Source organism: Myotis daubentonii, chromosome 11 (assembly GCF_963259705.1).
Source record: "Myotis daubentonii chromosome 11, mMyoDau2.1, whole genome shotgun sequence".
In the NCBI taxonomy this organism is placed as follows: domain Eukaryota; kingdom Metazoa; phylum Chordata; class Mammalia; order Chiroptera; family Vespertilionidae; genus Myotis; species Myotis daubentonii.
Window position 1 is genome coordinate 76,621,907 of NC_081850.1, and position 123,998 is coordinate 76,745,904.

The 123,998-nt window shown below is 55.7% G+C and overlaps 8 protein-coding genes, 1 non-coding gene and 1 pseudogene across 30 annotated transcripts; 6 read left to right on the forward strand and 4 right to left on the reverse strand.

Moving 5' to 3' along the window:
* Nucleotides 1-10,725: 10,725 nt before the first annotated feature.
* NAIF1 (nuclear apoptosis inducing factor 1) lies at nt 10,726-15,964 on the reverse strand. 4 transcript variants are annotated; one of them, XR_009447738.1, is made up of 3 exons: nt 15,088-15,964; nt 11,689-13,367; nt 10,726-11,567 (listed from the first exon to the last, which is right to left on the reverse strand). XR_009447738.1 is itself a non-coding variant. In XM_059658151.1 (2 exons), the coding sequence occupies exons 1-2, from the start codon at nt 15,596-15,598 to the stop codon at nt 12,895-12,897; spliced, it is 984 nt and encodes a 327-aa protein (XP_059514134.1). In that variant the 5' UTR covers nt 15,599-15,964; the 3' UTR covers nt 10,727-12,894. The 4 variants fall into 4 exon arrangements, 1 of the variants encoding a protein (XP_059514134.1); XR_009447737.1 differs by having other exon boundaries at nt 11,658-13,367; XR_009447736.1 differs by having other exon boundaries at nt 10,779-11,567; nt 12,842-13,367.
* Nucleotides 15,965-16,651: 687 nt separating this feature from the next.
* On the forward strand, nt 16,652-49,672 carry SLC25A25 (solute carrier family 25 member 25). Of its 6 annotated transcripts, none has more exons than XM_059658144.1 (11): nt 16,652-16,996; nt 41,849-41,975; nt 42,060-42,147; nt 42,775-42,810; nt 43,068-43,179; nt 44,465-44,623; nt 46,091-46,243; nt 46,495-46,602; nt 46,720-46,887; nt 47,420-47,570; nt 47,682-49,672. In XM_059658144.1, the coding sequence occupies exons 1-11, from the start codon at nt 16,745-16,747 to the stop codon at nt 47,864-47,866; spliced, it is 1,539 nt and encodes a 512-aa protein (XP_059514127.1). In that variant the 5' UTR covers nt 16,652-16,744; the 3' UTR covers nt 47,867-49,672. The 6 variants fall into 6 exon arrangements, with proteins under 6 accessions (XP_059514127.1, XP_059514129.1, XP_059514128.1 ...); XM_059658145.1 differs by lacking the exon at nt 16,652-16,996 and adding an exon at nt 33,241-33,618; XM_059658148.1 differs by lacking the exon at nt 16,652-16,996 and adding an exon at nt 39,318-39,559.
* A 1,229-nt stretch (nt 49,673-50,901) lies between these two features.
* Nucleotides 50,902-51,005, forward strand: LOC132212860 (U6 spliceosomal RNA). Its single transcript, XR_009447806.1, has one exon. It is a non-coding gene; the product is annotated as a U6 spliceosomal RNA (small nuclear RNA).
* A 7,110-nt stretch (nt 51,006-58,115) lies between these two features.
* PTGES2 (prostaglandin E synthase 2) lies at nt 58,116-95,974 on the reverse strand. 4 transcript variants are annotated; one of them, XM_059658156.1, is made up of 7 exons: nt 62,969-63,761; nt 61,240-61,375; nt 60,465-60,523; nt 59,996-60,102; nt 59,526-59,726; nt 59,310-59,427; nt 58,116-58,663 (listed from the first exon to the last, which is right to left on the reverse strand). In XM_059658156.1, the coding sequence occupies exons 1-7, from the start codon at nt 63,236-63,238 to the stop codon at nt 58,538-58,540; spliced, it is 1,017 nt and encodes a 338-aa protein (XP_059514139.1). In that variant the 5' UTR covers nt 63,239-63,761; the 3' UTR covers nt 58,116-58,537. The 4 variants fall into 4 exon arrangements, with proteins under 4 accessions (XP_059514139.1, XP_059514138.1, XP_059514140.1 ...); XM_059658155.1 differs by having other exon boundaries at nt 58,122-58,663; nt 59,996-60,145; nt 61,240-61,437; nt 62,969-63,746; XM_059658157.1 differs by lacking the exon at nt 62,969-63,761 and adding an exon at nt 95,534-95,974 and having other exon boundaries at nt 58,123-58,663; nt 59,996-60,145.
* On the forward strand, nt 70,735-74,522 carry LOC132212426 (neutrophil gelatinase-associated lipocalin-like). Of its 2 annotated transcripts, none has more exons than XM_059658153.1 (7): nt 70,735-70,963; nt 71,615-71,748; nt 72,779-72,858; nt 73,031-73,150; nt 73,388-73,489; nt 74,205-74,234; nt 74,388-74,522. In XM_059658153.1, exons 1-6 carry the CDS (start codon nt 70,826-70,828, stop codon nt 74,225-74,227), a joined length of 597 nt encoding a protein of 198 aa, XP_059514136.1. In that variant the 5' UTR covers nt 70,735-70,825; the 3' UTR covers nt 74,228-74,234; nt 74,388-74,522. The 2 variants fall into 2 exon arrangements, with proteins under 2 accessions (XP_059514136.1, XP_059514135.1); XM_059658152.1 differs by having other exon boundaries at nt 70,737-70,963; nt 74,338-74,522.
* LOC132212428 (neutrophil gelatinase-associated lipocalin-like) lies at nt 81,130-84,915 on the forward strand. Of its 2 annotated transcripts, none has more exons than XM_059658159.1 (7): nt 81,130-81,361; nt 82,025-82,158; nt 83,188-83,267; nt 83,440-83,559; nt 83,796-83,897; nt 84,598-84,627; nt 84,731-84,915. In XM_059658159.1, exons 1-6 carry the CDS (start codon nt 81,224-81,226, stop codon nt 84,618-84,620), a joined length of 597 nt encoding a protein of 198 aa, XP_059514142.1. In that variant the 5' UTR covers nt 81,130-81,223; the 3' UTR covers nt 84,621-84,627; nt 84,731-84,915. The 2 variants fall into 2 exon arrangements, with proteins under 2 accessions (XP_059514142.1, XP_059514143.1); XM_059658160.1 differs by having other exon boundaries at nt 84,781-84,915.
* LOC132212430 (neutrophil gelatinase-associated lipocalin-like) lies at nt 90,026-94,178 on the forward strand. 3 transcript variants are annotated; one of them, XM_059658163.1, is made up of 7 exons: nt 90,026-90,268; nt 91,271-91,404; nt 92,434-92,513; nt 92,686-92,805; nt 93,043-93,144; nt 93,861-93,890; nt 94,044-94,178. In XM_059658163.1, the coding sequence occupies exons 1-6, from the start codon at nt 90,131-90,133 to the stop codon at nt 93,881-93,883; spliced, it is 597 nt and encodes a 198-aa protein (XP_059514146.1). In that variant the 5' UTR covers nt 90,026-90,130; the 3' UTR covers nt 93,884-93,890; nt 94,044-94,178. The 3 variants fall into 3 exon arrangements, with proteins under 3 accessions (XP_059514146.1, XP_059514145.1, XP_059514144.1); XM_059658162.1 differs by having other exon boundaries at nt 90,029-90,268; nt 93,994-94,178; XM_059658161.1 differs by having other exon boundaries at nt 90,029-90,268; nt 93,861-94,178.
* A 380-nt stretch (nt 95,975-96,354) lies between the features above and the next one.
* BBLN (bublin coiled coil protein) lies at nt 96,355-100,407 on the forward strand. 2 transcript variants are annotated; one of them, XM_059658172.1, is made up of 2 exons: nt 96,355-96,627; nt 99,770-99,897. In XM_059658172.1, exons 1-2 carry the CDS (start codon nt 96,360-96,362, stop codon nt 99,856-99,858), a joined length of 357 nt encoding a protein of 118 aa, XP_059514155.1. In that variant the 5' UTR covers nt 96,355-96,359; the 3' UTR covers nt 99,859-99,897. The 2 variants fall into 2 exon arrangements, with proteins under 2 accessions (XP_059514155.1, XP_059514154.1); XM_059658171.1 differs by lacking the exon at nt 99,770-99,897 and adding an exon at nt 99,904-100,407 and having other exon boundaries at nt 96,397-96,627.
* Nucleotides 100,408-101,330: 923 nt separating this feature from the next.
* On the reverse strand, nt 101,331-117,476 carry CIZ1 (CDKN1A interacting zinc finger protein 1). 6 transcript variants are annotated; one of them, XM_059658168.1, is made up of 18 exons: nt 117,113-117,283; nt 116,312-116,444; nt 115,983-116,101; nt 114,315-114,386; nt 111,371-111,588; nt 108,855-108,945; nt 108,611-108,719; nt 107,838-108,105; nt 107,588-107,789; nt 107,208-107,329; nt 106,350-106,547; nt 105,503-105,627; nt 104,746-104,833; nt 104,169-104,282; nt 103,816-103,965; nt 102,326-102,395; nt 102,015-102,136; nt 101,331-101,674 (listed from the first exon to the last, which is right to left on the reverse strand). In XM_059658168.1, the coding sequence occupies exons 2-18, from the start codon at nt 116,437-116,439 to the stop codon at nt 101,459-101,461; spliced, it is 2,412 nt and encodes an 803-aa protein (XP_059514151.1). In that variant the 5' UTR covers nt 116,440-116,444; nt 117,113-117,283; the 3' UTR covers nt 101,331-101,458. The 6 variants fall into 6 exon arrangements, with proteins under 6 accessions (XP_059514151.1, XP_059514150.1, XP_059514148.1 ...); XM_059658167.1 differs by having other exon boundaries at nt 107,588-108,105; nt 108,855-108,930; XM_059658165.1 differs by having other exon boundaries at nt 107,588-108,105.
* Nucleotides 110,765-110,865, reverse strand: LOC132212962 (U6 spliceosomal RNA; annotated as a pseudogene).
* Nucleotides 117,477-123,998: the final 6,522 nt, after the last annotated feature.

The following is a 123,998-nucleotide window of genomic DNA, read 5'->3' on the forward strand; positions in this document are numbered from 1 at the left end:
TCTCCAGGCTACCAGCTCCCTTCTCTCACCCAGGCTCAGCCGTTCTGGCCTGACCTTGGCCAAGGCCCCACCTCCAGGGAGACTATTGGTGTGTGGAGGGCAAAGGGCTGTCCCTTCTTAGGTCCCGGGTAGCTGTGCCAGACAAGTGTACCAGGTTCCCAGTTTACACTGGTGTTGGCTGGTTAGAGCCTTCCGCGGCCAGGCCAGGCTCAGATGGAGCCAGATTTCAGATGCAGTCCGGCGAGAACTGCACTGCACGGCCCTCCGGCCACCCTGCTGGGGATGGATCAAATTCCAGTCCCTTGAGCCTTTCACCCAGGCCTTAGGACAAAAGGGCTCTGAGCATGTAAGGGCACAGCGCCAAGATCCCATGTGGTCCAGCCAGGGGCATCTGCCTCTCTCTCCCATGAGCACAACACCAGGACCAAAGATCCTGGGACAGACAATTTACTGCTCTGGTATATTTATTTATTTTTAACTGATGTTTAGAGAGAGAGGACAGAAGAGGGGGAGAGAGAGAGAAACATTGATGTGAGAGAGAAACATCAATTGGTTGCCTCCTGCATGCACCCTTACCAGGGCATGTGCCCTGACCAGGAATCGAACCAGCAACCTTTCGGTGCATGGGATGATGGCCAACCAACTGAGCCACATTGGCCAGGACTCTAGTGTATTTATTTTTTAAGGAAAAATGCCTAGAACTGAACTTGCTGAGTCAAAGGAACCCACATTGAAAGATTTTGGTGCCCAGCCGGCGTGGCTCAGTGGTTGAGCATCGACCTATGAACCAGGAGGTCACGGTTCGATTCCCAATCAGGGCACATGTCCGGGTTGTGGGCTCGATCCCCAGTAGGGGGTCATCCAGGAAGCAGCTGATCAATGATTGTCTCTCATCATTGATATTTCTCTCTCTCTCTCCCTTCCTCTCTGAAATCAATAAAAATATATTTTTAAAAAAAGATTTCAGTGAACTATCAGCAAGTCATCTTAGGATTTTGCATCAGTTTCTGCTCCTTTAGGAATGTGCTCAGTGTGAGGAGTGTTCTCTCCCGGGGTCACCAATCATGCAAAGGCCCTCTTTTTATTTTTGCCAGTCAGATGGGCCAGCACCTCTTGCTCCTGGTTTTTTTGTTTATTTGTTTCACTGTTTGTCATTGAAGGGAGGTTCTCAGACTCAATGTATATCAAAGTAATCGATGGTGTTTGTTATGAAAATGCATGCAAAAGTACAGCTGGCAAAGGGTTTGTCCCTAGGTATATAAACATATTAATAAGAAGACAATTTAAACAGAATAGACACCTCATCAAAGATCCACAGATGGCAAATCACCACACCTTTAGTCTTAGGGAAATGCAAATTAAAACCATAATGAGATACCACTCCACACCTGCCAGAATGTTAAAATCAAAACCCAACCCAATCTCAGCCAGAATGTACAGCCACCGGGACTTTCACGCCCTGTTGGTGGCAAGGAACACAGCATGATACCGCCGCTTTGAAAAACTATTGGCAGTTTCTTAAAATGTGAAACATACACCAACCGTATCATCCAGCCATTCCGCTCTTAGGTATTTAGCCAAGGGGATGAAAGCATTTGTCCCCACAAAGACTTATACACACGGGTTCCAACAGCCCTACTTGTGATAGCCAAATACTGGAAATGACTAACGTAGCCATCCATATGTGATTGAATGGGTAAACAAATGATTGCACATCCTACTCAGCAATAAAAGAGTGAACTGTTGATAAACGCATCCAGAGGGATGTACCTCAAAATAATTAGGCTGAGAGGAAAAGCCAGGCAAAGGAAGAGTGCATGCGGCATGCTTTCATGGGGATGAGATTCTGGAAAATACAAACTGACCCACAGTGATAGAAGGTAGACCAGCGGTCGCTTCAGGAAGAGCGGGGGGAGAGCAAGAAAGCAGGGGAGATTACAAAGGGACCAAGAGGGGTGCCCGCAGCTGTCCCCTAATCTGTCTCACGCTTCAACAGTGTTTGGACAGAACAGACCCGGCCACCTTCAGAACCATCTCAGCCATCCTCGGCCTCCGAGAGCTCAGCTCCTTATTGCCGAGCAACCGTGAGCTCTCAAATTCATAAGAATTATTCCACCCAGGTGGAGGCCCCGTCACCGCCTGCTCAACCGGCATCTATCTGCAGGCCTCCCGCACCTACCTCTCTCTGGGCTTCTATTTCCACCTCGATGATGTGGCTCTGAAGGGCGTGGGCCACTTCCTCCGAGAGCTGGCCAAGGAGAAGCGTGAAGGCGCTGGAAGCTGTAAAACCAGCGCAGCGGCCTCGCCCTCTTCCAGACCTGCTGGACCAATGAGCGGGGTGAAACTCAGGGTGCCCTGGGAGCGCCGTGGTCCTGGAGAAGAACCTGAACCGGGCCCTTTGGATCTGTGTGCCCTGGGTTCTGCCCAAACAGATCCTTAGCTCTGTCACTTCCTGGAGAATCACTTTCTGGATGAGCAGGTGAAACTCATCGAGAACATGGGCGACACCTGACTCACCTCTGCAGGCTTCCGGCCTCCAGGCTGGATGGGCGAGTAGCTCTTCGAAAAGCTTATCCTCAAGCACGACCAGGAGACTGTGGAGCTCAGAGGCCTTTGAGGGGCCCCTCCACCACCTCCTGGTGTCTGGCTTCTGCCTGAGCCTCTCTCTGTGACTAGGCATCCTTTTAACCACCCGGCATCCCTCTCCCGTGCCTCAGACCGAATGAAAACAATAAAGCTTTTTGCAGCAAAATAAATAAATGAATAAATAGCACCCGGAAACTTGGCAGTGAAGGAGATTTTCCTGACATTCTCATCGTCATAAATTGTGGTGATGGCTTCACAGATATACTTACAAACGCATCAAATTGTTAAATATATGGGGTTAATTGTATGCTGATTATACCTCAATAAAACTATAAAAAATACAGACAACTGGGCCCCGCCAGACCCACCCAAGGACCACAGCTCCCACTTCTGAATTTTTTAAAATATATTTTATTGATTTTTTACAGAGAGGAAGGGAGAGGGATAGAGAGTCAGAAACATTGATGAGAGAGAAACATCAATCAGCTGCCTCCTGCACACTCCTTACTGGGTATGTGCCCGCAACCAAGGTACATGCCCTTCACTGGAATCGAACCAGGGATCCCTGAGTCCACAGGCCGACGCTCTATCCACTGAGCCAAACCAGTTAGGGCTCCACTTCTGAATTTTAAAGAGATTCCTGGGCCTCATCCTTATCGCTGAAGCCAGAATTGGGATCCCTCCCTCAAACTGCATGGACTGAGTGTGGAGAAAGGGTGGTTCCTCCAACAAAAACGGAGTGCCACACAGCCAGGAGGAGCCCTGGGTGCTGAGCAGGCACTAAAGACAGTCCGCAGAGACCATGGAGGTCTCTGGCCCAACCCCCACCCTGACAGGACCCTGTTGGAGGCCTGCCTGGAAACAGTGCTTCTACCAGCCTTGCCTCCGTGGGGTCCCCTGTGGTGGGTGGCATGTGAGTATCATTGCCACCTTTGTCAAGACTGACTCAGCTTTGGGCAAAGCCAAGAACCCAGCCCAGGTCCTGCCAGTGAGTCAGGCCTGGCCTGAGCGAAGGAGGGGCACCCATGCCAGGGACCAATCCAGCCAGGATGGCCAACCCCACCATCTGGATGGGGAGACCGAGGTGCAAGAGAAAGAGGCATCTGGCACCCAGGCCTCCTGCCTCCCAACCTCTGCCTCCTCCTGAGGGGTTCAAACCGGCCCCCAAAAGCTTAAGTACAGGGCCGGCCAGCTGCCTTTCACGGATTGATGCTAGCCCAAGGTGTGTTTTGTTTGGCTTGCACAAGATTTGCAAATATTTACTCGTCAATATGTTTAAACTGGGACATCTTACATAAAAGCCCAGATTTCTGGCCACTTTTGTAAAAAGAGAATATCTGGCAGGCCGGGCCCACATTCCTGACTGTCAGCATTTCCTGAAGCCTAGCTCAGCCTCCATCCTGCCAACCTTGTGTAGATGCTGGGCTGGGAGGTGGTGGGGGGGTGGGGGGGATAACTTATCTGCCGAGGGACTCTTATCTGCATGGCTGAAGGCTGCAGGCATTTGAGTTTGTGGTTTGTGACGTCAGGATTAGCAGGACTTTTTGGAGAATGTGCTGTGGGGGATCCTCAGGTGGGCCCCATCCTGCCTCCTCATTTCTTCATATGCATTACCTGCCCTGGGGCCAGGCCCTGTGTGTGGCTCTGGGCTCCACGTCACCATCACCTGGGCACAGCCCCTCACATCACTCATCTACTTCATGTATCTTATCTGATCCTCTCTGCACCCTCAGAAGCAAGGACTGAAACGGGGTGGGGGGGGACACCCAATGTCTAGAGGGGAGACACACCTGCCCAAGGTCACAGCACTGCGGCGAGGCAGAGCACCCAGGGTGGGGCCCCTGAGGCCCTGACACAGGTCCAGGGTCCAGGCACAGCTCTGGAAGCCTGATTCATGCTCACGGTCACAGGAGGTTGACTCACAAAGAGGAGGCTGTGCTGCCAGCACACCTGGGGGAGACTCCCAGCTCCGGTCTTTACAAATGACTTTGCCGCCAAGTGAGTAGCACCATCAGTCTCATCTGTCAAATGGGGCAAATGAAAAACATCTTCCAGGAATGCTGGTGGCGCTCGATTCAACCAACGCCGCGATGCAAGGTATTAATTACCTGTTCAGGGACTGCGCTATGCACTTGGAAAGTAACTACAAAAAAAGACAGAAGCTGCCCTCACCGGTTTGGCTCAGTGGATAGAGCGTCGGCCTGCACACCGAGAGGTCCCAGGTTCGATTCCCGTCAAGGGCATGTACCTTGGTTGCAGGCACATCCCCAGTAGGAGGTGTGCAGGAGGCAGCTGATCAATGTTTCTCTCTCATCGATGTTCCTAACTCTCTATCCCTCTCCCTTCCTCTCTGTAAGAAATAAAATATATTTAAAAAAATTAAAAAGGCAGAAGCTATTGCCATAGGACATTTGTTCTTCACTGGGGGAGATTATACCCACCTCCCGGGGGCAATAGGCAATGTCTGAATACATTTCTGATCATCACAACCAGAGGGGGAAGTGTTCCTGGCATCCAGTGTATAGAGGTCAGCCATTCTCCTAACCATCCTACAACTGCCCCCACGACAAGGAATGATCCAGCCCCCAGAGGATTCTTGCACTGAGGCTGAGAAACCCTCCTATAGCAGGATCCAGGCATTTAAATGTGATTACAGTAGGGTGTGATGAACACGTGAGAGAGGAAACACAGGGTGTGATCCAAGAGGGCTTCCTGGAGGAAGTGATGCCCAAGCTGATGTGAAGGATTAATACGAGTTAGGAAAGTGATGAGGAAGAAAGTTGTTCTCAGTACGGGGAACTGCAAAGGCAAAGATTTGGAGGGTAGAAAAAGAGCCTGACATCTTTAAGAAAGTAAACTTTATTTTTTTTTCTTTTTTTGGGAAATTTTCTCCAGTTTTATTGATATAATCAACAAGGAAGTAAACTTTCTGTGTGGCTGACCAGAGAACAAGGTGGGAAGAATGAAAGGCCTCTGTAGGTCACGTTCAAAAGCCTATACTTCACCCTGAGACATAAGGGAAGTCACTGGGGGCATGAGGACGCCCTCCAGTCCACCAATCAGGAGGCAAGCGAAATTTGGCACCTCCCCTAAATTTTGAAAAAGAACCCACTGAAGCTACTTCCATTTTCAATAGCTTTGATTCAAGAGATTGGATGCCAGTAACACCTCCCCCTCCAGGGGTGCAACAGGGAGTGGGGCCTGAAGACCTCCCTCAGAAGGGCCTGGGGGCAGGCAAGGCCAGTGAGGGGGCTGCTGTGGGTGAGATTGGACTAGGGGAAGAAGGAACCGAGTGGGGAGCGATTTGAGGGATATCAGGAGGAGGAGTCTTTTTTTAAATGTATATTTTAAAATTAATTTCAGAAAGGAAGGGAGAGGAAGAGAAAGATAGAAACATCAATGATGAGAGAGAATCATTGATCAGCTGCTTCCTGCATGCCCCCTGCTAGACAACCCTGGCATGTGCCCTTGACTGGAATCGAACCCAGGACCCTTCAGTCCGCAGGCTGATGCTCTATCCACTGAGCCAAACCAGCTAGGGCAGGCGGAGGAGTCTTAACAACTAGTGGATGTGGGGGGGAGGGTGAGACAGTGGGCTTCAGGCTTGGGCAACTGGGGAATGAAGATGCCATTCACAGAGCTGGGCTAGAGGTCACTGAAGCCACGCCTCTCCCAGTGAGGGGATCAGCTAAAAACCAAGCAAGTCCACGTGGGATGAGAGGGAGACACGGTTCGAGCAGCCGTGTGAGTGCCCCACAGGGGAGGGCCTACCTGGGCTGGCGGGTGGTTGGGAGAGGCTTTGAGGAAGTGATGTCCAGGCTGAGCCCTGAGGGCTGCCCAGGAGTTGGCCAGGGGCAAGAAGCGGGGCGGAGAAAGTGACCTGAGTTGGCGAGAACTGGCACATTCCAGCACGAGCGTATGCTGGACAGGCCAATTCCGAACCCCATCCCTCTTTGTAAATGTCCTACCACGTTTAGCTCATCAGCTCTAACCTAAGAGTGGGTGTGCCCCTGCCTGTCCTCTTAGCAGCCCCCTGGCCACCTTCCACCAATTCTCTAGAATTTCTCCAGGCTCAGGCAGTCTTTTCAGAGAGCTTTCCAAGCCCCGTGCCAAGTGTTCTGTAGGCACTGACTTCACTTCTCACATCGGCCTCATTGGAGAGGGATTCCTAGATGAGGAAGCCAAGGCTTGGGGAAATTATATGACCCCATGCTGTGGACACAGCCAGGAAGTAAGAAGCCGGCCGACTCCAAAGACCTGGCACTTACTTGTGAGAAGTCCAGCTCCTGGCACAAACCTACTCGTGATCTTTCAGGCCCGGCCATAGGCCATAGGCCGCTACAGAGGTTTTACATGACAGGCCTCACAGCGGGGCACTGCCCTCTCCACACAGCCTTGGGGCCCAGCCAGGGCTCTGCAGTCTCGGAGGGGAGCTGCAGTCCAGGAGGAGGCCCGTGGCTGGCCACGCTCTTATTCACAGCTGCATTCCTAGCCAGGTGCCTCCATGCAAAGCCTTCCCCAGGTCCCTTTGCCAAGACCTACTTATTGGGAGCCGTGGGGAGACTTTGCTCTGACTCATTACTCAGTACTTTTCCACTCCTAGCCCTTCCCCCCTCCACACCCCCAACACGCACCCAAGTCCAGAAAACAGCAGGCGTGTTTTGTTGGGGGTTCCCTCAGCAGTGACTCCCCACCCGCAACACATCTGACCCTTGCCTGGCGCTGTGCCATGGGGACGTGGACACTGAGGGAGCTGGCACTTTCTCCTCTGGCTTATGGCATCACAGTCAGTGATCACAGGCCTGTGTGTTACTCTCATTTTGGCTTAGTGTCTTTTTAAAAAAGTTATGTTTATATTGATTTCAGAGAGAAAGAAATATCAACGATGAGAGAAAATCATTGATCTGCTGCCTCCTGTGCGCCCCCTCCTGGGGATCGAGCCCACAACCTGGGCATGTGCCCTGACTGGGAATCAAACCATGACTTCCTGGTTCATGGGTGGATGCTCAACCACCCAGCTACAGCGGCCAGGCTTGGCTTATTGTCTTAATGGACTGCTGTGACAGGTGGCGGGTCAGCTTCTGACAACTTGCGCAACCCACCTCTTTTTGGCCCTAGCCAGTTTGGCTCAGTGGATAGAGCGTCAGACTGAAGACTGAAGGGTCCTGGGTTCGATTCCGCTCATGGGCACATGCCTGAGTTGTGGGCCCGATCCCCAGTGGAGGGTGGGCAGAGGGCAGCCGATCAATGATTCTCTCTCATCATTGATGTTTCTATCTCTTTCTCCCTCTTCCTTCTTCTCTGAAATCAATTAAAAATATATATATATTTTTAAAAAAGAGCAGTTGTAGCAAGAGCCTCCCAGTGTCCAGCTCTTCCCTGTGCTGGCCTGGGCTCCCATGCCCCAGGCGGCCTTGAATCCGTCTCTGTTCCCTGGGCCCCTGCACCCTCTACTTCCTGGGTTACAGCTTTTGTAATCTGATGCAAACCACTTGTGACAAAGCTCCCATTGTGATCTCCAGAAAAGACTCCTATTTCCTCCCTGGCGTATCAGCCACTGGAATAGTGAGGAGAGCGGCCAGTAGTTATTGCACACCTGCTATGGGCGTAGCAATCGCTCGATACATGGGACCTATTTCTATCCAGCCCTCACAGTGCTTCTGTACCCTGGCAGGTCGGTACTGTTATCCATCATCCTCATTTTGGAATCGAGAAAACGGGGGCCCCGAAATGTTGAGAGAGTGAATAATAGGTGGAGCCTATCTCAAGCCCAAACCTGCCTGAGCCCACTAGCTCCCCACGAGGCAGCACTGCCTCTCAGGCCTGTTGTGCAAACTCTGCTGAATGAGAAGCCGCTGGGTCAAATACAGTTCACAAAGGACATCTTTTTGAAAGACGTCCATCAAAGTAGTTTGAAATGTAAAAGGTTTCAATGCTTGAAATAGCAAGCTTCAATGGCTTAGAGGATTTTCTTTTACGTTATGAAAAAGCCCAATTCAACTGAGTAAATACATTTGGAGATCTAGTTGGTTTTACTGAGTGATTCATGAGGAGGGCAGCATCCCACCTAGCAACTAGAAGGGTGCGCCAAGGGGTTGTACACAAGAGGAGGTTTTTATAGAAACCAGGCGGAGGCCAGGGAGCGAGTAACAAAAGAAGAGAAAGGATTATTTCCAGGCTAGAACATCTTTGGGGGAGGGAATGGCAGGGTTTTTATCAGGCAGGCTGCCTCTTCTTTCTGGGTGGCTTCAGGGAATGGAGAGGGCCCAGGTGACAGATGATCTTACCCATGCTTGACCAGAACATTCTAGATTGCTTAAGATTACATTTCTGGGAGAGGTTGAAACTGCCATTAGATCAGGTATTGAGTCTAGCTTTGTATCATGGGCTCTTAGCAAAAGTGACGCCATTTTGGGCCTGTAATTTTCTCTTTAACAATATAAAACTCCACATTTCAGCAATATAAGTGACACTTCTTCACCAACACCAAGATCTGGTAGGTTTAATTCTGTTAAATTACCCTTCTTTCTCTCTCTCCTTTTTTTTTTTTGTTAATCCGAGGATAGTTTTTCCATTGATTTTTAGAGAGAGTGGAAGGGAGCGAGAGGGAGAGAAAAGGGTGATTGTAAACTGACTCAAACCATCTGTGACAAAACTTCCATTGTAATCTCCAGAAAAGACTCTCTAGACCAGCGGTTCTCAACCTTCCTAATGCCATTACCCTTTAATACAGCTCCTCATGTCGTGGTGACCCCAAACCATAAAATTATTTTCGTTGCTACTTCATAACTAATTTTGCTACTGTTATGAATCGTCATGCAAATATCTGATATGCAGGATGTATTTTCATTGTTACAAATTGAACATAATTAAAGCATAGTGATTACTCAAAAAAACAATATGTACTTATATATGTGTTTTCCGATGGTCTTAGGCGACCCCTGTGAAAGGGCTGTTCGACCCCCAAAGGGGTCGCGACCCACATGTTGAGAACCGCTGAGAGAGAGAGAGAGAGAGGCAGAGGAAGAGAGAAACATGGATGTGAGAGAGACATATCGATTGGTTGCCTCCCATATCTGCCCCTTCAGGGAACAAACCCACAACCCAGGTACATGCCCTTGACTGGCAATTGAACCCAGGACCCTACAGTGGTCGGGCCAACACTCTACCACCGAGCCACACCAGCCAGGGCACCCTTTTCTCTCTCTCTCTCTCTTTTTAAATGTATTTTTATTGATTTCAGAGAGGAAGGGAGAGGGATAGAGATGGAAACATCAATGATGAAAGAGAATCATGGATTGACTGCCTCCTGCCTGCCCCACACTGGGGATCGAGCCTGCACTCAGAGCATATGCCCTGACCAGGAATCGAACCCTGACCTTCTGGTTCAAAGGTTCGATTGGCCAGGCTCCCCTTTTCTCTCTAAATATGCGTAAGTCCAAAGCCTGCAGCGAGTAGGAGAGGTCGGTGTTCCCTCTCAAGTGCCAAGAATAATAAACATAAACCCTCTCCTCGGCCTCCTCCTTTGACTTAGAAACTCCTCCGCGTCAGGCTCAAATGACTTCTAGCTGATTTCCCTCCACAGGCTGCAAGGTTAGAATAGTTAAGAGGTGAGAGCGGTAGTTAAGAGCATGGACCACCCCAGGGAATAAGGTAGCTGTGTCACCTTAGGCGAACTGTTTAACCTCTCTGATCCATAGTGTTCTCATCTGCAAACTGAGAACAATACTAGTGTCTAATTCATGGGGCTGTTGCAAGGGGTCAATGAGGTCATGCTGAGAAGACCTGGAGAGTAGGGCTGGATGACTGTCAGTTTTTATTACTAAGTACCGGACTGAGTGATGACTATGGCCAGGGAGGCTGGGATCCCTCCAGAATAAAGGCCAATCTTAAATGAGAATCTCTGCTTGAGAAACTCCTGAGAAGCAGCTCTCCCTGGGGCATGATTCCCATTTCAGCCGAGTTTAACTCTTCCATTCTCTGAGCCAAATTTCTTAACCTCCAGGAAACATCAGAATCACCCAGAGAGCTTATGTACCACGAATATTCTTAGAGCTCTCTCTCTCCAGGAGTCTCTTCCGGGTTTGGGACGAGGCCAAGGGCTGGGTATGGTAGGCAAACACCTTGAGCAATTCTCACTCAGTGTCTAAACTGCCCCACACCAGGAGTAGGCAGACTTTCTGTAAAGGGCCAGAGAGTAAATACTTGGGCGTTGTGGGTCAAAAGCCTCTGTCACAACTGCTCGACTCTGCTACTGCAGCACAAAAACAGCCAAAGACATAAAATAAGTGAAGGGGGTGTGACTGTGTTCCAATAAAACTTTATTTACAAAGACAGGTAGGGGCCAGATTTGACCTGTGGGCCATGGTATGCCAGCCCCTGCTTTCTGCCAGCACATATCTCTCCTATATATAACCAATAAAGACACAGACATGGGTATTAAAAAAAAAAGTGATATTTCTTTAATTTAAAATTATGACCTGGAATGAACCAGTCAGTTTAAGTGATCCAGGCTTTCCTCTTTATACCCAATTGGAACAGACACAATATTGGCTCAGGTTGCTAACCCCAGAGAAAAACCAAACCAAAATAAAAAATCTTCAGGCAGTCCCCGCAGCTACCCTGCTGGGGCCCTCAGGCTCCTGGGAGGGAGGGTGCCCAGGTTGCCAGGGGCTACTGCTTTCCAGCCACACTGAGAAGAGCTTTTCTTCCACCACCCAACCCCCTCACAGGCCCGATTCCTCTGCATTGCTCTGTAGCTGGCCCTGCATGTCCTCCACGGAGAGGCTGGCGGCACAGGAGTCACCTCCCAACTGCCTGTGGGGGCACCTTCCTGTGACTGCAACAGTGGAGCCGAGCAATTCTGAATGCACATGCCCAGAAGGGCAGCACCTTCGTTGTTTATCTGGAGCCTTGAGTTGTAACCATCAGTCATGTGTGGTCAAGGCACCAGCAGCAAGATGGCACACTTGGGAAACGATCTGGAAAAAAATGCAAGGTCTCAGTAATCGATTCAATAGATTTCATTCTGAAAATGAAACAGACAAATGCCATCTGGGTAAACTCCTTACAAACGGGAGAAAGCAGAGCAGGGAACACCACCTCCTTCAGGACTCCGAGGTCTGTCTGCCCTTACGAAGCACAGACATCAAAGGTCCCACATCTTAGGTCAGCAATGCTCCCACCTCACACATTCAGGGCCAATCAGGCCTGCGGGTTCACCCAGCCTGCCACTGGGGTTCCCAAAAGAACTCAAGGCTCTGAATAGTGTGTGAAGGGAGTCCAGGGTGTGATGCTGAGAGGTTTTCTTGCAGGGTTTTGGAAATGTACAGTCAGTAGAGAGGAAAGAAGGAAGGGCGTGGCCAGGGTGGCCCTCAGAGGTCCTGAAGGTCTTCCCAGGAGGGGTTCATGGACAGAATAAACAGAACTGGCTGGAAGCAAACCTTCTGGAAGGAGCCAACAGGTCACCACAGACCCACTGCAGTGGTGCAACAATGTCCACACTGGGTTGCTTTCTCTAAACTTTACAGCACCAAAGCCTGATGCTTGAGCTGAGTCAAGAGCTCTTGGGACACATCACTAAAGGGCTGTCCTGGATGCCGTGGAAGACCAGATGGTGGCCAAGCCATCCCCACCACACACAGCATTCCTGAGCCCCGTGGACCGTATCCTAGGTGTGTCGCAGAGGCAGCCCAGGGCACTACCAAAGGCCCCTGCTGTGCACAGAGTGGGTGGGGAAGAGCATGGCATTAGAGTCCCCTGAGAACAGAGGCGCAGTGAGGAGGAAAGGGTGGGGTTTCTCTGTCACTCTGCCTCCCGAGGGAGGGAGAAGATATCACTGTGCTGCTGCCAGCACCACTGCCAATATCTTACTGAAAAGATGGTACCTGAGGGTGGGGCACTTGAGCACAGAACCCCGGCTGTGTGATCATTCCCCAGGGACAGCCTTCCTTACAAGGGTCCCAGGTCGAGTCTGGGTCATGTCAAGAGCCCAGGGTCATGTCAAGAGCCCAGGGTCATGGCAACACATGTCCCACCCCCCCAGTGCCTGACCCCCAGCTAACCAGTCTTAACAAGGTTCTTAACAAGGCAGCTCCAGTGGTGGGGGTAAGAGTTTGGGTCTCAGGACCCCAACAAGTTCCTCTTCCCAGTCTCTTTTCTTTCTCAGAAATAGTGGACCTCCTGTGTGCCTATTAAAGAGGGGGCTGTCCGTGTGGCCGGCCCTAGCCAAAGGCCAGTTACAGAACCCACTTACAAGACCACCTGGTGTCATCCAATCACAGCAGAAGGCTGGCTCGACCCCTCCCCTCACGGCATGATGCTGTCCGGCTGTCCATTCGGGGCCATCTGTCCAGGGTCAGGGGCGGGGGCAGGGTTGGATGTGTTGCTCTGCAGGTAGCGGCGGAAATCTTTGATCATGGGCCGGAGGATCTGGATGAGGACACTCAGGGCCGCCTGCGTGCCCTCCATGGCCTGAGCCTGGCGCTCCTGGGCGCAGGCCTGCACCTCCTGTGAGCGGCGGATCATCTGCAGCAGGTCGTTCTGCTGCTCCAGGTGCTGGGCGATCTCCTTCACGTGCAGGTTGGTGACTCGCTGCTCCTGGATCAGCTTGGCTGAGTTGAGGGCGATGCGGCTCTTGAGTGCCTGTGGCTTGACTGAGGGGTCAGCATGCTGGGCGATCATCTCCACAGGGGCCTCCGCTGGCAGGGGCGGGGGGGCCTCAGCGGTGCAGTACTCGACCACCCCCTCCTCCAGCGTGTGGTAGGTGGTCTCTGTGGGGACTGTGGACAGAGCAAAGGCAGTGTCAGGTCACTTTCTAGAAAGAGGGAAGCTGGTTATGTGGGATGGGCCATATTAAGCCCTATTCTGGGGAATTCAGGCCTCCTCTGGCTGTATAGCTATATAAATACCTAACTAAATCTAGAACGTACCAGGTTTAGAATCTTAATCTATTTGGTAACCAAAGGGTCAGTCCCAGATCCTGCAAAAGCGAAGATGCTAATAATGATGCTAGCAAAAAATTTAGAGTACCTGCTATGTGCCAGGCACTGTACTAAGCCCTTTGCACTCATTAGCTCAACAAATCCTCATGATATCAAGAGGTAAGTCCTGTCAAGTTCATTTTCAGAGATGAGAATGAACAGACTCAGAAACATGGAGTGACTTGCCTGAAGTCACACAGCTTGCTCAGCAGGTGCAGGAAACAAACCCAGGTCTCCCCAGCACCAGAGTCCATAGTGCTCAATTCCACCCCATCGGCTGCTTCTGCTAATAAAGGCCTGGTCACATGTTCCCCGTGGCACCGGTACACAGCAGGTGTCTGGAGTGGGCACCTCTACATGAGCTGTTTGTAGCTACACTAGTCCTACCTCCTTCAGTGCCTTCTTGACTACTAGTCTCTCATGGCCAAGCGGAAAAGGAGATGGGAGGGGGCTGGCAAAGTGTCCAATAAATGCTTCCCTGTCTTCTGATCACGTTGGTCAATGGAATACCTAGGAGTTCTTCCTGTTCCAGAACAGCAATTGATTTAGGCCAGTGTCGGATCCTCTTTCCTACCTCAATACCCTTGAGAAATATGACACTGCAAGGGACGGCACTCACATATACCCAATCCCCAAAGCCCCACTGAGAATCACTGATGTGAAGTGCAGTGTATAACCTAGCACAAAGAGGCAGTTCACGGATCCCAGTGCGAACCTATCTGAACTACAAAGTTCAACCCAAGCCACCTCCATTGAGAGCCTTTGGAAGGATTCTAGGTGGGCTGTTTGGGCCTCCCTGCGTCGAGGAAGGGTGAATCTTCTCCACCTTTCAATGCCAACATCAACTGTGTGTCCCCACCAATCAAGAAGCCCCCCTTCTCCTCTGAGTTCTTATGTTCTCCCAACTGACACTGCAGCTACTCAGTTATGTCTTATCTGCACTGCGCTACTAGATTATAATTGGGCTCTGTCTTACGCACCTTGGTAATCCCAGTGCCGAGCACAGGGTTTGGCACAGAATAAATGCTAATGTTTGATGAGTGAATGAATGAATAGATCAACACCAGGAACCATGAGGTTCCTCCACTGTGCCTGACGAACGTTTGCCACACCGAAAACCCAGACTGCCTCTCTGTCCAGAATCCATGTTTGGCTTGGGCATGGCCATTCCCATCTATCTACTCATCGAACAAACACATTCTGACTGCTTCGTAGGTGCCAGGCCCTGTGGCAAGTCCTGTGAGGATAGAAACATGGTCTTTGTCTGCAAGGACCGCACAGTTCAGTCATGGACACGAAGGGTGGCAAAACGCACTTGAGAGCAATCCAGCTCATCAGAAGCCCAGACTGTGTGCTGAGGAAGCCCCAGAGAGAACAAGATCATTTCTGTCTGCGGAGCTCTTGGAAGGTCTCATGGTCTTCCAAGACTCCTATCTGACCTTTGACCCTTTACAGTCAACCTTCCCCAGGCTGCCCTTCCCATTTATGCAGGCTGGACTGGGCAGGAGAGGTCACTCACTCTGTGTCAGGGTGACCGTGGCTGCGGCTGCAGTAGCCGTGGGTCCAAGGGCCACAGGGTGGATCTCTGTGGCACTGGGCAGGCTGATGATGGTGGCCTCACCCAGCAGATTGCAGATGCGCTGTTGCATGGGGGTGAGCAGGACGGGGCCTACCGCTGGGCCACCGCCACTACTGCTACCACCTGGCCCTGGCCCGCCAGCTCCATCTTCCTCATTGGGCCCTGGGGCCTCGCCACCCTCCACAGCCGCCCGTACTTGGGCAACCTTGCGACGGACCTCGGTCTTGAGATCAGACCACTTCTTCTTGACCTCGGGCAGCTCCCTGCGGCAGGTGGCCACGGCGTTCACCCTCCTCAGGATGCCGTGCCAGGCCGCGCTCTTGGCAGCCAGCGGGACCCCGGCGTTGAAGTGGTTCACCAGCAGGTGCTTCTTCAGCTCCAGCTCCTCCACGATGATCTCCACCTCTCGCTCCGAGAAGTTCATCTTCCTCTTCTTGGCTGGGACGGCCATGGCCTCTCCCTACCCTTCTTTTTAAAGAAATTATAATCCCTTCAACCGCCCAATTTCCCTTCTCTTCTTCCTCAGCCTCGCCCCTCGCACACCCCCCCTACATGGGATAGGCCGAGTTTGCCAAGGCCAAGTACCAGGCCTTTGGTAACCCCCCCGTTACGCAAAGTGCGTAGGGCCCGGCGCCGACCGGCCCAGCCGCTGCCAGCCAGCGGCGTAATGGCTTCCTGAATCTGCCTCTTCCGCTCGGGTGTGCGGAGATCCGCCCACTTCCCCTCTTCCCGCCTCCCAGCGCTGCTCCGGGGGAACCCGCCCTCCCGGTTGGTCGCGGCTCAATATCAGGACACTCACTGGTTCTTTGGACCTGTCGCTCAGCTACAGAGCACGCCCACTTACCGGGATCGACTTGATCATTGGTCTAAAGGTATGCCTGTCGTTACAGAGTGCTCCGCTCACCGAGTCTTTATTAACTTCCATTGGAAATTTGTTGTCGTTCAATCAGCAGTATTACGAATATTATCCTATTAAATTCAGCTATTTTATTGGTTTAGGGAGCTAGATTATCAAAACCCGGCCTCCTGCGGATCCCTAGTGCTTTCAGCTTGAACCGTTGGCCAATTAATTTATAATTCCACCCACGGGCGCAAACTGGTTTGAAATGCAGCTCACAATTACTCCTCACACAAATCCTATTTCCCACCGAAGACACGACCTCTCCTCCCATCCTTACGATTCTGAAGTCCAAACAGAGTTACTCAATGGAAACTGGACGCGGGACCTCCCGCCTGCCAATCACATGACTCCTGCCTATAGCGGCGCGATTTCCTCTGTTTGGCCCGGTTCAGCCAATCCCTGCCTCCCTCAGTTTGAATCGGCCCCAGGCTGAGCCGGAATCGCCCCGCCCACTCTATTGATCCAGGCCGGCAAGGACGATGTGGGCAGTCCTCGGAGAGGTCCCGCCCCTCCGGGCGGCAGTGCCGGCCTGTGACTAGTCGGCGGCGAGCTGGGGGCGTGGCCAGAGAGGCGGGGCTCCCGGAAGCGGCCCCTCCCGCCCGTTTGCCGGCATCTCGGAACCCGCGCTCGTAGTCTGAGGATACTCGCGTGTCTTCTGCGTTCTCCTCGCCGCCCGGCGCCCCTGCCTCGCGCCCGATGGTGAGCAGTGTCTTGTGCCGCTGCGTGGCTTCCCCGCCGCCGGACGCCGCCGCCGCCGCCTCGTCCGCCTCGTCGCCGGCGTCTGTGGACCCGTGCGGCGGTGCCGTCTGCGGGGGCCCAGACCACAGGCTGCGCCTGTGGAGCCTCTTCCAGACGCTCGACGTCAACCGCGACGGCGGCCTGTGTGTCAACGACCTGGCCGTGGGGCTGCGACGCCTGGGATTGCACCGCACCGAGGGCGAACTCCGGGTAGGCGGCGCGCACCGTGCGCGCGGGCGGGGAAGGGGCCCCCTGCGTGTCCCAGACTCCAGGGAGGTCCAGGGAGGGGACTGGGGGGCAGGTCTGAACGCCCTGGCTTATGGGGCAGCCCCTTGGAGCGTAGCAGGTCAGCTGGATGGCCCCTTGGGCTTGGTGGGACCCCCGAGTGACTGATGGGTCCCCTCTTTACGTGCTGGTGGGAGTGGAGCACCTTGACCGCTGTGGGCGCTTAAGCTAGAGGGAAGTGCTCTGCGTGGGCACAGGTGGGCACCCTCTGGGAGCCTCTGATGGGCGAAAAGCCCCTTCCTGCTCCGGCTTTCCCCAGAGTAGAGGCCAGGACTCAGAAGTCTGCCTTTCCTCACCCCCTGACCTCAAGGCTAAGCTTGATGCATCCCCCTACCCTCCGCTGACAAGTTCATCCATCCTCCTCCAGCGCCCCCCTCCCTCCCCTCTGGTTTCCATGCCAGCCATTGGCCCGGATCTGGTTCCTCTCAGAGCATGTGGGAGTTGGGGGGAGGAAAAAAGGGAACTGGGGTTTTAGGCAGATTTGTGATGGTGTGGGTGGTGAGGACCAGCAGCTCTGTCGGTGTAGGCTCATTCCTATCGACATGCTATCCCGGAGATGGGATGACGATCCCTTGCAGCGTTGCAGGTGATAAAATAATGGAGGGGGCAAGACTTCCTAAAAGTGAGGGTGTTGCATGCCTGGAGGGAATATCTTACTCCTGTTGAGGAGTGGGCTCTTGGCCAGGGGGAAGGGGTACGGAGAGCGGCCCATCTCCAGGCCTGCCGGAAAGATCAGCGCTGTCTTCTCTTTAGAAGAACCTCAGGCAGAAGCTCTTTCTCCCCCTTCTCTCAAGATACGTTTTTCCATCTGACTCTGTGGCTATCGCTTCCCTTTCCGAATGTTTCATTTACATGTGGCTTAGCCTGATTTTCAGCCCTAAAAATCAGGGGGAGGACCACTGTGTACCTAGTAACCTGTTTTTCTTCTAAGTTAGTTTATTTGGTCCATTTGTACAGAATCTCACAGCCAAGTATGAAGAAATCTGGTAGAATACCAGAGAATTAAACCAATTTTTTGATAGGCCAGGTATGTATGTAAAGTGTTTTTAACTCATGTCCAAGATATCTTGGATTAACATCTAAGGTATTTAACCTACTTAGGATCTGCCTGGGAAGAAGACCAAGGGTAACACTATGTAAGAATAGAATCAATGGGTTAAATCCAAGTGGTTTATAGAGACTAGTTAAAAAAATTTAAGTAGCCCTAGCCAGTTTGGCTCAGTGGATAGAGCGTCAGCCCGTGGACTGAAGGGTCCCGGGTTCAATTCCAGTCAAAGGCACATACCTGGTTTGCAGGCTCCATTCCCAGCTCTGGTTGGGACTGTGCAGGAGGCAACCAACCGATGTGTCTCTCTCACATCGATGTTTCTCTCCCTGTGTCTCTCCTTCTCTCTTTCAGTCTCTAAAAATCAATGGAAAAATATCCTCGGGTGAGGATTAACAAAAATAAAATTTAAGTGAGTTTTACACAAAATAGTAGTGTGAGCTTGATGTTGTCCCGTACGTATCTGATGCATAAGTCACTTGGGAAGATCGTGTGGCTAAATTCAGAGTCTGTCAGGCTTTATGGGCCCAGCTTTACCTTTCTGCTTCTTTGCACCCACTTGGCATACGCTGCAGGCACACCGAGGGCATCTGGCGGTGGGAGGGTATTCAGTGTTGACGCTATGCTCAGTGCTAAACTAGAGTCACAATGTTCTTGTGATTCACGGCACATCTGACATTGATCCTGATCCATTTTTCTGGCACTAAATTTCTAAGGGCAAATAAGGAGAAAGGGATCATTTTTCTTTCGAGCGTTGAAAGAAACCTTTCTGATTAACCAAAGGTTGCCTGGCCCCTTGGTCCCATTGGTTCTAAGATTTTTGATTCTGTGATTGATCTAAGTTCTATTTATTTTTATTTATTTTTAAAATATTTTTTATTTTTATTGTTGGTTTGAGAGAGAGAGGAAGGGAGAGAAAGAAACTTGAGTTTGTTGTTTCACTTATCCATGCATTCACTGGTTGACTCTTGTATGTGTACTGACAGGGGATTGAACCTGCAACCTTAGCTTATTAGGTAATGCTCTAACAAACTGAGCTACCCGGCCAGGACTCTTTTTTTTGTTTGTTTGTTTTAAATATATTTTTATTGGTTTCAGAGAGGAAGGGTGAAAGAGAGATAGAAACATCAATGATAAGAGAGAATCATTGATCAGCTGCCTCCTGCACACCCCTAACTAGGGATTGAGCCCACAGCCTGGGCATGTGCCCTTGATCAGAATCAAACCCAGGACCCTTCAGTCCCCAGGCCAACACTCTATCCACTGAGCCGAACCAGCTAGGGCCAGGACCCTCTTTTATTCTTGTGGTGTGGGGATTTAGTATGGACTCTATTTCTATAACTCTTTTGGCCTTTGAATAAGTTAAATTATTATACAGGGTTGAGACTAGGAATTCTGAATTGTATTTATTACCCATAAAGGAGTACATGCCAGTCTTCTGGCGAATGGTTTAAGTATTAAGAGAGAAAATCTACTTCGTTGTAAATAACCAGGCAACAGGAAGACACCCTGCCGCATGAACCCCCATACCACTTCCTGTTGAAATAATATCAGTGTTAGTTACGAACCGAAAAAGTAGTGCTGTAGTTTTGCAGAACTCGAAAAGCCAAGAGAGAAGGTGGGGGCCCCTGGGTTAGAATTGGGTCGTCATTCACGGGAATAGGCGCTGAAAAGTACATCAAACTTTGGCAGCCGCTTCATGTGACCCTTCGGACCAGTCTGAAGTGCTAGGGTTTGCTCAGAAATCAGCTTTGAGTGCTTATCAGTGGGTGCTGGGTGAACCCAGCCATGTGACTATCAAAGCCTCTTGCTAGCTTTACAACAGGTTGGGTCAAGTTTTCTTTAGAAATGAACCAGCAGTTTTGGCATCTGCCCTTTTTTTTTTTTTTTTTTTTTTGTCCAGAAGAAATTGGGACAGTCGAGGAAAAATTACTTAAAATGGAAGCGGGCAGCCAGCCAGGGAAATTTCCTTTGTAAAGGACATGTGAGCAAGAAGCCCGTCCTGAGACAAGGAAGGGAAGCGTTTATTTATTTTATTTTTGGGGGGAAGGGTTTATTAAAGAAAGAAAAAAGATGACGGCAGGCAGCGGTAGTGACTTGAGGAAATGAGGCTTCTTCAGCTGGAGCCAATTATAGCATTGCCTATTTAAGGCATTTTCATGTGACCAAACACAATCTTTGTCTTAAAACAGATTTAAAACATAGATTCCAATTAGAGGAAGAAGGCAAGCTGGGTTAGATGTAAAAACTGTCCCTATAGCTGAGGCTGTGGGGCTGGAGTTTAATGCAGGTGAGGGTTTTAGAAGGTGGAGTGGTTTGCTGACTTAGAGACATGCATATGCACCGGCTCGTTGGAGCCTCACAATACCTTTGTGAAATAGGCAAGACAGGGATTTCCCCCCATTTTACAGAGGGAGGAACAGAGGTTGAAAAAGATGATAAAACAACCTCAAAACTCATTTGACCACTAAGGAATTAGACCAGAGCAAGAACTGGAACCAACTTCTGATTTGAGCTCCACTCCTCTTTAACTAGACCAGTTGTTTCTGAGGGACATGAAGAGAGCCCCTACCTGGGCTTTTGGGAGAACTTGAGAAAGATGAGGAGGGATCAATTTAGAACCACATCTGTTTTTTCCCAAAGTAGGTTCCAAGATTATCCTGTCAAAGAATGAGAATCCACCCTGCCCTAATTCTCTCCTTGACCTGGGCAGTGTGCAAGAGGCAGTCTCTATTGACTTGAAACAATGAATGGAAGATCGTTAAGGTCAGGTTGGTAGTATTGCTTAACCAGACAGTACTGTTAAACTGTGTACCTATTAAATGTGTGGCCATTTGGCCCAGCTGGGGTGGCTCAGTGGTTGTGTTGGCCCATGGATCAGAAGGTCACGATTCGATTCCCAGCTGGGTTGTAGGCTCGATCTCCAGTAGAGGTATGCAGGACGCAGCCAGTCCATTATTCTCTCTCGTCATTGATGTTTCTAACTCTCTCTCTTGTCCCTTCCTCTCTCAGAAATCAATAAAAACATATGTAAAAATATTTAAATGTGTGGTCATTGAGGGGGAAGCTAGACTTAGATAAGACAGTCTACAGAAAAAGAAGCCTTTTTCATAGAAAAGGAATAGATATAATTTGGTATAATACAATAGCCCGTTAGAAAAAGAAAAATGCTATTTGCAGCTTGGATTAGGTTCCTATATTAACCTGATTGTTATATTGTTGCAAAATTGGTTCCTTGCTCGAAGTAATTATCATCAAGATATGATTTTTTTTTTAAGCCCTGGCCAGTTGTTCAGTGGTTAGTGTCAGCCCTAGAACTAAAGGGGCACATGTTCAATTCCCGTCAAGGGCACCTACCTTGGTTGCCGGCTGGATCCATCCAATCAATGTGTCCCTCTCACATCGATGTCTCTCTCTCCCTCTCTCTCTCTCTCTCTCTCCCTCTCTCCCTCCCCCCCCCCCCCCTTTCCACTCTCTCTGAAAGTCAATGGAAAAAAAATATCTTTGGATGAGGATTAACAAACAAACAAAAAAGTGTGTGTGTGTGTGTGTGTGTGTGTGTGTGTGTGTGTGTGTTTTAAGGAAGCTTAAAAAAATTAGTTGATAATTTGGAAAGGTGGGATCAAGTTCCCTGATCTAAAACCAGGTGAAAAATGAGGATACAGCCTAAGTAGGCCTGACCTGGAGCTTCAGTTGGATGAATTCCTTTGATGTTGAAAGAGTCATTAATTGCTGAAGTCTCACCGAAACCACAGGAGAATGAAAGAAAGAAATATTTTGCTGGTATTCATTTCTAGTCCAGCTGAGTATAGCCGCAGGTTGAATTCAGTGAACAAAGCTGCCCTGACCAGAAATCAAACAGTAACCTCCTGGTTCATGGGTCAACCATTGAGTAACACCAGCCAGTGGAAGCCTCTTTTTTTGTTTTAATTTTCCTAATGTCTATAGGGCCCAGGCTCTCTGCAACCTACATTCTTCCTCCCTCAACTGCTGAAGGTCCTGTCAGCTGACAATAGATTGCGCTCTGCCTGGGTGCTACACACCTTTCCTACAGACATCCCAGACTTTCCACTTCTTTCTATTGCACTTTCCACCTAAGTAATTCAGGAAAAATGCAGGTGGTTAAGACCAATTGTAGGCATGTTCTTTTCAAAGACTCAATGGAGGAAAATGTCACTTTGTGTTAAACATCTGAGTGTCAGGCTCTTTATATACTTTATCTAATCTAATCCCCACCACAACCTGATGAAATAGGTATTCATATCATGTATCTGTTAAGGAAAACAGACTTGGAGAGGTTGAGTAACTTGCTTAAGGTCACAAGGCTAGCAAGTTGCAAAAACAATATTTGAACCTCGGTTTACACCATAAAGTCGATACTGTACTGTTTTATAAAAAACAAACACATTCTGACCTGGGGCGAAGGGCAGGGATGGGCTAGAAGGGGTCAATGATGGGTGTGTGTGTGGGGGAAGGGACATATGTAATACTTTCAACAATAAAGATTTAAAAACAACAAAAACAGTTTTGGAAGTGATAGCCACATCAGGGTGGGGTGAGAAGACTTCATTTCTCCCCTTAAATTTACAAGCCAGACAACCAGAACTCCACAAGGATCGCCCGCTCAATAGAGAAACCCCCTGAAAGACCCAGGCAGTGGGATATCTGAAGGCGGTGTATTGGAATGAGTAGGAAGGTGGGATGCGGGGAGGACAGACAATGGCTGCAGACACAGTTCGGTGCCCACTGTGACTCCAGCTAGCACAGTCGCCGGGAGAGGTCAGGCTGCGGCCCTCACAAGATGGCCTGGAGCATAAGAGGGCCAGAAGCAGTTTCCCTCCCAGGATATGTGCGACCATCGCCACAATCAACTTTAGAACACGTTCACCACCTCAGAAAGAACCCCCAAACCCTCACCTTCCTTCCTCTCCATTCTCCTCCCTTCCCAGGCCTAGGCAACCACTAATCTAGGTTCAGTTTCCAGCTTTCCCTATCCTGGAATTTCACAGAAACGGATCATATAACATATGGCCTTTTGTGACTGGCTTCTTTCACTTGGTGTAATATTTCCAAGGAAGGGCTGTCCTCCTCACTCCCGTGGCATTGCCTCCGAGGAGGGACTATGAAAGGTGTGGACAGCTTATTGTGTGAGAAGTGCATGATAAAACGCAGTTTTTTAGCAGCGGAGACTGTAAGGTAAGATAGTTTTCCGATACTTAAAGGGCCCTTGGGTCACTTTTGTGTATTGCTCCTGAAGGTAAACTTGAGGCACATGGGAAGCAGGTACAAGCAGACTTCAGTCCGACATAAAGTGCTGTACTCACAATAACCCCAAGCAGTCACGGTGGACTGGTCAGGGCACATGCCCAGGTTGCAGGCTCGATTCCCAGTAGGGAGCATATAGGAGGCAATGATTCCCTCTCATCATTGATGTTTCTATCTCTCCCTCTTCCTTCCTCTATGAAATCAATAAAATATATATGTATATATATATTTTAAAAAGAGGTTTATGGAACCACAGGTTTCAGTGCAGATTATGGCCAAATCTAAGAGCCACACCATGCACAACCAGGCACAGAAATGGCTTCAAGAAACCCGGATCACAAAGATACAAATTTCTTAAGTTCCTGAGAAACATGTGTTTTGCCAAGAGGCCCAACAAGAAGGGCCTAAAGAAGATGCAGGCCCACAATGCCAAGGCCATGAGTGCATGTGCCCAGGCTATTAAGGCCCTTGTAAAGCCCAAGGAGACCAAGCCCAACATTCCAAAGGGCACAGCCACAAGCTCAATTGACTTGCCTACATCACTCACCCCAAGCTTGGGAAACGTGATCGTGCCGCATAGCCAAGGCTCTCAGGCTCTGCCGGCCAAAGGCCAAGGCCAAGCCTCAAATCAAGCCCAGGCTCCAGCTGCAGCTCCGGCTCAGGCCTCCAAAGGTGCCCAGGCCCCCACGAAAGCTCCACAGTAGAGGTCTCTGCTGATGTGAGGATGGGAGGCCTGATATGGTCCCTGGACCACTGTCTGCGTGGGGCTGGTGTCTTCCTGTGCTATTTGTACAAATAAACCTGCGGCAGGAACTGTAAAAAAAAGAAAAAGAAAAAAGAAACCCTGGTGTTGGGAGGTTTCTTAAAGTTGTTGAAGTGGTCGAGTCACTCAACACATAACAATGTCTTTCACCCGTATGTTCCCTGGATGGAAATGGGCCATTTTCTTAATGCAGAGTTCACTTTGATGTGAAAATGGAAGCTTCAAGCAGAGCTTAGTTAACACCCTTGGAGATTACCTCACTAACTGCATCATTTTGCAGAAGTGGGCTGTGGCTTAGCCTTCCAGTTGGTTGAAGGCAAAGCTAGTAGCAGAACCCAGGATTTTGACTTTGCTCAAGTTAGGTCAACATACACTGCTTCCTACTATCACTATAGATACTTCACTAGCCCCTAAAATTTGGCAAGGTTGATATTCACAGTTTATGACATTGCCATATCTGTGCCTAACACCAGCTCAGCTTTTTAAAAAATATATGTATTTTTATTGATTTCAGAGAGGAAGGGAGAGGGGGAGAGAGAGAGAAACATCAATGATGAGAGAGAATCACTGGGGCCTCCTGCATGCCCAACACTAGGGGTCGGGGCCGCAACCCAGGACCCGACCAGGAATCGAATCATGACCTCATGGTTCATAGGTCCACGCTCAACCACTGAGCCACGCCGACCGGGCCAGCTAGCATTGTAAGACCCTCTGATGGTGCTCAGGAAGCAGCCACTGAACTGATAGGTACACTCTCGCTAAGTATGGGATATGAAAAACTCCACGCATGCCTAAAAGAAAGGCTTTGTTGTCTTAAAGATGCACCTTTCTTTGAAATAAATAAATTATAAAGGTAGAACATAAGGAGCTTCTTATCTGCTTTCAACTCTTGGCACAGCTTTCGTGGAGCTTGAATTCCCCAAGGTCAAAGGGGAAACTGGAGAGGGTAGCTGCTCCTGTTCCTGCTGCTGCTTTATGAAGCTTTCCACATTCCATCAACCCCTGGCCTCATGCCTTCTTTCCCCCAGCCCACCCTCCTCCACTGGAGTCTGATGTGTGACTAAAACACACAAAAAACCAGCCACTTACAGTGTTGAGAAAGCTCTCAAAAACCACAGAAATGCAGGGGGGGGGGGGGGCATCCTTGTCTGTAGGTCTGACACAAGTGAATAGTCCTGTTGGTTAAAACCAGCCAGTTGTGCGCACCTTCGTCAACCTGTTGACCTTTTACATTTATAGACAGTACATTTTTTCCCTTTTTTATTCATATCTTGGGTATATTCTTTTTGCTAGAGTCTCTTTAGCCTATATCAAAGGTAAAGATAGTATATGGTAAATAGTTTTATAGCTAAAAAATGCCTTACCTTGCCCTGGCCGGTTTGGCTCGGGATGGAGCGTCGGCCTGTGGACTGAGGGGGCCCAGGTTCGATTCCAGTCGAGGGCATGTACCTTGGTTGCAGGCACATCCCCAGTAGGAGGTGTGCAGGAGGCAGCTGATCGATGTTTCTAACTCTATTCTCCCTTCCTCTATGTAAAAAATCAGTAAAATATATTTTTTTAAAAAAGAGCCTTACCTGAATTGTTTCTAAGAGCCAGCTTGGTGTAAACTAGTTATTCTTTTGTGTGTGTGTGTGTGTGTATGAAATGTAGTGGGGTGTGTGTGTGTGTGTGTGTGTGTGTTTTAAAATAAATTCTTTATTGTTGAAAGTATTACATATGTCTCGTTTTCCTGCTAAAGCAGTTATTGTTACACAGACTTCTCCGGCCTGCCCTTCTCACCCTGAGGGCAGCTGTTGGTGGGTTTCACACCCCTGTCCTGGCCCTGAGTCCCGAGCAAGCAGCTGCTGAGAGCTGTTCGCATTCATTCAAACAGTCTCAGTTTTAGCCTGTGATTCTGAAATCGCTTTTAAGAAACTGAAAACATGTGGTGTTACTTGTAGTAATGAGCCTGCTGATTCGCCTTTTCCTGTGGAAGAAGGGAAGGCATGAATAAGATTAAAGTGGCTGCAGCAAGCAGCCTGAACGTGGGCCAGTGTTGTGGCTCCCACTGATCAATTTTGGATCAGTTGAACAGATTCTGATCATTTTAGGTGATTGGGTTTTTACATGCCAGCCTCAACACCATATTCACCCCCTGCCCCTTATTCTTGGAACATGTTTAGCGAAGGAGAATCAAACTCTTACGTGGTCTCTTCTTGCTTCTGCAGAACTTTAGTTTACATGCTACACCTCAAAATCCTACATTTAACCCAACTAAATTTGGACTAATTTTGTACACTCCTAACTTTCTATTAGACAGAAGAAAAAAAGTCTTTGTTAGTAGGCATTGACCTTGAACTTGGGACTCGATGGAGATTGGCTTTTCACCACGAGTAAACAGAAGCTGTCAAGAATCTTTTTTCTCTGTAATACACTACTTTTCCTCTTCCTCATCTAAAGGAGTTTTTTTTCAGGGAGCTTTTGCCAAAGCTAGAATTTCTGGTTTTATTTCCTAAAATGGAAATAGATTAAGAGGATTTTACCTTTTTTATCATGGCAGGCATCACCTTCAATGCCTTGGTTTCATTTGTGCCAAATTAGATGCGAGTGCCCTGCTCCTCTTCATTGTCTAATTGTGGACTGAGCCACAGGCAGAAGGGTGTTCAATAGTCCTACAGTGCATCCAGAAACCCAGCTGCCAGAGGGCTGTGCAGGACCGCACGTAGCATCTCAGCATCTACATTCTCCTGTTGATTCCTAGCAGAGGAGAGGGATGGTTACCTGCTGCAGTTGTGCCTCTGAAATAATAAATCGCTACCACATAACAATATATAAAAGAGATCCTTCAAACTCCTGCTCCTATACTGTCCTAAAAGAATTTAGAAAGCAGGTACCCCCTTGAACATATTCAAGTTGACATAAGTTTAATGGCTGCAGAGATATAATTACTGGCATATTATACATCTGCTTTAAATGTTTTTAATTGTCAGTTTTGGATCTGGTTTTGCTCAAAACCTTAGTTTTGCAGATTTGACTCATTCAATTTATGGAAAGTGCCCTCCACATAACCTAATTGGCCCAACCAGTCTTCACTTTCAAATCAAATCAGTCTGGTTTTCTGTCAAATCAAACCTGGCTTCATTTCTCAGTTTAAAAAAAAAGTGTGGTCCCTTTGACAGCAGGGCTTCTGGAGAGAGCGATTCTAAGATAGACAGGTAGTAAGTGCTTCAACTGGTGGACGTGCGACGAGGAGCGTTGCCCTGGAGTGCGTCGTGGGAGAGCTCTCTGCCTGGTTTAATAAGATTCCGGGTGATGCTCTGGGGGCACTTATCCCCTGGGCAGTTTATCAGGTTAATGTGGAGTGGGTTCCCTCTGGGGGTCCATCCCAGTACAACCTGTTGTTTCTCTGAAGAGTATGGGAGATACTGTGACTCGCTTTTATTCAGCAAGTCTCTTATTTTCTAGATTCTTAGATGAGTGGGCTACTTCTGCAGGTGACTAGCCTCATATTAACCAGTTTCTGTTGATGTTTATAAGCTCACTTGCAGGAGGGTTGTACTTGCCCACTCTGTCCTTGGACATGGGTGATCCCTCAACCCTAAGAAAGCTGAGCCTGGTAGGGTTGTAGTGTAGTAACTGCACGTAATCCAAAAGAAACTAACAGCCTGCTCAGTGCTGCTGGTTTAGGTGATGCTGTGGTAACGAAAGAGACATATACTGTACTCACCCTTGAGGAAATCAAAGATTGAAGAAAAGGGGCTTTAGAATAAAAATATTAGCAAAGTGTGCAATTGCACATGTTTTCATTGACCTCTGGCTTAAATGGTGAACAAGGGAGGTTTTAGGATAAATAAAACGCCGTCTCTTCTTCACCTAGTTTATTATTTTCTTTCTTCTGCTTGTACCCATCCTCTACACTGTAGCCTGGAAACCCCAGCCAGCAAGCTGGGGCAATCGTGGGCTCAGCTCATTTGTATAGATCTCCCAGGAGTCACTGTCCTTTGTCACCTGAAGTCCAGTGTCTTGAAAACCATCGTTTTATATATTTCGTCTGGACATTTAATTGTTTTGGCAGGAAGGTGAATTGGTCCTGGTAGCTCCATCTTGAGTTTATAACTCAGTTCTGTGGTATGTAGGAGTCCGTTAAATTAAAAGCCAGTAACCAACCAAATATGAGATTTCTCTTATGTCTCCTCCATTTCACCAGATTTTCAGTGCATAAAAACAAGATTCATTTTCATGAAAGGATTACTTGTTTAGTTTTGGCTCTGGATGGGTTCTTACTATTTTTAAAAAAAAAAAACAAAATTCAACCAAGCACATTTGGAGATCTAGTTGGAGATCTAATTGGCTTTATTAAATGTCCTATCTAGCAACTAGAAGGGCACTCCGGGGGGTTGTACAAGATGGAAGGCTTTTATAGGAAGAAGGTTGAGGCAAGGGTGGGGCTGGCAGGGGTGGGGGGTGTCAGGCAAGGATTTGATCTACTGATTGTCTCTTGCCTCTTCTTCCTATGGGGGATGGAGAGGACCCACGTGACAGAGTACTTACTAGTGCTTGATCAGAAGATTCCAGACTGGATGACTACGAAAGATTATGTTTGTGGGAGAGGCTTAAACTGCAGTTAGATCAGGTATTAAGTCTAGGTTTAGTGTCATGGGCTTCTAGCATGAGGGACACCATTTAGGGCCTGTGGGTTTTCTCTTTAACAGTATTAAAACTACTTCCCTCTAGCCCACTGTGCTTTCTGATCCCTCTGGGTTTCTTTTGTTAAAGGAGCCAGTGACGTAAGTACACCGAGAAGACGTAAGTACACTGAGACACTCATAAACTGAAGGAAAAAAACACCTGAAAAGATTACAAAATTAAGGGCAGACCACAAATAAAGGCTAATGGGGACAGTGCCCAATTTAAAAACAAAGGAAGCAAAACTAGTTGCATGAGCTCACAATCATTTTCTAGATAATGGTAATAAAATAGCTAGTAGTTATGAAATAAAGTCCAAACCTATGGAAAAGTTTCGTAAGAGTTTATTTGAGTCAAATTTTGGGGGACATGTCTGGAAGCAAGGTCTCAACAGATTGAGAAAATGCTTGGGAGAATTGCAGTTTTGCAGCTTATTTTATACACCAGTCAAAGGCAAAGACCTAAAGAGGGTTACACGAAAAACACTGAAAACACTGGGGTAGATTAAGGAGGCAGGAGAAAGCCAAGCAAGGAAACCTCTAGGATTGGACAAGAAGCAAAATGGAGAAACACATACTTCTTTCACATTAGGTGGATACAGGATAGTTAATAATTAATGTTTACAGCACATCGAGATAGTATGCGGGCAACAAGATAATAATGGGGAGGGGGGTTCTGTGGTTTGTGCTCTGGTGCCAGTGGTTGTGCCTCCAAGGGGACTGGAAACGAAAATCACTCTGACATTTCCAAGGGATGTTTTCCTGGATGTAAGAACAACGGACAGAGCTCGCTTAAGCTTAAGCTTAATCCTTGCTAAGGAAGTTCTAGTCCTGGGATGTGACGGCCTGCCATGCATGCCCAGTTAGGAATGTTTATGTTCAGACCATCTGTGTGGTTACTTTTTTCACCTTATCTTCTATTTCTTTACTAGAGGCCTGGTGCATGAAATTCGTGTACTGGAGGTGGGGGTCCCTCAGCCTGGCCTGCACCCTCTTGCAGTCTGAGAGCCCTTGGGGGATGTCTGACTGCCAGCTTATGCCCACAGGGAGCGGGCCTAAGCCGGCAGTCGGACATCTTTAGCGCTGCCGCGAAGGCGGGAGAGGCTCCCACCACCGCTGCTGCGCTTGCCAGCCGTGAGCCTGGCTTCTGGCTGAGCAGTGCTCCCCCTATAAGAGCGCATTGACCACCAGGGGCAGCCCCCTGGTGGTCAGTGCACATCATAGCAACCAGTCATTCCACTGTTCAGTCGATTTGCATATTAGCCTTTTATTATATAGGATTAAATTTATCAGGGAATGTGGTTACTTTTGATCACTGAGATTGTCAGGTTTATTACATAGCCCCATTTTTGTTCACAATGCTTTATATACTGTTCTAAGAGCTTTACGTATTATCTAATTTAGTCTTTACCAACTCTGTGAACTAACAATATGGTTCCATTACTATTCTTATTTTGCACATAAGCATAAATCTCAAAGAGCTAAAAGTAACTTGACCAAGATCATACAAGTCATGGCCAGGACTTGAACCTGGGGTCTGGCTCCAGAGACTATACATTTAATCAACATACAAAACTGCTTCTAGATAAAGTCATTCTTAGCTTGGCCATCTTGATGTCCCTTCTTGTGTTTTCTTTTTAAATAATTGTTGTATGTATGTATATGTATGTATGTATGCTTGGTCGTATAGGCTCATGATTTGTTTTCACATGATATAAGGATGTTCAGTGAAAGTAATCTCCCATCTGCCTTTCTCCACTCAAACCCCCAAGTTCCCTCCCTGCCCCAAACCATCTCTTTACATTTGGTGGATACAGGATAGTTAATAATTAATGTTTACAGCACATAGAGATAGTATGCGGGCAACACGATAATATTGGGGGGGTGTGTTCTGTGGTTCGTGCTCTGGTGCCAGTGGTTGTGCCTCCAAGGAAACTGGAAACGAAAATCACTCTGACATTTCCAAGGGATGTTTTCCTGGATGTAAGAACAACGGACAGAGCTCGCTAAGTGAGCTCTTCAATTTTAGTTAGTGTCTTTCCAGAGATACTCGTCACATATACAAGCTTAGAAATAAATGGCAGCATACTGTCCCCTTTCTTCTGCACCTTGCTTTTCTCGTTTAGCAAGATATTTTCAAATCATTCCATACGAGTGTTAACTTAAAAATAAAAGCCAAAGTGAGAAGAACAAGTACCGTATTTTTCCGTGTGTAGGACACCCACATGTATAAGATGCCCCCCACCCCCACTTTTCCAACCCAAAATTAAGAAATCAATATTTTAAACATTTTTCTGGTTTTCCTCTGAAGGCCTTCTTTTTTGGCATTTTCAGGAATTGTTCTTTCTGTTTTCTCCACTGTCTGATCATACACTCGGGGGAGGAGGTCCACACTGTTTCTCTGCAGCTCTATTTCCATGCTCTCTTGCATAGCTGATTACATTCAGTTTGAATTTTGCAGAGTAAGACCATCGCTTACCGGTATTTATCTTCTTATTTTTTGACATCTTTATGGGCTCAGAACGCTCTGGTCCCTGTTGCATCTGTGCACGCTCCACCTCCACCTCCACCTCCAATTTCAGCATCAGCTGACGTCAGTAACAATAAGGGTCGAGATTGGAGGAAGCCTGTTTGACAAGGTATGGGCAGCTACACACCTGCACGGCTCCCTCCTTGGCTGAGGCTAACTTCCATGTATAAGATGCCCCTGGATTTTGAGAAATAAAAATAGTGTCTTATACAGGGGAAAATATGGTATTTATTTAAGATCCAAAAGCACAGCTATTCAGGAAGCACTGATTCAGGCAGAAACCCAAATAGTGACCTGATTCAGAGGTAAAAGCCAAGGGCATTTATGAGAAAGGGAAGGGGCATAATGACATGAATAGAAGGAAGGATTTCTATGGGCACCAATAAGCCAAGGAGAGAACTTGTATATCTACAGATAAGCTTGCAAGCTAAGTCTAAAGATGTCTTTAATTTTCAGTCTGGTAGTCAGAACAAATAGTTGTTTGGAATATAATGTTGCTTCAGGCCCGGTCTAAAGGTTAATTTGCCCAATTTACAAAGGTTTGAGGAGTAAGGTCCGCAAGGCAGTTCCTCTGGGAGGGCAGCTCCACCTCCATCTTGAAGTGGCTCCATTTATATTCTTTCTTTCGGAGGTAAAGAGCTGCCTCATTCTTTTGAACAGCTGCATAGGGTCCCACTGTGTGGATGCGCCGTGATTTATCCCCCATTCCCTTTTACAGCACTGTGTTTCCAAACTTGTACTGTTATAAGCAAGGCTGCAAAAAATATCCTTATGTTTGATCACATATATGTATCACACATATATCATACACATGTGTGTGTAACTTCTCACATGTGCAACCGTATCTACAGGATACATTGCTTAAATGGAGTTGCTATGACAAAGGGTTTGTGCTTTTGAAATGTTGGTAGCTGTGACTAAATTGCTCTTCAAAGAAGTTGTCCTGATGCGCACGCTCACAGCAGCATATGAGGGTGTTCCCCGTACTCTTCCCAACATTTATTAAACTTTTTTCATGTTTTTTTTAAAATAATGATTATGAACACTGTATCAAAGGGCCACTTTTGTGAGGGGTGGCAGTAGTTGGTCCCTGTATTTATCTGCTATTAAATTAAGAATCAAATGAGCAAAGACCAATTCCCTTGTGTTCTTAGTAATTTACTCAGTTCAGGCTGCAGACTTAATCTGTGCCTGGTTCTGGGTGCTAGGGGTGGAAAGATCTGTCACTTGGTCCCTGTCCCCAGGCAGCTCACCGTGTGCAGGGAGGCATGGGAGAAGAAGCAGCTGGGACACGATGTGCGTAGTGTTACGCATGGTTGGAGAGAATGGGATCACGGAACAAGGAAGCGTGCTGCTAGCTCTCTTATCAGGGACTCTTGATCATGTCAAACTTGATGGCGAATGTCATCCCAGAAGCAACCCAGGTGGAGAGGAGGAAGTTGGGCTCCCCGGGATGAGCCAGCGCTGGTGCCTTCAGCGGGCCTGTAGGTTGCCATTGGCACCTCCCTGCAGAAGTGCTGAGCTGCAGGCAGGGAATCGGCCGCCTGTGATTGGAGGGATGTTGTGGGTTAGGATAATGAACTTGGTAGTGTCGGCAGAGGTGATTGGCCGCGCCCTGCTGCAGTGAGAATGCAGACTGGATGCTCAGGTCCTCGCTTGTGGGATCAGTAGTTGAGCGAGGACAGATGAATAATTGGGAGTTCGAAGTTGCTTCTGCCTCCGGGAGAGGTCTGTTGGGCTATTGCTTTCTCCTCTTTTTAAAAAGCCAGACGGTTGAGAACCACCCTCCTGCAGAAGTGAGCTTTTCCTGAAGAAGCTCTCGCTGCTCCCTGCGCTTGCCAGCACCGCGGGCTCTGGGAGTGAGCTGTTTCTCAGGCCAGGCACGGCAGCGGTGCTCGCAGATTTGAAAGCAGGAAACCGCCGCTGCATGCAGAGCGACCAGCCTGACCGCTCCCAGGCCAGTCTTCCCGGCAGCCGTGTAGCCAGCGACCCTCGGTATTGTGGTCACATTCCTCCCGAGAAGTGACCGGTCACTGTCAGCGCCGCCGGGAGAAAGCCGTGATGCTGCAGGTGCTGTGGCATTTTCTGTGCAGCTTTTTCCCGAGGGCGGGGTGCCAAGGCCCCACAGAGGGGAGCGATAACGAAGTCCGAGGCACCCCAGCTCCTGCTCGGGGAGACCCGATGTCAAGCTTTTTGGGGAAACAAGACGGCAGGGCTGAGGCCCGGGAAAAGAGACCCACCATCTTGCTGGTGGTCGGACCTGCAGAGCAGTTTCCTAAGGTAATGGCAACCTCGAGACGACCTCCGAGTTCAGGGACTGGTCTAGGAACATTTTCCTGAAAAAAGCTGGAGCGTGGGGGGAAGCGAGCACTCGTAAGTCCATCAGTTTGGTGTTGGGGGCCGGGGAGGAGTGTCAGACAATAAAGAAACCCCAATCTTACGCTGGAATCTTTGCGGCCACTGCAAAAGCTTTATTACCCTATTATGACCACTTCAGTGAGGCCATTAGGGGGAGGGAGGTTGCCTGCAATAGAAGATTTGCCTTCGATTTGTCAGTTTGGCTCCAGAAAGTCATTTGAAAGTAAAGACAAGTGACTAGAGTGTGTCTTGTATCGTAGCGTATCTGAACAATTTAGGGACGCACGAGCGAAGTCAGCTACAGAGTGCACCCTTGAAGTTGAACCAACAGCCTGGAGCTGGGCAGGGCCAGCCTGCCCTGCGTCCCGAAGGTCAGACCCCTGGCCTTGGCGGGCGGAGGGCCTTTGGGCCTCAGAGGAGGGAGTGGTCAGAAGAGAGGCTGGAGTGTCCAGGTGCAGAGGCCTGTGCCTCTCTGGGTTCTGCGGGTCTGTTGAGTGCCAGGGCCTTCCCTCCAACTGGTGCCCTGAATGTGGGTTATCTGATCTACACAAGAGCCAGGGTAAGTGGTGGTATCCCCGTTTCATAGATGAGGAAACTGAGGTGCAGAAAGGTTAAGTAATTTGCCCGGGTTAAACAATGAAGGAGGGGTGGAGGCGAGACTTCACCCACATCAGCCTGGAACTTCACCCTGTATTGTCTCCCTTCCCCTTAAAAAAGCAGTTTCCGCCGAAACCGGTTTGGCTCAGTGGATAGAGCGTCGGCCTGCGGACTGAAAGGTCCCGGGTTCGATTCCGGTCAAGGGCATGTACCTGGGTTGCGGGCATATCCCCAGTGGGAGATGTGCAGGAGGCAGCTGATCGATGTTTCTCTCTCATCGATGTTTCTAACTCTCTATCTCTCTCCCTTCCTCTCTGTAAAAAATCAATAAAATATATTTTTTAAAAAAAAGCAGTTTCCAGTGGGACCAGGGGAGTTCTCAGGGTTAGAACAGAAAGTGCCGTCTGGCTGAGATGTCTCCTGCTGCAGTAGCAGTGACCTTGTCACTTCCTGAGCTTTGGTGATTTGGTATCTTTTCTCCTTTCTCAGGATAAAAATCAGCGAGAGGAGATTGTGCCCTGTGTCCGGCACATTGTAGATTCCTGAAACATGTTCGTTGAATTGCTATGTTTAATAAATGTTCGTTTTTCCTTTGCTAAGTGGCAGGGACCTTTGATGCAGCAACTTTCGCAATCTTTTAAGATTAAGCATTGAGGAGAACCCTTAGACTAATGAGCTGGTCCTGGCCGGCAGGGACTCGAGTCTGCAGCATGCTTGCGGTGTGCTCCGAAGGCGCCACGTCCTGCCTTTTGATTGTTTTAGATGAGCTCAGAACTGGCAGCGGTACTCTCTTTTGTGAGGAACATTTATCTACAGGCCAGCTTGCCTTGAGGCCAAGGAAATAAGGGGTTGGCTGGCTCCCTTTTAAAGTCACCTACTTTTGACTTTAATAATTAACTGCTCCATTTTCTAGACTCATACTGGCACCTCCTGCCAGCCCTCTCCCAGGGTGGCCTGGCATCGGGACTCTCTGTTCTGAACAGCTTAGTCCGTGGCCTGCAGAGTCAGGATTGAGGGGCACTGAACCTGAGACCCACCCTTTCACCGGCTCAGAAGGGAGACAGATCAGCTGGCTGGAGGGTGGTGGAGGCCCTGAGAAGGAGATGGATCAGCCGGTTTGGTTTGAAGCAAGAAAGCAAGCACGCCTAGGTGGTGTGGACTCTGAAAAGCAGATAAACTGAGTATTGGAACAGCGGGAGCGTTTGCATCGCGTGCTTTCCCCGTGCAGCTGCTCCTGAAGGTAGGCTTTGGGGTTTGTGAGCAGCGGCCACTGGGCCTGGCCTCACCGTTTCTCTCAGGAAGAGGCTCCCCAAACATTATGGAAACCTTAGAAGTTCAGGTTGGTTCTCAGGCTTCTCAGTTTCCCAGCAGCACGACTTTGGCCCTCACTTCCTCTGTCTAAATATGTCTGCCCATGAGTCAGGTCCCTTTGAGCTTTTATTCTAGGACCTGTTCCAGTTTCCCCTTTATCCTCAGCTGACAGTTCCTCTGCTGTTGGAGCGGAAAGCCATTAGTTTGGAGAGGGAGGTGACCTCAGCCGCATCCAAGCTTTCAGATCCTGAGGGGCCGTCTTCTCAGAAGCCCAGAGAATTCTGCTTATTGTGTGTCTGATTGGCAGTGTAGGCAGGTTTCAGCTACACTGGGCTGCCATGGCAACCTGATCATCAAATGACACTGTGGCCACAGCAGCAAATGAGGTTCTAGAGCCCCAGGGGTGGGTGGGGCTAGAGCAGCCGGAAGCTGGCGAGGCTCCTTCGCATATTAATCTTCGGGCTTGGTCTGAGTCATTGCAGAGGAGGGGGAGCACTTCATGACCTAATGCCGCACTCCCTAAAGTAGTCTACCTGCCCTGGTCTTACTCATGGTATTTTGGCACTTACCTGGTGCGGGAAGCACCTGTTTTGTTGGCATGAAGCGGAGTGGTAGAACAAGGAAAGCTTGTGGTGGCATTGGCCCATTTGAGGGTGAGAAGATGCTCTGGGAGGGACTGGACTTGACAGAGTAGGTGAAATCTGATCCCACTGAATTCCACGGGCTTTAGAGTTGCTGTCATTGTTCCCCATGCTCATTGTTTCAGAGGAGAAGCACAAGTAGATCTGGGCCACAAAATTAGGATAAGAGGGCAGAAGGGGAGACAGCCGGGTACAGGGATTTACAGAGCCTGCTGGTGCGAAGCATCAGGACCGAGCAGGAGCCCTGCTGCCGTCTTCTTCCTTATTTGTGTTTCTTCATGTGTTCAGAAGCAGTAACACAAATACATTTGTTGTTGTTTTCAGCGAAGGCTAAGCTTAAGCTTGCTCTGGTTACAGCTTTCCCACACACCTGCCACCTTCCAGTTTGAGGTACTGCTTGCAGTAGTTCTCAATGGCAGCCGAACAAGCATTCTTTGGAAACTAATTTTGCGTCTCCTTTTGGCAGCATTGGGTTTGGTTTGGGCGCTGTTAAATGGCTGTTGTAATAAGAGCCAGGTCCTGGTGAGGCTCAGCCCCACCATCTACAGGCTCTGGGGCCTGGTCAACTTCTCCTGGCCTATTGCTCATCTCAGAGATTAGGGGATGACTCCAGAGCCCCTCTGGCCCTATCTGTAAGTCCAGGGATAAAGCATTAACTTTGGACTCTAGGTGCCTGGAGAGGGGCTTACTTGGAAAGAATCCCCAGCCAGTTTCTGTGAAAATGGAGTTCTGCATGACCTGGGAAACTCACGAGGACAGGTGGTTAAATGCCAATTTAAGTTTGTCCAGTGAAGACATTCTATTGGACTTGATCACAATTGCAAAATAAAAATAAGTTATAGCCCCTTTTAAAAATAACATTGGAATAGAATTAATGTTAACATTGTAAAATAACATCTTGGCAAACACATGCCTGATACCATTGGTCTGTCAAGTAATGAGCTTTGTTATAATCAGGGTAATTCCATTATTTTTTTCTAGAAAATAGTTGAACTTATTTGATTAATGTTTTTAACATATTTATTTATTTATCCTCACCTGAGGATATTTTTTCCATTGCTTTTTAGAGAGGGTGGAAAGGAGGAAGGGAGCTAGGGAGGGAGAGAGAGGGTGGTGAGAGAGACACATTGATTGGTTGCTTCCCACAGGCACCAGGGATGGAACCTGCAAACCAGATACGTGCCCTTGACCTGGAATCAAACCTGAGACCCTTCTGTGTGTGGGCTGACACTAACCACTGGAGAATACCAGCCAGGGCTGGTTAATATTTTAATAATTTTGTGCAAGAGTAGGCCTTCCTTCCCTCCGGCCTCCGGCAGGCACCCGGGACCCAGTCTTCCCTCGCAGCCCCTAATTAGCATATTATGCTTTTATTATAGATGTGAACCTCCTTTAAAATAAAAATAATAATACATTATTTTGTTGAGGTGGGTGAGATTGAGGCCTTAGAGGCCTGCCAGCCCCCATTCATTCATTCATTCATTCAGGAACTGCTTATATCCAGCACCTGCCAGGGTCAAGGCCAGGGCTTCTTCCCACCAGGAGGCACAAACGTTTGAAACAATAGCCTCCTGCCTTCAAGGATCCCAACAGTAGAGATAAAAATAACCTCAAAGCAGAACATTCTGGATTGGACAGCTTAAGAGACAGCTGAGTGTCATGGGATCTAAGTGGGAATGTGGATTGTCCTGAGCTGCCTCTGAATAGCTCGTTGGATGCACCCTAGTGAATTGAAGCCAGATCTCTTTCAGAAAGGCAGAAATGGCATATAAGTTAATAAAATCTGTTTTATGTAATATGTAAGCTTCAACATCTTATTTTAAAATCCCTTTTTCAAGTTCCTCACAAAAAGCTCTTTAGCAAGTTAAAATTCCTTTTACTTTTGTTGATCTCCATTTTTATCCCTCCTGGTGGTGCGATCGGGTCTATATTAGGAAGTGGCACATTGGAGCAGGAGCAAGCGAGACCAGCTTTCGTTTCATCGCTGTGACGTGCTTCCTTCCTCCGCAGCACGCAGCCCTGACACTGTGGGGAAGGATGAGGTGGCGATTGCAGGCTGGCCTCAATAGGATCGTCCTTAGATAAAAATAAAAGCGGGACTTTGCGGGACGAGATTTTTCTCTCCTCCCCACCTCCAAGCGGCATTCTAGAGCCGCGTTGCCCAGTAGGGCTTTCTGTGATGGTGGATGTGCTAAGTTGAGTGCATGCAGCTATGGATACTTGAGCTGTGGCTATGCCACGAAGAAACTGGATTTTTCATTTCATTTCAACTAATTTAAAGTTTAACAACGTCCATGTTGAACAGCACAGTTAAGTTGGAAAGCTGCAATTACACTAACGTGTCAAGTGTTCCGAGTGAAGCTGGGTTCCGAACACCACCTTACGGGTCTCAGTGAGGCCCTGGCTGGCCCCAGATTGATGTTGCTGGGAGTCCCTTCGCACAACGAACTTGAGTGTCCTCTTCCTGTCCCCATCACGGCAGCGCCTCAGTGCTGTGGGTTCCCCTGGGGAAGCCTGCAGGGGGGTGGGTGGGCCCTGAGGTGCTCACATAGCGGAGCGGCCTGGAAAAGGTCCCTGGAGCAGATCAGAGCTGTGCCTAGCTTGCCCTGTAGCCCAGGTGTGGCCACGTCGTGGATGGCTCGGGACCTCGGCCACCCCACGCCCCACTTTTACTCTCACAGCCAAACTGGGCCCCTTGTCAGTGAGCATTGATTTAATCGCTATATCCACTTATTTTTCTGTTGGGAATGATTGGCTACGGGGGGAAGTCACTGTATTGTGTGACGTGTTTGGGGACCTTGTGAAAGAACAGGCTGACGGCTGTTTGTGCGTTTGGAGGGGTCGGCAGCCGGAGGGCGAAGGTTTGTTTGGACCCTGCCTGTCTTGGAAGAGTTAACCCGGTGAGCGGTGAGCGGTGACGCCAGTGCTGATCTTTACGCCGCCTCTTGTGCAATCTAGGGCTCTGTGCTGATTGGCTGTTGGCAGGACGTAGAGTGGGCGGGCTTTTTCTCAATTAAGTCAAAGGGCGGGGCTGGAGCCGCCAATGACAGCCACGCCCGGCATATCTTGCGCTAGTTTGCCGGCCGGCAGCATTCTCCGTCCTCCGCGCCCCAGAGCTGCTTGGGTGGCAGCTGAACGCGGCGCTCCCCGTCAGCATGCTCTGCCTGTGCCTGTATGTACCGGTCATCGGGGAGGCTCAGACCGAGTTCCAGTACTTCGAGTCCAAGGGGCTTCCCTCTGAGCTGAAGTCCATCTTCAAACTCAGTGTCTTTATCCCCTCCCAGGAGTTCTCCACCTTCCGCCAGTGGAAGCAGGTGTGTATGGGGGCCGGGAAAGGCAGCGGGCACTTCATCAGTGTTGGCTGAGTGAAGGGATGGGTGCTGGTAGTGGTGACACCCGAGAAACGGGCGAGTTTTCCCCCCGGTTGTCATGTGGCGGCAGCCAGCGACAAGGCTACTTCACAGGCATGACTGGCCTTCACGTGACTTCCGAGGAAGGCTTGAGTTCTAGGGAAGGCACTTGTGGGAGGAATGCAAAGGAATTTCCTTGCCGAGGGGTGGGAGGGGGGCCCTGAGAAGGGAGGTGCGGTCCAGCTGCTGCCGGGCTGTTTCTCTGAGCTGGAGGGAAGAGGCCAGGAGGGCACAGGAGGGAGAGGCAGAGGCGTCTCACTGGAGACCCAGGCTGCAGCTGCAGGCTGTGCCTGGGTGGGACCAGCCAATGTGTGTGGTGAGGGAAGCCTGCCAGATGTCCCTTTGGAGCAGGGAGGCAGCAGAAGCCCTTACCATTTTATAGATGGGGAAGCAGCCATAGACGTGGCGATTGCTTGCATCCTCAAGAGGTACCCCAACTTCTCTGTCAATCCTCTCCCGTGCTGTCCCCAGCACTCATGCTGGCAGAGGAGGTCAGATGGTGTGCAGGGCGTGGGGATTAGCATATCCTGGGAAGGGGACAGAAAGTAGGCCCAGTGGTTCTGAGGTGGGAGCAAGGACTTGGGAGATGATTTTGAAATCAGGGCACCCACCCCAATAAGGCACATGGTTTGCGTTGGTGGCAGAGCAGCCAGATACCAAAGAGCTTCATGCCTACCATTCACCTCCTCCCTAAATGTCATGTAGATTATGTAGATTCTATTTCCGCTCTTGCCGTAAATCTACAGTGACAATCCTATACGTAATTCTTGGCTAAGAGCACAGAAGTCTACAGGAAGTTAGCATAACTTCAGATAGTAGATAAAATACCAGCATTGGTTTCACATCCCAGCCACACCCACTGCGATGTTCCTGGGATCTGCCCAGGCCTTCTCCTAGCACCCGTGGTGGCTGAGCAATCACCAAGAGCCATCAGGTGGTTTCAGAGACTGATTGTAATCGTTGGAGAGCGCCAGCTAGCCAGTGAAGTGTCAATTTCCAAACCCATTGGTCAAAAGACTTGGAAACCCGTATTGGTTTGTGGATAGTGAATGGATTCTCACTAAGACAAGCATGTCAAACTCAAAGGCTAACACGGGCCAATTAAACGCGGCCTGTGGGTCGTGAGTTTGACATGCTTGCACTAAGAGCATTGGGCAGTACAGGAAGACGACCATTTTCCCTGGGAGGTTTTTTTTTCCTAGTTTGGGGTGTTGCTGGGTTGGGGTGACTCATGTATGTGCTCCACCTTCTTCAGATTAACGCGCACGATCTCTAGGGAGGTGGCCTTGGCGTCCAACAAACCTGGCTTGAATGCTGCCCGCCACTTCCCTAGCTGTGTGATCTAGGATAGATGACTTAACCTCTCTGAGCTTCTGTTTCCTTCTCTGTAAAGTGGGGGAATGATAGTCCCTCCTTCCTAGAGCTGTTTGTGAGGACTCAGCAGGTCACTAGAGGTCATGCTTTTAGCAGGACCCATGGCTTAGAACCTCAGGGTCTCTTCAAGCCTCTTGGGTCACGAGGCTAAGCAGCGCGCTTGTTCAGTACCTGGTTGAGGGAGCTGAGGTTGGTTATATCATCAGTTCCCCCTGAGATCAGAGACTGGCCGTGGCATCAAGCATATGCCCCAAAATAGCTCCCTGGGGGCTCTTACTGCTTCTCCAGAATTCTCTTGGCTGTATTTGTGTCAAGTAGGCATTGGCAGGGGCCAGCTCTGCCTCCTACCTTCACCCTGGCCACCCGCTTGTCCCTGGGCCGCTGTCACTGTAGGGAAAAAAGAGCTAGCTGCGGCGTTCCTGGTGGAATCTGGAGCTCCGGGCCTAGCCACACATTTGGGCAGAGAGCATGTGGCTGAGGCCTGGCGCCAGGGGATAGCGCTACAGGGGAGCCAAGCAGCTGACCCTGGCGGTACAGCAAGTTGGTCTTTAAAACACTTGGAATGAGAACTCACCAAGCCTGTCACTGCTGGCCTCTGCCTGAGGGCTCCTCATGGTGTGTGTTTGGGGGGGGGGGGGCGGGGGGGCCTTTTTTCTTTGCAAGGTGGGTTCTTGGGCTCTGGGAAGCCTCTGGGTCGCCTCTGGGTCATTCGGGCCACCTCTGTTCACGGGTTAGTGCAGTTGTTTCCTGGGGACACGGCGTCACGAGGGACAAGCTGGTGCATGAGCTAAAGGATAAAGCTTTACTTCTGTTCCATAGAAAATTGTACAAGCTGGCGATAAAGACCTTGATGGGCAGCTGGACTTTGAAGAGTTCGTCCATTACCTCCAAGATCACGAGAAGAAACTGAGGCTAGTGTTCAAGAGTTTGGACAAAAAGAATGATGGTGAGTGCTGCCTCCGGAGCCAGTGGCTGGCCGCCGTGGGTTCTCCGTGGGCCTGGCTCCCACTCACGGCCTCTATTGTTGCAGGGCGAATCGACTCTCAGGAGATCGTGCAGTCCCTGCGGGACCTGGGCGTCAAGATATCCGAGCAGCAGGCAGAAAAGATTCTCAAGAGGTGAGAGCTGAGCCCGTCTCTGCATTTGGCCCACTTCAAACACAGTGTGACGAAAGCAACGTTCTTGGGCTGACTCTGGTGGCTCTCACTGTGCTAACCCTGTTCTCTGAACTTTGGCTTCTGGTAGTTTGAAAGGATGAATGAGTAACCCTTCCCCAGGTTGCTAGTCAGCACTGGTCTGAAGAATCCCTGTTCACCTGGAAGTGTGCCTGTTCACAGTGACCCCAGAGAAAAAGACTAGTGGGGGAGGGGGGTGAAGTAGGTGAAAGGCAGCAGGGAGCACCCTTCTCTGCCTGGTGGGAAGGGGAGGGGCTCACTGGCAGCCCTCCACTTAAGGTGGACTTGACGCCATCATCGGATGCGCTGCCCCGGGAGATGGGTCTAAGGTGAGCCGTGGTCCTGGGGGTAGCAGAGCTGCTGCTGTGCCGGGAAGTTGCACAGAAGAGCCCCAGGAGCACTTCCTGTCCTGGCTGGGCCTCTCCCCATCCTGTGCCCACTCCCCGGCTGCTGTGGGGGCGCATCCTCATGCTGTGCTGTGCTGTGTGTCTGCCTCAGTGACATCTCCTCGAGCACTTACTTGTATTGTTTCTCCTCTCTCCTCTGCATCCTCCTTTGTCTGTCTGTCAGAATACGAACGGGCCACTTCTGGGGCCCTGTCACCTAGTAAGTATCCGTGTCACCCTGGTGACTGCCTCCCTCCTGAACCTCTGTGCCCGATCAGAATGGGGTTCCTGTGGGTCATGATAGCCCATTTTTGTGCCAAGTGAAGTGTGGAGCCACCCTGCCTTTTCTCCTCGGGCAGAGGCACCCTCCGTGGTGTCCTCGGTGGCCGTGTGCCTGCCTTTGGCTCACCGGGAAGGGGACGTGCGGCTGACAGGTGGGGCCCGTTTCCACGTGGGCAACCGTGTGTCCTCTTGCAGCATGGATAAAAACGGCACGATGACCATTGACTGGAACGAGTGGAGAGACTATCACCTCCTGCACCCCGTGGAGAACATCCCCGAGATCATCCTGTACTGGAAGCATTCCACGGTGAGCCCCGTGCCCGGAGCTGGGGCCGTTTCTCCCTGTCCGTTCACGGGTCCCTTCGCCCAGCCTCAGTCCCCATCCCGGGGCGGGGATGGGAGTGGGAGTCTCAGCTTGCCTCCCCTTCAACAGCGTGACTGTCCACTCCTCTGCCGGCCCCACAGAGCCCTCCGCATGCCTCCTCCGTTTCCCACACGCCTGCCCCCTGGACGGCCTGACCGTTCCCCAAACATGGGCTCCTTTGCCAGCGGTGCCCGTCTGTCCCTATGGGCTGCCTGTTCCTCAAGGCCCACTTCACCCCTCCCCTGATCGCACTTGCTCTCCCAAAGCCAGTGTGAGCCTCCTGGGCGGGGCTCTCTCCCGGGAACAAATGGCACCGCTGTTAGGTGTCTCCCCCCACTGCCCCATCTTGTGTGCTGTTTCTCTCTGTGACAAAAGAATATGTTCCCACCACCGCACGTATGCTCTTTCGTCTCGTCAGAGCTGTCCTCGCTGGTAGTGGCCGCACTGACTCCCTGCCCTCGGGCCTCCTGCATGCGGGATGCGGCCCTCTCTGCTGGTCCTTGCTGAGCACCCCCTCGATGTTAGTCTGATCCACCCCAGGCTGTCAGCTCTGGGAGCGGAGGCCGAGGTGATCCTCCTGGTCAGTCTCCTGCAGTGCCCAGGCCGGGGCCTCACCCTCGGGACACCTGGCATCTTTGTTGGGTGAAGTTATGTGGGCTGCTGACCGTGGGTCTGGCCTACAGCCCAGGTCTGAGCAGAGCTGGCTCTGTCTGACCAGCCAGGATGCCACCCAGAAGAGAGGGTGACGCGCAGGCATCGCACCCCCTCGTATTTGCTGAGGCCTTGCATAATGTTCTGCCAGCGCGGTCTGATTACACATCAGGTTGCAAGAGAATTTTCACCCCTGGCTTGATGGGTTCAGTACAGCCAGCCTGGCGATCCTCCGCTCAAACGCCTGTGTAAGCTGTTCCTGCAGGAGCTCCCTGGCAGCCACTGGAAGGCTGCCTGCGGGGTTCTGTAGCTGCTCCCTCCCAGCTGTGCTCTCACCTGGCACACCCGGGCCTCCCGGAGGCCACAGGCAGGGACCAGAGCTTTGCCACCTTCGCATGGCGGGGGGGAGGGGGGAGGGGGACTAGGCTGGCGCATCAGTTTCCTGCCCAGAGTCCTTGGCAATCTACCCCCTGGGTGGCCCCTTCTAGACGGTGGAAGGTTATGGACCTGCTGTCCAGCAGCAGCTTGGCCACACCCGTCAGGGCCTGCTTGTTTGATCCCTTGGTCTTCCCTGCAGATCTTTGATGTGGGAGAGAATCTGACCGTTCCCGATGAGTTCACCGTGGAGGAGAGGCAGACGGGGATGTGGTGGAGACACCTTGTGGCTGGAGGTGGGGCCGGGGCCGTATCCAGAACCTGCACGGCCCCCCTGGACAGACTCAAGGTGCTCATGCAGGTACGCAGGGAAATAGCCCCAAACCTCTGGTGTCCACCCCTGGGCTGCTTTGGTGGGCTGGTCTCCCTCCCCTCCCTTGTCTGGGGCCCCTTTGCACCCATATTTTTTCTCTCCCAATAAGTTAAATTGTAATTCTTGCTCAGACAAGGGCAACATTAGAGCCAGGCCTGGGCAATGCATGTAGCTGATCTAATTTTATTGGGGGCCCTGAGCCAGGGTCACATTACAGGGCTGTAATGTGACTGGTGAAGTAGTGAGGATGGGGTGTGGCAGGAACCTTTCTGTAGGACGTCTTGTGTAGGTGTCGCATGGGGGAAGGTGTGAGCAGGTGGTCACTTGGCCCCGACACCATTATGGCCAGAGGCCTGACTCCACGAGGACAGAGATAAGCTAGACCGACGTCAGGGGCAGGCTTTCAGCATCAACCTGCACAGCGTTCCCTGTTGGACTTTGGCGTCTTCTGAACAGTGGCCAGTCGCTCCTTGTCCCCCTGTTTGTTCTGGCACCTTCCTGCTCAGAGAAGACGTCATCCTCTCCCTCCCCTTTGCCCTCCTGGGCCTGCCTGCGTTTGGAGCCTGTTGATGAATAACGTGACTGAAACAGGGAAGTGGAGTGGTTCAGGGAGAAGAGCTCTAGGCCTGGAGTCTGACCCCATCTAGGCCTGGAGCTGTGTGACCTCGGGCGAGTCACTTGGCCCCAGGACCTCATTGCTCTGAGCCGAAGAGGCTTGAGACACATTGCCTTCCTTGTCAGGGTTCTTCACGAATCCCCAGGGATGCTGTAGATATTGGAAGCATTTCACTTGGGTGAAATGACACAGTCCTACTGGGTACCTTAAAGTAACCCAGCAGGGGTGGGGCAGTGCGGGAACAGATTGGCTGTGGTTGCATGCGTGTGGAAGCTGATCAAGGGTTCATGGGAGCTCATTATATAATTCTCCGCACTGTTGTACATATTTGAAATCTTTCCATAATAAAAAGCTCAAGCTCGATCTTTTTTCTTCTAAATCCTTACCCAGGGATGTTTTTATTGCTCTTAGAGCAGAAGAGTGAGAGATGCAAGAGAACATCGATGTGAGAAACATCGATGGGTTGCCTTCCCTATGCGCCCCAACCAGGGATTGAACCTGCAACCTAGGCACGCACCCTGACCAGGAATCGAACCCGCAACCTTTTGGTACACGGGATGACGCTCCAACCAACTGAGCCGCCCGGCCAGGGCAGTTCAGTTTTTTAAATTTTAAAAAGTGGTCCTTGTGGAGGTGTTCAGCAGTGTTGGCGCACAGTAGGTGTGGCACGGGGAGATGTAGCTGGGCCTGGGATGGCTGTTTGGTTCTCAGGCTCAGTTAGGCTTCAGAACACGAGAGGAAAGAGCCTGCCTGCCCGCCGTGACGGCTGGCCGTGGAGAGAAGGCTGTGTCGGACGGACGATGGCCGAGTTCTCTCTGACCCCGTCCCTCCCGCTCCAGGTCCACGCCTCCCGCAGCAACAACATGTGCATCGTGGGCGGGTTCACCCAGATGATCCGCGAGGGCGGGGCCAGGTCGCTCTGGCGGGGCAACGGCATCAACGTCATCAAAATTGCCCCCGAATCGGCCATCAAGTTCATGGCCTACGAGCAGGTGAGGACCCGCCCCCCAGGTGGTGTTGTCAGTTGGCAAGGGGCAGCGGGGGTGGGGGGGTGGGGGGAGGGCCTGGGTCTGACCCCGTCTCTGCTGCCATTTCCGCTGTGGGCCAGTTCCTTCTATTTCTGGGAAGCGTCAAGCGGGCCAGGGACACCATGTCTGGGCTAAGCCTGCCTGGCTCCGTGAGGAAGGTGGGGCGGGAGGGGTCCTGGTCTCGGGTGTATCAGTTTGTTTGCTCCCTGTTGTAGATCAAGCGTCTTGTTGGGAGTGACCAGGAGACGCTGAGGATTCATGAGAGACTTGTGGCAGGGGCCTTGGCAGGGGCCATCGCTCAGAGCAGCATCTACCCGATGGAGGTGAGGGCCCCCTCGGTCCTGGGCGGACCAAGGTGCCATGGGGCGGGCAGTGCACGTGGGGATGAGGCTGAGGGGTGGGCCGTGCTCACCCTCTGTCGCTTCTGTCGGGTTCTGCAGGTTCTGAAGACCCGGATGGCCCTGCGCAAGACAGGCCAGTACTCGGGCATGCTGGACTGTGCCAGGAAGATCCTGGCCAGAGAGGGGATGGCCGCCTTCTACAAAGGCTACGTTCCCAACATGCTGGGCATCATCCCCTACGCTGGGATAGACCTGGCTGTCTACGAGGTGAGGCGCTAGAGGACTCAGGCCCCTGGAACTGGCAGGAGAGATTCAGAAACCCCCTCCTCACACGTCCCCACCTGTTGTCTCCATGCCTGGCAACCGCTGGGGATGGTGGGACAGGGACAGCACCAAAGAGCGTCTCATCCACTCAGACTCATGGCAAGGGTCCCCTGCAGCCTCGAGTTCCGCCCCAGGTGCCTGGCAGGCAGATCCCCAGAGCACAGTGCCCTGGGGGCTCATTGGGCCCCAGCAGACTCCAGGCGACAGAAGTCAGTTTCTCTGTGGGCGAGGCCGTGCTGCCTCTGCCTCATCCCCATTCCTGTCTGACCCAGGAATCCCCAGGGACAGCAGAAACACAGGCAGGCGGGCCAGGAGCTCAGCCAGCCCAGGCCAAGCGAATCGGGTTACAGTGGCCTCACAGATTCATGTGATGGGGTCCAGTAATGTCATCACTCTCCCCCCTCACCCCGGCCTCTCACGGCCTCGCAAGCTCTCGCTGGCACTTTGGCTCATCCCTGCGCCCTTCCCCTCGCAGACACTCAAGAATGCCTGGCTGCAGCGCTATGCCGTGAACAGCGCAGACCCTGGAGTGTTTGTGCTCCTGGCCTGTGGCACCATGTCCAGCACCTGTGGCCAGCTGGCCAGCTACCCACTGGCCCTGGTCAGGACCCGGATGCAGGCCCAAGGTAAGGCTGGTCCTAGGCCGGTCCCCAAGGGCCCATCTCCCTGGGCGGACTGGGATCCGGGGAGGAGCCGGCGAAAGGCCTCTGATGGACGACCTTTCTTTATTTCTGCAGCCTCCATTGAGGGCGCTCCAGAGGTGACCATGAGCAGCCTCTTCAAACAGATCCTGCGGACCGAGGGAGCCTTTGGCCTGTACCGGGGGCTGGCCCCCAACTTCATGAAGGTGATCCCAGCCGTGAGCATCAGCTACGTGGTGTACGAGAACCTGAAGATCACCCTGGGCGTGCAGTCCCGGTGACGGAGGGAGGACAGCCCGCCGGCGACTCCTGATCCTGGGCTGCAGCCCCGGGATGTGCAGCCATCTCATTCTGTGAATGTGCCGACACTAAGCTGACTTAAGCCAAGCTGTGAAACCCCTGGGACGCACCGCAGGGAGGGTGGGGGCGCTGGCAGGCCCACTGGGCTTGTCCTGCTGACCATGGCCCACCCTCATGTCCATGCCAGGGAAGGCCCGTGGGTATCCCTCGGGTCCAGGGGTCAGCAGGACTCAGGCTGATGCGCAGTAGAGACCAGACGTTTCCTGCAGGGCCTGCCAGACAGCAGGGCTTGGAGGCGGCTTAGTTCTTCCATCTCCTCTTCCCACCCAGACCGGGGGCCACGGGCCCCTGCCCTCTGGCCTGCTGGGCACCTGCCCTGTGCCCACTTTGCCTCTTCCTCACTGCTGTTTGAATATAGTAGGAGGAGGGCCACCAGCCCACTCCCATGCCCGCCTGCTCCTCCCCCTCAGTCCGCGGGGGAAGGTGCTTCCACCTGACCTCACGCCCGGCTAGGTTGTGCAGGGAAAGGAAGGAGCCTGGGAGTGTGCCCACCCGCCCCCCCCCCCCCCCCCGCGCCAATGCATGCAGGGGCAAGGCCCCGCCCCGCCGTTGGCTGCCTGGCACCGGGTGCATGGCTTCCCCGGAGCCCAGAGGCCTCTGCCCTGCGCTTCTGGGGCCTCCTGGTGCTCTGAGCTGGCTCCGGGCTCTGTCGGGACTGGCACCAGCTCAGATCCAGCTCCCTGTCCCTGCTCTGGCATGAGGCAGTGGGGTGTGGGGTAACGGGAGGTTTCTGCCCCATGTCTGCATGCCCTGAGAAGGAAAAGGGCTTGAGGGCCTTAATTAGGTATTTTTGAGGAAAGGGTTTTGTTCAGAAAGACAGACTGGACAAATGTGCAAGCCCTGAGCTTCCGGAGGGAAGTCAGAGCGAGTGGAGAGCTTGGCTGATGCATTAAAGTCTGTTCCTGAGGCCCCGGGATTCCTGTCCAATCCCAGCTGGGGCGGTGGGACCAGCCGCACATTCCACTGATGCCACGGATCTCTGCTCCGAGCCTATTTATTTCGTATTTATTTGAACAGAGTCATGTCCTAACTATTTTTATAGATTTGTTTAATTAATAACCTGTCATTTTCAAGTTCATTTTTTATTCATATTTATGTTCATGGTTGATTGTACCTTCCCACACCCAAGAGGTGGGGTGAGGAGAGGATGTGGGAGTGGCCTTCCTGCCACTGCCCACACCGGAGTCACATCTGTCCAAGGACAGGAAAGGGGCCAGGAGCGGAGGGGGGGCCCTGCTCCCAGAGAGGGTCCTTGGCCTATTGGGGAGACGCCTTAGGACCTGAGTGTTCAGATGGGAAGGGTGGGAGAAACCTCAATTCCGTTGAAGATGGAAGTCCAAACCCTTTTTCGGACCAGGAGGGTCTCTATTTCGCCCTTTCTGAATGACAAGGCAGCGAGGTGCCTATCACTGTGAGTCTGGGGGGCTAGAGGAGAGGGTGGCAGCGCCCGCCCACCTGTGAAGTGGGCTTCTCCCTCGCAGCCCCCGCGCCCCCCCCCCCGCCCCTGCCGCCTCTGCTCAGTAGTGCTGGCCAACCTGCAGCCTCACAGTTGCACTTTTCATTCTACCAGAATGGCCCGATGGGCAGTTTAAATAGGACGCAAAGATCAATGCAAAAATGACTGTCCTGTATAAACATAGTTCTAACTGGAATTTGTGAAAAAGCAAATTAAGAAGAATTGGGAGTTGTCATTCAAAACAGCCTCTAATAAAGTCGTTTGAAAGCCGGTGACAGAGCATGATTTTTCTGATCTGGGCTTGGGTGGTGTGGGGGTGTTCCCATGTTAGAAAATGAGCCCAATTTTTTCATCATAAAAAACAAGAAAGCCAACCCCCCCCCATGTTTCTCAGAGATGCACCTCCTTTAAAATGTGTGTTCGTTGGATTTGGGGTGCTCTGAGGGCCGCTGACTCAGCCCCTCTCCTGCAGAGCTGGCTGCTCCCTCCTGCTTGAAGCGGCTCCAGCCTCCACCTGCTCCCCTCACGGCTGCCCCTCCCCAGCCTCCCAGTCGGTTCCTGGTTCCTGGTTCCTGCCGTCTCCTGCTTGGAGATGTTGGCGGCCCCACCTGGCTTTATTTGCTTTCTGCCTGTCACCCCAGGAGAGGATGAGCCACTGGGGGCGGGGTTGTATTTGCAGCCCTAGGAGAGTGCCCAATGCACAAAGTATTCAATAAAATGCTTATTAAATAACGGTCCACACTGACCCCGATAGCCTGGGTGCCATGGGTCGGGACAGTGGCGAGAGGCTGTGGGGAGGCACAGACGTGGGCTCCCGGGTGAGCTGGCATGGAGCACTCGTACGGGGCTGGAGAGTGTGTCTTGCTCTCCTTGATTTAGCATCTGTTTCCCAATGTGTGTCCACTGGGAGCCTCAGAATGTGGCTTTATTTGGAACTAGAGTTTTGCAAAGTATCCCAGTTAAGATGAGGTCATACCTTAGGGTGGGCCCCCAACCCAGTGACTGGTGTCACAGAAGAGGGAAATTCCGACACAGACGGAGACACCGAGAACACCCCGTGACCACAGGCAGAGGCCGGAGCGGTGCGCCGTCAGGAAGGATCCCGCGCTGGCGGCCACGGGCCTGCCGACACCTGCATTTCAGGCCGCAGCTCCTGAGCTCTGAGCATGGCTTTCTGTTGTTTTAGGCCCCGACTGGGTGGTGAGTTGTCAATCCTAGGAAACTAATATGCCATTTGCCTCAGCTGTGGTCAGGGTTACAGGCATAAATCATTTCCCAATCATTGGCAAATTGGTGCCCCCTCGCCCCCCAACCCGCTCTCCTCAGTTCTCTCAAGCTCAGAAGTTAACCTCGGGAGCTGCTCTGACGTGGCCAAAGCTCTGAGCCCCACCACGCCTGCCTCCTCCAGTCGTCTCCTTCATCCCTCCTTCGCTCGTCTCCTCGCATGTCCCTTCTCACCGCGCCTTCGCTCAGCTCCCTATCTAAAATGGTAACCTCTTGGCGCTCACTTCGGCAGCACATAGACTAAAATCGGAACGATACAGAGATTAGCATGGCCTCTGCTCACGGATGACACGCAAATTCGTGAAGCGTTCCGTATTTTTTTTAATAATAAAATAAAATAAAATGGTAACCTTTTGGCCCTGCCGGTGTGGCTCAGTGGTTGAGCATCGACCTAGGAACCAGGAGGTCATGGTTCGCATCGTTGGATTCCCAGTCGGGGCACATTCCTGGGTTTCGGCTCGATCCCCAGTAGGAGGTGTTCAGGAGGCAGCTGATCAATGTTTTTCTCCCTTTCCCTTCCTCTCTCTAAAAAAATAAAATAAAAAACAATTGTTTAAATGTAACCTGTTCCCCCACCCAACCAGCCCCACGTCCTTTTAGCTTTCTCCCTAGTTGTTCACCACCAACTCTACTGCTTGCTCTCTCTCCTTGGTTTAGCGTCTGCCTCCTCCGTGAGAGCTGGGTGTTGGCTTTCTTCACTGCTGTTCCCAGCAGGTGCTGGGCACCCACTTGGTGCGAATGAGCAGTTACTAGTTGACGGAAACCCATCCAGACGTTTCATGGTGTGGTAGGCAGAATGGCGCCCCCTCCCCAGGGTGTCGAGGGAGTTAGGTGGCATGGCCAAGGGCAGTAAGGCTGCAGGTGGAGTTAAGGTTGCTAACCAGCTGACCTTAAAATAGGGGGATGAGCCTGGGTTACCTGAGTGGCCCCGAGGAATCACAAGATCTTTGGGTGCGAGAGGGAGGCGGGAGAGGGCAGAGGTGAGGCAAGGGCTCTGCCCAGGTCCCTGGCTTTGAGGACGGAGGCGGGGCCACAAGTGCAGGGCTGCAGGCGCCTCTCGGAGCTGGGAAAGGCCAGGCAGAGATTCCACCCTGGAGCGTCCAGGAGGAAGGCTGCGTGCTGACATCTGGAGCCGAGCCCGTGAGCAGGCCTGACCTCCAGATTTGCCTGTTGGAAAGTCAGCGGAGACTGAGGAGTGGAAATGTCTGGTCCTTAATAAGCAGTTTCATCTGCCAGCTCCCTCCCCTCCAGGATTCCAGACACACTAGTCATTTCCACCGAAATGCTCTTCATTCCAGCCTCCCAGCGAGGCGCCTCACATGGGCCTGGGATCTCTGGCCTCTGAAAGGGAGTCCAGCCAGTGGGATGGCTGGGGGTGGAGGAGCCACGTCAACCTCCTTCCGGAAGCTAGAGGTCAAAGGTCACCTCTAATTCCTGGGAATGACATTGATGGAGCACCAGCTGGGTTAGCCCCTGGCAGTTCTAGGAGGTAATTTGGCCACCATGTCCCTCCCTCCGTGTGCTGCATGCCTGGGGTGAAGGCAGGGGGCTGCATGGGGGCTGGGACGGTGCCATGGTCCACTTCTGGGGACCTTCCCCGAGGGGCCCCTGGCCCCTGGCTGCTCTCCCGTGCCAGGCGGCTGCAGAGAACCTGGGGGGTGGGGGGGGCACCTGTACATGAGTCAATCCTGGCACCGTGGCAGTGGGGTCATGGGCAGATCTCATGCCCTCTGAGCCTCAGTTTCCTCACAAGCAAGAGGGGCCCAGAACCTTCCTTACAGCTCAGAGGGAAGGACTCCTCCAGGTTCATGCCGGGAAAATGCTGAGCTGAGTCAAACCAGCTTTGCTGACTCTGAGGCCATGTTCTCCACCTCAGCTCCTGGCTGGGCTGCCCCATCTCCCCGGTCTGATCGGGCTGGAATGCAGGGGAAGGGTGAGAGGACCGGCAGCCTGAGCCCGGCCCGCTGCCCAGGTGCGGACCTTGCTCCCTGGCCTCCGGGCGGATGAGGAAGCTGGAGCAGACCGGCGAGGCCCAGTCCCCGTGGCCGGAGAGGCCTCCAGGGCTGGATGGAAGGGCAGAAGGGGGGTGACGCGGTAGGGCAGGGAGGAGCTGAGAATGAGGAAACTGAGGCGAGCGAGACCCGGCCCAGTCCCCCGGGGGAGCAAGATAGACCCAGGCCGCCTGCTCTTGGCTCTCGGCCAGGTAGTGGCCACAAAGGGATGGCCACTTTTGACCCCTTGCTGTCCCCACCAGCTCAGCCCCTGTGGCCCAGGAGGCACTTATGTCCCCACCGAGTTTGGAGGCTGAGGAGAGAGGGCGTTGGCCTCGCCGGCACCTGCCGAGGAGCCCCACCCCCTCCCTTTACAGAGGACACTGACCGGGCGGGGGGCCTGGCCCATCCAGGGTCGGTCGGGGTCAGGCTGCTGTAGCGCAGTGGTTCTCAACCTGGGCTGCACATTAGGATCACCTGGGAATCTTTTTAAAATACCGATTTCTGGGCCCCATCCTCCGGAAATTCTGTGTCTTTGTTATGGGGTTGGGGCCACAACGTTAGTAACAAAGAAACAGAATTTCCGGAGGATGGGGCCCGGAAATCAGGATTTTAAAAAGATTCCCAGGTGATTCTAACGTGCAGCCCAGGTTGGGAACCGCTGCTGTAGCGGTTTCTCTTCCCAGGGCCATTTGTGTTTGGAGCCTCTGGCTGCTGCTACAAATCACCACAAACGTGGTTCTTAAAACAACACCCGTGCGCTCTCTGTCAGTGCTGGAGGCCAGGCGTCCCATCAGCTTCCCTGGCGGAAAGCAGGGCGTCCGCAGGGAGGTTCCTGCCGGAACCGATGCCTCGCCTCTCCCGGCTGCTGGGGGGCCTGCATGCTGGGCTTGTGACTGCCTCCTCCCATGACCCCAGCCTCTTGCTTCTGCAGTCAAGTCTCCCTCTTCTAAGGACACCCTTGGTTACCTTTGAGGAATAGGCAATTCAGGAAGCTCGCTCCATCTCAAAGTCGTGAATTTAATTCCATCTACAAATTCCCTTTTGCCACATGAGTAACTTTCAAGGTTCCAGGGTTAGGACCTGGGTATATTTGGGGGCATTATTCAGGCCACTACAACGCCTGCTCCCCACTAGACACTGCCACCCAACAAAACCCCTCCCACTCGGCCGGTTACATTAACCAGGGAACAGTCATCCAATGGAACATTGTGGGATGGAATTCTACCCCATCATCAACAATGATGAGGGAGAACAGTGTCTAATCTGAAACAGGTTAACACTTGAGGAGTTCCTGTGTGATCTGAATTTTTATTCACTAGTAAAATAAAGAAAAACTGCCCAGCTGGTGTGACTCAGTGGTTGAGCATCAACCCAAGAACCAGGAGGTCATGGTTCAATTCCCAGGCAGGGCGCATGCCCAGACTGTGGGCTGGAGATGAGCAGAAGGCAGCCCATCGATGCTTCTCTCTCATCATTGATGTTTCTCTCTCTCTCTCCCTCTCCCTTCCTCTCTGAAATCAATAAAAATATATTTTTAAAAAATAAAAGAAAAACTTATCTAGAGAGAGAGGAGCAGTGTGACACTGTGCTGAAGGTCACACTCCGGAGCCAGGAGGTCCGGTTCACACCCTCCCTCTGCCACTTGCTGTGTGATTCCAGGGAATTCACTTAACCTTTCTGATGCCTCAGTCTCCTCATCTGTAAATATTTGTACCTAACCTACTGCATAGGGATGTTGTAGGAATTAAATGAGGTAATATGTATGAAGAACTTAAAACAGTGCTTGCCACCAAATTTAACTGTTAGATATATATTACATATAATATAGTAAATACAGCCCTAGCCATTTGGCTCGGTGGTTAGAGCATCGGCACAAGGACTGAAGGGTCTTGGGTTCGATTCCGGCCAAGCGTGTGTACCTTGGTTGTGGGCTCCATCCCCGGTCCTGGTCAGGGTGCCCTGGTCAGGGGGCAACCAATCGATATGTCTCTCTCACATTGATGTTTCTCTCTCTCTGTCTCTGCCCCTTCCTTCCACTCTAAAAATCAATGGAAAAAATATCCTTGGGGTGAGGATTAACAACAATAAAAAAAAGCAATAAATAACATAAAATATAAATATATATGTGTGCTCTATGTAGCCTGCATAAAAATTAAGCTAGAAGGCCGTACTCCAAAAAAATGTTAAGTGGTTATATCTCTGGGTGGTGGGATGGTAACAGTTGGTACATCTTTTTACTTATCTGCCAGTTCTATTTATGTACAGAAAACATTAATTATTTGCATAAATCCAGATGAAATTTAAAAATATAACAATCTAACAAACAAATAAGCTAGAACCTCCCGATTTCTAAAGCCTGGGCTGTGGCTGGCCCTCCCCAGGGAGCCCTCTGACACCCAGGGAGCCCTCTGACACCCAGGGAGAAGAGCTCTCGCTGCTCTCAGGACTCGCTCCCATTTTTGCTCCCTGAAGCTCTTGACCATGAGCTCTGGGAACCTGGCTGGGAACAGAGCAGGGAGTGTGTTCTGAGAACAGACAGCAGACCCCCTGGCTGCATAAAAACGCCCCTCACATGTTGACTCCTGATGCATTGACTCTGATGGTGCCAACCCCATGGAGGTTAGCTGGCCTCCAGGGGCTTGTTGGAGGATGAGCAAGGATGGGGCTTGCCCAAGGTCACAGGGAGCAGTGGCAGGGTTCCCACCTCAGGCCCTCTGCTACCATCAAGGCCACAGGGAACTTGAACATGACCAAGATGGGGCAGGGTTTACTGGCTTGAGCCCCTTATTCCTGGGAGGTGTGGCTTTTTCTACTTGCCCATCTTCAGACCCTTGAGTGCTAAACCCATTTTACAGAAGGGCAAATGGAGTCCCTGGATAATGAAGATTGCCCAGAGAAGGTGCAATGCGAGAGTTGGCCTCAAGGTGGCAGCACCGGACCTGGTTTCCATCTCCTACAGGGCTTCGCAGCCTCGACCGCCCTCTGGTGGTTATGGGAAAACATGCCCAGGGGCCAGGCCTAGGAACCCAGGGAAATTGAGGCAGAGTTGTGGCGGGTGGAGGGCAGGATACTTGGTGAAAGCAGCTCGGCTCAGTTGGTGCCCCAGGGTGGCCCTGGATTGACTAGCCAGTCTCCAGCCCCAGGCCCAGAGACGGGGTCTAGCTGGCACAGTCCTGAGACTGCTCATCAAGGTGACCATTCAGTGAGTGTGAGGATGACCAGGCGTGTTACCCAGGCGTGTTCCATGTGCCTGCAGCAGCCCCGGGGAGAGCTCTAGTCAGGAGTCGGGCCCCTGCCCCAGCACGGCTTAGCCACCAGCCATAGCCTCCTCTGGGAAACGGGGAGCCGGAGGAGCGCCTGTGATATACGGAAACGGGGAGCCGGAGGAGCGCCTGTGATATACGGAAACGGGGAGACAGAGGAGCACCTGTGATATACGGAAACGGGGAGCCGGAGGAGCGCCTGTGATATACGGAAACGGGGAGACGGAGGAGCACCTGTGATATACGGAAACGGGAGCCGGAGGAGCGCCTGTGATATACGGAAACGGGGAGCCGGAGGAGCGCCTGTGATATACGGAAACGGGGAGCCGGAGGAGCGCCTGTGATATACGGAAACGGGAGCCGGAGGAGCGCCTGTGATATACGGAAACGGGAGACGGAGGAGCGCCTGTGATATACGGAAACGGGAGACGGAGGAGCGCCTGTGATATACGGAAACGGGAGACGGAGGAGCGCCTGTGATATACGGAAACGGGAGACGGAGGAGCGCCTGTGATATACGGAAACGGGAGACGGAGGAGCGCCTGTGATATACGGAAACGGGAGACGGAGGAGCGCCTGTGATATATGGAAACGGGAGACGGAGGAGCGCCTGTGATATACGGAAACGGGAGACGGAGGAGCGCCTGTGATATACGGAAACGGGAGACGGAGGAGCGCCTGTGACATACGGAAACGGGGAGACGGAGGAGCGCCTGTGATATACGGAAACGGGAGAGGGGAGAAGGCTGGTGGCAGGGACCCCGCCCGCCCCCGAGCCTCCTTAGTGGGTCTGGGCCTCAAGGGGAAGCCAAGGCTGGGAGACATCGCTGGGCTGAGCAGGGGCAGAAAGGACTGGGAGCACAGGGTGGGCTGTGGCGGTGAGACCATGCCCTGGCCACGACGTCATGGACGGGAGGCGGACACCTTGTCCCACGCCAGGCACACCCGATGCTCCCTTCGGGGCTGAGGCAACGGAGAGGTGAGTGCCCTCTTGAGCAGCCGGAAGGTACCAAGCCGCCCGGCGAGGTCTGCAGAGGCAGGAAAAGGCTGGCTGGGAGGGAAGGGAGGGTGGGCTGGGGTCCGCAGGCGCCCTGGGCCCCTGGAGCCAAGGCCCCTTGAGATTGAGGTCTGGCCACTGAGGCGGGGACGGAATTCTGGACACAGTGGCAGCTCGGGGCCCGTGACACCGACTGGCCCTCAGAGGCAGCTTCTGTGGCTCCTCATGCCACAGGCTGCCGTGGCCTCAGCTGGGCTTCTCTCCCTTCTCCCGCAGCCCTGCACGCGCAACACTCCCAGGGGGACCGGGAGGGGGGCCACCCCAATACGCCACATGGGCCTGGCTGGTGGGCTGTGGTCGGACGTGCAGTGCAGCCCTCAGCAGCCAGGAAGGAGCAGGCGTGGCAACGACAGATGCCCACGGGAACCAGGACAGGCTGGGGCAGCCATGCCCCGTGGGAGAAACTGAGGCCACCGCGTTCAAATGTTAAGCTGTTATAGGGAGCATGCATTGTTTTTTTTAAAGAATAAAATTTCAAGACTCTCCAGAGTGGGCCTGGGAGGGTTGCCCAATCACCCCCCACGCCAACAAAGGGCCCAGGGGGTGAAACTGGGTACACCAGCCACCCTTCTGGCCTCGGGAGGGCTGCCATGGCCGCCACCGGGCCACTCATCAGCCAGAACGAAGACCCCGGCCCAGGGCACCCTGCTCAGAACGGGGTTCCACCCACAGCCCCCCTCACTCCGAGCTGGCTTCTCCCTATAGACCCCGTCCCAGCGTCCATCCCTGTGAAGTCCCAGGCCTGGGAGCAAAGCCCGGGGCGGCCACTGCTGCCAGGGGCCCTGGGAGTCTGGTCTGTAGGGCAGGACTGGAGGCCCTCCGGCCCCTCCTGAGCCCGGTACTTTCTGTGCACTTGACCTGCATCTTGTCATCGAACCCTCCCCACTTCCCTCTGAGGTGGGATGACCATTATGCCCATTTAACAGACGAGGAAACTGAGGCTCAGAGAGGGGCACCACCCAGAGTCCCAGTCAGTCAGCGACCACACGCTGGGCCGCCTCTGGGCCACCTCTGGTGTCCCAGGGATCATGTGACATGAAGCCACTAAGCCTTTCACCCCGGCCTGACACTTAGAAACACTGGACAAACAGGGCTGGGCGTGGCCTCACAGCAGATTTTTTTATTTCAAACAGACAGAGTCCGGGTGGGTAGGTGGGGGAGGGGAGCGGGGGATGCATAGGGAGAGCGGGAACATGAGGAGCCAAGGAGGGGGCTCTCCCTCACCCGGGATGTCCCTTCTTCCCTGTCCAGGGCGGGGCCCAACCCAGTTCCCGCCCACAGGGTTAGGCAGGGCAGCCGCTGAGAGCCCGGGGCCGGGAGGAGGGAGGTAGCCTCCCTGTGCCCCTCAGGGGCTGTGTCCCCCAGCACCCCAGGGCCCCCGCAGGTGACCAGTGTTAGAATGCTGTGGGGTGGGCGTGGACAAGAGGTAGAATGACCGTCACCCTGCACAGCATTGCCGAGTGCTGGCTCGGTGGCCCTGGCGCCGGCAGCTGCGTCTCCTGGGTCCCCGGTTCCTCCGGGGGTGGGGTGGGGGGGCCTCACTGGAGGGCCTCGGCGGCGATGGCCTTCTCCACCCGCAGGTACCAGGGCTGGATGCGGGTGTGCCGCATCAGGTCGTCGAAGGCCTCCAGGCCCTCCATCACACGCAGCACACCGTACACCGCCTGGGGTGGGCACAGAGGGCATCCAGACCTGCCCGCCACCTGCCAGTTGCGTGCCCTGGGGCCCGCTCCCCGCGCTGCGAGCTCCACAACCCACTGCAGGGCTCACTGGCCGCGGGGCTTTGAACGAAGCAGGGGGGTAACTGTAGGTTTGGCCTGCCCCCAACACACACCCCGCTTTTGGACAACACCCCCCACCAGAGTTTCCTTTGAGAAAACGCCTCCCCCCACTCTCAGATCCTGGGACCTCCCCCACAGCGCTGGGCCTGCTGGGTCTGCCAATCAATGTTTCACGCTGGCTACAGGGATGCTTCACCGTGGACGTGGAAGCCAGGACTTCTGCTGGGGGAGCCTGGGGCACTGGACAAAGGCTGGCCTTGGGCTGAGGTCAACTCCAAGGGTAACACCACCTGGGCCCCGGGACCCAGCTGGGCCTGAAGCCAACCCCTCCATTACACTCGTCAGTTATGGGGACCAAGACGGCTCCTTGTAGCTGGTTTTCCTTACGCCCCTGGTAACGGAGCCGGTGCCTCCGATGTGAGGGAGCTGGAGAGGCAGCACTGCCTGCACCTGGGCTCTCCCTGCCTGGGCTTTCCCGACCCACCGACGGGACCCTCAGTCTGGGCACCCCTCCCACCACCACGCTCACCAGATCGGCCAGGTTGGGCTTCTGGCCCCCCATGAAGGGCCGGTCTTTGCCCACAGCTGCCACCCACTTGTTGGCAGCCTCGTACAGGTCCTCACGCACATCATCCTGGAGGTGGTGCCTGGGCAGGGATAGGGGTGGTCCATCAGGAAACGCCGACCCAGGCCCAGGTGAGGCCAGTGAAAAGGCCATCGCGCACGCGCGCCCATGCACCATCACCTGCTCTTGAGCCGCTTGCTGATGAAGTACATGGCAGCTGCGCCCACGTACTTGGCCATGGCGCCCTCCACGGCCCCGAACTTGCCCTCCCGGACAATGTAGTCGAAGGAGGCCAGGGCCTCGGCGGGCGTGCGGTACACGTTGGGGGAGATCAGGTGCACCAGCCAGTCGTCCGCCCACTGCCGCCACTTCATCTCCTCCCTGCGGGGAAGCAGGGCACGGGGCTGGCCAGGGGGGCTTCCTCAGCCGGGGCCTGGGAGGTGGGGGGCAGGCCCACTATCCAGCCCGCCCAGTGCACGATGGGAGCCGAGGCCTAGGCAGCAGGTCCTTATAGAGGCCCAGCCCAGCTCTGGTGGCCTCCCTCGCTGCTCACCCCGCACAGCATCTCATCAGCCCGGTCCCTTCTGGGGAAGACCGCCCCCCCCCCCCCCCGCCCTGCCACCTTCCCGGGCAGCCCCAGCCCCACTCACGTCCTGGCCTCCTTCCCGCCATACATGCGCTGGGCCTCCTTCTCGTCTAGCATGAGCCAGTACTTGTTGCAGAACTCAGTCACCTCCTTGCCCTGGTCATTGGTGGCCTTCATGGGTGGATAGTAGGTGAGGATGACATCCAGGGGCTGCCTTCAGGAGACATCCAGAGTCTCACCCAACTCCTTCCTCCTCCAGGAGACCCAGCCCTCGCCTCCTTGGGGTGAATATCCACCCGGCCTGACCCAGCCCCGGGGTGAAGCCGGAACCGACCCATAAAAGTGCAGCACGAGGGATCTGGGCAGACATCGGAGCACTTCCCTGACGGGGGGGAGATGTGCGAAGGAGAGGACGGGGGAGGCTCTGAGTGGGACGCCCATGACCCATTCTGGAAATGCCAGCAGCAGCCCCCCCTCCCCATGCAGGACTCAGGTGAGGCCTCCCTGGAGACAGCGTCCAAGGAGCTCCTTACCCCGACACCAGGTAGGACTTGAGGGCGCTGATGATGACAGAGGAGTCGTTCAGTTGTTGCTGGAGGAGAAGAGGGTGATTTAGATGGGGATGGGGGTGGAGGGGGGATGGGGGTGGAGGGCTCTAAGCAACACTGTGCCCAGGCATTCCTCAGAAACTGGCCGGGGGGAACCAGGGTACTGTTGGTCCACTCCTGGGGGGTTACCCCTATAACCCATGTCCACTGAGCTCTCCCCACCCCCGGGATACAGTTCCCCCACTCAAGGCAGCCGATCAGAAGGGAGACCCAAGTGTGGCAATGGGGAGGAGGGGGTGGGGAGGACCCAGGGTCTAGGACCTGCCTGCTCCACCTACCTGGCCTCCAGGGCATGAGGAGCAGGGTGGATGCCGGAAGCTACATACTAGGAGCCAGGCATTCCCTACAACCTGGAGAGTATGGTCCTCTGTTGACTGATGAAGAAGCAAGCCCAGAGAGGCTAAGTGACTGGCCCCAAGTCACACAGCCGGGGAAGGGCAGAGCCACATCGTGAACCCAGACCTCACTGATTTCAGAACCCACATTGCTAAGCTCTGTGGTGCTCTGGATCCCGTAGACCAGGCTGGTGTCTGGTGCTGGTGGGGAAGGGTGGCAGCCTACATTTGCTGAGCACCTACTGTATACTAGCTACTTTCCCCTCATTGTCCTCAGCTGAGGCCAAGAGCCCGCGTTCCTTCCAGGGCTGACTCGGGGAGGACCCCAGGACCCCCCAGGACATGGTAGGGGTCCCGAAGCTCACCAGGCTCTCTCCTTCCTGGGCCAGCAGGATGGGCACCTTCCTGTAGGTGGAGAACTTGATCTCCGCCCTCCGCACAGGGTTCACCTCCACCACCTGGTAGGGCAGGGCGTGGAAGTCGAGGAAGGCGCGGACCTTGCTGCAGAAGGGACACGTTTTGTACTGGTACAGAGTCAGCTGCAGGCGGTCGGACAGGGAGAGCTGGATGGGGAGGGGGCAGAGGGACAGGGGCTTCTGAGGCCTGTTTCCTAGGCCCTGCCCCCAAACCCAGGCCCTGCCCCAAGCAAACTTTTTTTCCCAGAGGAGCCTTCTAAGATGACCCTGAGAAAATGGGGAGGAATAGGGGGGCGGCAGGGAGGAATGAACATTGGAGGCTCAGCCTCAATCCAGTGGGCCCCCCATCCCTTCCCCAGCGTGGCCAGAATGGGGTCTACCTCCAGTCTCTAAGGGGAAGGGTTGTATCGGGGCCTTGGGCCAGGATCTGGATCCTGCACGTTCTGCAGGAAAGCACCATGTGAGCTTGCTGCATATTTTGAAAGTCACAGCTGCAGTCCACGGCCCTCAGTGCTCAGATGGGAAACTGAGGCTGGACCCGTGGAAGTGGGCAGGGAGATACAGAGAACTCTACTCCCCTCCCACGCCCCCCGACACCCTGGGTGCAGGAATATGTGGGTGAATGGGGACGGGGGGAAGGGGGGCACAGCAGAGAAAGGCTGTGCTGGTGCAATGTACAAAGGATTGCAAGGGCAGCTGGGCTACCACCTGGCTGGGGGAAACACGACCATGTCCCTTCCTGTCTTGGGACCTGGAATCTAAGGGTCATCGGTTCCATAAAAAATGCTAATAATAATATCCTGCCCTGACCGGTTTGGCTCACTGGATGGAGCGTCGGCCTGCGGACTCAAGGGTCCCAGGTTTGATTCGGGTCAAGGGCATGTACCTTAGTTGCGGGCACATCCCCAGTGGGGATGTGCAGGAGGCAGCTGATCGATGTTTCTCTCTCATCAATGTTTCTAACTCTCTATCCCTCTCCCTTCCTCTCTGTAAAAAAAAAAAAAATCAATAAAATATATTTAAAAAAATAAATAAATAAAATAATATCCTATATAATAAAAGCCTAACATACAAATCGACCCAACTAAGGAACAACTGGTGGAATGACGGGTTGCTATGACGCACCCTGACCACCAGGGGGTAGCCGCTCAATGCAGGAGCTACCCACAGGCCCCCAGCCAGCCAAGGCGGGTGCCAGCAGGGGCCCCCTGATTGCCCTGCTGGCCGCCCTGCCAGGAACCCCACAGATTGGCCCTGATCACTCACCAGGCCTAAGGACCCCACCCATGCACAAATTCTGTGCACTGGGCCTCTAGTCAGTAAATAAATACACCACCTTAGGATTTGACGACGATGGGGGCCGAGAAAATGTTGGGAATGGGATAAACTGAAAGAGGCTCTTTCTCTTTTCTGTGATCTCAAAATCTCCCCATTATAAAGTCTTTAAACAAGTTAGAAACACAACTTTAAGACAAAGACAATTCCAGTTAGCGGGCAGCAGTCGCGGCCCCATTTCACAGATGAGGACGCTGAGGACTTGGAGACAAAACTAAGTCCCTGGCCCAAGGTCACGAGCGGACAGCGGAGGCGCTCCTGACCCGGCCGCTTCCGAAGTCCCGCAGTTCCGCGCTGACCCCAGCGCCCCTACCGGCGCGGAGCTCGGTGCAGCCCGGCTTACCTGCGCGGCGGAGGGCTGGGCGCGGAGGTCCTGGGCGCGCAGGTGCCACCGCGCGGTGTAGTACAGCCCCACAGCGCCCCCCAGGGCCAGAGCCGCCCGCCCCAGGAGCCGCCGGCTCCCCTTGCGGGCGATGGCGGCGGGACCCGGACCTCCCGCCGCCCCTGCGAAGCCAGCCCGGCTCTGCACTGGGAGTCGGGGCACCGGGCTACCGCCCAGCCTCCAGGCCAGAGCGCGCCCGCGGGGCCACAGCACTCGTGCAGCCTGGGCCATGTTCTCTCTACCGGCGCCGCGGGCGGGCGCGCGAAACCAAGACCGCCGGGCTTAGGCTTCCCTTAAAGGGCCGGGTGTCTGGTGAACGGCAGGTTGCCGGGGCAACAGTGACGCCGAGCGAGCAGGCAGAGGCACAGCCGTTGCAGGTTGGGCCCAGCTTTCATACTCTTCGCAGAGCCGCGGAAACACCTCCGGGGGTGTCTGGGAGTCGCTAAGTGCCCCGGCTCCTCAATACGTAGATGAAATGGTTCTCGGTGGTGACCCGGGCGCCAGCCTCTGCTCGGCCACACAGCTCCCGGTGTGGCCTCTGAGTCCCAACATTGGCCGTAACATGTAGTTAGTCATTTCTGCCTCATGCACCCAATCGAAAGAGACTGAACCCTTCGGAGTGTCAGGGAGTCACGGCTTCGGGTCCTTGAGGGCCGCGAAACCGCCACATCGACTAACAGCAGGAGGGCGCCAGATACGCAGCTCTTTCTGCCCTCCCGCGCCGCTGCACCATGTCTCCTATGGCTTGAACCATAAAATCTTCCCTACATATTGGGACCTTTAGGAAACCAGGTGTCTAAGATTTCGCCCACGCGGAGGCGCCGACTCTCCCACCCGCAAGTGCCCAGAGGTTGGATGGGGCAGATGGGGGAGGAATGAGGGTCCCAGTCCGCACCAACCCTCTGCCGGGCTGGCTCGCCCTTGCTGGGGGCCCCAGCCTCCACCATCCAGGCTTCTCCCCGGGCAGACCCGAGTTGGCCCCGCCTTGCGGCCAAGGTCTGCGGGCAGGACTAGTAATGGGTGAGAAGGGGCGTGGTCTGAGGTGGGGACAGCAAGGAGCTCTGCTCGCGGTGCAGGCGCGAGAGCCTGGCTGGTACAAGGCTGGACGGGGGCGGAGCGCTGTCAGGGGGCGTAGCGCTGTCAGGGGGCGTGGTCAGGGGCGCGGGGGTGGAGTTTGGCGGCGGGGCGGGGCTCGGCTCGGCTCGGGCCTGAAGGTTCCGGGCCCTGGAGCGGGCCGGGCGGCTTCCCCCGCTTTACTTCGCGAGGTCCCACCGTTTCAGCTTCCACCAGGGCCCCCGGTCCGCACGAGGTCGCCGCGTTCCATCATCGCGCGGTCCTGGAAGAGCCCCCTCGGGGACCTGGGCTTGCCGGTGGAGGCGGATTCAGGAAGCCGGTGACAGGGGGACTGCAGGAACGACCTGTCGGGGCACCTTCCTGGGAAGAGGAGTCGGGGCGGGATAGGGGTTTGTGAGGGACCGCGGAGCCCTCCCACCCCTCGCTCCTGGGCGGGTTGTGGCTGCAGACTCCCGTCTCGGTGAGCTCTTGCGAGTGGGTCTCTGGAAGCCTCACACCGAGAACTGTTTACCGAAGCGCGGGGAACGGGCGCCGCGTGCACACCCGCCACCTGGCTCAGCCCCGTGGGACCACACCCCGCAGCCGGGCGGTCCAGGTCATCACCAGCAGTGATCAGTCCCAAGGCTAGCGTCTTCCCCTGATGCGATGTGGAACAAATGGCACTCGACCTCTGTAGTTTTCCTCCGAAAACTCACAACCCCGGTCTAATCCTGAGAAGAACGCCCGACAAGTCCCAATAGGGAGAGATTCTGCAAAATCCATGAGCAGTGCCCCTCAAAGCTGTCAAGGTCATCAAGACCAAGGAAAGGCTGCCGCTGGTGTGGCTCCGTGTTTGAGCATGTACCTATGAACCCGGAGGTCAGGGTTCAGTTCTCGGCCAGGGCCCATGCGGGAATCGAGGGCTCGGTTCCCAGAAGGGTGTGTGCAGGAGGAAGCGAATCAATGATCTCTTTCATCACTGGTGTTTCTATCCCTCTCTCTTCCTCTCTAAAATCAATAAAATAAGGAACGTCTGAGCAAGTGTCACAGCCAAGAAGAGCCTAATGAGGCATGACAACTAAATGGAACGTGGGATCGCCCTGGCTGGTTTGGCTCCGTGGATAGAGCCTCAGCCTGCAGACTGAAGGGTCCCAGGTACTGGTCAAGGGCACCTTCCAGGCTTGCAGGCTCGATCCCCAGTAGGGGGCGTGCTGCAGGAGGCAGCCAATCAATGATTCTCATCACTGATGTTTCTTCTCTCTACTCTGAAATCAATAAAATATATATATATATACTTTAAAGTGTGTATTCTCATATGTAATTGTCTGGTCATTAAAAAAAAAAAGCAACATAGTATCCTGGATGGGATCCTGAAACAGGAAAAGGACATTATGTACAAATTCCCCAAGGAAATCTGAATGAAGTATGGACTTTAGTTAAGAATGTATCAAAAGTGGTTCATTAATTGTAACATGTCACACTAATAGAAGATGTTAAAAATAAGGGAAACCATGCAGGATATATGGGAGCTCTGCAAACTATTTTCACAATTTTTCTATAAATCTGAAACAAAATTCAGAGTTTATTTTTTAAAACTTGCCTAATTGTGCTCTCCGAATATATTGCATGGCTGCTGTTCTCTCTGTGGGAAGATTTGTTAATAACTTGCCAACTCTGTGGCTGTTTTAGGGCCTCTCTTTTACTTCATGAATCCACAAGTTTGAGTATTTCCCATTTCATTACCTATAACATTGTCTTACCCTTTAATGTCTGTAAAACCTAGTTATAGATTTTAAAATTTCTACTTCTGTTTATTTGTGTCTTATACCTTTCTGTGTTGAGAATAATTTCCCCCCCAAATTTCTACTTATGTTATTAGTCTTTTTCAGGAGTCAACTTTTGGCTTTGATATTCCTAATGTATCTTTGTCTTTTATTAATTTCCACTCTTCATTTACTTCTGCCTTCTATTTTCTTTGGGTTTATTCTGTAGTTTCTTTTCTAAATTTTTTACTTTGGAAACTTTACTCATGACCTTTTCTTATTATAAAACACACACTTAAGGTTGTGCATGTGCCTCGTTTATTGTGAGCCCAACAAGGCATTAAGAGCCTGTTTCACGCTAGATTTGGTGTTCTGGGCCAGGGCCGGGGGGGGGAGGCTCAGAGTGTCCAGACTACTGTGCAGCCAGGATTGCTTTTCAGATGGATCCTCCCCAAGACCCCTCAGGCCACGGAAAGACCAGTCACTCCTCCCTGCCTGCCCGTATGGAGCAGCACCCCTTCCAGGCAGCCTCCCCCTCTCTGCTCTCCAGCCCGGCCCTCGCCCCACTCCACTGGCCCAGGTAGGCCCCTTCTCCTTCGGGAGCCTGACCTTGTCCTCACTGCCGGTCACAGCCTTGCTCAGGATCCTCTCCCCCAGAGGGAGAGGCTCAGCCACAGAACCAACCACATCTGAAATAAACACTTGGTTCCCAACAGGAGGAGGAGCCCAGCTGGGACCCCTCCCCACTTCCTCAACCACTGAGATGAATGGGGAGGGGGAAGGGGCACTGGGGCAGATGTCAGTTCTCATTTAACCTGCCCCCTAGGCTGGGCACTCTCCTGGTGCGTCCTGGGCACGGAGGATGCAGATAGAAACAGCCTTTCGTGAGAGCCAGATCCAACCCCACACAAGCCACCTTTGCTGGTGTCCAACAGACGCCCAGCGTGGGCCCAGGGAGCAGGGAGCAGGGAGCGACCTGGCAGTAGCCGAGGTGGAGGTGCCCTCCCCTCGGTGCTGGGGCGACAGCCCAGGCAGGAGCGGTGCAGAGCTGTGAGGAGCAGAGGCCATGACCGGCACTCTGTCCAGCTCCACGGAGCCCAGCACCCACCCGCCCCAGCCGGATGCCTGCAGCCCACTGCGGGCCCTGCTCAGAGCCGTGGCCTCCGGTCCCCATCCTGGTCCTCATGGGTCCGCTCACCTGCGTGAGTCCAGGCCCCAGAGAGACAGCAGGAGCGGCCGGGTAAGGGACATGCTTGGGCCAGGCACCGAGCACCAGGAGCAGGAGACCGCCCTGGACCCGGACCCAGTGGCAGAGCCTTCTGCCCCCTGCCCCCTGCCCCCTGCCCCGTGGACCCCTCTATGGGGAGGAATCCAGTGGGCCTGTGGCCGGGGGTGTGGGAGGGGCTGCCTTTTAGAGCTTTTCCATAAACAGGGTCCCCAACACATGGAAGGGGCAGGAGCCAGGAAATGCTCACGTGAGCCCAGCTGAGTCCCGAGTTGAGAGATGGGCATGGGGGCTGGAAAGCTGCTTCTAGAAACTTGAGAGTCCAGCCAAGGCCGGAGAGGAGCAGGCCTTCCCCCTCCTGGGTGTTTGGACCTGCAGTGGCAAGGGGGGCCCATCTGTGGACACCAAGAGTCCCCGCTGCTGTGACTGGCCTCCGGGGGCATCGGCGTCTCCTCCACGTGGTCCCGGGCGCCTAGAAGCCTAGTGACCCGCTGCCCGGGCACCCCTTGCCCAGCCCTCAGGCACGTCAGGGGGTATTGTTGTTCCCCAACCACCCGTGGCTGAACGCGGCTCACACGTTTCCCAGGACCAGTCCAGGGCTCAGACTGGATTCCTGACATGCAGTCAGCACAGGGAACACTCGCTGCCTCCCGGAAGGGATTAGACTCGGCCCGGGGCCTGGGCCCTGCGGTTGGGAGAACAGGCCACTGTGTCCGTGGGAGCCTGGCATCCTGGGCCTGTGGAGAGGGGAGGGCCACCTGCCAGCCAGTGCGGGTGGGAGGGTGTCTAAAGCCACCAGATTTCTCCTGGCTTCTCGCCACAGAAAAACCCACGTGTAGACGGTGTGTAGCTCCTGCCATTGCTAAATGGACCCGGAGAGGGACTTGGCCGTGGCCCAAAAGCTTCCGTGCGGCTTGTGATGGGCAAGGGGAAGCGGTGCAGGCCATTCTGGAAGCCCCTGTGCCTAGGGCTTGCCCCAGCTCTGGGCAGGGTGCACCTGAGAGTTCCCTCCTTGACCAGGTGCCCAGGCCCAGTGGGAAGGGGGTGGCTGGGGAGTGGGGCCTCCAGGGTCCCGTCTGGCCTGGAGCCCTGGGAGTCAGCCTGTGCCCACACAGGAGTCTACCCCGCGCCCCTCACCCAGCCCCCAGTGCTGACAGCTGTGCGAGGCGGGTGCCTGCTGAGCGGACCCCGCCCCGAAAGCCCTGCTGACTCTGAGGAGGTGGCACAGCTTTCCCCTCTCACCCCGCCCGCCTGCAGGGCCCCTGCCTTCCTAAGGCAGAAGCAAGAAGCACCCTCGGCTGGTCCCCTGCCCTCCAGTCCAACCAGCCCAGCACTGAGTCTGCCCCGGTGGCGGGCATGACTGTCCTGGGACCCTGTTGTTTCCCAAAGGGGTCCCCGTACATGGAGGGCAAGGAGAGGGCAAGGAAAGAGGCCACTCCAGCTGGGCAGGTGCAGTTAGTCAGCAAGGGAACTCACCAGGCTGGTCTTGGGCGCGGGAAGACAAGTAGAGCTCCACAGTTGCCGCCAGAATCTTATTTACAGAGAGGCCTTCACGGGGCTCAGGCACATATGCCATCAGAGGGTCAGTAACACAGGGCGCTCAAGGCTGCACTGACGGGGAGAGGAGTGGGCAGGGATCACAGGGGGTGAGGGTTGGGCAGGGATCACAGGGGGTGAGGGGTGGGCAGAGAGCACAGGGGGTGAGGGGTGGACAGGGATCACAGGGGGTGAGGGGTGGGCAGGGATCACAGGGGGTGAGGGGTGGGCAGAGAGCAGAGGGGGTGAGGGGTGGGTAGGGATCACAGGGGATGAAGGGTGGGCAGGGATCACAGGGGGTGAGGGGTGGGCAGAGATTTGCAGGCACCTGGCCGCGGCCTGCTCATGCTGCAGACCCTGTCCTACCCCTTCACAATTCATACCAGGGAGCATGGGCCATCTACTCCCTGGCTTTAAGAGTCTACCCAGCCCTAACCGGTTTGGCCCAGTGGATAGAGCGTTGGCCTGCGGATTCAAGGGTCCCAGGTTCGATTCCAGTCAAGGGCATGTACCTTGGTTGCAGGCACATCCCCAGTAGCGGGTGTGCAGGAAGCAGCTGATCGATGTTTCTCTCTCATCGATGTTTCTAACTCTCTATCCCTCTCTCTTTCTCTCTGTAAAAAATCAAGAAAATATATTAAAAAAAAAAAAAAGTCTACCCAATGATTCCTTCGTGTTCTAGGGCACTGCCCCTCCCAAGTTATCTTTGGGGCTCCACCGTCAGTCTCCCCCACATCCAACAGTCACTAAAGGCTCGAAGATCCCTTTTAAGGTCAAAGAGAGTGGCTGGGTGGAGCCTGGCCCGCTGGCGGGAGGAGAGGGGGGGGGCGGGGGGGGCACAGCGCCTGGAGGTCACGCGGGTTTGGTGGCCACATCGTGGAAACTTTGCTCATCTCCACTTCCTGCCTTTCTTCACCCAGACGGGCAGCCCGGCCGGGGCCTGAGGGGGCTTCTCGGTCAGGATGGCCAGGGCTGCAGCCCACCCACCAGCTCAGAACCCGCTCAAAGCCCCTTCTCTTGGGACTGCTGCCCCGAGCCCAGCTGGGGGTGCTGGGTCCAGAGCGGCAGGTGGCGGCTAGAGCCCCGGGTTCCTGTCAGTGTCCTGAGACACCCCCAGATCCCCCTCAGGTCAGACTGCAGGCAGCCTCTGTCCTCACAGTGGCATCCGGAGCCATCGCCCAGGGGCTGAGCCCGTCACCTCTCCCAGGGACAGCCAGAGCCCCAGGGAGGAGCCTGCTCGCCAGGACGGAGCGGGATCAGCATGGCAGGAACACTTCTGGGGACCCAGGCCTGGGCCACGGGACTGCACAGACCAAGGCTGTGGCCAGAGATGGTGGGTGGTCTCAGCGACCCTCAAGGGCGAGGCCAAGTCCTGCACTCCCTGGGAGCCGAAGCTCCAGGGGTCAGAGCTGTAGGTGGAGAGCGGCTTCAGGCCCAGCCCCGGCCAGCAGTGCCCACCCTCACTGTCCCGGCTCCAGGGTGCAGCTGAGCCGCTCCATGTGTGGCTGGAGCGCCCGGCTTGGGGTCTCGGGGCCCACAGGGGGGCCACTCCTGCACATGGGGCACGGAGGGGGAGGGGCAACTCAAGGTGGGGGCCCTTCCAGATGGGCGTCTGAGGAAGGGGTCTCCCCTGTGCCAGGGCTGGCAGGGGGAGGCCTCTGAGCGCTCAGAACACTATGTCCTTCCCTGTCAGGAATGTTCACTTCCAGCTGCCCCACCCTTCCCTGCACCTTCTGAGCACCAGGAAACAGGGCCTCCTCTGCATTCACTGTGCGGAGGATCTCACCGCACTTTCCAGCTGTCCCCACACACACACCCCCGCCCCCCCACCTTGGCCCAAGCAGGGACTCTTGGAGGTCAGAGGTGACGGATCTGGCCACTGAACACAAACGGAGTGGAGGAAGGGCAGGAGAGTGTGCCAGGGGCCCCTGTCCCTGCAGAGGTGTGGCGCTCTGGGGAAAGTCCCCCGGTTCCCCCCTGGCCTTCCTGCCCCTCCACCTTGCACAATCCTGACCATGGGGAAAGGGCCAGAAATCTCACCGAATGGTCCGTAAGGTAGAGGAGTTGCTGGCAGTTACGTCACCCTTCCTGAATTTGGCAAAGGACATACCACTCCGCCCCGGCAGGAGCGGGAGAGCGGGGACCATAAATAGGGCCCCCAGGCCAGCCTCCTCACTCGCCTCTTCCTCCTTCACCACCTGCCCGGCTCAGCAGCTGCCCAGTTGCCTCAGCCCTGCAACCATGCCCCGCGGTCTCCTGTGGCTGGGCCTAACCCTACTGGGGGCCCTGCAGACCCAGGCCCAGGACTCCACCCCAAACCTGATCCCAGCCCCACCTCTGTCCAGGGTCCCGCTGCAGCCAAACTTCCAAGATGACCAGGTAAGGAACCTGGGGGGCAGCTGTGGAGAGGCCCCCAGAACAGTGGGAGCAGAAGGGCCGAGTCTTAGAGAACATTTAGGACGGGATGGGCCCAGGTTTCAGCTCAGCCTGCCCTTACGCCTCCTGATGGAAACCATGCTCCCACCCCCACCTCAACCCCACCCAGCCTGGCTGACCTGCCTAGGTCCACCTTCTCTCCCGTAATCTCCACAGTCCCAGCCAGGTGGGGAGATCTTCAGTCCCACTGCCCACGGTCACTCCATCCCTGCCAGACTCCGGGCTCCCTCTGGCCCACAGCCTCCAGCTCCTGCTGGCTTTGTCAGTGCAGGCCCAGTGCAGGCCCAGTGCAGGCCCAGTGCGGGCCCAGTGCAGGCCCAGTGCAGGCCCAGTGCGGGCCCAGTGCGGGCCCAGTGCAAGTCCAGTGCAAGCCCAGTGCAAGCCCAGTGCAGGCCCAGTGCAAGCCCAGTACAATCCCAGTACAATCCCAGTGCAGGCCCACTGCAAAGTCCACTGCAAGCCCAGTGCAGGCCCAGTGCAGGCCCGAGTCCCCATCAGGAGTCCTGCGGCCCTGGTAGAGGCACTCCTGGTTCTGAGTCAGCCGCCCAGAGATGGGTGCAGGGACAGAGCTCGGCCTGTCACCCGCCCCTGCAGTTCCAGGGGAAGTGGTACGTCGTGGGCCTGGCAGGGAATGCATTTTCAAAGGAAGACAAAGGGTTTAAGATGTACACCACCAACTACGAGCTGAAAGAAGACCGCAGCTACAATGTCACCTCCACCCTGCTCAGGTGAGAGCCCCCCCTCCCGGGAGCATGGGAACCTGGGGGCTGCGTGGAGGAGGGGCTCTGAGAGACAGACTGATGTCACGGCCAAGCGGACAGGCAGTCACTCCTCCTCTCCTCAGCACTGGACTCAGAGACCTGTGTCCTTCCTTCCTTCCTTCCTTCATTACGTCAGTGTTTCCTGGTCCCTTCTGTGCGCACAGACAGCGGGAGGGATGCGCACGGACAGTCCTCAGGAAACAAGGCAGAGAGCAGGGGAGTCCGGAGTGGGAGGAGGGTCCCTGGGCCCAGCCTGGAACCCCGCCAGGACCTCACTGGGGGCTTCCTGGGAGGTGGCCTCTTGGCTGGGCCTTGGGGGAACCGATCTGCCTTGGAAGGAGGGGCACGGGGTTCACGGCAGGGGCTGGGGGACTCCGAGTAAGAGACAGCCGCTCCTTCGGGCAGCCGCGAGCCATGAGCAGCCTGGCCGGGGTGGGCACCACACTGCTGGGGCCTTAGGCACCGGCACCCAAAGGATCTGGCGAGGAGACAGGGCCCCTCTGGTTGCAGGGGGAAGAGGAATGGTGGGGTGCCAGGCTCACCAGCTCCTGTGGGTTTCTGGCTCTGGTACCTGGAGGCGGGGGGGCTGGAGCATTTGGGCATAAGGGGCATAAGAAGGACGGGTTTGGGGAGATCGGCTCTCGGGTGCCAGGGACATGGCGAGATGAATCGCCCAGGAGGGGTTACAGAGGGAAACAGCAAGACAAGAGGAGGGGACCAAGCCCAGGGTGCGGAGGACTGTGTACAGGAAGCCGCCGAGGGGAGACAGCCCTGCAGACGGAAGGACAGTGGGTGCTGGAGGCAGGGCCCCGGGCAGGGCAGCGGGGAGAGCACAGAGGGACAGACCAGGCCACCTGCTGCAGCGGGGACGGACTGGGCGGGACCCAGGGCTGTGGAATCCCAGCCCCTCCAGCAGCAACCCTGGCTCCCACCTCATCCAGCCCAGGGGGCCAAGCCCGCGTCTCCCCTCACCCACACCTCTCTCCCACTCCCACAGGAACCAGCGCTGCGACTACTTTGTCAGAACTTTTGTCCAAACTTCCCAGCCCGGCCAGTTCAGCCTGGGCAACATTAAGGGTGAGTCCTGAGTGATGCGGGCCCTGGGGTTGGGGTCCCAGGCGTGGGGTCCTCCCAGAGGGGGAACCGGCCTCCCTGCACCTCCGCACAGAGGCCGTCCTCTGCGGGTGGGGGAGCAGGGAGCTGCTCTGTCTAACCAGCCAGGGCTGACCCCGCGCTGTCCACCCCGCAGCTTACCCTCCACTGCAGAGCTACACCGTGCGAGTGGCGGCCACCGACTACAACCAGTTCGCCATGGTGTTCTTCAAGAAGGTTTCCCAAAACCAGGAGTACTTCAAGATCACCCTCTACGGTGGGTCTTCAGCCACCCTGGGGGACCCCGCTCCTGTCCCATCCGAGGGAGGGAAGGGCCCATCCCCACCACCCCCCAAGGCCCCCTCCAGCGTTATCTCTGCCCCAAGTCCCCGGGAGGCCAGGGAACGAGGGCTTTCCGCAGGCCCCCCACGAGGAAGGGGTCTGAGGCTCGTTCATCCATTCAACAATATTCATGGAGTGTCTCCCGGCCACTCGCCGGCCATCTTGGCCACAGGAAGGACCAAGGAGCTGCCCCCTGAGCTGAAGGAGAACTTCATCCGCTTTGTCAAATCCCTGGGCCTCACCGATGACCACATCGTCTTCCCTGTCCCCATCGGTAACGGCCAGCTGGGGAGAGGAGAGGGGGGTCTGGGACTGACCAGGCCTGATGACGTCCCACCAGGGAAACGGGGAGAGGAGGCCCGCTCCCCTCTAGTCCCTGGAGCCCCTGGAGCCACTTTGGGTTCAGAAAGACCATGCCCCAGCCCAGGGTCTGCGGGGCCCCCGGGGGTCTGGGTCCCAAGGACTCTTCCCTGAGAGATGACTTGGGCCGACCCAGATGAGAGGTTCAGGCTGGGCCAAGCTTCCCAGTCTCATTGCCTGAGCCCCCTCCCCCTATAGCCCAGGTCCTGCAGTTCTGGGCCACCTCCCCCCTCTCCTTCCCCTGGGGCTTGCTCACCACTGAGTTGGGAGGTCAGCCTGGCCAGGCAGGGGCTGTACCCAGGCCACTCACAGAGCCACCGGCCTCCCCAAGGCTGAGGGGCTGCCAGGGCTCATCAGGTCAATGGGCAGGAGACCGCTGTGCCCAGCAGGTGGCTGGGCCTCTTTCGAGTCCTTGAGAACAAGTGACGCCCAGGTGTTCTCAGGCCTTTCTCTAGATCCTCTCCCCCATCATCTGCCCCTCTGCTGCCCCAGCCCTGAAGGGAACCCCTAGATCTGCTGCTCCTGGGCCAGGCTGGGGCCTGGGGCAGCCGGTGGGCAGGGCAGGGGTCCTGGTGGTCAGGGGTCACACACACATCCCTGCCTATTGTGACGAACTGTCTCCCCCACAGACAAGTGCATCGATGACCAGTGAGCAGGTGGTGAGTATGGATGGGGAGGGGGCTGATGGGAGCCTGAGGGCAGCGGCCTGCTGCTCCCCTTCCCGGCATTGTCGCCATCGTGACTCCCCCTCGTGCCTCTCAGGTGCCTCCTCTTCCTCCTTCCCGTTGCCTTCATCTCCGCCTCCGCCCAAGGTGCCACCCAGCTGCCCCCAGGAGCCGGACGCCACTGAGAGCCAGGACCCTCTCACAGTGTGGCCCAGCGCTGCTCCCAGGCCACCCTGCTGATGGAGTTGCTCCTTGACTGCTAAATAAACACATGCCCCAGCCCCCCAGTCTGTGTTCCTTGCCCACTGGGCCATCTGGGAGGGCAAAGGGCAAAGGGCAAAGGGCAAAGGGTGGCTCTCAGCATTACTCCCAGGCCGCCTTGAGGCCCTCAGTGAGGGATGGAGGTCACAGAACTTGAGTCCATCTTTGAACTCCTCCTAAGTCCCAATCCTGGGTCCACCCCCAAGCCAATGCTAGCTCTCACATGTCCTTGCCTTTGAGGGGTGCCCAGGCCAATGGAAACACTGAGGTCACACCTCATGTCTATACTCAGCCACTTGCAACAGGTTCTACAACAAAGGCCTTGCCAGGGCCGGGGAGCTGGTGGGAACAGGGGAAGCTGAAGTGCTGTCACCCCCAACTCACCCCCAACTCACCCCCAACTCACCAGGATCCCTGTGATGCTAGAAGATGGCAGCCAACAGTAGGTGGGCTAGGGAATGCCCAGCTTGAGGCTGTGCCAGGCACAGAGGGTCACCAGGGTAGTCCCTGGCTCCTCTGCCAGCCTCCTGTGGGTCCAGTGCTCGCCCTCCTGCCCCACACCCCGCAGCCAGGCGGTCCAGGTCATCACCAGCAGTGATCAGTCCCGAGGCTAGCGTCTTCCCCTGATGCGATGTGGAACAAATGGCACTCGACCTCTGTAGTTTTCCTCCGAAAACTCACAATCCCGGTCTAATCCTGAGAAGAACGCCCGACAAGTCCCAATAGGGAGAGATTCTGCAAAATCCATGAGCAGTGCCCCTCAAAGCTGTCAAGGTCATCAAGACCAAGGAAAGGCTGCCGCTGGTGTGGCTCCGTGTTTGAGCATGTACCTATGAACCCGGAGGTCAGGGTTCAGTTCTCGCCAGGGCCCATGCGGGAATTGAGGGCTCGGTTCCCAGAAGGGTGTGTGCAGGAGGAAGCGAATCAATGATCTCTTTCATCACTGGTGTTTCTATCCCTCTCTCTTCCTCTCTGAAATCAATAAAATAAGGAACGACTGAGCAAGTGTCACAGCCAAGAAGAGCCTAATGAGGCATGACAACTAAATGGAACGTGGGATCGCCCTGGCTGGTTTGGCTCTGTGGATAGAGCCTCAGCCTGCAGACTGAAGGGTCCCAGGTACTGGTCAAGGGCACCTTCCAGGCTTGCAGGCTCGATCCCCAGTAGGGGGCGTGCTGCAGGAGGCAGCCAATCAATGATTCTCATCACTGATGTTTCTTCTCTCTACTCTGAAATCAATAAAATATATATATATATTTTAAAGTGTGTATTCTCATATGTAATTGTCTGGTCATTAAAAAAAAAGCAACATAGTATCCTGGATGGGATCCTGAAACAGGAAAAGGACATTATGTACAAATTCCCCAAGGAAATCTGAATGAAGTATGGACTTTAGTTAAGAATGTATCAAAAGTGGTTCATTAATTGTAACATGTCACACTAATAGAAGATGTTAAAAATAAGGGAAACCATGCAGGATATATGGGAGCTCTGCAAACTATTTTCACAATTTTTCTATAAATCTGAAACAAAATTCAGAGTTTATTTTTTAAAACTTGCCTAATCATGCTCTCCGAATACATTGCATGGCTGCTGTTCTCTCTGTGGGAAGATTTGTTAATAACTTGCCAACTCTGTGGCTGTTTTAGGGCCTCTCTTTCTTTTACTTCATGAATCCACAAGTTTGAGTATTTCCCATTTCATTACCTATAACATTGTCTTACCCTTTAATGTCTGTAAAACCTAGTTATAGATTTTAAAATTTCTACTTCTGTTTATTTGTGTCTTATACCTTTCTGTGTTGAGAATAATTTCCCCCCCAAATTTCTACTTATGTTATTAGTCTTTTTCAGGAGTCAACTTTTGGCTTTGATATTCCTAATGTATCTTTGTCTTTTATTAATTTCCACTCTTCATTTACTTCTGCCTTCTATTTTCTTTGGGTTTATTCTGTAGTTTCTTTTCTAAATTTTTTACTTTGGAAACTTTACTCATGACCTTTTCTTATTATAAAACACACACTTAAGGCTGTGCATGTGCCTCGTTTATTGTGAGCCCAACAAGGCATTAAGAGCCTGTTTCACGCTAGATTTGGTGTTCTGGGCCAGGGCCGGGGGGGTGGGGGGGGGAGGCTCAGAGTGTCCAGACTACTGTGCAGCCAGGATTGCTTTTCAGATGGATCCTCCCCAAGACCCCTCAGGCCACGGAAAGACCAGTCACTCCTCCCTGCCTGCCCGTATGGAGCAGCACCCCTTCCAGGCAGCCTCCCCCTCTCTGCTCTCCAGCCCGGCCCTCGCCCCACTCCACTGGCCCAGGTAGGCCCCTTCTCCTTCGGGAGCCTGACCTTGTCCTCACTGCCGGTCACAGCCTTGCTCAGGATCCTCTCCCCCAGAGGGAGAGGCTCAGCCACAGAACCAACCACATCTGAAATAAACACTTGGTTCCCAACAGGAGGAGGAGCCCAGCTGGGACCCCTCCCCACTTCCTCAACCACTGAGATGAATGGGGAGGGGGAAGGGGCACTGGGGCAGATGTCAGTTCTCATTTAACCTGCCCCCTAGGCTGGGCACTCTCCTGGTGCGTCCTGGGCACGGAGGATGCAGATAGAAACAGCCTTTCGTGAGAGCCAGATCCAACCCCACACAAGCCACCTTTGCTGGTGTCCAACAGACGCCCAGCGTGGGCCCAGGGAGCAGGGAGCAGGGAGCGACCTGGCAGTAGCCGAGGTGGAGGTGCCCTCCCCTCGGTGCTGGGGCGACAGCCCAGGCAGGAGCGGTGCAGAGCTGTGAGGAGCAGAGGCCATGACCGGCACTCTGTCCAGCTCCACGGAGCCCAGCACCCACCCGCCCCAGCCGGATGCCTGCAGCCCACTGCGGGCCCTGCTCAGAGCCGTGGCCTCCGGTCCCCATCCTGGTCCTCATGGGTCCGCTCACCTGCGTGAGTCCAGGCCCCAGAGAGACAGCAGGAGCGGCCGGGTAAGGGACATGCTTGGGCCAGGCACCGAGCACCAGGAGCAGGAGACCGCCCTGGACCCGGACCCAGTGGCAGAGCCTTCTGCCCCCTGCCCCCTGCCCCCTGCCCCGTGGACCCCTCTATGGGGAGGAATCCAGTGGGCCTGTGGCCGGGGGTGTGGGAGGGGCTGCCTTTTAGAGCTTTTCCATAAACAGGGACCCCAACACCTGGAAGGGGCAGGAGCCAGGAAATGCTCACGTGAGCCCAGCTGAGTCCCGAGTTGAGAGATGGGCATGGGGGCTGGAAAGCTGCTTCTAGAAACTTGAGAGTCCAGCCAAGGCCCGAGAGGAGCAGGCCTTCCCCCTCCTGGGTGTTTGGACCTGCAGTGGCAAGGGGGGCCCATCTGTGGACACCAAGAGTCCCCGCTGCTGTGACTGGCCTCCGGGGGCATCGGCGTCTCCTCCACGTGGTCCCGGGCGCCTAGAAGCCTAGTGACCTGCTGCCCGGGCACCCCTTGCCCAGCCCTCAGGCACATCAGGGGGTATTGTTGTTCCCCAACCACCCGTGGCTGAACGCGGCTCACACGTTTCCCGGGACCAGTCCAGGGCTCAGACTGGATTCCTGGCATGCAGTCAGCACAGGGAACACTCGCTGCCTCCCGGAAGGGATTAGACTCGGCCCGGGGCCTGGGCCCTGCGGTTGGGAGAACAGGCCACTGTGTCCGTGGGAGCCTGGCATCCCGGGCCTGTGGAGAGGGGAGGGCCACCTGCCAGCCAGTGCGGGTGGGAGGGTGTCTGAAGCCACCAGATTTCTCCTGGCTTCTCGCCACAGAAAAACCCACGTGTAGACGGTGTGTAGCTCCTGCCATTGCTAAATGGACCCGGAGAGGGACTTGGCCGTGGCCCAAAAGCTTCCGTGCGGCTTGTGATGGGCAAGGGGAAGCGGTGCAGGCCATTCTGGAAGCCCCTGTGCCTAGGGCTTGCCCCAGCTCTGGGCAGGGTGCACCTGAGAGTTCCCTCCTTGACCAGGTGCCCAGGCCCATTGGGAAGGGGGTGGCTGGGGAGTGGGGCCTCCAGGGTCCCGTCCGGCCTGGAGCCCTGGGAGTCAGCCTATGCACACACAGGAGTCTACCCCGCGCCCCTCACCCAGCCCCCAGTGCTGACAGCTGTGCGAGGCGGGTGCCTGCTGAGCGGACCCCGCCCCGAAAGCCCTGCTGACTCTGAGGAGGTGGCACAGCTTTCCCCTCTCACCCCGCCCGCCTGCAGGGCCCCTGCCTTCCTAAGGCAGAAGCAAGAAGCACCCTCGGCTGGTCCCCTGCCCTCCAGTCCAACCAGCTCAGCACTGAGTCTGCCCCGGTGGCGGCCATGACTGTCCTGGGACCCTGTTGTTTCCCAAAGGGGTCCCCGTACATGGAGGGCAAGGAGAGGGCAAGGAAAGAGGCCACTCCAGCTGGGCAGGTGCAGTTAGTCAGCAAGGGAACTCACCAGGCTGGTCTTGGGCGCGGGAAGACAAGTAGAGCTCCACAGTTGCCGCCAGAATCTTATTTACAGAGAGGCCTTCACGGGGCTCAGGCACATATGCCATCAGAGGGTCAGTAACACAGGGCGCTCAAGGCTGCACTGATGGGGAGAGGAGTGGACAGGGATCACAGCAGGTGAGGGGTGGGCAGGGATCACAGGGGGTGAGGGGTGGGCAGAGAGCAGAGGGGGTGAGGGGTGGGCAGAGAGCAGAGGGGGTGAGGGGTGGGCAGGGATCACAGGGGGCGAGGGGTGGGCAGAGAGCAGAGGGGGTGAGGGGTGGGCAGAGAGCACAGGGGGTGAGGGGTGGGCAGGGATCACAGGGGGCGAGGGGTGGGCAGAGATTTGCAGGCACCTGGCCGTGGCCAGCTCATGCTGCAGACCCTGTCCTACCCCTTCACAATTCATACCAGGGAGCATGGGCCATCTACTCCCTGGCTTTAAGAGTCTACCCAGCCCTAACCGCTTTGTCCCTGTGGATAGAGTGTCGGCCTGCGGATTCAAGGGTCCCAGGTTCGATTCCAGTCAAGGGCATGTACCTTGGTTGCAGGCACATCCCCAGTAGCGGGTGTGCAGGAAGCAGCTGATCGATGTTTCTAACTCTCTATCCCTCTCTCTTTCTCTCTGTAAAAAATCAATAAAATATATTTTTAAAAAAAAAGTCTACCCAATGATTCCTTCATGATCTAGGGCACTGCCACTCCCAAGTTATCTTTGGGGCTCCACCGTCAGTCTCCCCCACATCCAACAGTCACCAAAGTCTCAAAGATCCCTTTTAAGGTCAAAGAGAGTGGCTGGGGTGGAGCCTGGCCCGCTGGCGGGAGGAGAGGCGGGGGGGGGGGGGGGGGGCACAGTGCCTGGAGGGCACGCGGGTTTGGTGGCCACATCGTGGAAACTTTGCTCATCTCCACTTCCTGCCCTTTCTTCACCCAGACGGGCAGCCCGGCCAGGGCCTGAGGGGCTTCTCGGTCAGGATGGCCAAGGCTGCAGCCCACCCACCAGCTCAGAACCCGCTCAAAGCCCCTTCTCTTGGGACTGCTGCCCCGAGCCCAGCTGGGGGTGCTGGGTCCAGAGCAGCAGGTGGCAGCTAGAGCCCCGGGTCCCTGTCAGTGTCCTGAGACACCCCCAGATCCCCCTCAGGTCAGACTGCAGGCAGCCTCTGTCCTCACAGTGGCATCCAGAGCCATCGCCCAGGGGCTGAGCCCGTCACCTCTTCCAGGGACAGCCAGAGCCCCAGGGAGGAGCCTGCTCGCCAGGACGGAGCGGGATCAGCATGGCAGGAACACTTCTGGGGACCCAGGCCTGGGCCACGGGACTGCACAGACCAAGGCTGTGGCCAGAGATGGTGGGTGGTCTCAGCGACCCTCAAGGGCGAGGCCAAGTCCTGCACTCCCTGGGAGCCGAAGCTCCAGGGGTCAGAGCTGTAGGTGGAGAGCGGCTTCAGGCCCAGCCCCGGCCAGCAGTGCCCACCCTCACTGTCCCGGCTCCAGGGTGCAGCTGAGCCGCTCCATGTGCGGCTGGAGCGCCCGGCTTGGGGTCTCGGGGCCCACAGGGGGGCCACTCCTGCACATGGGGCACGGAGGGGGAGGGGCAACTCAAGGTGGGGGCCCTTCCAGATGGGCGTCTGAGGAAGGGGTCTCCCCTGTGCCAGGGCTGGCGGGGGGAGGCCTCTGAGCGCTCAGAACACTATGTCCTTCCCTGTCAGGAATGTTTATTTCCAGGTGCCCCACCCTTCCCTGCACCTTCTGAGCACCAGGAAACAGGGCCTCCTCTGCATTCACTGTGCGGAGGATCTCACCACACTTTCCAGCTGTCCCCACACACACACCACCGCCCCCCCGCCTTGGCCCAAGCAGGGACTCTTGGAGGTCAGAGGTGACAGATCTGGCCACTGAACACAAACAGAGTGGAGGAAGGGCAGGAGAGTGTGCCAGGGGCCCCTGTCCCTGCAGAGGTGTGGCGCTCTGGGGAAAGTCCCCCGGTTCCCCCCTGGCCTTCCTGCCCCTCCACCTTGCACAATCCTGACCATGGGGAAAGGGCCAGAAATCTCACCGAATGGTCCGTAAGGTAGAGGAGTTGCTGGCAGTTACGTCACCCTTCCTGAATTTGGCAAAGGACATACCACTCCGCCCCGGCAGGAGCGGGAGAGCGGGGACCATAAATAGGGCCCCCAGGCCAGCCTCCTCACTCGCCTCTTCCTCCTTCACCACCTGCCCGGCTCAGCAGCTGCCCAGTTGCCTCAGCCCTGCAACCATGCCCCGCGGTCTCCTGTGGCTGGGCCTAACCCTACTGGGGGCCCTGCAGACCCAGGCCCAGGACTCCACCCCAAACCTGATCCCAGCCCCACCTCTGTCCAGGGTCCCGCTGCAGCCAAACTTCCAAGATGACCAGGTAAGGAACCTGGGGGGCATCTGTGGGGAGGCCCCCGGAACAGTGGGAGCAGAAGGGCCGAGTCTTAGAGAACATTTAGGACAGGATGGGCCCAGGTTTCAGCTCAGCCTGCCCTTACGCCTCCTGATGGAAACCATGCTCCCACCCACACCTCAACCCCACCCCAGCCTGGCTGACCTGCCTAGGTCCACCTTCTCTCCCGTAATCTCCACAGTCCCTGCCAGGTGGGGACATCTTTAGTCCCACTGCCCACGGTCACTCCATCCCTGCCAGACTCCGGGCTCCCTCTGGCCCACAGCCTCCAGCTCCTGCTGGCTTTGTCAGTGCAGGCCCAGTGCAGGCCCAGTGCAGGCCCAGTGCGGGCCCAGTGCAGGCCCAGCGCAAGCCCAGTGCAGGCCCAGTGCAGGCCCAGTGCGGGCCCAGTGCGGGCCCAGTGCAAGTCCAGTGCAAGCCCAGTGCAAGCCCAGTGCAGGCCCAGTGCAAGACCAGTACAATCCCAGTGCAGGCCCACTGCAAAGTCCACTGCAAGCCCACTGCAGGCCCAGTGCAGGCCCGAGTCCCCATGAGGAGTCCTGCGGCCCTGGTAGAGGCGCTCCTGGTTCTGAGCCAGCCGCCCAGAGATGGGTGCAGGGACAGAGCTCGGCCTGTCACCCGCCCCTGCAGTTCCAGGGGAAGTGGTACGTCGTGGGCCTGGCAGGGAATGCATTTTCAAAGGAAGACAAAGGGTTTAAGATGTACACCACCAACTACGAGCTGAAAGAAGACCGCAGCTACAATGTCACCTCCACCCTGCTCAGGTGAGAGCCCCCCCTCCCGGGAGCATGGGAACCTGGGGGCTGCGTGGAGGAGGGGCTCTGAGAGACAGACTGATGTCACGGCCAAGCGGACAGGCAGTCACTCCTCCTCTCCTCAGCACTGGACTCAGAGACCTGTGTCCTCCTTCCTTCCTTCCTTCATTACGTCAGCATTTACTGGTCCCTTCTGTGCGCACAGACAGCAGGAGGGATGCGCACGGACAGTCCTCTGGAAACAAGGCAGAGAGCAGGGGAGTCCGGAGTGGGAGGAGGGTCCCTGGGCCCAGCCTGGAACCCCGCCAGGACCTCACTGGGGGCTTCCTGGGAGGTGGCCTCTTGGCTGGGCCTTGGGGGAACCGATCTGCCTTGGAAGGAGGGGCACGGGGTTCACGGCAGGGGCTGGGGGACTCCAAGTAAGAGACAGCCGCTCCTTCGGGCAGCCGCGAGCCATGAACAGCCTGGCCGGGGTGGGCACCACACTGCTGGGGCCTCAGGCACCGGCACCCAAGGGATCTGGCGAGGAGACAGGGCCCCTCTGGTTGCAGGGGGAAGAGGAATGGTGGGGTGCCAGGCTCACCAGCTCCTGTGGGTTTCTGGCTCTGGTACCTGGAGGCGGGGGGGCTGGAGTATTTGGGCACAAGGGGCATAAGAAGGACAGGTTTGGAGAGATCGGCTCTCCGGTGCCAGGGACATGGTGAGATGAATCGCCCGGGAGGGGTTACAGAGGGAAACAGCAAGACAAGAGGAGGGGACCAAGCCCAGGGTGGGGAGGACTGTGTACAGGAAGCCGCCGAGGGGAGACAGCCCTGCAGACGGAAGGACAGTGGGTGCTGGAGGCAGGGCCCTGGGCAGGGCAGCGGGGAGAGCACAGAGGGACAGACCAGGCCTCCTGCTGCAGCGGGGACGGACTGGGCTGGACCCAGGGCTGTGGAATCCCAGCCCCTCCAGCGGCAACCCTGGCTCCCACCTCATCCAGCCCAGGGGGCCAAGCCCGCGTCTCCCCTCACCCACACCTCTCTCCCACTCCCACAGGAACCAGCGCTGCGACTACTTTGTCAGAACTTTTGTCCAAACTTCCCAGCCCGGCCAGTTCAGCCTGGGCAACATTAAGGGTGAGTCCTGAGTGATGCGGGCCCTGGGGTTGGGGTCCCAGGCGTGGGGTCCTCCCAGAGGGGGAACCGGCCTCCCTGCACCTCCGCACAGAGGCCGTCCTGTGCGGGTGGGGGAGCAGGGAGCTGCTCTGTCTAACCAGCCAGGGCTGACCCCGCGCTGTCCACCCCGCAGCTTACCCTCCACTGCAGAGCTACACCGTGCGAGTGGCGGCCACCGACTACAACCAGTTCGCCATGGTGTTCTTCAAGAAGGTTTCCCAAAACCAGGAGTACTTCAAGATCACCCTCTACGGTGGGCCTTCAGCCACCCTGGGGGACCCCGCTCCTGTCCCATCCGAGGGAGGGAAGGGCCCATCCCCACCACCCCCAAGGCCCCCTCCAGCGTTATCTCTGCCCCCAGTCCCCGGGAGGCCAGGGAACGAGGGCTTTCCGCAGGCCCCCCACGAGGACGGGGTCTGAGGCTCGTTCATCCATTCAACAATATTCATGGAGTGTCTCCCGGCCACTCGCCGGCCATCTTGGCCACAGGAAGGACCAAGGAGCTGCCCCCTGAGCTGAAGGAGAACTTCATCCGCTTTGTCAAATCCCTGGGCCTCACCGATGACCACATCGTCTTCCCTGTCCCCATCGGTAACGGCCAGCTGGGGAGAGGAGAGGGGGGTCTGGGACTGACCAGGCCTGATGACGTCCCACCAGGGAAACGGGGAGAGGAGGCCCGCTCCCCTCTAGTCCCTGGAGCCCCTGGGAGCCACTTTGGGTTCAGAAAGACCATGCCCCAGCCCAGGGTCTGCGGGGCCCCCGGGGGTCTGGGTCCCAAGGACTCTTCCCTGAGAGATGACTTGGGCCGACCCAGATGAGAGGTTCAGGCCGGGCCAAGCTTCCCAGTCTCATTGCCTTGGTCCCCTCCCCCTATATCTGGGCCACCTCTCCCCTCTCTTCCCCCTGGGGCTTGCTCACCACTGAGTTGGGAGGTCAGCCTGGCCAGGCAGGGGCTGTACCCAGGCCACTCACAGAGCCACCGGCCTCCCCAAGGCTGAGGGGCTGCCAGGGCTCATCAGGTCAACGGGCAGGAGACCGCTGTGCCCAGCAGGTGGCTGGGCCTCGTTCGAGTCCTTGAGAGCAAGTGACGCCCAGGTGTTCTCAGGCCTTTCTCTAGATCCTCTCCCCCATCATCTGCCCCTCTGCTGCCCCAGCCCTGAAGGGAGCCCCTAGATCTGCTGCTCCTGGGCCAGGCTAGGACCTGGGGCAGCCAGCGGGCAGGGCAGAGGTCCTGGTGGTCAGGGGTCACACACACATCCCTGCCTATTGTGACGAACTGTCTCCCCCACAGACAAGTGCATCGATGACCAGTGAGCAGGTGGTGAGTATGGATGGGGAGGGGGCTGATGGGAGCCTGAGGGCAGCGGCCTGCTGCTCCCCTTCCCAGCATTGTCGCCATCGTGACTCCCCTGTGTGCCTCTCAGGTGCCTCCTCTTCCTCCTTCCCGTTGCCTTCATCTCTGCCTCCGCCCAAGGTGCCACCCAGCTGCCCCCAGGAGCCGGATGCCACTGAGAGCCAGGACCCTCTCACAGTGTGGCCCAGCGCTGCTCCCAGGCCACCCTGCTGATGGAGTTGCTCCTTGACTGCTAAATAAACACATGCCCCAGCCCCCCAGTCTGTGTTCCTTGCCCACTGGGCCATCTGGGAGGGCAAAGGGCAAAGGGCAAAGGGCAAAGTGTGGCTCTCAGCATTACTCCCAGGCCGCCTTGAGGCCCTCAGTGAGGGATGGAGGTCACAGAACTTGAGTCCATCTTTGAACTCCTCCTAAGTCCCAATCCTGGGTCCACCCCCAAGCCAATGCTAGCCCTCACATGTCCTTGCCTTTGAGGGGGGCCCAGGCCAATGGAAACACTGAGGTCACACCTCATGTCTATACTCAGCCACTTGCAACAGGTCCTACAACAAAGGCCTTGCCAGGGCCCGGAAGCTGTTGGGAACAGGGGAAGCTGAAGTGCTGTCACCCCCAACTCACCCCCAACTCACCAGGATCCCTGTGATGTTAGAAGATGGCAGCCAACAGTAGGTGGGATAGGGAATGCCCAACTTGAGGCTGTGCCAGGCACAGAGGGTCACCAGGGTAGTCCCTGGCTCCTCTGCCAGCCTCCTGTAGGTCCAGTGCTCGCGATCCTGTCCCACACCCCGCAGCCAGGCGGTCCAGGTCATCACCAGCAGTGATCAGTCCCGTGGGTAGCGTCTTCCCCTGATGCGATGTGGAACAAATGGCACTTGACCTCTGTAGTTTTCCTCCGAAAACTCACAACCCCGGTCTAATCCTGAGAAGAACGCCCGACAAGTCCCAATAGGGAGAGATTCTGCAAAATCCATGAGCAGTGCCCCTCAAAGCTGTCAAGGTCATCAAGACCAAGGAATGGCTGCCGCTGGTGTGGCTCCGTGTTTGAGCATCGACCTATGAACCCGGAGGTCAGGGTTCAGTTCTCGGCCAGGGCCCATGCGGGAATCGAGGGCTCGGTTCCCAGAAGGGTGTGTGCAGGAGGAAGCGAATCAATGATCTCTTTCATCACTGGTGTTTCTATCCCTCTCTCTTCCTCTCTGAAATCAATAAAATAAGGAACGACTGAGCAAGTGTCACAGCCAAGAAGAGCCTAATGAGGCATGACAACTAAATGGAACGTGGGATCGCCCTGGCTGGTTTGGCTCCGTGGATAGAGCCTCAGCCTGCAGACTGAAGGGTCCCAGGTACTGGTCAAGGGCACCTTCCAGGCTTGCAGGCTCGATCCCCAGTAGGGGGCGTGCTGCAGGAGGCAGCCAATCAATGATTCTCATCACTGATGTTTCTTCTCTCTACTCTGAAATCAATAAAATATATATATATATATATATATATATATATATATATATATATATATACTTTAAAGTGTGTATTCTCATATGTAATTGTCTGGTCATTAAAAAAAAAAGCAACATAGTATCCTGGATGGGATCCTGAAACAGGAAAAGGACATTATGTACAAATTCCCCAAGGAAATCTGAATGAAGTATGGACTTTAGTTAAGAATGTATCAAAAGTGGTTCATTAATTGTAACATGTCACACTAATAGAAGATGTTAAAAATAAGGGAAACCATGCAGGATATATGGGAGCTCTGCAAACTATTTTCACAATTTTTCTATAAATCTGAAACAAAATTCAGAGTTTATTTTTTTAAAACTTGCCTAATTGTGCTCTCCGAATACATTGCATGGCTGCTGTTCTCTCTGTGGGAAGATTTGTTAATAACTTGCCAACTCTGTGGCTGTTTTAGGGCCTCTCTTTCTTTTACTTCATGAATCCACAAGTTTGAGTATTTCCCATTTCATTACCTATAACATTGTCTTACCCTTTAATGTCTGTAAAACCTAGTTATAGATTTTAAAATTTCTACTTCTGTTTATTTGTGTCTTATACCTTTCTGTGTTGAGAATAATTTCCCCCCCAAATTTCTACTTATGTTATTAGTCTTTTTCAGGAGTCAACTTTTGGCTTTGATACTCCTAATGTATCTTTGTCTTTTATTAATTTCCACTCTTCATTTACTTCTGCCTTCTATTTTCTTTGGGTTTATTCTGTAGTTTCTTTTCTAAATTTTTTACTTTGGACACTTTACTCATGACCTTTTCTTATTATAAAACTCTCACTAGTCACCCGCTGCCCGGGCACCCCTTGCCCAGCCCTCAGGCACATCAGGGGGTATTGTTGTTCCCCAACCACCCGTGGCTGAACGCAGCTCACACGTTTCCCGGGACCAGTCCAGGGCTTAGATGGGATTCCTGACATGCAGTCAGCACAGGGAACACTCGCTGCCTCCCGGAAGGGATTAGACTCGGCCCGGGGCCTGGGCCCTGCGGTTGGGAGAACAGGCCACTGTGTCCGTGGGAGCCTGGCATCCTGGGCCTGTGGAGAGGGGAGGGCCACCTGCCAGCCAGTGCGGGTGGGAGGGTGTCTAAAGCCACCAGATTTCTCCTGGCTTCTCGCCACAGAAAAACCCACGTGTAGACGGTGTGTAGCTCCTGCCATTGCTAAATGGACCCGGAGTGGGACTTGGCCGTGGCCCAAAAGCTTCCGTGCGGCTTGTGATGGGCAAGGGGAAGCGGTGCAGGCCATTCTGGAAGCCCCTGTGCCTAGGGCTTGCCCCAGCTCTGGGCAGGGTGCACCTGAGAGTTCCCTCCTTGACCAGGTGCCCAGGCCCAGTGGGAAGGGGTGACCGGGGAGTGGGGCCTCCAGGGTCCCGTCTGGCCTGGAGCCCTGGGAGTCAGCCTGTGCCCACACAGGAGTCTACCCCGCGCCCCTCACCCAGCCCCCAGTGCTGACAGCTGTGCGAGGCGGGTGCCTGCTGAGCGGACCCCGCCCCGAAAGCCCTGATGACTCTGAGGAGGTGGCACAGCTTTCCACTCTCACCCCGCCCGCCTGCAGGGCCCCTGCCTTTCCTAAGGCAGAAGCAAGAAGCACCCTCGGCTGGTCCCCTGCCCTCCAGTCCAACCAGCCCAGCACTGAGTCTGCCCCAGTGGCGGCCATGACTGTCCTGGGACCCTGTTGTTTCCCAAAGGGGTCCCCGTACATGGAGGGCAAGGAGAGGGCAAGGAAAGAGGCCACTCCAGCTGGGCAGGTGCAGTTAGTCAGCAAGGGAACTCACCAGGCTGGTCTTGGGCGTGGGAAGACAAGTAGAGCTCCACAGTTGCCGCCAGAATCTTATTTATAGAGAGGCCTTCACGGGGCTCAGGCACATATGCCATCAGAGGGTCAGTAACACAGGGCGCTCAAGGCTGCACTGACGGGGTGAGGAGTGGGCAGGGATCACAGGGGGTGAGGGGTGGGCAGGGATCACAGGGGGTGAGGGGTAGGCAGGGATCACAGGGGGCAAGGGGTGGGCAGAGAGCAGAGGGGGGTGAGGGGTGGGCAGAGATTTGCAGGCACCTGGCCGCGGCCTGCTCATGCTGCAGACCCTGTCCTACCCCTTCATAATTCATACCAGGGAGCATGGGCCATCTACTCCCTGGCTTTAAGAGTCTACCCAGCCCTAACCGGTTTGGCCCAGTGGATAGAGCGTCGGCCTGCGGATTCAAGGGTCCCAGGTTCGATTCCAGTCAAGGGCATGTACCTTGGTTGTGGGCACATCCCCGGTAGCGGGTGTGCAGGAAGCAGCTGATCGATGTTTCTCTCTCATCGATGTTTCTAACTCTCTATCCCTCTCTCTTTCTCTCTGTAAAAAATCAATAAAATATATTTTAAAAAAAAAGTCTACCCAGTGACTCCTTGTTGATCCAGGGCACTGCCCCTCCCTAAAATTCTTTGGGGCTCTACTGTCAGTCTCTCCCACATCCAACAGTCACCAAAGGTTCAAAGATCCCTTTTAAGGTCAAAGAGAGTGGCTGGGTGGAGCCTGGCCCGCTGGCAGGAGGAGAGGGGGGGGGCGGGGGGGGGCACAGCGCCTGGAGGTCACGCGGGTTTGGTGGCCACATCGTGGAAGCTTTGCTCATCTCCACTTCCTGCCCTTTCTTCACCCAGATGGGCAGCCCGGCCAGGGCCTGAGGGGCTTCTCGGTCAGGATGGCCAAGGCTGCAGCCCACCCACCAGCTCAGAACCCGCTCAAAGCCCCTTCTCTTGGGACTGCTGCCCCGAGCCCAGCTGGGGGTGCTGGGTCCAGAGCAGCAGGTGGCAGCTAGAGCCCCGGGTCCCTGTCAGTGTCCTGAGACACCCCCAGATCCCCCTCAGGTCAGACTGCAGGCAGCCTCTGTCCTCACAGTGGCATCCAGAGCCATCGCCCAGGGGCTGAGCCCGTCACCTCTCCCAGGGACAGCCAGAGCCCCAGGGAGGAGCCTGCTCGCCAGGACGGAGCGGGATCAGCATGGCAGGAACACTTCTGGGGACCCAGGCCTGGGCCACGGGACTGCACAGACCAAGGCTGTGGCCAGAGATGGTGGGTGGTCTCAGCGACCCTCAATGGTGAGGCCAAGTCCTGCACTCCCTGGGAGCCGAAGCTCCAGGGGTCAGAGCTGTAGGTGGAGAGCGGCTTCAGGCCCAGCCCCGGCCAGCAGTGCCCACCCTCACTGTCCCGGCTCCACGGTGCAGCTGAGCCGCTCCATGTGTGGCTGGAGCGACTGGCTTGGGGTCTCGGGGCCCACAGGGGGTCCACTCCTGCACATGGGGCACGGAGGGGGAGGGGCAACTCAAGGTGGGGGCCCTTCCAGATGGGCGTCTGAGGAAGGGGTCTCCCCTGTGCCAGGGCTGGCAGGGGGAGGCCTCTGAGCGCTCAGAACACTATGTCCTTCCCTGTCAGGAATGTTCACTTCCAGCTGCCCCACCCTTCCCTGCACCTTCTGAGCACCAGGAAACAGGGCCTCCTCTGCATTCACTGTGCGGAGGATCTCACCGCACTTTCCAGCTGTCCCCACACACACACCACCGCCCCCCCACCTTGGCCCAAGCAGGGACTCTTGGAGGTCAGAGGTGACAGATCGGGGCCACTGAACACAAACAGAGTGGAGGAAGGGCAGGAGAGTGTGCCAGGGGCCCCTGTCCCTGCAGAGGTGTGGCGCTCTGGGGAAAGTCCCCCGGTTCCCCCCTGGCCTTCCTGCCCCTCCACCTTGCACAATCCTGACCATGGGGAAAGGGCCAGAAATCTCACCGAATGGTCCGTAAGGTAGAGGAGTTGCTGGCAGTTACGTCACCCTTCCTGAATTTGGCAAAGGACATACCACTCCGCCCCGGCAGGAGCGGGAGAGCGGGGACCATAAATAGGGCCCCCAGGCCAGCCTCCTCACTCGCCTCTTCCTCCTTCACCACCTGCCCGGCTCAGCAGCTGCCCAGTTGCCTCAGCCCTGCAACCATGCCCCGCGGTCTCCTGTGGCTGGGCCTAACCCTACTGGGGGCCCTGCAGACCCAGGCCCAGGACTCCACCCCAAACCTGATTCCAGCCCCACCTCTGTCCAGGGTCCCGCTGCAGCCAAACTTCCAAGATGACCAGGTACGGAACCTGGGGGGCAGCTGTGGGGAGGCCCCCGGAACAGTGGGAGCAGAAGGGCCGAGTCTTAGAGAACGTTTAGGACAGGATGGGCCCAGGTTTCAGCTCAGCCTGCCCTTACGCCTCCTGATGGAAACCATGCTCCCCCCAGCCGCCCCCCACCCCCACCCAGCTTGGCTGACCTGCCTAGGTCCACCTTCTCTCCCGTAATCTCCACAGTCCCTGCCAGGTGGGGACATCTTCAGTCCCACTGCCCACGGTCACTCCATCCCTGCCAGACTCCGGGCTCCCTCTGGCCCACAGCCTCCAGCTCCTGCTGGCTTTGTCAGTGCAGGCCCAGTGCAGGCCCAGTGCAGGCCCAGTGCGGGCCCAGTGCGGGCCTAGTGCGGGCCCAGTGCGGGCCCAGGGCAAGCCCAGTGCGGGCCCAGTGCAGGCCCAGTGCGGGCCCAGTGCAGGCCCAGTGAGGGCCAATGCAAGCCCAGTGCAAGCCCAGTGCAGGCCCAGTGCTGGCCCAGTGCAGGCCCAGTGAGGGCCAATGCAAGCCCAGTGCAAGCCCAGTGCGGGCCCAGTGCGGGCCCAGTGCGGGCCCAGGGCAAGCCCAGTGCGGGCCCAGTGCAGGCCCAGTGCGGGCCCAGTGCAGGCCCAGTGCAGGCCCAGTGAGGGCCAATGCAAGCCCAGTGCAAGCCCAGTGTAGGCCCAGTGCAAGCCCAGCGCGGGCCCAGCGCAGGCCCAGTGCGGGCCCAGTGCAAGTCCAGTGCAAGCCCAGTGCAGGCCCAGTGCGGGCCCAGTGCAGGCCCAGTGCAGTCCCAGTGCAGGCCCAGTGCAGGCCCAGTGCAAGCCCAGTGCAGGCCCAGTGCAGTCCCAGTGCAGGCCCAGTGTAGGCCCAGTGCAGACCCGAGACCCCATGAGGAGTCCTGCGGCCCTGGTAGAGGTGCTCCTGGTTCTGAGCCAGCCGCCCAGAGATGGGTGCAGGGACAGAGCTCGGCCTGTCACCCGCCCCTGCAGTTCCAGGGGAAGTGGTACGTCGTGGGCCTGGCAGGGAATATCATTTCAAAGGAAGACAAAGGGTTTAAGATGTACACCACCAACTACGAGCTGAAAGAAGACCGCAGCTACAATGTCACCTCCACCCTGCTCAGGTGAGAGCCCCCCCTCCCGGGAGCATGGGAACCTGGGGGCTGCGTGGAGGAGGGGCTCTGAGAGACAGACTGATGTCACGGCCAAGCGGACAGGCAGTCACTCCTCCTCTCCTCAGCACTGGACTCAGAGACCTGTGTCCTCCTTCCTTCCTTCCTTCATTACGTCAGCGTTTACTGGTCCCTTCTGTGCGCACAGACAGCAGGAGGGATGCGCACGGACAGTCCTCAGGAAACAAGGCAGAGAGCAGGGGAGTCCGGAGTGGGAGGAGGGTCCCTGGGCCCAGCCTGGAACCCCGCCAGGACCTCACTGGGGGCTTCCTGGGAGGTGGCCTCTTGGCTGGGCCTTGGGGGAACCGATCTGCCTTGGAAGGAGGGGCACGGGGTTCAAGGCAGGGGCTGGGGGACTCCGAGTAAGAGACAGCCGCTCCTTCGGGCAGCCGCGAGCCATGAGCAGCCTGGCCGGGGTGGGCACCACACTGCTGGGGCCTCAGGCACCGGCACCCAAGGGATCTGGCGAGGAGACAGGGCCCCTCTGGTTGCAGGGGGAAGAGGAATGGTGGGGTGCCAGGCTCACCAGCTCCTGTGGGTTTCTGGCTCTGGTACCTGGAGGCGGGGGGGCTGGAGTATTTGGGCACAAGGGGCATAAGAAGGACAGGTTTGGAGAGATCGGCTCTCGGGTGCCAGGGACATGGCGAGATGAATCGCCCGGGAGGGGTTACAGAGGGAAACAGCAAGACAAGAGGAGGGGACCAAGCCCAGGGTGCGGAGGACTGTGTACAGGAAGCTGCCGAGGGGAGACAGCCCTGCAGACGGAAGGACAGTGGGTGCTGGAGGCAGGGCCCTGGGCAGGGCAGCGGGGAGAGCACAGAGGGACAGACCAGGCCACCTGCTGCAGCGGGGACGGACTGGGCTGGACCCAGGGCTGTGGAATCCCAGCCCCTCCAGCGGCAACCCTGGCTCCCACCTCATCCAGCCCAGGGGGCCAAGCCCGCGTCTCCCCTCACCCACACCTCTCTCCCACTCCCACAGGAACCAGCGCTGCGACTACTTTGTCAGAACTTTTGTCCAAACTTCCCAGCCCGGCCAGTTCAGCCTGGGCAACATTAAGGGTGAGTCCTGAGTGATGCGGGCCCTGGGGTTGGGGTCCCAGGCGTGGGGTCCTCCCAGAGGGGGAACCGGCCTCCCTGCACCTCCGCACAGAGGCCGTCCTCTGCGGGTGGGGGAGCAGGGAGCTGCTCTGTCTAACCAGCCAGGGCTGACCCCGCGCTGTCCACCCCGCAGCTTACCCTCCACTGCAGAGCTACACCGTGCGAGTGGCGGCCACCGACTACAACCAGTTCGCCACAGTGTTCTTCGAGTATGTTTCCCAAAACCAGAAGTCCTTCAAGATCACCCTCTACGGTGGGCCTTCAGCCACCCTGGGGGACCCCGCTCCTGTCCCATCCGAGGGAGGGAAGGGCCCATCCCCACCACCCCCCAAGGCCCCCTCCAGCGTTATCTCTGCCCCAAGTCCCCGGGAGGCCAGGGAACGAGGGCTTTCCGCAGGCCCCCCACGAGGAAGGGGTCTGAGGCTCGTTCATCCATTCAACAATATTCATGGAGTGTCTCCCGGCCACTCGCCGGCCATCTTGGCCACAGGAAGGACCAAGGAGCTGCCCCCTGAGCTGAAGGAGAACTTCATCCGCTTTGTCAAATCCCTGGGCCTCACCGATGACCACATCGTCTTCCCTGTCCCCATCGGTAACGGCCAGCTGGGGAGAGGAGAGGGGGGTCTGGCACTGACCAGGCCTGATGACGTCCCACCAGGGAAACGGGGAGAGGAGGCCCGCTCCCCTCTAGTCCCTGGAGCCCCTGGGAGCCACTTTGGGTTCAGAAAGACCATGCCCCAGCCCAGGGTCTGCGGGGCCCCCGGGGGTCTGGGTCCCAAGGACTCTTCCCTGAGAGATGACTTGGGCCGACCCAGATGAGAGGTTCAGGCCGGGCCAAGCTTCCCAGTCTCATTGCCTGAGCCCCCTCCCCCTATAGCCCAGGTCCTGCAGTTCTGGGCCACCTCCCCCCTCTCCTTCCCCTGGGGCTTGCTCACCACTGAGTTGGGAGGTCAGCCTGGCCAGGCAGGGGCTGTACCCAGGCCACTCACAGAGCCACCGGCCTCCCCAAGGCTGAGGGGCTGCCAGGGCTCATCAGGTCAACGGGCAGGAGACCGCTGTGCCCAGCAGGTGGCTGGGCCTCGTTCGAGTCCTTGAGAACAAGTGACGCCCAGGTGTTCTCAGGCCTTTCTCTAGATCCCCTCCCCCATCATCTGCCCCTCTGCTGCCCCAGCCCTGAAGGGAGCCCCTAGATCTGCTGCTCCTGGGCCAGGCTAGGACCTGGGGCAGCCGGCGGGCAGGGCAGGGGTCCTGGTGGTCAGGGGTCACACACACATCCCTGCCTATTGTGACGAACTGTCTCCCCCACAGACAAGTGCATCGATGACCAGTGAGCAGGTGGTGAGTATGGATGGGGAGGGGGCTGATGGGAGTGTGAGGGCAGCAGCCTGCTGCTCCCCTACCCGGCATTGTCGCCATCGTGACTCCCCTGCGTGCCTCTCAGGTGCCTCCTCTTCCTCCTTCCCGTTGCCTTCATCTCCGCCTCCGCCCAAGGTGCCACCCAGCTGCCCCCAGGAGCCGGACACCACTGAGAGCCAGGACCCTCTCACAGTGCGGCCCAGCACTGCTCCCAGGCCACCCTGCTGATGGAGTTGCTCCTTGACTGCTAAATAAACACATGCCCCAGCCCCCCAGTCTGTGTTCCTTGCCCACTGGGCCATCTGGGAGGGCAAAGGGCAAAGTGTGGCTCTCAGCATTACTCCCAGGCCGCCTTGAGGCCCTCAGTGAGGGATGGAGGTCACAGAACTTGAGTCCATCTTTGAACTCCTCCTAAGTCCCAATCCTGGGTCTACCCCCAAGCCAATGCTAGCCCTCACATGTCCTTGCCTTTGAGGGGTGCCCAGGCCAATGGAAACACTGAGGTCACACCTCATGTCTATACTCAGCCACTTGCAACAGGTTCTACAACAAAGGCCTTGCCAGGGCCGGGGAGCTGGTGGGAACAGGGGAAGCTGGATCCCTCACCAGGGTTCCAACTCACCAGAATCCCTGTGATGTTAGAGGATGGCAGCCAACAGTAGGTGAGACAGAGGAATGCCCAGCTTGAGGCTGTGCCAGGCACAGAGGGTCACCAGGGTAGTCCCTTGCACCTCTGCCAGCCTCCTGTGGGTCCAGTGCTCGCCCTCCTGCCCTCACTGGTGAGTGGCAGTACCCATGCTAACCCCATTCAGAGCACTGTCCCTCAACCACCCCTCTTCTCTATGATGATGTCTGGACGCCCCGGGGCAGGCCTGGGGGAGGCGAAAAGGGGGAGATGCTGCCTGGGATCCAGATTCCAGAGACCTGAGGGCCCCAGGCCTGCACCACCACTGGTGGGGCCTGTGTCTGGGGCCTGACAAGCTCCTGCCCACCCGGGCTGCAGCTGTAGCCCCTCTTCACCTGTGCCACACACGGGAACTCCCTCCCTGCCTCTTCTCCCCTGACAAGGCCAGAGGCCCGAGGAGGCCGGCTTCCGAAGGAATCCCGGCTCCTCCCCCTCACAGACTTGCACACCTGTCCCATTCGCCCTTGGCAGGGGCATGGGGAGGTACTGGAGCTGTGAGCAGTCCCAGCCTCAGCCAGCAGAGAGCAGGACTGACCTGGAGCCAGGCCCAACCAGATGCCGCTGTAGCTCGGGGCCAGACTCCAGGGAAAGATGAGTTTAGTGGAGCCTGGGCTGAGAGAGGGATGGAGCCATGCCCAAGGCCCCCAGCTGCCCCCAGGCACGCTCCTAGCACCCTCTCGGACCCAAAGATTCCTCCCTCTCCCGGAACGGTCCAAGTGCTGTCACCTGCTCCATCAGGGGCACAGGTGCTTCTCAAGGCGGCTGTGAGGGTGTGCCGGCCCCCAGTAGGGAGGAGTGGAGGCTTGGCAGGAAGGTGGCCGATTGGGGGACAGGAGAAAGGATGCCCCCACTTTATAGTCCGGGGTGGGGGTGGGGGTGGGGGTGGTGTCAGCTGGCCTGGGTGAGGGACTGGTTCAGCTGAGGCCTCACCTCCACTCACCGTGGTTCAGAGAGAAGGCGGTGGCACTGACGTATGCAAGTCACTCTCAGCTGGAGATCACACGTCTGGGTCCCGCTCAGGAGCGACACTTGCTGGCTGGTGACTGAGCAGGGCTCCCTTTCCCAGCTGGCAAAGGGGTGGGGGTGATGGCAGCTGGGCCAGGCGTATCCCACGGCCTTTCTTGAGCGACAGCCACACGCAGCACTCCGGCAACCGTGACTCTCCAGGAGGCTGTGAACGAAAATGTTCCGAAGCCATTGATTAGGGGGGTCCTTAGAAACCACGCGTCTCAGATTTCGCCCACGCGGAGGCGCTGCTGGCCCACCCACAGGTCGCCAGCGGCAGGAGGGGCGGAATGGGGATAGAACAGGGGAGGCGGGGTCCCAGGCTGTGCTGCCCCTCCACCCAACTCGCTCGCCGGAGCCTCCACCACCTGGGCTTCCCGGCCAGCAGCCTGGGGGTGGCGGGGCCGGGAGAGAGCGAGGAGCTCGACGGAGAGGGCGGGGCTCGGCTGGGGGCGGGACCTGGCGGCGGGTGGGGCGGGGGTCGGATGGGGGCGGGGCCTGGCGGCGGGCGGGGCGGGGGTCGGCTGAGGGCGGGACCTGGCGGCGGGCGGGGCGGGGCTCGGCTGGGGGCGGGACCTGTCGGCGGGCGGGGCGGAGGTCGAATGGGGGCGGGACCTGGCGGCGGGCGGGGCGGGGCTCGGCTGGGGGCGGGACCTGGCGGCGGGCGGGGCGGGGCTCGGCTGGGGACGGGACCTGGCGGCGGGCGGGGCGGGGTTATGGTTGTGGGAGGGGCGGGGTCTGCTGGCGAGCGGGGCGGGGTTATGGTTGGGGCGGGGCTCCTTGCCTTGTGGGCGGGGTCCCGGCTGCCCAGTCCGCAGGTTGCGTTCCTCTGCGCGGCTCCACTCTTCCGGCCCCCGCGCGACGCCCGCCCCCTCCACCTTCCGCCCGGCGCGGGCTACGGCGTGACGGTCGCGGCGTTTCAGCGTCTCGTGGCCTCTGCGGCGCCCGAGCCCGCGATGTCGGGCCCCAATATGGGAATGCCGGTGGTACCGAGCACGGAAGACGAGGATGACAGCTTTGGGGAAGCAGGTGACGCGGGGGGACTGCTGAGCGACCGTTGCTTTCTCCGGGTACCTTCCTGGGGAGGGGGCGGCCCGGACAGGGGTGTGGAAGGAAGGAGCCCTCCCATCCCCCGCTCCTGGGTGGGTTGCAGGTTCCTGGCACCTGCCAGTGGGTGTCTGGAAACCCCAGCATTCGAGAACTGTGGGCAGCGGGCCCCATTTTGCAGAAACTGAGGCCGCTGCAGAGATGCTCGCGCTTTGGGGGTTTGCTCCAGTGCTGAGCTCGGCCCCTGTGGGGATGGCAGGCCGCTCGGGCCCAGCCCAAGGGCCGTCCGGGTGGGCGCGCGCCTTGCTAAGTCAGCAGCCCCAGCCATCTTTTCTGGTGCGGCCTGGAGCCCTGGCGAATGTGACCTGTTTACAAAGCAGCCTGTTGTGTGCACGGCACTGCGGAGGATGGAAGGTGGGTGAGGTGTGGAGAGAGAACCGTCAACTCCCTTCTGACCCTCGGAAGCCTGTTTCCTCATCTGTAAAATAACAATGATTAGTGCCTCAGGCATTGAGATGTGTCAGGATTGAATGGGAAAATGAATGAGAAATACTCAGAAGGTTCCAAAATGCAAGTGTTCAGTAAATGGTTATTATTATTCTCTTTAGTGTAATAGATTGGGTTATTAGAGTGCAGGACTTAGTAAATGTAGGGTGTGGAGTCTGCGTTTTGTTTTGGTAACAGCTTTATTGAGCTATAATTCACATACTATACAACTCATCCATTTAAATTGTACAATTCAGTGGGTTTCACAGTATCCAGAGTGTGCATCTATCACCTCAATAGTTTTATTTTTTTTTAATATTTTTTTATTGATTTCAGAGAGGAAGGGAGAGAGAGAAACCTCAATGATGAGAAAGAATCATTGCCGAGCCAAAACCGGTTTGGCTCAGTGGATGGAGCGTCAGCCTGCAGACTGAAGGGTCTCGGGTTCGATTCCGGTCAAGGGCATGTACCTGGGTTGCGGGCACATCCCCAGTGGGGAGTGTGCAGGAGGCGGCTGATCGATGTTCCTCTCTCGTCGATGTTTCTAACTTTCTATCTCTCTCCCTTCCTCTCTGTGAAAAATCAATAAAATATATTTAAAAAAAAAAAAAAAGAATCATTGCCGAAACCGGTTTGGCTCAGTGGATAGAGCGTCGGCCTGCGGACTGAAGGGTCCCAGGTTCGATTCCGGTCAAGGGCATGTACCTGGGTTGCGGGCACATCCCCAGTGGGGGTGTGCAGGAGGCAGCTGATTGATGTTTCTCTCTCATCGATGTTTCATGTTTCTAACTATCTCTCTCCCTTCTTCTCTGTAAAAAATCAATAAAATAAAAATAAAAAATCATTGATCAGCTGCCTCCTGCACGCTTCCTACTGGGGATCAAGCCTGCAACCTGGGCATATGCCCTTAACTGGAATCGAACCCAGGACCCTTCAGCCTGCAGGCTGATGCTCTATCCACTGAGCCAAACCAGCGAGGGCATCGCCTCAATAGTTTTACAACACTCTCATCACCCAGGGCCTGCGTTTAATAGAGGTAGACCTTGCACGGGAAGAGTGGTGAGCTGGCTGCTTTGCCCTGAACGGTGGCCAGATGTGTGTGTTAAGCTGTATCAGGACAGGCCTCCCAGGAGTCACATTGAGTGGTCGCCGGCCTATTCACAGCACTTAGCACAGTGGGGAGGAGGGAGGCACAGGCTGGGAATGGGAAGCACCCTTGACACAGATAGAGCCCGGCCCCAGTGTTGTGGAGACACCGCCGCCCCCATCCTTCCCTGGCTGTGTCTCTCGACACAGAATGTGCAACGTTGATAATAATGACCAAGTATTAAGTACTCGCTGCGGCCAGACCCTGTCTGAGTTCTTGATATACTTGAGTCCTCACAGCCACCAGGACTGTCTCTCCCTTTTCCAGAAAGGTTGCAGCAACTTCCTGGGATGGAGCAGAGCTGGGGCTGAAGCCCAGGTGCCCCACTTCCCAGGTCTGCGTCTTGGCTCCGGCCTCCGACTAGCTGGAGGACCCTGCGCAAGTCCTTTCCTTCCTGGCCTCAGTTTCCCCACCTGTACCACAAGGTGGTTGGACTGTAAAGCCCAGCAGAGACTTCCCAGGCCTCTGGCCTCTGAGGTGTGCCAACTCTGGGTGATGGGCGCTCTTCCTCCAGAATGCAGACACATTTGCATCCATATCCCAGACACCCTCCAGCGCTGGCCTTTTCCAAACACTGCCAGCCACTTCCCCTTGGTCCCAAGCTGGCAGCGGAGTGTATCTGAGTCATGGGCTGGCTCAGAACTGGCTCCCGCAGTGGGCACAGGCCCAGACCTTGGGCCCTAAGGGACATTGTGCTGCTGGGTGCAGGTCAGAAGTGGTTGGGGAGGAGAGAGTGATGATTTCTGGTGGAGATCAGGGAAGGCTTCTCAGAAGAGGTGTTTTGAGCTAGTTGTTAAATGGCTGTTGTTGTATTCTGGGTGGCAGGGGCAGTCGAGCAAAGGCAGAAGGACTGGAAAGTTACAGGCTTCATTCATTCCTCTATTCATTCACTCATTCAACAAATGTTCATTGTGTGTCGGCGAGGGCCTCGGGGAAACGGCAGTGAACACTTCGCACGGAGCTCTATGGTCTGGTCGGGGAGGCAGACCAGCACAGATGATCACATCCGGAGGGAGGGCCCCCGAGGTGTGCGGAAGGGGATCGGCCATAGAGGCCTGATCTCGTCTCGGGTGCTGGGAGGGCTCCCTATGGTGACAGCCGTGCTGAGACTTGAAGCATGAGTAGGACTCATCCAGGAGGAGGGAGGGAGACAGGAGGGGGGTACGGTGCACTCCAGGTAGAGGCAACAGCGTGTTCAAGGGGCCTGAGGTGGGCAAAGGCAGATGTGAGAGGAGAGTGGGGTCTTGGAATCTGGGTGCCTTATCGTGGGGGCAAAGGCCATGGAAGAGCTGGCAGGATGGACTTGCCTGGGGACAGGCCTGGATGGCCCCACTCAGGAATGTGGGCTCTGGCCTCTCGGCAGGTGAAGGAGTGGAAAGGAGATTGGTATCAGGCGGGACTTCCCAGGCAGGACCCTGGCTGAGCCTGGTGTGCTAAGGTATTCTCTCTCCAAAGCCTTCCCTCTTTTCTACCCACCCACTTTCCCCACAGTGACGCGGAGGCTCAGGAAGGAGTACAGACTTGCCAAAGCCCTTGTGGAGTCAGGCTGGGGGTGGTGGCTGGGGGTGAGGGGTGTCTGAGCGCTGAGGAGACTTGGGATCTTGGCTCTCTTTCCCTTCCTCCAGAATACGCTGCCATCAACTCCATGTTGGACCAGATCAACTCCTGCCTGGACCACCTGGAAGAGCAGAACGACCACCTCCACGCCCGCCTCCAGGAGCTGCTGGAGTCCAACCGGCAGACGCGCCTGGAGTTCCAGCAGCAGCTGGGGGAGGACCCCGACGACGATGACGACTACGACTACGACTACGATGCCAGCACTTAGGCTCCAGGAGCCTCCAGGCAGCCCTCACCCTGCCTCCAGGGCCAGGCTCCAGCCTGGGCACTCACCACCCGATTAGATGCCTTCTCAAGGGCTGGCCTACAGGTCCCCTGGCGGCTATGCCTGCCTGAGCCGCTCTTCAGATTCTCCCCTCGGCGTGTATGGGCCACCTCCCACCACCCAGCCTTCCCTCCTGGCGTCAGGTGTGGGCCTGCAACCCCCCCACCTTGCCTGCCTGTCCCACTCCTGGGCACGCTCCGCTCTGCCCAGGCCTTGAATGTCCACATTAAACATGTCTGCAGTCGCACTGCGCCTCTGACTGGATCCTGGATGAGAACCCTGGGGGCCGACAGGTGAACAGAGCAGTCAGGGCGTTGCTCATGGGCCTGGAGGGGGGCGGTTCCTGTTTTCTTTATTTCTGGACACGGGGTACAGGTGAGGTCGGGACTTCCTCCCCCGCTGGAATGCTCCTGGCCGGCAGTGCTTCCCCGCCAGGTTGAGACAGCACTGGACATGCTGCGTGACCCCGTGGGATGCACTTAGCTCCTCTGGGTACGAGGGCTTTCACTGACAACCAGCACCAAGGCATGCCGTGCCCCCTTGGGCACCACCCTCCCGCTCTTGGCCGCAGTCTCCCCAGCTGGCCAACAGTACGGTTGGTCTGGTTGTCTGATCTGTAAGGGTCTTTCCAAATGGGGAAATAGCAGAACTACAGATCCAACTCAGCCTGGGCTCCAGTCACTGACGATTCATCGCAGGTCACTTGATGAGAAGGCAGGGTCACCGTTAGTGCACCACGAGCTCGGAACGGGAGGAGCAGCAAGGTTCCCCCTCCCTGTACTTCCCCTCCCACAGAATCCGGCTGGAGAGAGCTGGGGCCCAGCGCTCAGGCCGGGAGTCAAATCCTGGCCACTCACCAGGTGTGTGACCTTCAGCAAGCCACTTGACCTTGCTAGGCCTTAGTTTCTTCATCTATAGTTTGGGGGTGATAAGACCACCCTCCTAGAGTCACTGTGAGGATTAAATGAGATCTCACTTGAAGATTTTCCTGGCCCTCGTACATGAAGAGGGAAACTGAGGCTCAGAGAGGCGAAGCGCCTTGTGATCCCAGGATCCCTGGTTTGGGAACCTGTGTGTGGCTGTCTGGTTTGCCCCCACACTGAGCCTAGAGAGACGGAGAGCTGGCTGGGTGCCTCCCTCCCCCTGTCCACCCAGACAGAGCGCTGGTGGGGACTAGACAACCAAGCTACCTTCTTTTATTGGGTTTCTGGGTAAAAACACCAACCATATCAAGCTTCCATGCAGACCCCCAGGAAGCACAGATCCGGACCCGCCCCAGGTGGCTGGGGGAGCTCCGATCAGGATTTGAGGCGGGCTGAGCGCCGGAATGGCGGGGGCTGGGGAGCTTGGGTCGTCACCTTGCTGGGGGGTTTGGCTGTGTCCTGGAGGCTGGGCTGGATGTGTGAGCGGCCGCTGGAGGTGAACAGAGCAGTCAGGGCGTTGCGGGCAGTGATGGCACACCGGCGGCTCACGGGCCTGGCGGCAGGGCTGGGGTCCTGGGCCTTCTTGTATTTCTGGACACAGAGGGTGCAGATGAGGCAGGGCCCTCCCTGCCGGCAGCTGCTTTCCCCCGCCCGGCTGAGATGGCACTGGACGAGCGGTGCGCCTCTGTGCTGCGCTCAGCCTCCCTGGGCCTGAGCTCTGGCGCCCCCAGCCTGGCCCTAGGCACCTCTCTTCCCCAGGACAAAAGCGGAAGGAGCCCCGCCCCGCCCTTTGTGGGCAGGTCCTCCCTGTTGGGGTGTGTGTCTGGGAGCTGAGGTCAAACACAGGAGGGAGGTGGCCAGTGGCCATCGCTCCCAGTTTGGATGGAGTGGGTCCTGGGCAGGGTGGGGTGGGGCTGGAGGCCCAGCTCACCTGCAGGTTCTCCAAGTGGCCCGAGGACTTGCAGTGGGAGAGCTTTGCCCCCGAGCTGCCGTGGTAGAACTTCTGGCAGATGCGGCAGACGTAGCCCATCACCGGCACCATGAAGTCCACACCTGTGGGGCAGCGGGTTCTGGGCACTCATTCCTCCACACCAGCCAGGTGTGCCTCCCTCTTTAGGGGTCCATTTATCCCCCCACCTTCCAGGTGGGAGAAAAGGACGAGAGGATGGGCCGCCTGGCCAGGATGCTGTGGCCGGGACCTGGGGGGTCACCTGGAGGCTGAGGTCAGAGCTGAGGTCTTACCATGTGCAGTGTTGGAGCTGTGGGTCTCTGGGTCTTTCCACTCCTCTATGGCTATCCCTCTGGACCTCACCTGGAAACATGCAAGTGTGGGCCTCAGGTCTGACTTCCCCCAGAGCCCCCCAAACCTGAATGCAGGTGGGGGGCCCTGGAACCCACCCATGCTCTTAAACACAGTCCCCTTGGTTTTGAGGAGGCTGTGGGTGGCATTCTCTGAGCCTTTGCACAGCCAATCCTGCCTCCCACAGTACCCTTCCCAATCTATACTTCCTAGGCTCAGCTCAATCAGCCGCTTCCTCCAGGAAGCCCTCCTGCTCCCACAGTGGCCATAACCATGCCAGGTGTGCCTGACACATCACACATGTCATCTCATTGAACCCTTACCACCAACACCTATGGTTCACGCATTTTACATAAGAGAGAAAACATTAACTCACTTGCCTGGTGTCAGCTGGTTTAGGGAGGAGCCAGGTTAGTAAACCCTGGTAGGCCCCAAGTCCTGCTTTCACGTTTGACCGTGAGCCCCCTGCCAGCTCCATGAGTTCCCACCTGATGCTGCAGTGACCTCAGTCCTGGGGGATGGGTTTCAGGTGACCTAGGACCCCTCGTCTCACCTGGCCATAAGCCCCTTCCAGATGAGGCCACCTGACGCCATGCCAGCCTCACCATGCCCAACAGTGCCTCCCACACACCAGGCAAGCAAACACGGCTTCTCGGAGTGACACCCACTCCCGTTTGCCAGCCGGGGCTGTCACCCTCACAGCCCGAGTGGGGACTATTTGAACAGAGGAAACAGGCTCAGAGATGCCAAGGGGCTTGCCCAGGACACCACTTCTGACTCTGAATAGCAAGGCCAGCCTCACCCCTAACCTGCCTGGGGCCGGAGGCCACCCTTGCAACCCTCCATCCACAGTCCCTCTGCGTCCTTTCTGCTGCCCCATCACCACCCTGGGCTGTAACGGGCGAGGTCTGCCAGGGGCCAGGCCTTTGTCCCCACATATCCCAGCACCAGGGTCTGGCCCGGAACAGCTGCTCCGGAAACATCTGTTAAACTGAAGAGAGTCCACGCTTCTCTAGCTCCTCGCTCCCGGGGGGCAGAGTAGCGGGGCATTCTGAGCACAGCCTGGCATCCAAGTTGGTGAGGTTCTGCCAGGAAAGTGCTTGGCACATGCCTGGTATACAGGTAGGTGCTCTAAAAGCGCCGACTGCGCTAGCTGTCAGCATTAGCAGCATCTTACGCTGGCTTTTCCTGTGTGTGCATTGCAGCCAGGCTTCGAGGCCCTCACAGATTTCACGGCCCCCCTGCAGTCACCCGGGTGTATTTGCACAGTCCTACAGGGTATCGTTAGTGCTAGCACTACGTTGTAGCGAGCATTAGTGCCTGTAAAGGCCAGCACAGTGCCTCCTGGCCCCGGGGGGTGGGGCGCAGTCCCTCCTGGGCTGGGAGTCCAGCCTCCAGCCTGCCTCCCACATTCCTTCCTCCCCCCAAGCACCTGCTTGCAGAGTTCCTCCTCAACCTCCATCTCTTCCTCATTCTCCTCCTCCTCCTCCTCATCTTCATCGTCCTCAAAGCAGCCCACGGCATCCACCGTGATGAAGTGGTCCTCATCCTGGCCAGCTATCTCCTTCTCGAACATCTTCATCTGCCCAGGAAGTGGGTCAGGGCTCAGGTCAGCTCTGGGTGGCCAAGGTGCCACACCCCGTCCCACCACACACACACACCCTGGTCTCCCAATCGCCCTGGACCTGCTATGAGTTCAGGCTGGGATAAATCTCAACTTGCTGTGCGGCCTTGGCCACGACTCTGCACCTCTCTGAGCCTGTCCCCCGAGGGAGCCGGGGTTACCTCCTTGGCTTTGTCCTTGTGCCCCTGGGACTTCACGTGCTCCACAAACTTGCGGGGGGTCCTGAAGTAGCGGCTGCAAACGGTGCAGAAAGGTCGCAGGGACTGTTTGGCCATCTGGGGGGAAGGAGGGCAGACCAAGTGGGTGGCGGGCAGTGTCTCCAGGCGCAGCTTGGCAGTGCCAGTGAGGCCTCGCCTCCCTCCTGCCGGCCACCACATCTGCAATCTCAGCCCCTGTGCCAGCGCACGGGCAAGCACGTCCCTCGCCTGTGCCACTGGCTCCGAGATGGGATGGCCGATGGCCACAGAGAGGAGACAGGAGAGAGCACACGCGCTGGGAGGAGCCCCCGAGCCCCACGGCTCAACGGCAGGGCGAGATGGTGCCTGGCCCGCGCCGGACAAATGGGGAACCTGAAGCCCAGAGAAGAAACGCGCTGAGGCGTTGAGAAGCCGCACTTCCGTGTGACGGCCACGCAGAGACAGACTGACACGGACTTCCGTTCCAGCCTGGACTCCTTCCCTCCCAGCCCTCGGCCTGGAGACAGCACATCCAGGGCCGTGGCAGCGCGAGGCCTCGCACCTTGTGGTCCTGCGTCCTGCGGTGCTGGATCAGGTCCCCCGTATAGTAGACCCGGCAGGTGTGGCACCAGCGCCTCAGAGGCGGCTCTCTGAATGGTGACAAGCAAAACAAGGGCAGTGTGACCCCCGCGTTCCCGGAAAGACGGGCGCTCTCCCAGGCGCTCTGTAAACACAGGGCCATTCCAACAGGAGCTCTTTGGGAAACTTAACAGAAGGGTTTGGAACTTCACCTGGAAGAATACTTAAATGAGAATGTGAACAAGGAGAGTTGGGAGAGAAATGAGATTTAGAAGCATCTGGGATGCCAGAGGGTCACCAGGACAGTGACAGCACCGAGGATATCTGGCGTTGGAAACCTTTCTTTATCCTTCAGTTTAATGCCCCGTGGTCCCCAGAGCTGCTCTTGCCCCTCACCACCATGCCCCTGTGGCAGGCAGGGTCGGCACATGCGCCAGGGGAGCAGCCCCACAACCCACGTCCTTCCCAGGTGGACGGTCACGTGTTCCTGCCGATTGGAGCCCTGAGAAAGGGTTTAGTTCATGAGTTCCTGCCTTACACCCCTTACGAGGCCATTTTACAGACAAGGAAAACTGAGGTCCAAGGTCACACAGTGAATGGTGTGAAGAGGCCTCTGGGGGCGGGAAATGCTTAATACAAAGGCAGACCTTGCAGATGGTAGAATCAGGGCCTGTCTCAGCCTGGCCTGGCCTGGGAGACTGCCCAGCCCCCACACAGGGCCTCCGAGATCCCACACTCACTCGTCCTGTCTCTCCAGGACATCCCGGGGCACGGGCAGCAGGGACAGGAGGCAGGCTTGGCTCATGTGCTCAATCTCCCCGAGCCGCTGCTGGTGCTGGGCCCCCAACATGTGGTCCTGGAATTCCTACGACAGGAGGGAGGGAGGGATGGGCATAAGGACTGAGCCCCGGAAGGCGGTCAGGGCTGGGCCGAGGGAGGAGGCCTCCAACCTTGGCTTTCATGGCTGCCCCAACACCACTGAGAGGCCATTTCTCTTACAGCAACCCTGTGTGGGCCACAGAAGGATGGTAAACTGAGGCACAGAGCGAGCACACAGCAGCCAGAGCCTCCGCTCCTCCTGGAGCCTGTGTGAGCCTCAAAGACCAGGAGCAGTCTGAGGAGCTCTCAGGTCCGCTGGCTCCGCTCCACCAGGCACAGAGTGGCGGGTGACTACAGCCCCCGGGGTGGTAATACGAGTCTAATGCTGTTATGAATGCTATGCTCGCTCCAGGCCGGGTCTGGGGCTCATGACTTCAATGTCGAGTCGCTGAATCCTCAGAACTACCTGATGTGGTGGGTTCTACATGATTCTTCATCTGACGCATGGGGAAACTGAGGCACAAAGGGTGAATTCCCTCCCGAGGTCCGCAGGGCTGGGCAGGGCCGATTCAGACCAGCTCGGCCTGACTGTAAAAGCCTGCCTTCATGGCTGCTCAAAACATGTGCTCTGAGCGATGCTCAGCTGCCAGGAACCGGGGCTCAGGGGGCCCCATGTGGCCACGCAGGCAGCCGTGGACCGGGCAGGCTGGGCACCCCACACAGGCCCTCCCCCCGACCGAACCACGGCCCAGGGCAGGGTGGCAGTACCTGCTGGCTGCAGCAGCTGGCCCTGCAGATGTAGCAGAAGAACTGCAGCGCCTGCTTGGAGGGCACGCTGGCGGCAGCAGGGGTGGCGGAGGCGGAGTCGCTGGAAGGTGGCCCCGGCGCGAGGGATACAGTGCTAAAGGCCCGGCTGTCACTGCTCTGCAGGATGGTGACCTTCAGGGAGCCCCCGGCACCCCACACCTGCGCCAGGAGCAGGAGCAGAGCTACCACCAGCTGGACGCGCATGGCGGGCCAGCCCCAGTGCTAAAGACCTCTGAGCGTGGTCTCATCGGGCCTCCGACAGCCCCCTTTACAGATGGGGGAACTGAGGCTCTAAGCTGTTCGAGGATTGTCCAAGCTCACACAGCTGGGAAGCACTGCAGTCAGGATTCAAAGCCAGGCCCCCCTAAATCTAAAGCCAGGTCCACCCCCTCCTCATACACAACAGGGAGAAAGTGAGACACAAAGGAGGGAATGGGCTGGGCCACAATCCACTGTGCAGCAGAGCTGGGCCCCGAACCTCTGGCACGGGCTGACACTCCACTCTCTCTAAAGAGCAACGTTACTCATGGGAGGGGACTAGACGCTCCAGTTTTGGGATGAGCCGGCTGGGAGGGACTCCTGTCCCCAAAGTAGCATCAGATCTTGAGAGCAAAGGCGCGTGTGAAGGCAGCTCGACAGCATGAAGAGTTTGACGAACCATAGTCAAACCCACTCCGCTCTGCCCACAAGCCCAGGCTGCAGGCACATGTCCCAGGTGGGGAAACACGAGGGGGCCCCGAGGGGGCCTGGGATAGAAAGAGGCCCTCCCACCGCTGGGCACTGTGGTCCTCACGCTGCCACATTAGCAGCTCTACCCACCCTGAGCATCTCTCTTGCTCTTTTTTCACATTCTCCCACATCCAGGCCACCGGTCAGCTCCTCCTGGCTCTCCTCCATGCTGACCTGGGCCGCCACCGGCTCCGGTGAGGCCTCCTCCAGGCCTGGAATGACACATGGGCTCCGTTTCCCAGGGCCCATCTCCCACCGGACCCAGAGGGACCTGGGCCCAAGGGCCACCTTCTGTGCTCACCGTCAAGGCCTTTAAGCCTCTGGTGTGAATGGCCCCAAACCCTTGTTCTGGGTCCAACCCTTGGTCCCAGGCAGCGCCCGGTCAGAGCTGGACGGTGTCAGGGGAGGACAGAGGGGTCTGGACAGAGCTGTCCCAGCACCGGGCCGGCTGGGAGCCAGTGCTCACCGACCTGCTTCAGCTTCTACTGCACTGGGCGGTGCCTCCTGCAGAGGGGAAGCAGCCGGAACTGGTGCTTGCTCTGATGCCGGCACTTGTGGCTGCGTCGCAGGCTGCCCCTGGGTCTGGTCGGGTGGCTGCACTGGCAACTGCGCCGGAGGTTGCTCTGGTGGCCGCTCCCCTGGCTGGGCCCGCGGCTGTGTTCCTGCCTGGACCTGTGGACATGTCTGGGTCTGTGCCTGCTCCTGCAGCTGTGGCTGCGCCTGCGTCGGCGGCTCTGCCTCCGGCTGTGCCTGCGGCGGCATTACGTGCTCTGGGGAGGTCTGTGTCTGTGCCTGCTTCTGCTGCGGCGGCTGCACCTGGGCCTGGATCTGCAGGACCCGTGGCTGGGATCGTGGCCGCACTGGGGCTTCCAGTGGCTCGGGCAGCAGCTCGGGTGTCTGCGTCTGCTTCGGCGCTGTCCTCCGGGCCTGTGGCTGGACCTTCGCCTGCAGCTGCTCTGGGGGTCCCTTTTCTGTGGCCTTCTCTGAGCTAGGAAGGATCAAAGGAGATCAGATTCATGTCTTCCAACCGGCTCCCTAGTAAGGCTAAGACCCAGGTTCCAGTCATCACTCTACACATTCGAGCTGGGCATTTGGGCAAGCCCCTTTGGCTCTCAGCCTAAACAAACTGGGAGGATCACTTGCTCCCACCTCCCACAACTTGCTAATATGCAACCAAGGCCTGTAGAGCTGCCCACCCTAGGTCCCAGATGCACATCTCCACCCCTCAACCTGGCCGCTTCGTCTGTCTCCAGGGGGCTCGGTCAGTGAAGACATCAGTCTGTCTGGCCTGGGGCCTTCCCAAGTGAGGTGCAGAATTAGGTTTGACCTTCCTCCAAGCCAAAAGCCAATGCCCTGTCCTTGTTCCAACTCCCCTGAAGAGTCCTTTCCCCGCCTACACCTGCCGCCCCCTGCCCGCCCGCACGCCCCCTGGCCTTTGCAGGGATGAGAGTACAGGCCTCCTGGGCCCCCGGCAGGGTTTCAGCATCAGTTACCTCTTTGACCTTTTAGCTGGTGGCCCAGGCGCTTCGCAGGACTCTGGCTCAGGTGCCGAAGTGCAAGTCTCCTTAGCAACGTCATCTGGGCAGGGAGGGGAATCCTGGTCTAGAAGGAAGGGACAGGTCAAGCACCAACCATCTCTAGGAGGTAAGGCCTGGGCTCACCCGCACCAAGATCCCTGCCTCCATGACCCACCTGCCCCAACCGCCAGCCCCTCTGAAGGCCCAGCAGCTCCCTCACCTGGTGTGTCCGTTCGGGGCTCCGCAGCGTCCTCAGACCCCTCTGGGGGGTCTGCCTCGTCTCCCACAGGCATCGTCTGAGAAGAAGAGTCCTGCTCCCGTTCAGAAACCGTTTCTGACACCCACCGCCCACCTTGCAAATACATCCTTGCCCAAGAGCAGCGGCAACCATCCCAGGAGATGAGGGGCCTAGGGCCTCTCCTCTGGTGGGCCTGGCCCCAGAGCTGCCAAGAGATGACCTTAAACTCCCCAGGAATCGTGTCCAAGGCGTTCCATCTGGTTGCTGACGTCAAGTAAACCCAGGTTTGGGGGCCATGAGCCCTCTCCTGGCCACGGTGCTGCGTCCTGACGTCCCCCCTTTCCCTGCAAGCAGCGCAGAGGGACCCTCCTCAAATGCACACCTGATCACACGTCTCATCTCTTTCAGGCCGAACCCCCCCCCCCACCCCCGTGACTTCTCGTAGCCCAGAGTGCTCTCTTCACCCCGAGCCTGACACCACCTCCCCTCCTTCCTATACAAAACGACCTCTGCCCCCACACCCACCCCTCCAAGCTGGAGGCCAAGGCCCTTTCCCCAAAGCCCCAGGCCTTTCCAGAGCCCCAAACGCACTTCTTACAGGAACCCTTCAGGGGAGCTGAGCAAGGAAAGGAAAGGCATTGGCCTCTGGTTGGGGGAAGGCCAAACCCAGGGCTGCACCTCCCCTGGGAACCAGTACTAGGCGGACCGCCCACCACATCAGGCCTCCGTGCCCTGCAGCAACGACCCACAGGACATGGGCACAGGCCTTCAAGTCAGGAAGCCCAGCTCTGGGTCTTTCTCCCCCAGGGAAACCTCCATCCAGCCCCCTCTGAGCCTGTTTTCCCATTTGTAAAATGGGGGTGGGGTGATCAGAGACAAGCCTGTGAGGAGAGGCCCACTGGAAGGTCAGAGGCCAGGACCCCTCTCTGGAGGGAAATGCCTCACCCCCAGAGGGGCGCTGCCTGGGAGCAGGCAGAGAGCGGGTGCTGCCCCCACCCCAGGATCCTCTCTGAGGAGCACAGTGTGTGTGAGGAGCTGCTGGGACGTTCAGGGCCAGGACAGTCTCGGGGAGTTCGTTATTCCCTTTGCCAGTCTCTGAGTCTTTCTGCTTATCAGGGGACCCTCCCTTTGAAGCGTTCACCCCCTCTCAGACGGGGAGGAGCCGGGGTGCCGGCTCAGAACCTTCGGATGGCCAGTGTGGAGTTCAGGGCTTTATAATATGGTTTCACCTCCATTACCTTTCTTTTCTACTGTTTTATTTTATTTTATTTATTTTATTTTATTTTAGGTAGTGATATAATATGTTTCCTGTTTAAATAACCGAGCAGAGGCCCTGGCCAGATAGCTCAGTTAGTTAGAGTATCATCCTGATGTGCCAAGGTTGCGGGTTCGATCTCCAGTCAGGACACATCCAAGAATCAACCAATAAATGCATAAATAAGTGGAACAACAAGTCGATGTTTCTCTCTCTCTTAAATCAATCAAGCAATCAATCACTGAGCAGAGTCCAGTTCACTTCAAGCTGTCCTATCCCAGGCAGAAGCCATTAGCCACAGATGGGTGGCTTTTGAGTACTTGAAACGTGGAAAGCCAAACTGAGATTTTGGTATAAAATCCACATCAGATTTTAAAGATTTAGTACAAAAAAAAGAGAGAGAGAGAAATGTAAAACGCCTCACTCATTTTTTATATCGATTACATTTTGGAATGATAATTTTTAAATATATTGGATTAAATAAAATATATTTAATTAAAATCAAATTCACCTGTTTTGTTTTGCTTTGTTAATATAATTACTAGAAAAAATTAAATTCCATATATGGCTTGCATTTTATTTCCATCAGGCAGTGCCGATTTTAAGAACTCCTAAAACAAATATAGTGTTATGTGTCAATTATAGCTTAATTTTTTTGCGTGTCATCCTTGCGCAGGGGCCATGCTAATCTTCTCTGTATCGTTCCAATTTTAGTATATGTGCTGCCGAAGCGAGCACAGCTTAATTTTTTTAAAAAGAGAAATTTTAGCCCTGACCGGTTTGGCTCAGTGGATAAAGTGTCAGCTTGCGGACTGAAGGGTCCCAGGTTCGATTCCGGTCAAGGGCATGTACCTTGGTTGCAGGCACATCCCCAGTAGGGGGTGTGCAGGAGGCAGCTGATCGATGTTTCTCTCTCATCGATGTTTCTGACTCTCTATCCCTCTCTCTTCCTCTCTGTAAAAAATCAATAAAAATATTTTTTTTTTAAAAAGAGAGAAATTTTAGGTAAATAATAATACTGATGATATGTGGACATGGCAAAATCCCATCAGGGGTTCAGGAATATTTGAAGTTTGAGAAACACTACACAAGTCCAATTTACCTCCTGCTCACTTTACAGGTGAAGAAACTAAGGCATAAAGAGGGGTGTGGCCTGCCCAGTGTGAGCCAGAGTGGGGAGCTGGCTGATAACCAGGCCAGCCCTCTCCCATCCCTGCCTGCTCTGCCCCCAGCCACCACTCACCTTGCGATCAGGGGTGGTCCGGGACTGTTTCTGTGGGTTCCGCCCTGCAAGGATGAGCTTGGAGGGGTTTATGGGGACCCTGACAGGAGGGGGGCCCAGCAGGGACTGCTGAGTGGCCTGGGGAAAATACTGCTGTAGATTTGGGGTGGCCATCTGGGGGGGTGTGAGGCTGGGGGCTGTCAGGTTCGGGGTGGCCAGGTTGTAGCTGCGAAGGTTACCTGTAGGCAAGAAGATGGAGAAGAGGGATTATAACACATTGCGGGCGGACATTCTCGCGCTTTCATGTTACACAGTGCTTTGCAGAAAAGTTAACGGCACTTTCACATTTGGTTGGATGGTAGAGGCTAAGCTTTCTATGCGTGGCCCCAGTCACTAGGCCCAGCCATCAGCAGGGTAGATACTGTTTCTACTGATGACACAAAAGACACGAAGCGGAGGACTTATCCAGGGTCTCCGGGAGGTCGTCTTGACTCCTCCCTCTCTTTATCCCCCCACCAAGCCAGCACCAAACCCTACCAACCCTCTCCCCCCCCCCTCCCAGTCCAGCCTGACTCCCCTTCCTAGCTCCACTCCCAGCGCCCTTCCAACGCCACCTCATCCCTGCACGTCAGCCAGGTTTGCACTGGAGAGCAGCAAAGAGTGATCTTTCCAAAAACCACATTCTGACTTCGCCCTTCCCCCGTCTAAACCCTTCCATAGCTCCCTGCTGCTCATGGTGCCAGGTTCCGCCTTGCCCTCCTCCCTGACAACCTTTCTTTCTATTCGCCCCACACATGCCCCCACTAGACTCCAGCTATAGGCTCCCGTGTATCCCTCAAACAAGCCTGGTTTCTTCCTGCCTCTGTTCCTTCCGCCTGGGACCTTCTGCCCCCACTACCTCCCAGTTACTTCAGGTCTCCGTGTAGGTGTTTCCTCTGGAGGCTTCCCCGGAGCCTCTCTCAGGCCCCAGGGCCTCGAGCTTGCCTGTTCCAGGACCAGCTGCACAACTGCTTTGTCTACTTCCCACTGCCCATCACCCAACCACCCGGGGAACACCTCATCAGGCTCAGCAACCCAGTGCTTGGGGAGTATTTGAGCCACAATGGACAGTGCAAGTCTTGCCCCAAGGCTTGGAGGAAAAGCACAGGGGTTCAGGGCAGGTGTCAGATGTGCTGTGACAGCTTATTCAAATCCAGACTCGACAGCACAAGCTCTGTGACCCTGAGCAAATCAGTTCCCCCTTCTCAGCCTCAGTTCCTTCATCTGTAAAATGGGGATAATAATAGTGCTTGACTCAGTTATTAGGAGGATCCAATGAGATATACAAGTGTGCCTTGTATATAGTAAGTGTTCAATTAACATGGCTTTAAAACAAATACATGTACACAGATGTGCAGGGAGAGAACAGAACGCCAACCAGCTGTTACAGTGAGATGAAAGATGGCACACTCCCAAAGAAAAATGACAGAGCCCTCATGCCCGCCAGAATGGCTACCATCAATAAATCAACAAACAACAAGTGCTGGCGAGGATGTGGAGAACAGGGAACCCATGTGCACTGCTGGTGGGAATGCAGACTGGTGCAGCTACTGTGGAAAACAGTATGGAGTTTCCTCAAAAAATTAAAAACGGAACTGCCTTATGACCCAGTGGTTCCACTTCTGGGTATGTAGCCGAAGAAACCCAAAACACTAATTCAAAAGGATATGTGCACCCCTGTGTTCATTGCAGCATTATTTACAGTTAGAGGCCTGGTGCACCAAAATTCGTGCACTGGGGAGGGTGTCCCTCAGCCCGGCCTGCACCCTCTCACAGTCTGCGAGCCCTCAGGGGATGTCCCTCTGCCGGCTTAGGCCTGCTCCCCACCAGGAGTGGGCCTAAGCCATCAGTGGGACATCCTTAACACTGCTGCAGAGCTGGGAAAGGCTCCCACCACTGCTGCTGCACTCGCCAGCCATGAGCCCAGCTTCTGGCTGAGCGGCACTCCCTCTGTGGGAGCACAATGACCACCAGGGGGCAGCTCTTGTATTGAGCATCTGTCCCCTGGTGGTCAGTGCACATCATAGCAACCAGTCATTTCACAGTGTGGTCAATTTGCATATTACCCTTTTATTATATAAGAATAGCCAATATTTGGAAGCAGCCCAAGTGGCCATCAGGAGATGGATGAATGGATAAAAAAGCGGTGGTACAGAGCTGAATACAATGTTCGTTGGAACTCATCACTGTGGTACAAACTAGGTTCTTTGTAAATTAAAAAAACTATGGCGCCGCAATATTTTTGGAATTAGTTGTGATGCATTTGATTTATTTTATATTCATAAACTCTGTTACATTCTATCAATTGAAGAGAAGCTGTAGCTGTTACAATTTACAACTTTTTAATGTAAACACAGAGTAACTAAACTATAATTTTTGTGTGTAACAAAGCTGATGTTGAATTAAAATTATATCTCATCATGAAAAAAAAAAAGCTGTGGTACAATTACACACGGAATACTACTCGGCCGTAAAAAAGAAGGAAATGCTACTCTTTGCAACAGCACAGACAGACGTGGAGGGCATTGCGCTAAGTGAAACAGGCCAGTCAAAGAAAGGCAAAGGCACATGATTTCACTCATATATGTGGAATCGAATGAACAAAATAAACTACAAACAAAACAGGAACAATTTATAGATACAGAGAACAGAATGAAAGCTGTCAGGGGGTGGGATTTGGGAGCGGATGGAAAAAAGTGAAGGGATTATGCAAAAAAATAAAATAAATAAAAAAGAAAAATGGCAAAGGACATGGACAAGTCACAAAAAGAAATACAAACGCTTAACAGACCATTATGAAATGTTAAACTGCACTAGCACTCCAAGAAATGTAAACGAAAACATCAATAATATAGCTTTTTGCCAACCAAGTTAGTAAGTTATATGTATATACGTGTATATATATATATAAAAAAGCATATAATACCCAGTGTTGCTGTGGGCATGGTGAGACCGGTACTGTCATACGTGGCTGGTGACATTGCAAACTGGTCCAGTCCTTTAGGAAAGCAATTTGGCAATACTTATCAAGAGCCATAAAATACCCATCCCCCACCCTCCCAGTTATTCTACTCTTGGGAATCCATTCTAAGAAAATAGTCTCAAACAGGATATTCATCCCACTGCTATTTAAAATAGAAAAAAAAGAAAGAAAGAAATGGCTGGGAAGGTTTAGGTAAGCAAGGGCACATCCCTCCAATGGAATATTAAACAGCTACTAACACATAATCAGAGGCTGTCCAATCATACGATAAATGATCATGCCATTCTATTCAGTGAGAAAGAAACAAGATCCAGCCTTTCACTTGTGTCAATAACCACCATCACCTACCAGTCCCCACGGTTGTATCTAGAAAAAAATGGCAAGAAACACACCAAAACCTTGACAGGTGGTTCTTTTCTTCAGGAGGTGAGTGAGGCTACAGACAATAATTTGGGTTTTCTTATCCTCTTTTAAAAATGCTCTTTTCACTTGTCTTTGAAGAGTGTAACTTTTTAAATGGGGGGAAATATATGCATATATTGTGGGTCCCTGTGTGTGGTTTTATCTCTCCACTCATCTATCTGTCATTTTTTTCTTTCTTTCTTTTTGTTGTTGATTTTTTTTAATGAAATTTATTTGGGTGACATTGGTTAATAAAGTTATATAGATTTCAGGTGTACAATTCTATCTATCATTTCTTAAGATTTTTAATTGATTTTTTTGAGAGAGAAAGGGAAAGGGAGAGGGAGAGGGAGAAGAGAGAAACATTGATGTGAGAACATTGATCAGCTGCCTCCCAAAAACCCCCCACTGAGGATCGAGCCCGCAACCCAGGCATGTGCCCTGACAGGGAACCCAACCAGCAACCTTTCCATGCATGGCATGATATCCAAGCAACCTAGCCACGCCAGCCAGGGCTGTCTGTCATTTATAGGTAAGCTCCCAGAACCATTCACACCCAGGTGGCCCTGGCAGGGCTGAAGAGTGACAACCATCACATCTGCCCTGGCTGCAAACCCTGCTGGGGGGCAGGAGAGTCTAGCGCAGTGGTTCTCAACCTTGGCCGCACATTAGAATCCCCTGGGAATCTTTTTAAAATCCTGGTTTCTGGGCCTCATTCTGGAGACTGAAAAACTGCTCTCCCCATGGGGAAACTGAGGCCAGGGCACAGACCTAAAGCGCCCACTCAGAGATCCAGGGGGTCAGGAGGCTCAGGCCTTGGTCTAGCTCGGCCACTGTTGGTGCGGTGTGACCCAGGACAAATGATTTCCCTTCTCTGGACTTTCAGCTTCCTCATCTGTCAAACGGGATGCACAGGAGGGTGGTCAAAACAGGTCTTTCCATCCAGCATCTCATGTAACCTGAAGGTCAGGTAAATGTGCTGAGTGCTGTCCACAGAGCCAGCAACATGGCCAAGGGCACACAATGGGTGAGGTCAGACAGACCCGCCTGCAGCTGAGCAACTTGCGCCTCCTGGAGCCTCGGTGTCCCGCCTGTAAACTAGGACGCCGCCAGCAGCTCCCTCTCAGGGTGACGCTGCGGATCTGGTGGGACTGGGGGGGCTGCTGGGAAGCTGGCACTAAGGCGCAGTGAGAGGGCCTGTGGCCATACCTTGCAGCTGCTGCAGAAGCAAAGCTCGCTGTAGCAGCACGGAGCCGCTGAGGAGGGAGGCCGCGTTGGTGCCCTGGAGGTTCAGAAGCTGCTGCTGTGGCTGCTGCTGGGGGAGCCCCCTGTGTGTGGAGAGCGGGTGTCAGTGTCACCGGGAGAGCCTCTTTCTGGAGCGAGACCCTCCCCTCCATTCTCTGCCCTCCTGGGGGTGGGAAATGATGACTTGCAGGACTCACACAGTCAGGTCTCTGGGAGGAAGGGCTGGGAAGGGGTCTCTCAGGCCTGGGTCTGAGTAGCCGGGCTAGAGCAGCCACCCCTCCCCGGGAACTCACCTGCTCATGGCCATGGGCAGGGGGGCCTGAGGTGGGGGCTGCTGGAGCAGCTGCTGGAGCTGCAGCAACTGCTGCTGCTGCTGCTGGAGCTGCTGCTGGAGCTGCTGCTGCTGGAGCTGGTTGAACATGGTGGCTGGGGAGGAAGGGGAGGAAGTCTGGGCTCCCCACCCCAGGCCCGGCCAGCACTCCTCCGTCCATGGTCACCCGCCCCCACCCGGGCCCTCGAATACTGCCAGCTGAGCTGTGCTCTCCCAGTCCTGCCCAGGCCGCCCACATTTGCTCCCCGCCCCATCATCACACCCCCAATTCTCCCAACAGCAGGAGCCAACCACACCTCCCGCCAATTTCCCCCAAATCCTGCCAACAGCCCCCAATTCAAAGGCCCAACCCGTCCTCCATCTCTCCAACTCTCAGGGTCCAGGGGGAGCACCCGACCCCAATACACCACCCGCTGCGGCCTTTCTCTGCGGAGGCCAGCGCCCCCCTCCCCCCCGCCCCACCCCACACACACTCAGCCCCTCTGACACTCCCACCCTCTCGCTGTGCCTCTTGGTGTCAATCACAGCAGCACCTCCCCCACCGAGCCCCAGCCTTTCCCTCGCGCCCAGGAACAAAGTAGAAGGGCGCCCCCCCCCCGCCCCCACACACCGTTCCGCTATCCCTTCCTCTGCGGAAGCAGCAGGCAGCGTTACCCTGCACCGCCCGGGACCCCGCTGCCCCCCACTGCCCGCAGCCCGAACCTCCTTTCTAGTGTCCCCCCAAGACTTCCGCCCGTCCCGCTGCCGTCCTCGGCCCGCGCACCTCGCTTCCCTGCGCGGCTTTGGCCGCGGGAACCGCACGGCCTCCACCCGCACCGCCGCCGCCGCGCCTCCCCCGGGGGCAGGGCGGGTCGCGCGCCGGCCGGCTCGGACTCCAGGCTCCCGGGCTCCCGCAAGTCCGCCCGGGGCTGCCGGCTCGGAAGGCCGGGCAGCGGGCCGGGCCGGGCAGCGCCCTCTGGAGGACCGGAGGTTCCGGCGCCGCGGGCAGCGTCGCGAGACCCAGCTCCGCGCGCGAATCCGGCTGCGGGGCGGCGCCCGCTCACCTGGCGCCCGCGTGTGGGTGGGCGCGACTCGGGGCTGCGAGGGGGCCCGGGGCCGCGCGGACCCTCCGACCCGCGTCCTCCGCATCCGGAAGGGGCAGCTGTGAGCCCCAGGTCCGTCTGGCGCCCGGAGGGGTCTGTGGTCCGGGAAGGACACAGCGGGCGACTTCGAGGAGGACCGTCCCCAACCGACCTCCCCGCGGCCGCCACCGTCCCGCGATCCGGGGGCCCCGCGCGGGGCCGGGAGGGGAGGGGGCTGCAGCCGACGGCTGGACATTCGGGAGCCGAATGGGGCGAGCGGCGCAGCCCGGGGAAGGCATGTGCCCACTGTCCAGCCAGCCGCTGTCCATTTGGAAGTGTTGACTCGGGAGCGCGGGAGGAGGGCTGAGTTTAATGATAAAAACTCATCCTGGCCCTGAAACGGTCCTGCCGGGAGGGGTTCTTTACGGCTCTGTCCCCCGTCCCTACGCCCCTCCCCTCTGTCCCTAGACGGAGTCACTGAGCCAAAAGCAACCCCCGTTCCCGCTGCTGGTGCTCAGCGGGTCGGTACCCGCCCCGGGCGTCTCGCTCCCGGCCCGGTGAGCGCCGATCTGTGCGGCGGGCGCGCGGTGGCGCTAGGGACGCGCAGACCTGGGCCGCCCCGCGCGTCCAGGGAGAGACCTCGGTGCCTAGCCGTCTTCATCAGGTGACAGGTGATGCCTAAGGCTCAGGACCCGCCCTACCGCAACCCCGCGGGGCCGTGGGGGGGGGGGGGAGGGGGGGCGCACAGGTGCCTAACTCCGCCTGGACTTAGGGACGCGAGAGCGCGCGAGCCAGGCCGGGGGCGGGGAGACATCGCGCCACTGAGTGAAGCCGCAACCTGGAGGCGGGTGGCTTTGAAGGTGGGCCTGGGGGGTAGGGCTTTACCCCCGAAGGGCCGGGAGCGCTAGGGAAGGTGCCACAGCATTACGTTCTCTCCGATTAGAAAATCCGGGCCCTGGCAGGGAGAGGAGAGGCGCGCGGAGATCGCCCTGGCTGCCCACCAGGTGCAAGCGCGCTGACACCTGATCTGGGCGCGAGCGTTGGGGACGCCCGGGCTTGAATCGGGGCTCACTGCCTGTGCCTCGGCGACCCTGGCCACCGGGGGAGTCCTCTCCGACCCGCTTCTTCCCCTAGAAAATGGATGTTCCCACTCTGGGGTGGGGGAGGGGGGTGTTACATAATGCTTAGCACTGGCACCGGGCACCGAGTCTAGCAAATTGCCTAAGTAAAAAAAGAGAGAAAGAAAGAAAACCACTGAAAATAATGTCCATGCTGGTGAGGGGTGAAGGGGGGAAGACTGGGCCGGCTGCCTGTGTTTCCTGCTTTCTGGAAAGCCATTGGCAAAGTCTCCATCTAGACACCAAGGTGTTGTGCCCTTTGCCTGGTAACGTGGAGGAATCTAGTCCAAGGAAATAAGAGAAAGGGGCGTTCTTAAAACCAGCGGGTCCTTTACAGGAACATCAGCTGTAGTAGCTGTCTGGCAAATCACCAACGTTAGGAGAACAACTAAATTAATCATGGCGTCTGCTTTTTTTTCTTCAAATTTTTTATTTATTCATTTGAGAGAGAGGACGGGAGAGAGAAACACTGGTTTGTTGTTCCACCTATTTCTGCATTCCTTGGTTGATCCTTGTGTGTGCCCTGTCTGGGAATGGAACCCACAGCCTTGGTGTATTGGGATGAAGCTCTAACCACCTGAGCCACCGGCCAGGGCATGGCATCTGCTTCTTTCTTTTCTTTTTTACAGAGAGGAAGGGAGAGGGATAGAGAGTTAGAAACATCGATGAGAGAGAAACATTGATCAGCTGCCTCCTGCACACCTCCTACTGGGGATGTGCCCGCAACCCAGGTACATGCCCTTGACCGGAATCGAACGTGGGATCCTTCAGTCCGCAGGCTGACGCTCTATCCACTGAGCCAAACCAGCCAGGGTGGTATGGACTTAGGGACGCGAGAGCTCTTCTTAAGGAAGAGCATACGGCCATCAGACTTTGTGTTTTCAAAGGCTACTTAAACACTCCCAATACGACGTGAAGTGAACTCAATAGGTGACAAAACCACATACACATTATGATCCCGGTTTGGAAAGAATAAATATATTGTCTAGTGGACTCACGGGTGTTTTTCCCTTTCTCCCCCCCCCTCCCCCGCAATTTGCTATGATTGCTTTGAATGACTCATGGGGAAGGAGGGAGCGTTTTCAAGAATGCATGTGACCCTGTGCTGCCTCCTTGAAGACCAGATGGGAAAGTGGATAGGAAAGCTCTGGGGACACTGTCTGGGGCTAGACGCGTGTTGTGATGAATCCCATTGCAGGCAAAGGCCCCGCCGGAAGGGATATGTTTGGGGGGACGAGAGGCCCCACCTCTGTGCATCCCAAGTGAAGTCTGAGGTGACAGCATCAGCCCGAAGCCTCTTCCTTGCCTCTCATTTGAGACACATCTTTATCAGGAAATAAGCCCTGCTCGTGGGGATCTATGTCCAGACCTACTCTGCTCCAGGAGGCCGCCTGTCTCTACGACAGCATGTAGTGTGACTATTACAGTTTGGGAATATATCTTAATGCTTGACAACACGAGCCCCTGACATTATTATGCTTTATAAAGAATGTCTTGCCAATTCTCAATCTTGTACCTTTTTTTTTTTTCAGATAAACTATAGAATGATTGTGTCCATCTTCTCCTCCTCCCTCAAAAAATCTCCCATCAGACTATCTGCTGGTGGGGTGGGAAGTGTGTTTCGGGTGGAGAAGAGCTGGCACCGTCCCTGAGTGTCCCCGTTTAAGGGCGGGGTGAACGTCTCCATCGATTGGAGCCTTGGGTGGCATTAGGGTTTCCCCAGTTTCCTCATCGAGCACCTGCCCGGGGTGGTGGCTATTGTCACTTCCCAACCGGCTCTGGATCACGGTGTCCTTGTCTTGTCACCTGCCACCTCCTTACCCGGCATTACATCTGCCCTCGAGAGTGGCACGTGCCCCCGGGTGGCAGAAAGCAGCCGCTGACTGGGCCCGTGTCCTTGGGACCCAGCTCAGAGCGCCTCACATTGCGGTTGCCTGGGGAAGGTCGGTTACATGAGTGAGCGAAGGAATGAAGGAATGATTCTAGACACACTCCTCATCGCCCTCCTTGTGCCTCGATTTCCTCATCTGTCAAAAGGAGCTGAGAAGAACTCCTCCCTCCTGAGGGTGGGTCTCCCAGGCAGGAACCGGCCAGGAGGAAGGGCCCAGCCAAGCTGCCTGGTGTTAACCTGCCAGCACCGTTGATGATAACGCTGCAGGGGCTCCAGAGAGAATTCTCCCCTTGGGCGCTCACAGGAGACTCCAAGCCATTGTGACCCACTGAATTCATGGCCCCCGGGGCCCAGCTACTCGGTGCTTGGAGAGACCGCCTGCAATCCTTCAGGCCTCACCCACAGCTCAGGGCAACGAGGCCAGGGTGCATCTCAGGGTCACTTCCTTTCTGATTCCCGGCTTTGAGTATGCTGGTTCCTCTGCCCAGAACATCAGCCACCTCTACACTCCACCGTGGCATTTTATTCATCGATTCTTCCAACTCAACACAACCATTCTGAGCAGAGGAGGGAGAAACAGTGAGAAACTAGGCAGCCGTGAACGAGGAACGGGGCGTTCTAGCTGTTCTTCGGCTGCAGAAAGAGCTGCACCAGCGAGGCAGGCAGAGCAGGAGCCTCCTGGGCACTTGGTTCTCAGTAGATCCAGGCTGCGACCCAGCACGTCACGGTGGGGCCTGTCATCCTACATTTCCGACAGACTCAGGGGGCTGCTGGTGTGACATCAGTGGTGCAGCAGTACAGGGAATGTGGTGTGATCCTGCTTCTGTAAAAACTGCATACATATGAAAAACAGAGAAGAAACACTGAACTATAGTAGTGGTCACCTCTGGGTGGGAGGACGATCAGAAGCTTTCAAACACTGTGTAAAGCCTGATTTTTACAAGAAGCTTCACTATCCTCATTAGGAAAAACAACCCAGCCATGATGGCACCCCCTAGGCAGGCATTTGCAAACTGCGCCCCCCTCCCCAAACGAACGGCTCTGCCCCAGGCTTCATCTCTGCTCTCGGGTTCCCGGAGCATAATAACGGGCTGGCTGGGAGCGGCTGCTCAGGATGTGCATTGTGCGTAGCTGATGCCCCAGCTGGCCGGAGGGCTGTCATCATTGGCATCCTCAAAGCAGCGGTGTAATGAGTCTCCTCAGCGCCAGGCCAGGGCCATGCCCGTCACAGGCACTCAGATCTATCCTTATCCCCATTACCCAGATTAGATAACTGAGGCTTGGAGACCTAGAGGGACCGCATCATACAGCTTGTCTAAGACCCAAGCAGGCTCCTGGGGGAGGGCCTGCTTCTTCCCTCTGCCCGCCTAGAAAAATCTCTCCCCGGCATGCCCACGTGTGTCACTTGCTTATCTCCTCAGGCCTCTGCTCAAACTTTTACCTCACCAATAAAACTATTTTAAAAAAGACACAACTTTTACCATACCAGAGGCCTCCTCTGACCCTCTGATCACACAATAGCAGCACTACTGCTCCCAACCTCCCCCAGCTCCCTGCTTCCCAACGCACTCAGCACCACGTGACAAAGTCATGTTCATTAGCTTATTTGTTTTGTTTCTCTTTTTCCACTAGTCTATAAGCCACATGTGAGTAAGGACTTCTTGTCCATTTTTCTCCCTGCTTTATCTCTGGCATCCAGTATATTGCCTGGCTCAATAAAAATTTATTAAATGGATGAATAAATGATACTCAGATTCAGAGGCCACTGCTCTCCCCACTTTGTCCCTGCCCTATCTATAATAATAAAAGCGTAATATGCTAATTAGACCAGACAGCCGAACGACCTTCTGGACGTCCTTCCAGACGAAGCCGAAACTGGGATTGCAAGGGCCGAGGCAGCCACCGTGGCTGCGAGGGTCGAGCCCCTTGCACAAATTCGTGCATCAGGCCTCTAGCTTATGCATAGGAAATGATCCACTGACCCCCAACAGCACAGGGTAGGCTGGCCTCCCTTTCCTAGCCTCCTTGTAGGGAGTCCAAATTAGGTTCCTCAAATGCAGAGGTGATGGCCAGGCCTGGGGCCCCGCGGCCTCTTTGTGTGAAAGGAATAAACAGGTAGGGTTGTAAGAGTCCCTGATTCAAATCCCACTGTCTTACCACCACGATGATGAGTTGGGGCAAAACCTACTCCTCTCAGGACAGTGCCGGGAGCCGGTCCATCCTTGCTGTTTCAAGGGACCTGGCATATATGGCATACGGTTCTTAATGTGTTTGCTCACCTTCTTGGCGCTGTGTTTTGACCAAGGTCACCTCTCCGAGAGGGGTTGAATCCCCAGGTGGGGATTTTCCCCTGAAGTTGGGGAGGGAATAAAACCCCTCAACTAAGTGCCAGGCGGGTAATTGATCCCTTTAACTACGAACAATCATGCTTAAACTACATAATCTTTTCTCCCTGGAATGGAGATAAGAAACGCCCTAACCTTTGTAATAGAGATTGATAGGATTGAATCAACTGGTATAAATGCGGTTGTGGCAGGACAGAAGCACTCAGAACTTAGATCACAGAACTCATGAGACAGAACTCAGAAGACAAGACCAGGAGAGACAGAACTCAGAACACAGAACTTAGAAGACAGAACCAAGAAGACAGAACCTACACAGAACCTAGAGACAGAAGAACTTCGCTGGAGAAAACATGGCAAAAGATCCTCGACAGAAACTGGTAACGGAGCCTGGAGACGGAACCTGGCGAGAGAACATGGCAAAAGATCCTGGACTGAACCTGGCTGCGGAGGTTGGCAGGGGAGCCTGCCTAGAACCTGGTGACTGAACCTGGCTGAAGAACCCCGCTACAGAACCTGACGACCGAACCTGGCTGGAGAACCTAGCGAGGGAACATGGCTACAGAACCTGGCTGGAGAACCTGGAGAACCTAGCAAGAGAACATGGATACAGAACCTGGCTGGAGATCCTAACCAGAACTTCGCTGGAGATCCTTACCAGAAATTAGCTGGAGATCCAGACCAGAACTTGGCTAAAGATCCTGGCTGGAGATCCTGGCTGGGCTGCTGATCAACTGAACACTGTCTCCGTGTCATTCCTTCTTCGCCGACTCCGTCTACGCCTTTGGGAACCCCTGGACCCGCTGGGGTGGACCCCGGCAGGACAGGAAGTCCCAACTCTCCCGAGAATGGCCTTCTAAGTGGCGGGCGGTCCTCTGCACCTGCTGGTCCTTCAGCCTGGCATGCTCTCCCCCAATCTGCCTGTAGCTGTGTCTTCTCCTCATTTAGGTCTCTTCTCAAAAGTCACCTCCTCCGAGAACACCCCCCCCCCAAACACTCCTCCCAGGCTGACGTGGACTTTGTGCACCCACACAGGTACCTCTTTTCACAGCCTCTTTCTTTCCTCCATGGCTCTTAGGATAAACTATCTTCACTTTTACTCTTTCATTGACCTGTTTGGTCATTTACTGTCTGCCTGCCACCTGGATGTGAGATCTAGGACAGTCTTGTTCACGGCTGTACCTCCAGGGCCCAGGACAGGCCTGGCTTACAGTAGGTGCTCAGGAGACTGTGACCT

Coding starts and splice junctions, on each gene's coding strand:
- NAIF1 (XM_059658151.1), bottom strand. CDS start 15,598: ATGGCCGTCCCAGCCAAGAAGAGGAAGATGAACTTCTCGGAGCGAGAG. Junction 13,368..15,087: donor CACGGTCACCCTGACACAGA/GTGAGTGACCTC, acceptor CTCTGTCCACAG/TCCCCACAGAGACCACCTAC.
- SLC25A25 (XM_059658144.1), top strand. CDS start 16,745: ATGGTGAGCAGTGTCTTGTGCCGCTGCGTGGCTTCCCCGCCGCCGGAC. Junction 16,997..41,848: donor GCACCGAGGGCGAACTCCGG/GTAGGCGGCGCG, acceptor TCTGTTCCATAG/AAAATTGTACAAGCTGGCGA. Junction 46,603..46,719: donor GCAGCATCTACCCGATGGAG/GTGAGGGCCCCC, acceptor CGGGTTCTGCAG/GTTCTGAAGACCCGGATGGC.
- PTGES2 (XM_059658155.1), bottom strand. CDS start 63,238: ATGGCCCAGGCTGCACGAGTGCTGTGGCCCCGCGGGCGCGCTCTGGCC. Junction 59,727..59,995: donor GGCGGGAAGGAGGCCAGGAC/GTGAGTGGGGCT, acceptor GCTTCCCCGCAG/GGAGGAGATGAAGTGGCGGC. Junction 58,664..59,309: donor AGCCCAACCTGGCCGATCTG/GTGAGCGTGGTG, acceptor TGCCCACCCCAG/GCGGTGTACGGTGTGCTGCG.
- LOC132212426 (XM_059658153.1), top strand. CDS start 70,826: ATGCCCCGCGGTCTCCTGTGGCTGGGCCTAACCCTACTGGGGGCCCTG. Junction 71,749..72,778: donor GTCACCTCCACCCTGCTCAG/GTGAGAGCCCCC, acceptor CCACTCCCACAG/GAACCAGCGCTGCGACTACT. Junction 72,859..73,030: donor CAGCCTGGGCAACATTAAGG/GTGAGTCCTGAG, acceptor TCCACCCCGCAG/CTTACCCTCCACTGCAGAGC.
- LOC132212428 (XM_059658159.1), top strand. CDS start 81,224: ATGCCCCGCGGTCTCCTGTGGCTGGGCCTAACCCTACTGGGGGCCCTG. Junction 82,159..83,187: donor GTCACCTCCACCCTGCTCAG/GTGAGAGCCCCC, acceptor CCACTCCCACAG/GAACCAGCGCTGCGACTACT. Junction 83,898..84,597: donor CGTCTTCCCTGTCCCCATCG/GTAACGGCCAGC, acceptor TCTCCCCCACAG/ACAAGTGCATCGATGACCAG.
- LOC132212430 (XM_059658163.1), top strand. CDS start 90,131: ATGCCCCGCGGTCTCCTGTGGCTGGGCCTAACCCTACTGGGGGCCCTG. Junction 92,514..92,685: donor CAGCCTGGGCAACATTAAGG/GTGAGTCCTGAG, acceptor TCCACCCCGCAG/CTTACCCTCCACTGCAGAGC. Junction 93,145..93,860: donor CGTCTTCCCTGTCCCCATCG/GTAACGGCCAGC, acceptor TCTCCCCCACAG/ACAAGTGCATCGATGACCAG.
- BBLN (XM_059658172.1), top strand. CDS start 96,360: ATGGTTGGGGCGGGGCTCCTTGCCTTGTGGGCGGGGTCCCGGCTGCCC. Junction 96,628..99,769: donor TGACAGCTTTGGGGAAGCAG/GTGACGCGGGGG, acceptor CTTTCCCCACAG/TGACGCGGAGGCTCAGGAAG.
- CIZ1 (XM_059658165.1), bottom strand. CDS start 116,439: ATGTTCAACCAGCTCCAGCAGCAGCAGCTCCAGCAGCAGCTCCAGCAG. Junction 102,396..103,815: donor AGGAGGAACTCTGCAAGCAG/GTGCTTGGGGGG, acceptor GCATGTTTCCAG/GTGAGGTCCAGAGGGATAGC. Junction 102,137..102,325: donor CAGCTCCAACACTGCACATG/GTAAGACCTCAG, acceptor GCTGCCCCACAG/GTGTGGACTTCATGGTGCCG.